The 123,822-nt window shown below is 48.5% G+C and overlaps 3 protein-coding genes across 5 annotated transcripts; all 3 read right to left on the reverse strand.

The window, feature by feature from the left end:
* Positions 1 to 45,447: 45,447 nt before the first annotated feature.
* Positions 45,448 to 48,835, reverse strand: RPS21 (ribosomal protein S21). The gene is made up of 6 exons (XM_068700563.1): positions 48,750 to 48,835; positions 48,479 to 48,543; positions 47,565 to 47,628; positions 46,376 to 46,447; positions 45,681 to 45,736; positions 45,448 to 45,508 (listed from the first exon to the last, which is right to left on the reverse strand). Exons 2-6 carry the CDS (start codon positions 48,526 to 48,528, stop codon positions 45,499 to 45,501), a joined length of 252 nt encoding a protein of 83 aa, XP_068556664.1. The 5' UTR covers positions 48,529 to 48,543; positions 48,750 to 48,835; the 3' UTR covers positions 45,448 to 45,498.
* Positions 48,836 to 49,032: 197 nt separating this feature from the next.
* On the reverse strand, positions 49,033 to 72,784 carry CABLES2 (Cdk5 and Abl enzyme substrate 2). 2 transcript variants are annotated; one of them, XM_068700434.1, is made up of 10 exons: positions 72,227 to 72,784; positions 58,669 to 58,740; positions 58,398 to 58,490; positions 57,600 to 57,677; positions 56,054 to 56,162; positions 55,244 to 55,409; positions 54,386 to 54,489; positions 53,878 to 53,984; positions 52,464 to 52,668; positions 49,033 to 52,013 (listed from the first exon to the last, which is right to left on the reverse strand). In XM_068700434.1, the coding sequence occupies exons 1-10, from the start codon at positions 72,754 to 72,756 to the stop codon at positions 51,873 to 51,875; spliced, it is 1,605 nt and encodes a 534-aa protein (XP_068556535.1). In that variant the 5' UTR covers positions 72,757 to 72,784; the 3' UTR covers positions 49,033 to 51,872. The 2 variants fall into 2 exon arrangements, with proteins under 2 accessions (XP_068556535.1, XP_068556536.1); XM_068700435.1 differs by lacking the exon at positions 58,669 to 58,740 and having other exon boundaries at positions 72,227 to 72,783.
* Positions 72,785 to 79,608: 6,824 nt separating this feature from the next.
* On the reverse strand, positions 79,609 to 98,216 carry RBBP8NL (RBBP8 N-terminal like). 2 transcript variants are annotated; one of them, XM_068700819.1, is made up of 14 exons: positions 97,998 to 98,216; positions 90,917 to 91,075; positions 89,856 to 89,898; positions 89,207 to 89,302; positions 88,777 to 88,889; positions 88,390 to 88,462; positions 86,996 to 87,162; positions 86,751 to 86,833; positions 85,327 to 85,490; positions 83,977 to 84,799; positions 83,531 to 83,639; positions 82,011 to 82,072; positions 81,553 to 81,679; positions 79,609 to 80,623 (listed from the first exon to the last, which is right to left on the reverse strand). In XM_068700819.1, the coding sequence occupies exons 2-14, from the start codon at positions 90,981 to 90,983 to the stop codon at positions 80,505 to 80,507; spliced, it is 2,046 nt and encodes a 681-aa protein (XP_068556920.1). In that variant the 5' UTR covers positions 90,984 to 91,075; positions 97,998 to 98,216; the 3' UTR covers positions 79,609 to 80,504. The 2 variants fall into 2 exon arrangements, with proteins under 2 accessions (XP_068556920.1, XP_068556919.1); XM_068700818.1 differs by having other exon boundaries at positions 79,609 to 80,626.
* Positions 98,217 to 123,822: the final 25,606 nt, after the last annotated feature.

The raw sequence follows: 123,822 nt of genomic DNA on the forward strand, positions 1-123,822 counted from the left end.
CACCCCCTTACGAGGAAGTTGTAGACTGCGATGAGGTCTCCCCTCAGCCTCCTCTTCTCCAGACTGAACAGGCCCAGTGCCCTCAGCCATTCCTCGTACGTCTTCCCCTCCAGGCCTTTCACCATCTTCGTAGCCCTCCTCTGGACACTCTCCAACAGTTTCATGTCCTTTTTATACTGTGGTGCCCAGAACTGCACACAGTACTCGAGGTGAGGCCGCACCAGCGCAGAGTAGAGCGGGACAATCACCTCCCTCGACCTACTAGCGATGCCGTGCTTGATGCACCCCAGGACACGGTTGGCCCTCCTGGCTGCCAGGGCACACTGCCGGCTCATATTCAACTTGCTGTCTACCACGACCCCCAGATCCCTCTCTTCTAGGCTGCTCTCCAGCGTCTCATCGCCCAGTCTGTACGTGCAGCCAGGGTTTCCCCGTCCCAGGTGCAGGACCCGGCACTTGCTCTTATTGAACTTCATGCGGTTGGTGATCGCCCAGCTCTCCAACCTATCCAGATCCCTCTGCAAAGCCTTTCCACCCTCAACAGAGTCCACAACTCCTCCAAGTTTGGTGTCATCAGCAAACTTGCTCAAAATGCCTTCTATTCCTACATCCAGATCGTTTATAAAAATATTGAAAAGTACCGGCCCTAAAATGGAGCCTTGAGGGACCCCACTAGTGACCGCCCGCCAGCCTGACGCAGCCCCATTTACCATAACCCTTTGGGCCCTGCCCGTTAGCCGATTGCTCACCCATCGTATGATGTTTTTATTTAGCTGTATGGTGGACATTTTGTCCAGTAGGATCCTATGGGAAACTGTGTCAAAAGCCTTGCTGAAGTCCAAAAAAATCACATCAGCTGGTTTCCCTTGGTCCACCATACGGGAGATCTTATCATAAAAGGAAATCAGGTGAGTTAGGCAGGACCTACCCTTCACAAACCCATGCTGGCTGGGACCAATGATTGCTTTGTCCCCCAGGTGCGCCTCAATAGTTTGGGGTTGTTTATTCATATAATAACGTGTTCTGCTCCTTCTCCCTAGGGCCACACAGACACTCAAAACGAGCACCCCCCCAAACATTTTCCAGGAAACAGTGTTTCCTGCATGTTCCAATGCATGTTCCGTTGCTTCATTTGGTGTCCCAGCCCTCTGAGTATAGATGACAAATGTGGATCCCTCGGGAGCATTTGTTAAGACCAAAGCTTTGGGATACCTGGAAGCAGGCTCTGACCTTTTGAAATGCAGGTCTCCAGCCTGGGTTGAAGTCATGACGGCACCTGATCTTTAGAATGGGGGTCCCCATGATGGTGACCACCTCTGAAGTGATGTAAAAAGCAGGGAAGCTTTCTCCGACTTGTGCATCGTGGGCGTGCTTAGTGAAGCTGGCTCTCACTCAGCAGCGTTTTCTTATGTGTGGGAATGAGGACGAGAGATGGAAAGTGGGATGGAATGGTTGGGAGTTCCTCAATGAAGGCGCTTTAATGAAAGAAAAGATGACATTTAAATACGGGGCTTGTTTCATTGCAGATTTTTGGCAGTAGACGGGGCCCTTACTGGAATGAAATTCTGTGGAGTTGGGAAGCCTCTGGGAGATGGTGCCCAGATGCAGTATATTGGTGCTGCCTCTTGAAGATCAGCTCTGATTTGACTCAGGCACTGAGCCCCGAGCTGCTTTATGAAGTCCAGCTATGGCATTGCAACTACAGACTTCTGAGTTCACTTGCTGATTCTCTCCCTCTCTAGGTCCAAAAATGTCCACGTTGCATTTCTCTCTTAATTCCCCATTCCGAAAGAATGGCTTGGCCTAGGAGAGAGTCATTCAATAGTTTTGTTGGCCAAAGAGCTGTAGCCTGAAAGTCAGAAGTCTCTGTCATCCTACAGGCAGAGAGAACATGTCAGGGGCAAATGACCTGACGTTTGGATATTTCTGTTCATTATCAAAACCAACCAACCACTCACAAAACCGCCAACATGCATAAATGAAAGAAAGGCAAACACGGCGTGCCAGAGCTGGTCCAACAGTTCTGGTTAGCTCTAAGAGAGAATTTGAAGTTAGCTAAGTAGTGGAGAATAAGAATGACAAAGTGATGCTCTCTCTGAGGGCTCTTAGTATCTACGGCCATGGTCCGCCCAAGAACTTGTCTCTAAGGACACCAAGTTCTTTCTGGACGTGGTTCTGCAGCAGCAAGAGGTTCTGCCCCGGGGGTCTCTGGCTGGTCTTTTGGGGTAAGGAAAGCCGGGGTGCCAGCTTGGCTGTCTCGGTTTCCGTATGCCCATAGATGGAGACAGTAACCTGGCAACTGTGGGCTGATTGTGTGCTCATAATGCAGCCAGGCAGGATAAAAGGCAGCGCCTCCTCCTGCGGTCATCACTTCTTGGAAGTGCAGCTGTGACGAACGAGGTAGGATAAGGCTCGTCTCCAATGTTTCCACCAGCTTGTCTCCAACAGTTCCATCCTGTGGACTGGTGATCAAGCTTCACGTTCGTTAGTCAGATGAGACCAGTGAATACGAGAAGGTTTAAATTTGCCTTCCTTTTAACAGGCACGAGATGAGTGCAGCGATGTCACAGGGTGAACGGTCCACTGAGAAGACCCTAGCGGTAAGATTAGCTCCTTCAAACTGCACCGGTTCATGCACTTTTTTGGACATAGGTGGTCTAGTGCAAAGCTTGATACTGTTCATATGATAAAAGGGTGAAAAAAGGGGTCAAAAGAAACAAAAAGTGAAATGCTGCGGATACTTGAGTCTCTGCTCATGTGCAGCAGAAACTGCAAGCTCTTCATGTGTTGGTGTCCGAAGCGTGCAGCTAGCTCTCACGCGCGCTTTCAGGGAGTCTGAAACAAGATCTTATTCCCCCAATTTTCTCCCTGCATTTTCATAAAGGCTAAGAAGGCTCTACAAAGCCCAGGAAGCAATACAATCTACTGACAGTTTCAGATGCGCAGTTGCCACCAAGTATTTGACTTAAGAATGAATTCCCTTCAGCATTTTGTAGGGATTTCAGTGCCTGTGAGCAGGTGGAGAAAGTGGCTTAAAGTCAGGTCGAGGCCTCAATTCAAATTCATTCCTGAGAAGCGCAGATGGCACAGTGCAATTTCTTCCATGAGTAGCCTTGGACTGCAGAACCCTAGCGCTTCTCCTGTGCCTCTTCCTCCCCTGTGAAATACTGCAGACCACTCAACCCCTTAGGTATTTGTCTCAAAACAAAGTCAGCAAACAAACAAAAGTCCAGTCAGTCCAACACTGCAGGCTGAAGCTCAGTCTGAAATACAAGCTGTGTCACGATGTACCTGTTTCATTGGCAGGGCACGATGGAGTCACCTGCCGTGACCCCGCAGAAGGGCTCTCTCCAGCTCCTTGTGAAAGAACGGGAGTCTGCCAGCGCCACAAGACCCACCTTGGTGCGCCAGCGCCCACCAGCGCCACGGTCGCGGGCACGGAAGAGACGCATCCGTGTCAGATCTGTGGAAATACTGCGGGCACAGGGTCGGCTCATGGAAACCATCGAGGAGGAGCCCCTGGGCAGCGCTGAAGAGACTGAAACCTTCCCCGTTTCTGACAAGGAGCTTCAGAGCCACGTCGAGAGCCTGGGTGGCAGGAAGGTGAGTGCAAGAAGGTTCTGCACTTGAGAACGATTCCCCCACCATCACTGTGGCCTCGTGATTCTAGCACTTCTGTCAACATGAGGAAAGCATGTGCAAGTGTGCCAAATCTCCTTGTTTTGCAAGGAGACCACGGCAAATAGAAAGTGCGAGATACTGCTAAGCACCATGGTGCGATGAGCTATCAGCTAAGCAGCACATGAATGCACCATTCACAACCTGCAGTGCCACAGAAATTGACCATAGAGCATCCTGGAGAACACTGCTGCCAGAACAGCACCCCCTTCCAACGTGCTGCTGCTTCCTGTCATTTCTGCCCCCGAGAACCCTATCAGTCTCCTACCAGGAGCTTCTAACTCCCATCCCCTTGACGTCTTCTAACAGGGAGCAGAAAGTGCAACGACCTCACTGTCACCAGCTCGGACCAGCGAGCCTGAGAGCAATCCAGGCATAGCGGAGTCCGATATTCAAAGGAGGAGGGCAGTCTCTGAGACGCTCTCAGAAAATGACCAAAACAGCAATGCCAAAGGTGAGTCTGACCACTTGGATCTGCTTTCTTGGTTTAGTTGAGTGCACTGGATCTCTATTGTGACGAGGGGCAACCGCATTCGTGTCATCAGGGCAGCCCCCAGGCTGCCCAGGAAAAGAACGTGGTGTTCTTATCCATGCCAAACAAGCTTTTCGGCTTTCTCCATTTTATCTTTGTGTTATGGAGGAGTGCCTGAAGCCCGTTAAACACTTTTGGAGCAAAACACAACAGAACGGTCTCCTATGTTTAGAGAAGATAGCTTATGATGCAGACAACCCAAATCTAAAACTAGAATATCAAAAATATGGGCAGCATTCATCCATGATGAAAAAGCAGGAACTTCCTATTCTCCATTGGTGAAGATAGTTAGGATTTGGGGACGTAACAACACCTTAGCTTTTAAGCGTGGCTTTCAGGTTTCCACAAGTCAAATGCTTTGTGCTTGATGTGTTCTAAAGTAAAAGTTGCTAAATGGTTGCTAAAAAGTTGGCGTTCCTGTTCGTTTTGCCTACTGCTTTTCTTTCAAGATTTGAAACACGTGCACCCATCTCCCTCTCCCCAACTATGATGTCTGTTTGTAGTTTCAGGGGGTGGTCGAAAACTTCTCAGAGGACTTCGAGAAGCGCGCCCTCTGAAGACTGGCAGCACGCTGCAGCTCTTTGAGGAGAATGTCTCCTTAAAGGATGAAGAGGCTCTTCATCAAGCTGCAGCGGCCAAAGCAGAGCAGAGGAACTGCTTTGCTAATCATGTAAGATCCCAATGTCTCATTCTCTTCTTAATTCTACGTTTGCTTTGCACAGGGTCAGACCCTAACTGTCTTTATTTCTACAAGCCAGCTATCAGATGGCTCATGGGCTGGATCAAAATTTAAATCTGAAATTAGGAAACTTAGACAGCAAACATAGTCATCCTTCAGTCTGTCTCTACCAAACAAGATTTTTCATGCTACATACCTCTGGTCTTTTGGACAATCCCTTCTCCTTCATGGAATTGCTCTTCTTTGTAGTCCACCTTTGCCTGAACTTCATTGATGAGGGCCCTAGGCGTGAGAGAGAGCAGCAATGCGGTTATCCTATTGCCTCATGTTAACAAAACACGGCAGTTTCTTTCCCACAACAACTATTCTTTATCGCCAAATAATAAAATCCTATTCAGATGCACAGTGAGCTTAGAGCTCTTGCTGCTCAAACGGAAGGATTTGAAATCGCTGCTTATAAAACAGCGGCTGGTTAAGATAAGGTACGGGAAGAGTCCAGGTGTTTTCAAACCACACAGTTCCTGCCCGCTGGCTTCTTGATTTCCTCATTGCTTTGGCGTATTCGGAGCAGATTCCTGCGGTTCCTTGGGCAGAGCAGGTTCAAATTCCCTCCTCCTGACACTGCAAAGAATGCTGCAGTTAGCTCTCTCTCCCCCAAAGGAAGACCTGTAGGAAGCCTGGCCCAGCTGAACTGTGTGGAGAACACAGGAACTGCTTCATTTACACTCGAGAACCCCTTGCCCTTTCTTGTTGAAATGGACAGTACGTTCTTGCTACCAATGGAAACCACCTGGCCTTATTTAATCCCTCTAGATTTCCGAGGAGATCAAGGCCTGCACTGCGCCTGGTGGCCTGGCCGCAGGCAGGAGGCACTTTGAGAACAGGCAGACTGCCTCCTCAGGGATCACCATTGCTCGTTCCCAGCACGAGTAGAAAACTGCACAGGTTTTTTACAATGCCATTTGTAATACTAAGCAATGAGGTCTTCCATGCTAAAGAGCTTGAGGGCAAAATCCCATGATTTGCGTGATTCCTGAACTAGTACACCCAGTTTTAGAATGGTGTCCTAGGCAGCGTTGTTTGAATGTGGTAATGAATGGGATTTCCCATTCTTGCTGCTCTGCAATGGTCCAAAGACGGTGGCAGAAATATGGAAAATGCTTAGGTGTTGCACTAAATCCCCCAGTAAAGCGAAGGTTTTGTGCACAGGTTTCTCAGGAGGAAAAAGGCACTGCACAGACAAACGAAGAGAAGGCTTCCACCATGGTGCAGCATGCTGCTGAAAAAGGTAAGCAGTGGCTCGAGAGTAAAGGCTCCCAGAGGAGCACAATGGACCAACTTCTTGGCAACTGTCTTCACTCCCACAAATGTGGGGCTGCTCTTAGGATGCAGATGGGGGACGTTGCTCCAAGTTATTCAATGGGACTTAAGAAACAGGTTTATATGTTGCTACACAGAGAGGAGTTTGGGATGAGAAGGTAGCTTCAAATATGTGTGGAGCTGCTGGAAAGAACTGGGCATTTTAAGAGCTGCCTGGAAACACACGCAAACGCTTGCCCCTGTATAGACAAAATTGTGGATGATAAAGGCTCAATTGATAGACAAGCAGAGTAGGCCTGGAGACCATAAGCACGATGTGGAGGCGCTGCTTCTGCAGTTTAGTCCTGGTATTAGAATTCGCGTGGTAGGTTACTTAGGTGAAGACCTAGGCCAGCTCTGAGCCTGGGTAATGCAGGTATGGCAAAGCAGCAGGCAATGCCATGTCCCATGTCCCTCAACAACTGATTTCTCTTCACTTTCTTCATTCTGTTCTTTTTTTTAATTATTTTTATTTTTTCGTATTCTTCTGCATTTTTTCCTTTACAGCTGTCAATGTCGGGGCACAGAAGATGGAAGCACTGTGCCAACGAAAATCTACTACACCTTCAGTGGCTTCCAGAATCAAAGAACTTAACGCAATCATCAAGAATCAGCAGCATGCTGTGAGATGTCCACATCACCTCAGAGCTGGTGCACCAAATCAGACGTGTGACAGAAGGGAATTCACAGCGATCCAGGTGTTCCCTACTCTTCAGGAGCCACAGATGAGGGAACCTCTGCGCCAGCCAAAAAAGAAAATCAACTTTGCAGCTTACAGACTTAAGCTCATCAACGAAATCCATAAGAACCAAACAAATATTCAAAGATGTCCAGGCGAGCACGAAGCTGCTTTACTGGTTTCTAACACACAGTGGTCTAAAATCCCAAAAGGTGATGGAAAGGACAAAGATGAAGCCCTCACAGGCCGCGTGTTGTGCAGCAATGCACGACACATTTCCAATAAAAACCTGTAATAAGTTAAAACTAACAGACTTGTCTGAATGTTTGCTGCCTGTCTCTCCTCCTAGGAGTCTCAGCAGTCTTCTACCATCTTCGCATGTAGCGAAAGTGTTCCTAACAGATACTGATGTGGAGGTTTAAAGCCTCTTGAAATCCTGATTGAAGCACTGGCCAGCCCCTGAGATGCCAGTTTCTGCTGGTGGTTCGTGAATGCAGGGAGACTAAGAAGTTTGTTTCTGTGTTTCAAAACCTAATTGTACAGTTTCAAAACCTAATCGTCAACTGTACAGGAAGCAGTGCACATTGCTGCACGGTCTCTTTCATACTACGTGAGGCTGCACTGGGATGGTATGAAAGCAAGATCAGAGGTTTGGCACTTATGCAGGCAGCTCATTTCAGGACAGTTAGAAGAGCTCGCTGCCTGCCCTGCCTTCACCTTTCACTACAGAGCAGAACACGGCCATCTGCTCCTTTCTTTCAGTGACGTTTTACAATAGTAAAAACATGATCATGCCCTAAAAAGGACGGGCTGACCACAACACAGATCATTATTATTTAAAAAAAACAACATCAAACTATTATTTTATCATGCAGCAGGAAGCACGTGCTGCAAAATTACTCAAAGCATGAGAGTCAGCCTAACACCGTAGCTAGGACCAACCACCGGCCAGAGACAGCCAACTTCTCACATCTAGATCTTTAACAGCAGATCTATAGTTTTCAAAAGCAAAGTTTTTTTGTTTTGTTTTGTTTTGTTTTTGTCATTTTTGTTTGTTTGTTTTTTTCCCCAGCAGAAGACCTCATTTTTCTCCCAAAGTTCTACCTCATTTTTATTCAGCCACTGTAACCAAAAGCAAATGCTTGAGGCACAGCCGGAGTTAAGATGCACAGACTGCCATGGTGTGGCCTCCTGTCCTTCTCAAATTACCTTCGTCTGCAAAGGAGAGTAATTCTGGAAGTGCAGTGATGACACCAAAAGGGTGACGGTGATGGTATTGGTGTGTTGCTGCTTCAAGGACCATGGATCTATGAAGTGTCTAATTACAAGTCCCAGGAGAGATGATGGCACTGTTTCTTAATGTGTCTTTTTAGATTCCAACAAACACTTTGCATTAGAAAATCAGATCCCAAAGCCAACATTTAAACAACCTCCATAAGTCTGGCAAGTTGTTTTTGCCAATATATGTTGCTTTACTCATTAGTGAGTTTCCCAGCCACCGAGTGACAGCGAAACAGTAGTTTGGGGTTGTTTATTCATATAATAACGTGTTCTGCTCCTTCTCCCTACGGCCACACAGACACTCAAAACGAGCACCCCCCCAAACATTTTCCAGGAAACAGTGTTTCCTGCATGTTCCAATGCATGTTCCATTGCTTCATTTGGTGTCCCAGCCCTAAGAGTATAGGTGACAAATGTGGATCCCTCGGGAGCATTTGTTAAGACCAAAGCTTTGGGATACCTGGAAGCAGGCTCTGACCTTTTGAAATGCAGGTCTCCAGCCTGGGTTGAAGTCATGACGGCACCTGATCTTTAGAATGGGGGTCACCATGATGGTGACCACCTCTGAAGTGATGTAAAAAGCAGGGAAGCTTTCTCCATCTTGTGCATCGTGGGCGTGCTTAGTGAAGCTGGCTCTCACTCAGCAGCGTTTTCTTATGTGTGGGAATGAGGCCGAGAGATGGAAAGTGGGATGGAATGGTTGGGAGTTCCTCAATGAAGGCGCTTTAATGAAAGAAAAGATGACATTTAAATACGGGGCTTGTTTCATTGCAGATTTTTGGCAGTAGACGGGGCCCTTACTGGAATGAAATTCTGTGGAGTTGGGAAGCCTCTGGGAGATGGTGCCCAGATGCCATATATTGGTGCTGCCTCTTGAAGATCAGCTCTGATTTGACTCAGGCACTGAGCACCGAGCTGCTTTATGAAGTCCAGCTATGGCATTGCAACTACAGACTTCTGAGTTCACTTGCTGATTCTCTCCCTCTCTAGGTCCAAAAATGTCCACGTTAAATTTCTCTCTTAATTCCCCATTCCATAAGAATGGCTTGGCCTAGGAGAGAGTCATTCAATAGTTTTGTTGGCCAAAGAGCTGTAGCCTGAAAGTCAGAAGTCTCTGTCATCCTACAGGAAGAGAGAACACGTCAGGGGCAAATGACCTGACGTTTGGATATTTCTGTTCATTATCAAAACCAACCAACCACGCACAAAACCGCCAACATGCATAAATGAAAGAAAGGCAAACACGGCGTGCCAGAGCTGGTCCAACAGTTGTTCTGGGAAGCTCTAAGAGAAAATTTGAAGTTAGCTAAGTAGTGGAGAATAAGAATGACAAAGTGATGCTCTCTCTGAGGGCTCTTAGCATCTACGGCCATGGTCCGCCCAAGAACTTGTCTCTACGGACACCAAGTTCTTTCTGGACGTGGTTCTGCAGCAGCAAGAGGTTCTGCCCCGGGGGTCTCTGGCCGGTCTTTTGGGGTAAGGAAAGCCGGGGTGCCAGCTTGGCTGTCTCGGTTTCCGTATGCCCATAGATGGAGACAGTAACCTGGCAACTGTGGGCTGATTGTGTGCTCATAATGCAGCCAGGCAGGATAAAAGGCAGCGCCTCCTCCTGCGGTCATCACTTCTTGGAAGTGCAGCTGTGACGAACGAGGTAGGATAAGGCTTGTCTCCAATGTTTCCACCAGCTTGTCTCCAACAGTTCCATCCTGTGGACTGGTGATCAAGCTTCACGTTCGTTAGTCAGATGAGACGAGTGAATACGAGAAGGTTTAAATTTGCCTTCCTTTTAACAGGCACGAGATGAGTGCAGCGATGTCACAGGGTGAACGGTCCACTGAGAAGACCCTAGCGGTAAGATTAGCTCCTTCAAACTGCACCGGTTCATGCACTTTTTTGGACATAGGTGGTCTAGTGCAAAGCTTGATACTGTTCATATGATGAAAGGGTGAAAAAAGGGGTCAAAAGAAACAAAAAGTGAAATGCTGCGGATACTTGAGTCTCTGCTCACGTGCAGCAGAAACTGCCAGCTCTTCATGTGTTGGTGTCCGAAGCGTGCAGCTAGCTCTCACGCGCGCTTTCAGGGAGTCTGAAACAAGATCTTATTCCCCCAATTTTCTCCCTGCATTTTCATAAAGGCTAAGAAGGCTCTACAAAGCCCAGGAAGCAATACAATCTACTGACAGTTTCAGATGCGCAGTCGCCACCAAGAATTTGACTTAAGAATGAATTCCCTTCAGCATTTTGTAGGGATTTCAGTGCCTGTGAGCAGGTGGAGAAAGTGGCTTAAAGTCAGGTCGAGGCCTCAATTCAAATTCATTCCTGAGAAGCGCAGATGGCACAGTGCAATTTCTTCCATGAGTAGCCTTGGACTGCAGAACCCTAGCGCTTCTCCTGTGCCTCTTCCTCCCCTGTGAAATACTGCAGACCACTCAACCCCTTAGGTATTTGTCTCAAAACAAAGTCAGCAAACAAACAAAAGTCCAGTCAGTCCAACACTGCAGGCTGAAGCTCAGTCTGAAATACAAGCTGTGTCACGATGTACCTGTTTCATTGGCAGGGCACGATGGAGTCACCTGCCGTGACCCCGCAGAAGGGCTCTCTCCAGCTCCTTGTGAAAGAACGGGAGTCTGCCAGCGCCACAAGACCCACCTTGGTGCGCCAGCGCCCACCAGCGCCACGGTCGCGGGCACGGAAGAGACGCATCCGTGTCAGATCTGTGGAAATACTGCGGGCACAGGGTCGGCTCATGGAAACCATCGAGGAGGAGCCCCTGGGCAGCGCTGAAGAGACTGAAACCTTCCCCGTTTCTGACAAGGAGCTTCAGAGCCACGTCGAGAGCCTGGGTGGCAGGAAGGTGAGTGCAAGAAGGTTCTGCACTTGAGAATGATTCCCCCACCATCACTGTGGCCTCGTGATTCTAGCACTTCTGTCAACATGAGGAAAGCATGTGCAAGTGTGCCAAATCTCCTTGTTTTGCAAGGAGACCACGGCAAATGGAAAGTGCGAGATACTGCTAAGCACCATGGTGCGATGAGCTATCAGCTAAGCAGCACATGAATGCACCATTCACAACCTGCAGTGCCACAGAAATTGACCATAGAGCATCCTGGAGAACACTGCTGCCAGAACAGCACCCCCTTCCAATCTGCTGCTGCTTCCTGTCATTTCTGCCCCCGAGAACCCTATCAGTCTCCTACCAGGAGCTTCTAACTCCCATCCCCTTGACGTCTTCTAACAGGGAGCAGAAAGTGCAACGACCTCACTGTCACCAGCTCGGACTACTCTGTCTGACAGCAACACAGATGTAGCGGAGTCCGCTGTTAGGAGGAGGGCAGTCTCTGAGACGCTCTCAGAAAATGGAGAAAACAGCAATGCCAAAGGTGAGTCTGACCACTTGGATCTGCTTTCTTGGTTTAGTTGAGTGCACTGGATCTCTATTGTGACGAGGGGCAACCACATTCGTGTCATCAGGGCAGCCCTGATGCTGCCCAGGAAAAGAACGTGGTGTTCTTATCCATGCCAAACAAGCTTTTCGGCTTTCTCCGTTTTATCTTTGTGTTATGGAGGAGTGCCCGAAGCCCATTAAACACTTTTGGAGCAAAACACAACAGAACGGTCTCCTATGTTTAGAGAAGATAGCTTATGATGCAGACAACCCAAATCTAAAACTAGGATATCAAAAATATGGGCAGCATTCATCCATGATGAAAAAGCAGGAACTTCCTATTCTCCATTGGTGAAGATAGTTTGGATTTGGGGACGTAACAACACCTTAGCTTTTAAGCGTGGCTTTCAGGTTTCAGAAGTTGAATGCTCTGTGCTTGATGTGTTCTAACGTAAAAGTTGCTAAACGGCTGCTAAAAAGTTGGCGTTCCTGTTCGTTTTGCCTACTGCTTTTCTTTCAAGATTTGAAACACGTGCACCCATCTCCCTCTCCCCAACTATGATGTCTGTTTGTAGTTTCAGGGGGTGGTCGAAAACTTCTCAGAGGACTTCGAGAAGCGCGCCCTCTGAAGACTGGCAGCACGCTGCAGCTCTTTGAGGAGAATGTCTCCTTAAAGGATGAAGAGGCTCTTCATCAAGCTGCAGCGGCCAAAGCAGAGCAGAGGAACTGCTTTGCTAATCATGTAAGATCCCAATGTCTCATTCTCTTCTTAATTCTACGTTTGCTTTGCACAGGGTCAGACCCTAACTGTCTTTATTTCTACAAGCAAGCTATCAGATGGCTCATGGGGTGGATCAAAATTTAAATCCGAAATTAGGAAACTTAGACAGCAAACATAGTCATCCTTCAGTCTGTCTCTACCAAACAAGATTTTTCATGCTACATACCTCTGGTCTTTTGGACAATCCCTTCTCATTCATGGAATTGCTCTTCTTTGTAGTCCACCTTTGCCTGAACTTCATTGATGAGGGCCCTAGTCGTGAGAGAGAGCAGCAATGCGGTTATCCTATTGCCTCATGTTAACAAAACACGGCAGTTTCTTTCCCACAACAACTATTCTTTATCGCCAAATAATAAAATCCTATTCAGATGCACAGTGAGCTTAGAGCTCTTGCTGCTCAAACGGAAGGATTTGAAATCGCTGCTTATAAAACAGCAGCTGGTTAAGGTAAGGTACGGGAAGAGTCCAGATGTTTTCAAACCACACAGTTCCTGCCCGGTGGCTATTGATTTCCTCATCACTTTGGCGTATTCGGAGCAGATTCCTGCGGTTCCTTGGGCAGAGCAGGTTCAAATTCCCTCCTCCTGACACTGCAAAGAATGCTGCAGTTAGCTCTCTCTCCCCCAAAGGAAGACCTGTAGGAAGCCTGGCCCGACTGAACTGTGTGGAGAACACAGGAACTGCTTCATTTACACTCGAGAACCCCTTGCCCTTTCTTGTTGAAATGGACAGTACGTTCTTGCTACCAATGGAAACCACCTGGCCTTATTTAATCCTGCTAGATTTCCGAGGAGATCAAGGCCTGCACTTGATCTTAAAATTCTTAGGTGTTTCACTAAATGCCCCAGTAAACCGAAGGTTTTGTGCACAGGTTTCTCAGGAGGAAAAAGGCACTCCTCAAACAAATGGAGAGAAGGATTCTACCATGGTGCAGCATGCTGCTGAAAAAGGTAAGAAGTGGCTCGAGAGTAAAGGCTCCCAGAGGAGCACAATGGACCAAGTTCTTAGCAACTGTCTTCACTCCACCAAACGTGGGGCTGCTCTTAGGATGCAGATGGGGGACGTTGCTCCAAGTTATTCAATGGGACTTAAGAAACAGGTTTATATGTTGCTACACAGAGAGGAGTTTGGGATGAGACGGTAGCTTCAAATATGTGTGGAGCTGCTGGAAAGAACTGGGCATTTTAAGAGCTGCCTGGAAACACACGCAAACGCTTGCCCCTGTATAGACAAAATTGTGGATGATAAAGGCTCAATTGATAGCCAAGCAGAATAGGCCTGGAGACCATAAGCATGATGTGGAGGCGCTGCTTCTGCAGTTTAGTCCTGGTATTAGAATTCGCGTGGTAGGTTACTTAGGTGAAGACCTAGGCCAGCTCTGAGCCTGGGTAATGCAGGTATGGCAAAGCAGCAGGCAATGCCATGTCCCATGTCCCTCAACAACTGATTTCTCTTCACTTTCTTCATTCTGTACTTTTTTTTTCTTATTATTATTGTTTTTTTAATATTCTTCTGCATTTTTTCCTTTACAGCTGTCAGTGTGGGGGCACAGAAAATGGAAGCGCTGCGCCAACCAAAATCTACTACACCTTCAGTGGCTTCCAGAATCAAAGAACTTAACGCAGTCATCAAGAATCAGCAGCATGCTGTGAGATGTCCACATCACCTCAGAGCTGGTGCACCAAATCAGACGTGTGACAGAAGGGAATTCACAGCGATCCAGGTGTTCCCTACTCTTCAGGAGCCACAGATGAGGGAACCTCTGCGCCAGCCAAAAAAGAAAATCAACTTTGCAGCTTCCAGACTTAAGCTCATCAACGAAATCCATAAGAAACAAACAAATGCTCAAAGATGTCCAGGCAAGCACGAAGCTGCTTTACTGGTTTCTGACACACAGTGGTCTAAAACGCCAGGAGGTGATGGAAAGGACAAAGATGAAGCCCTCACAGGCCGCGTGTTGTGCAGCAATGCACGACACATTTCCAATAAAAACCTGTAATAAGTTAAAACTAACAGACTTGTCTGAATGTTTGCTGCCTGTCTCTCCTCCTAGGAGTCTCAGCAGTCTTCTACCATCTTCGCATGTAGCGAAAGTGTTCCTAACAGATACTGATGTGGAGGTTTAAAGCCTCTTGAAATCCTGATTGAAGCACTGGCCAGCCCCTGAGATGCCAGTTTCTGCTGGTGGTTCGTGAATGCAGGGAGACTAAGAAGTTTGTTTCTGTGTTTCAAAACCTAATTGTACAGTTTCAAAACCTAATCGTCAACTGTACAGGAAGCAGTGCACATTGCTGCACGGTCTCTTTCATACTACGTGAGGCTGCACTGGGATGGTATGAAAGCAAGATCAGAGGTTTGGCACTTATGCAGGCGGCTCATTTCAGGACAGTTAGAAGAGCTCGCTGCCTGCCCTGCCTTCACCTTTCACTACAGAGCAGAACACGGCCATCTGCTCCTTTCTTTCAGGGACGTTTTACAACAGTAAAAACATGATCATGCCCTAAAAAGGACGGGCTGACCACAACACAGATCATTATTATTTAAAAAAAACAACATCAAACTATTATTTTATCATGCAGCAGGAAGCACGTGCTGCAAAATTACTCAAAGCATGAGAGTCAGCCTAACACCGTAGCTAGGACCAACCACTGGCCAGAGACAGCCAACTTCTCACATCTAGATCTTTAACAGCAGATCTATAGTTTTCCAAAGCAAAGTTGTTGTGTTTTTTTTGTTTGTTTGTTTGTTTGTTTTTTTCCCCAGCAGAAGACCTCATTTTTCTCCCAAAGTTCTACCTCATTTTTATTCAGCCACAGTAACCAAAAGCAAATGCTTGAGGCCCAGACGGAGTTAAGATGCACAGACTGCCATGGTGTGGCCTCCTGTCCTTCTCAAGTTACCTTCGTCTGCAAAGGAGAGTAATTCTGGAACTGCAGTGATGACACCAAAAGGGTGACGGTGATGGTATTGGTGTGTTGCTGCTTCAAGGACCATGGATCTATGAAGTGTCTAATTACAAGTCCCAGGAGAGATGCTGGCACTGTTTCTTAATGTGTCTTTTTAGATTCCAACAAACACTTTGCATTAGAAAATCAGATCCCAAAGCCAACATTTAAACAACCTCCATAAGTCTGGCAAGTTGTTTTTGCCAATATATGTTGCTTTACTCATTAGTGAGTTTCCCAGCCACCGAGTGACAGCGAAACAGTAGTTTGGGGTTGTTTATTCATATAATAACGTGTTCTGCTCCTTCTCCCTACGGCCACACAGACACTCAAAACGAGCACCCCCCCAAACATTTTCCAGGAAACAGTGTTTCCTGCATGTTCCAATGCATGTTCCATTGCTTCATTTGGTGTCCCAGCCCTAAGAGTATAGGTGACAAATGTGAATCCCTCGGGAGCATTTGTTAAGACCAAAGCTTTGGGATACCTGGAAGCAGGCTCTGACCTTTTGAAATGCAGGTCTCCAGCCTGGGTTGAAGTCATGAAGGCACCTGATCTTTAGAATGGGGGTCACCATGATGGTGACCACCTCTGAAGTGATGTAAAAAGCAGGGAAGCTTGCTCCGACTTGTGCATCGTGGGCGTGCTTAGTGAAGCTGGCTCTCACTCAGCAGCGTTTTCTTATGTGTGGGAATGAGGACGAGAGATGGAAAGTGGGATGGAATGGTTGGGAGTTCCTCAATGAACGCGCTTTAATGAAAGAAAAGATGACATTTAAATACGGGGCTTGTTTCATTGCAGATTTTTGGCAGTAGATGGGGCCCTTACTGGAATGAAATTCTGTGGAGTTGGGAAGCCTCTGGGAGAAGGTGCCCAGATGCCATATATTGGTGCTGCCTCTTGAAGATCAGCTCTGATTTGACTCAGGCACTGAGCACCGAGCTGCTTTATGAAGTCCAGCTATGGCATTGCAACTACAGACTTCTGAGTTCACTTGCTGATTCTCTCCCTCTCTAGGTCCAAAAATGTCCACGTTGGATTTCTCTCTTAATTCCCCATCCCGAAAGAATGGCTTGGCCTAGGAGAGAGTCATTCAATAGTTTTGTTGGCCAAAGAGCTGTAGCCTGAAAGTCAGAAGTCTCTGTCATCCTACAGGAAGAGAGAACACGTCAGGGGCAAATGACCTGACGTTTGGATATTTCTGTTCATTATCAAAACCAACCAACCACTCACAAAACCGCCAACATGCATAAATGAAAGAAAGGCAAACACGGCGTGCCAGAGCTGGTCCAACAGTTGTTCTTGTTAGTTCTAAGAGAGAATTTGAAGTTAGCTAAGTAGTGGAGAATAAGAATGACAAAGTGATGCTCTCTCTGAGGGCTCTTAGTATCTACGGCCATGGTCCGCCCAAGAACTTGTCTCTAAGGACACCAAGTTCTTTCTGGACGTGGTTCTGCAGCAGCAAGAGGTTCTGCCCCGGGGGTCTCTGGCTGGTCTTTTGGGGTAAGGAAAGCCGGGGTGCCAGCTTGGCTGTCTCGGTTTCCGTATGCCCATAGATGGAGACAGTAACCTGGCAACTGTGGGCTGATTGTGTGCTCATAATGCAGCCAGGCAGGATAAAAGGCAGCGCCTCCTCCTGCGGTCATCACTTCTTGGAAGTGCAGCTGTGACGAACAAGGTAGGATAAGGCTCGTCTCCAATGTTTCCACCAGCTTGTCTCCAACAGTTCCATCCTGTGGACTGGTGATCAAGCTTCACGTTTGTTAGTCAGATGAGATCAGTGAATACGAGAATGTTTAAATTTGCCTTCCTTTTAACAGGCACGAGATGAGTGCAGCGATGTCACAGGGTGAACGGTCCACTGAGAAGACCCTAGCGGTAAGATTAGCTCCTTCAAACTGCACCGGTTCATGCACTTTTTTGGACATAGGTGGTCTAGTGCAAAGCTTGATACTGTTCATATGATAAAAGGGTGAAAAAAGGGGGCAAAAGAAACAAAAAGTGAAATGCTGCGGATACTTGAGTCTCTGCTCACGTGCAGCAGAAACTGCCAGCTCTTCATGTGTTGGTGTCCGAAGCGTGCAGCTAGCTCTCACGTGCGCTTTCAGGGAGTCTGAAACAAGATCTTATTCCCCCAATTTTCTCCCTGCATTTTCATAAAGGCTAAGAAGGCTCTACAAAGCCCAGGAAGCAATACAATCTACTGACAGTTTCAGATGCGCATTCGCCACCAAGTATTTGACTTAAGAATGAATTCCCTTCAGCATTTTGTAGTGGTTTCAGTGCCTGTGAGCAGGTGGAGAAAGTGGCTTAAAGTCAGGTCGAGGCCTCAATTCAAATTCATTCCTGAGAAGCGCAGATGGCACAGTGCAATTTCTTCCATGAGTAGCCTTGGACTGCAGAACCCTAGCGCTTCTCCTGTGCCTCTTCCTCCCCTGTGAAATACTGCAGACCACTCAACCCCTTAGGTATTTGTCTCAAAACAAAGTCAGCAAACAAACAAAAGTCCAGTCAGTCCAACACTGCAGGCTGAAGCTCAGTCTGAAATACAAGCTGTGTCACGATGTACCTGTTTCATTGGCAGGGCACGATGGAGTCACCTGCCGTGACCCCGCAGAAGGGCTCTCTCCAGCTCCTTGTGAAAGAACGGGAGTCTGCCAGCGCCACAAGACCCACCTTGGTGCGCCAGCGCCCACCAGCGCCACGGTCGCGGGCACGGAAGAGACGCATCCGTGTCAGATCTGTGGAGATACTGCGGGCACAGGGTCGGCTCATGGAAACCATCGAGGAGGAGCCCCTGGGCAGCGCTGAAGAGACTGAAACCTTCCCCGTTTCTGACAAGGAGCTTCAGAGCCACGTCGAGAGCCTGGGTGGCAGGAAGGTGAGTGCAAGAAGGTTCTGCACTTGAGAATGATTCCCCCACCATCACTGTGGCCTTGTGATTCTAGCACTTCTGTCAACATGAGGAAAGCATGTGCAAGTGTGCCAAAACTCCTTGTTTTGCAAGGAGACCACGGCAAATGGAAAGTGCGAGATACTGCTAAGCACCATGGTACGATGAGCTATCAGCTAAGCAGCACATGAATGCACCATTCACAACCTGCAGTGCCACAGAAATTGACCATAGAGCATCCTGGAGAACACTGCTGCCAGAACAGCACCCCCTTCCAATCTGCTGCTGCTTCCTGTCATTTCTGCCCCCGAGAACCCTATCAGTCTCCTACCAGGAGCTTCTAACTCCCATCCCCTTGACGTCTTCTAACAGGGAGCAGAAAGTGCAACGACCTCACTGTCACCAGCTCGGACTACTCTGTCTGACAGCAACACAGATGTAGCGGAGTCCGCTGTTAGGAGGAGGGCAGTCTCTGAGACGCTCTCAGAAAATGGAGAAAACAGCAATGCCAAAGGTGAGTCTGACCACTTGGATCTGCTTTCTTGGTTTAGTTGAGTGCACTGGATCTCTATTGTGACGAGGGGCAACCACATTCGTGTCATCAGGGCAGCCCTGATGCTGCCCAGGAAAAGAACGTGGTGTTCTTATCCATGCCAAACAAGCTTTTCGGCTTTCTCCGTTTTATCTTTGTGTTATGGAGGAGTGCCCGAAGCCCATTAAACACTTTTGGAGCAAAACACAACAGAACGGTCTCCTATGTTTAGAGAAGATAGCTTATGATGCAGACAACCCAAATCTAAAACTAGGATATCAAAAATATGGGCAGCATTCATCCATGATGAAAAAGCAGGAACTTCCTATTCTCCATTGGTGAAGATAGTTTGGATTTGGGGACGTAACAACACCTTAGCTTTTAAGCGTGGCTTTCAGGTTTCAGAAGTTGAATGCTCTGTGCTTGATGTGTTCTAACGTAAAAGTTGCTAAACGGCTGCTAAAAAGTTGGCGTTCCTGTTCGTTTTGCCTACTGCTTTTCTTTCAAGATTTGAAACACGTGCACCCATCTCCCTCTCCCCAACTATGATGTCTGTTTGTAGTTTCAGGGGGTGGTCGAAAACTTCTCAGAGGACTTCGAGAAGCGCGCCCTCTGAAGACTGGCAGCACGCTGCAGCTCTTTGAGGAGAATGTCTCCTTAAAGGATGAAGAGGCTCTTCATCAAGCTGCAGCGGCCAAAGCAGAGCAGAGGAACTGCTTTGCTAATCATGTAAGATCCCAATGTCTCATTCTCTTCTTAATTCTACGTTTGCTTTGCACAGGGTCAGACCCTAACTGTCTTTATTTCTACAAGCAAGCTATCAGATGGCTCATGGGGTGGATCAAAATTTAAATCCGAAATTAGGAAACTTAGACAGCAAACATAGTCATCCTTCAGTCTGTCTCTACCAAACAAGATTTTTCATGCTACATACCTCTGGTCTTTTGGACAATCCCTTCTCATTCATGGAATTGCTCTTCTTTGTAGTCCACCTTTGCCTGAACTTCATTGATGAGGGCCCTAGTCGTGAGAGAGAGCAGCAATGCGGTTATCCTATTGCCTCATGTTAACAAAACACGGCAGTTTCTTTCCCACAACAACTATTCTTTATCGCCAAATAATAAAATCCTATTCAGATGCACAGTGAGCTTAGAGCTCTTGCTGCTCAAACGGAAGGATTTGAAATCGCTGCTTATAAAACAGCAGCTGGTTAAGGTAAGGTACGGGAAGAGTCCAGATGTTTTCAAACCACACAGTTCCTGCCCGGTGGCTATTGATTTCCTCATCACTTTGGCGTATTCGGAGCAGATTCCTGCGGTTCCTTGGGCAGAGCAGGTTCAAATTCCCTCCTCCTGACACTGCAAAGAATGCTGCAGTTAGCTCTCTCTCCCCCAAAGGAAGACCTGTAGGAAGCCTGGCCCGACTGAACTGTGTGGAGAACACAGGAACTGCTTCATTTACACTCGAGAACCCCTTGCCCTTTCTTGTTGAAATGGACAGTACGTTCTTGCTACCAATGGAAACCACCTGGCCTTATTTAATCCCGCTAGATTTCCGAGGAGATCAAGGCCTGCACTTCATCTTAAAATTCTTAGGTGTTTCACTAAATGCCCCAGTAAAGCGAAGGTTTTGTGCACAGGTTTCTCAGGAGGAAAAAGGCACTCCTCAAACAAATGGAGAGAAGGATTCTACCATGGTGCAGCATGCTGCTGAAAAAGGTAAGAAGTGGCTCGAGAGTAAAGGCTCCCAGAGGAGCACAATGGACCAAGTTCTTAGCAACTGTCTTCACTCCACCAAACGTGGGGCTGCTCTTAGGATGCAGATGGGGGACGTTGCTCCAAGTTATTCAATGGGACTTAAGAAACAGGTTTATATGTTGCTACACAGAGAGGAGTTTGGGATGAGACGGTAGCTTCAAATATGTGTGGAGCTGCTGGAAAGAACTGGGCATTTTAAGAGCTGCCTGGAAACACACGCAAACGCTTGCCCCTGTATAGACAAAATTGTGGATGATAAAGGCTCAATTGATAGCCAAGCAGAATAGGCCTGGAGACCATAAGCATGATGTGGAGGCGCTGCTTCTGCAGTTTAGTCCTGGTATTAGAATTCGCGTGGTAGGTTACTTAGGTGAAGACCTAGGCCAGCTCTGAGCCTGGGTAATGCAGGTATGGCAAAGCAGCAGGCAATGCCATGTCCCATGTCCCTCAACAACTGATTTCTCTTCACTTTCTTCATTCTGTACTTTTTTTTTCTTATTATTATTGTTTTTTTAATATTCTTCTGCATTTTTTCCTTTACAGCTGTCAGTGTGGGGGCACAGAAAATGGAAGCGCTGCGCCAACCAAAATCTACTACACCTTCAGTGGCTTCCAGAATCAAAGAACTTAACGCAGTCATCAAGAATCAGCAGCATGCTGTGAGATGTCCACATCACCTCAGAGCTGGTGCACCAAATCAGACGTGTGACAGAAGGGAATTCACAGCGATCCAGGTGTTCCCTACTCTTCAGGAGCCACAGATGAGGGAACCTCTGCGCCAGCCAAAAAAGAAAATCAACTTTGCAGCTTCCAGACTTAAGCTCATCAACGAAATCCATAAGAAACAAACAAATGCTCAAAGATGTCCAGGCGAGCACGAAGCTGCTTTACTGGTTTCTGACACACAGTGGTCTAAAACGCCAGGAGGTGATGGAAAGGACAAAGATGAAGCCCTCACAGGCCGCGTGTTGTGCAGCAATGCACGACACATTTCCAATAAAAACCTGTAATAAGTTAAAACTAACAGACTTGTCTGAATGTTTGCTGCCTGTCTCTCCTCCTAGGAGTCTCAGCAGTCTTCTACCATCTTCGCATGTAGCGAAAGTGTTCCTAACAGATACTGATGTGGAGGTTTAAAGCCTCTTGAAATCCTGATTGAAGCACTGGCCAGCCCCTGAGATGCCAGTTTCTGCTGGTGGTTCGTGAATGCAGGGAGACTAAGAAGTTTGTTTCTGTGTTTCAAAACCTAATTGTACAGTTTCAAAACCTAATCGTCAACTGTACAGGAAGCAGTGCACATTGCTGCACGGTCTCTTTCATACTACGTGAGGCTGCACTGGGATGGTATGAAAGCAAGATCAGAGGTTTGGCACTTATGCAGGCAGCTCATTTCAGGACAGTTAGAAGAGCTCGCTGCCTGCCCTGCCTTCACCTTTCACTACAGAGCAGAACACGGCCATCTGCTCCTTTCTTTCAGTGACGTTTTACAATAGTAAAAACATGATCATGCCCTAAAAAGGACGGGCTGACCACAACACAGATCATTATTATTTAAAAAAAACAACATCAAACTATTATTTTATCATGCAGCAGGAAGCACGTGCTGCAAAATTACTCAAAGCATGAGAGTCAGCCTAACACCGTAGCTAGGACCAACCACTGGCCAGAGACAGCCAACTTCTCACATCTAGATCTTTAACAGCAGATCTATAGTTTTCCAAAGCAAAGTTGTTGTGTTTTTTTTGTTTGTTTGTTTGTTTGTTTTTTTCCCCAGCAGAAGACCTCATTTTTCTCCCAAAGTTCTACCTCATTTTTATTCAGCCACAGTAACCAAAAGCAAATGCTTGAGGCCCAGACGGAGTTAAGATGCACAGACTGCCATGGTGTGGCCTCCTGTCCTTCTCAAGTTACCTTCGTCTGCAAAGGAGAGTAATTCTGGAACTGCAGTGATGACACCAAAAGGGTGACGGTGATGGTATTGGTGTGTTGCTGCTTCAAGGACCATGGATCTATGAAGTGTCTAATTACAAGTCCCAGGAGAGATGCTGGCACTGTTTCTTAATGTGTCTTTTTAGATTCCAACAAACACTTTGCATTAGAAAATCAGATCCCAAAGCCAACATTTAAACATCCTCCATAAGTCTGGCAAGTTGTTTTTGCCAATATATGTTGCTTTACTCATTAGTGAGTTTCCCAGCCACCGAGTGACAGCGAAACAGTAGTTTGGGGTTGTTTATTCATATAATAACGTGTTCTGCTCCTTCTCCCTACGGCCACACAGACACTCAAAACGAGCACCCCCCCAAACATTTTCCAGGAAACAGTGTTTCCTGCATGTTCCAATGCATGTTCCATTGCTTCATTTGGTGTCCCAGCCCTAAGAGTATAGGTGACAAATGTGAATCCCTCGGGAGCATTTGTTAAGACCAAAGCTTTGGGATACCTGGAAGCAGGCTCTGACCTTTTGAAATGCAGGTCTCCAGCCTGGGTTGAAGTCATGAAGGCACCTGATCTTTAGAATGGGGGTCACCATGATGGTGACCACCTCTGAAGTGATGTAAAAAGCAGGGAAGCTTGCTCCGACTTGTGCATCGTGGGCGTGCTTAGTGAAGCTGGCTCTCACTCAGCAGCGTTTTCTTATGTGTGGGAATGAGGCCGAGAGATGGAAAGTGGGATGGAATGGTTGGGAGTTCCTCAATGAACGCGCTTTAATGAAAGAAAAGATGACATTTAAATACGGGGCTTGTTTCATTGCAGATTTTTGGCAGTAGATGGGGCCCTTACTGGAATGAAATTCTGTGGAGTTGGGAAGCCTCTGGGAGAAGGTGCCCAGATGCCATATATTGGTGCTGCCTCTTGAAGATCAGCTCTGATTTGACTCAGGCACTGAGCACCGAGCTGCTTTATGAAGTCCAGCTATGGCATTGCAACTACAGACTTCTGAGTTCACTTGCTGATTCTCTCCCTCTCTAGGTCCAAAAATGTCCACGTTGGATTTCTCTCTTAATTCCCCATCCCGAAAGAATGGCTTGGCCTAGGAGAGAGTCATTCAATAGTTTTGTTGGCCAAAGAGCTGTAGCCTGAAAGTCAGAAGTCTCTGTCATCCTACAGGAAGAGAGAACACGTCAGGGGCAAATGACCTGACGTTTGGATATTTCTGTTCATTATCAAAACCAACCAACCACTCACAAAACCGCCAACATGCATAAATGAAAGAAAGGCAAACACGGCGTGCCAGAGCTGGTCCAACAGTTGTTCTTGTTAGTTCTAAGAGAGAATTTGAAGTTAGCTAAGTAGTGGAGAATAAGAATGACAAAGTGATGCTCTCTCTGAGGGCTCTTAGTATCTACGGCCATGGTCCGCCCAAGAACTTGTCTCTAAGGACACCAAGTTCTTTCTGGACGTGGTTCTGCAGCAGCAAGAGGTTCTGCCCCGGGGGTCTCTGGCTGGTCTTTTGGGGTAAGGAAAGCCGGGGTGCCAGCTTGGCTGTCTCGGTTTCCGTATGCCCATAGATGGAGACAGTAACCTGGCAACTGTGGGCTGATTGTGTGCTCATAATGCAGCCAGGCAGGATAAAAGGCAGCGCCTCCTCCTGCGGTCATCACTTCTTAGAAGTGCAGCTGTGACGAACAAGGTAGGATAAGGCTCGTCTCCAATGTTTCCACCAGCTTGTCTCCAACAGTTCCATCCTGTGGACTGGTGATCAAGCTTCACGTTCGTTAGTCAGATGAGATCAGTGAATACGAGAATGTTTAAATTTGCCTTCCTTTTAACAGGCACGAGATGAGTGCAGCGATGTCACAGGGTGAACGGTCCACTGAGAAGACCCTAGCGGTAAGATTAGCTCCTTCAAACTGCACCGGTTCATGCACTTTTTTGGACATAGGTGGTCTAGTGCAAAGCTTGATACTGTTCATATGATAAAAGGGTGAAAAAAGGGGGCAAAAGAAACAAAAAGTGAAATGCTGCGGATACTTGAGTCTCTGCTCACGTGCAGCAGAAACTGCCAGCTCTTCATGTGTTGGTGTCCGAAGCGTGCAGCTAGCTCTCACGTGCGCTTTCAGGGAGTCTGAAACAAGATCTTATTCCCCCAATTTTCTCCCTGCATTTTCATAAAGGCTAAGAAGGCTCTACAAAGCCCAGGAAGCAATACAATCTACTGACAGTTTCAGATGCGCATTCGCCACCAAGTATTTGACTTAAGAATGAATTCCCTTCAGCATTTTGTAGTGGTTTCAGTGCCTGTGAGCAGGTGGAGAAAGTGGCTTAAAGTCAGGTCGAGGCCTCAATTCAAATTCATTCCTGAGAAGCGCAGATGGCACAGTGCAATTTCTTCCATGAGTAGCCTTGGACTGCAGAACCCTAGCGCTTCTCCTGTGCCTCTTCCTCCCCTGTGAAATACTGCAGACCACTCAACCCCTTAGGTATTTGTCTCAAAACAAAGTCAGCAAACAAACAAAAGTCCAGTCAGTCCAACACTGCAGGCTGAAGCTCAGTCTGAAATACAAGCTGTGTCACGATGTACCTGTTTCATTGGCAGGGCACGATGGAGTCACCTGCCGTGACCCCGCAGAAGGGCTCTCTCCAGCTCCTTGTGAAAGAACGGGAGTCTGCCAGCGCCACAAGACCCACCTTGGTGCGCCAGCGCCCACCAGCGCCACGGTCGCGGGCACGGAAGAGACGCATCCGTGTCAGATCTGTGGAGATACTGCGGGCACAGGGTCGGCTCATGGAAACCATCGAGGAGGAGCCCCTGGGCAGCGCTGAAGAGACTGAAACCTTCCCCGTTTCTGACAAGGAGCTTCAGAGCCACGTCGAGAGCCTGGGTGGCAGGAAGGTGAGTGCAAGAAGGTTCTGCACTTGAGAATGATTCCCCCACCATCACTGTGGCCTTGTGATTCTAGCACTTCTGTCAACATGAGGAAAGCATGTGCAAGTGTGCCAAAACTCCTTGTTTTGCAAGGAGACCACGGCAAATGGAAAGTGCGAGATACTGCTAAGCACCATGGTACGATGAGCTATCAGCTAAGCAGCACATGAATGCACCATTCACAACCTGCAGTGCCACAGAAATTGACCATAGAGCATCCTGGAGAACACTGCTGCCAGAACAGCACCCCCTTCCAATCTGCTGCTGCTTCCTGTCATTTCTGCCCCCGAGAACCCTATCAGTCTCCTACCAGGAGCTTCTAACTCCCATCCCCTTGACGTCTTCTAACAGGGAGCAGAAAGTGCAACGACCTCACTGTCACCAGCTCGGACTACTCTGTCTGACAGCAACACAGATGTAGCGGAGTCCGCTGTTAGGAGGAGGGCAGTCTCTGAGACGCTCTCAGAAAATGGAGAAAACAGCAATGCCAAAGGTGAGTCTGACCACTTGGATCTGCTTTCTTGGTTTAGTTGAGTGCACTGGATCTCTATTGTGACGAGGGGCAACCACATTCGTGTCATCAGGGCAGCCCTGATGCTGCCCAGGAAAAGAACGTGGTGTTCTTATCCATGCCAAACAAGCTTTTCGGCTTTCTCCGTTTTATCTTTGTGTTATGGAGGAGTGCCCGAAGCCCATTAAACACTTTTGGAGCAAAACACAACAGAACGGTCTCCTATGTTTAGAGAAGATAGCTTATGATGCAGACAACCCAAATCTAAAACTAGGATATCAAAAATATGGGCAGCATTCATCCATGATGAAAAAGCAGGAACTTCCTATTCTCCATTGGTGAAGATAGTTTGGATTTGGGGACGTAACAACACCTTAGCTTTTAAGCGTGGCTTTCAGGTTTCCACAAGTCAAATGCTTTGTGATTGATGTGTTCTAACGTAAAAGTTGCTAAACGGCTGCTAAGAAGTTGGCGTTCCTGTTCATTTTGCCTACTGCTTTTCTTTCAAGATTTGAAACACGTGCACCCATCTCCCTCTCCCCAACTATGATGTCTGTTTGTAGTTTCAGGGGGTGGTCGAAAACTTCTCAGAGGACTTCGAGAAGCGCGCCCTCTGAAGACTGGCAGCACGCTGCAGCTCTTTGAGGAGAATGTCTCCTTAAAGGATGAAGAGGCTCTTCATCAAGCTGCAGCGGCCAAAGCAGAGCAGAGGAACTGCTTTGCTAATCATGTAAGATCCCAATGTCTCATTCTCTTCTTAATTCTACGTTTGCTTTGCACAGGGTCAGACCCTAACTGTCTTTATTTCTACAAGCAAGCTATCAGATGGCTCATGGGGTGGATCAAAATTTAAATCCGAAATTAGGAAACTTAGATAGCAAACATAGTCATCCTTCAGTCTGTCTCTACCAAACAAGATTTTTCATGCTACATACCTCTGGTCTTTTGGACAATCCCTTCTCATTCATGGAATTGCTCTTCTTTGTAGTCCACCTTTGCCTGAACTTCATTGATGAGGGCCCTAGTCGTGAGAGAGAGCAGCAATGCGGTTCTCCTATTGCCTCATGTTAACAAAACACAGCAGTTTCTTTCCCACAACAACTATTCTTTATCGCCAAATAATAAAATCCTATTCAGATGCACAGTGAGCTTAGAGCTCTTGCTGCTCAAACGGAAGGATTTGAAATCGCTGCATTATAAAACAGCGGCTGGTTAAGATAAGGTACGGGAAGAGTCCAGGTGTTTTCAAACCACACAGTTCCTGCCCGGTGGCTATTGATTTCCTCATCGCTTTGGCGTATTCGGAGCAGATTCCTGCGGTTCCTTGGGCAGAGCAGGTTCAAATTCCCTCCTCCTGACACTGCAAAGAATGCTGCAGTTAGCTCTCTCTCCCCCAAAGGAAGACCTGTAGGAAGCCTGGCCCAGCTGAACTGTTTGGAGAACACAGGAACTGCTTCATTTACACTCGAGAACCCCTTGCCCTTTCTTGTTGAAATGGACAGTACGTTCTTGCTACCAATGGAAACCACCTGGCCTTATTTAATCCCGCTAGATTTCCGAGGAGATCAAGGCCTGCACTTCATCTTAAAATTCTTAGGTGTTTCACTAAATGCCCCAGTAAACCGAAGGTTTTGTGCACAGGTTTCTCAGGAGGAAAAACGCACTCCTCAAACAAATGGAGAGAAGTCTTCCACCATGGTGCAGCATGCTGCTGAAAAAGGTAAGAAGTGGCTCGAGAGTAAAGGCTCCCAGAGGAGCACAATGGACCAAGTTCTTGGCAACTGTCTTCACTCCACCAAACGTGGGGCTGCTCTTAGGATGGAGATGGGGGACATTGCTCCAAGTTATTCAATGGGACTTAAGAAACAGGTTTATATGTTGCTACACAGAGAGGAGTTTGGGATGAGACGGTAGCTTCAAATATGTGTGGAGCTGCTGGAAAGAACTGGGCATTTTAAGAGTTGCCTGGAAACACACGCAAACGCTTGCCCCTGTATAGACAAAACTGTGGACGATAAAGGCTCAATTGATAGCCAAGCAGAATAGGCCTGGAGACCATAAGCACGATGTGGAGGCGCTGCTTCTGCAGTTTAGTCCTGGTATTAGAATTCACGTGTTAGGTTACTTAGGTGAAGACCTAGGCCAGCTCTGAGCCTGGGTAATGCAGGTATGGCAAAGCAGCAGGCAATGCCATGTCCCATGTCCCTCAACAACTGATTTCTCTTCACTTTCTTCATTCTGTTCTTTTTTTTAATTATTTTTATTTTTTCGTATTCTTCTGCATTTTTTCCTTTACAGCTGTCAATGTCGGGGCACAGAAGATGGAAGCACTGTGCCAACCAAAATCTACTACACCTTCAGTGGCTTCCAGAATCAAAGAACTTAACGCAGTCATCAAGAATCAGCAGCATGCTGTGAGATGTCCACATCACCTCAGAGCTGGTGCACCAAATCAGAACTGCGACAGAAGTGAATTGACAGCGATCCAGGTGTTCCCTACTCTTCAGGAGCCACAGATGAGGGAACCTCTGCGCCAGCCAAAAAAGAAAATCAACTTTGCAGCTTCCAGACTTAAGCTCATCAACGAAATCCATAAGAAACAAACAAATGCTCAAAGATGTCCAGGCGAGCACGAAGCTGCTTTACTGGTTTCTAACACACAGTGGTCTAAAACCCCAGGAGGTGATGGGAAGGACAAAGATGAAGCCCTCACAGGCCGCGTGTTGTGCAGCAATGCACGACACATTTCAATAAAAACCTGTAATAACTTAAAACTAACAGACTTGTCTGAATGTTTGCTGCCTGTCTCTCCTCCTAGGAGTCTCAGCAGTCTTCTACCATCTTCGCATGTAGTGAAAGTGTTCCTAACAGATACTGATGTGGAGGTTTAAAGCCTCCTGAAATCCTGATTGAAGCTCTGGCCAGCCCCTGAGATGCCAATTTCTGCTGGTGGTTCGTGAATGCAGGGAGACTAAGAAGTTTGTTTCTGTGTTTCAAAACCTAATTGTACAGTTTCAAAACCTAATCGTCAACTGTACAGGAAGCAGTGCACATTGCTGCACGGTCTCTTTCATACTACGTGAGGCTGCACTGGGATGGTATGAAAGCAAGATCAGAGGTTTGGCACTTATGCAGGCAGCTCATTTCAGGACAGTTAGAAGAGCTCGCTGCCTGCCCTGCCTTCACCTTTCACTACAGAGCAGAACACGGCCATCTGCTCCTTTCTTTCAGTGACGTTTTACAATAGTAAAAACATGATCATGCCCTAAAAAGGACGGGCTGACCACAACACAGATCATTATTATTTAAAAAAAACAACATCAAACTATTATTTTATCATGCAGCAGGAAGCACGTGCTGCAAAATTACTCAAAGCATGAGAGTCAGCCTAACACCGTAGCTAGGACCAACCACTGGCCAGAGACAGCCAACTTCTCACATCTAGATCTTTAACAGCAGATCTATAGTTTTCCAAAGCAAAGTTGTTGTGTTTTTTTTGTTTGTTTGTTTGTTTGTTTTTTTCCCCAGCAGAAGACCTCATTTTTCTCCCAAAGTTCTACCTCATTTTTATTCAGCCACAGTAACCAAAAGCAAATGCTTGAGGCCCAGACGGAGTTAAGATGCACAGACTGCCATGGTGTGGCCTCCTGTCCTTCTCAAGTTACCTTCGTCTGCAAAGGAGAGTAATTCTGGAACTGCAGTGATGACACCAAAAGGGTGACGGTGATGGTATTGGTGTGTTGCTGCTTCAAGGACCATGGATCTATGAAGTGTCTAATTACAAGTCCCAGGAGAGATGCTGGCACTGTTTCTTAATGTGTCTTTTTAGATTCCAACAAACACTTTGCATTAGAAAATCAGATCCCAAAGCCAACATTTAAACAACCTCCATAAGTCTGGCAAGTTGTTTTTGCCAATATATGTTGCTTTACTCATTAGTGAGTTTCCCAGCCACTGAGTGACAGCGAAACAGTAGTTTGGGGTTGTTTATTCATATAATAACGTGTTCTGCTCCTTCTCCCTACGGCCACACAGACACTCAAAACGAGCACCCCCCCAGACATTTTCCAGGAAACAGTGTTTCCTGCATGTTCCAATGCATGTTCCGTTGCTTCATTTGGTGTCCCAGCCCTAAGAGTATAGGTGACAAATGTGGATCCCTCGGGAGCATTTGTTAAGACCAAAGCTTTGGGATACCTGGAAGCAGGCTCTGACCTTTTGAAATGCAGGTCTCCAGCCTGGGTTGAAGTCATGAAGGCACCTGATCTTTAGAATGGGGGTCACCATGATGGTGACCACCTCTGAAGTGATGTAAAAAGCAGGGAAGCTTGCTCCGACTTGTGCATCGTGGGCGTGCTTAGTGAAGCTGGCTCTCACTCAGCAGCGTTTTCTTATGTGTGGGAATGAGGACGAGAGATGGAAAGTGGGATGGAATGGTTGGGAGTTCCTCAATGAACGCGCTTTAATGAAAGAAAAGATGACATTTAAATACGGGGCTTGTTTCATTGCAGATTTTTGGCAGTAGACGGGGCCCTTACTGGAATGAAATTCTGTGGAGTTGGGAAGCCTCTGGGAGAAGGTGCCCAGATGCCATATATTGGTGCTGCCTCTTGAAGATCAGCTCTGATTTGACTCAGGCACTGAGCACCGAGCTGCTTTATGAAGTCCAGCTATGGCATTGCAACTACAGACTTCTGAGTTCACTTGCTGATTCTCTCCCTCTCGAGGTCCAAAAATGTCCACGTTGGATTTCTCTCTTAATTCCCCATCCCGAAAGAATGGCTTGGCCTAGGAGAGAGTCATTCAATAGTTTTGTTGGCCAAAGAGCTGTAGCCTGAAAGTCAGAAGTCTCTGTCATCCTACAGGAAGAGAGAACACGTCAGGGGCAAATGACCTGACGTTTGGATATTTCTGTTCATTATCAAAACCAACCAACCACTCACAAAACCGCCAACATGCATAAATGAAAGAAAGGCAAACACGGCGTGCCAGAGCTGGTCCAACAGTTGTTCTTGTTAGTTCTAAGAGAGAATTTGAAGTTAGCTAAGTAGTGGAGAATAAGAATGACAAAGTGATGCTCTCTCTGAGGGCTCTTAGCATCTACGGCCATGGTCCGCCTAAGAACTTGTCTCTAAGGACACCAAGTTCTTTCTGGACGTGGTTCTGCAGCAGCAAGAGGTTCTGCCCCGGGGGTCTCTGGCCGGTCTTTTGGGGTAAGGAAAGCCGGGGTGCCAGCTTGGCTGTCTCGGTTTCCGTATGCCCATAGATGGAGACAGTAACCTGGCAACTGTGGGCTGATTGTGTGCTCATAATGCAGCCAGGCAGGATAAAAGGCAGCGCCTCCTCCTGCGGTCATCACTTCTTAGAAGTGCAGCTGTGACGAACGAGGTAGGATAAGGCTCGTCTCCAATGTTTCCACCAGCTTGTCTCCAACAGTTCCATCCTGTGGACTGGTGATCAAGCTTCACGTTCGTTAGTCAGATGAGACCAGTGAATACGAGAAGGTTTAAATTTGCCTTCCTTTTAACAGGCACGAGATGAGTGCAGCGATGTCACAGGGTGAACGGTCCACTGAGAAGACCCTAGCGGTAAGATTAGCTCCTTCAAACTGCACCAGTTCATGCACTTTTTTGGACATAGGTGGTCTAGTGCAAAGCTTGATACTGTTCATACGATAACTGGGCGAAAAAAGGGGTCAAAAGAAACAAAAAGTGAAATGCTGCGGATACTTGAGGCTCTGCTTACCTGCAGCAGAAACTGCCAGCTCTTCATGTGATGGTGTCCGAAGCGTGCAGCTAGCTCTCACGCGCGCTTTCAGGGAGTCTGAAACAAGATCCTCTGGTACCATGGGCAGTGAATATTCGTCCCCAGATAGAGGGAGAAGCAGCTTGTGTTCCTCTCTCTCGCATCCCCCTGCCTCTCTTCCCAGCACGCTCATAAACTAAGGGCTCGGCTGCTCTTTGTTCTGTCCTTTCCTCTGGGTCCTGGGGGCTGGACTGCAGTGCTTGGGAAAAGACATCGGCTTGAATGAGTTACGGCCCCATGGGCAACGTGTTGGTCCTTCTCCCATAGTGGACGTACTTCATTGAAACACAATAACTTCACGAGTGGCCAGCCAAAGTTAGGAATCACAGTCAGCAAAGATGGTATGAAAGGCTAAAGGCCACTGAAGCCCAACTCCAAATCTCTCTGGTTGTTCTTATTCCCCCAATTTTCTCCCTGCATTTTCATAAAGGCTAAGGAGGCTCTACGAAGCCCAGGAAGCAATGCAATCTATTGACAGTTTCAGATGCGCATTCGCCACCAAGTATTTGACTTAAGAATGAATTCCCATCAGCATTTTGTAGGGATTTCAGTGCCTGTGAGCAGGTGGAGAAAGTGGCTTAAAGTCAGGTCGAGGCCTCAATTCAAATTCATTCCTGAGAAGCGCAGATGGCACAGTGCAATTTCTTCCATGAGTAGCCTTGGACTGCAGAACCCTAGCGCTTCTCCTGTGCCTCTTCCTCCCCTGTGAAATACTGCAGACCACTCAACCCCTTAGGTATTTGTCTCAAAACAAAGTCAGCAAACAAACAAAAGTCCAGCCAGTCCAACACTGCAGGCTGAAGCTCAGTCTGAAATACAAGCTGTGTCACAATGTACCTGTTTCATTGGCAGGGCACGATGGAGTCACCTGCCGTGACCCCGCAGAAGGGCTCTTTAAAGCTCCTTGTGAAAGAACAGGAGTCTGCCAGCGCCACAAGACCCACCTTGGTGCACCAGCGCCCACCAGCGCCACGGTCGCGGGCACGGAAGAGACGCATCCGTGTCAGATCTGTGGAAATACTGCGGGCACAGGGTCGGCTCATGGAAACCATCGAGGAGGAGCCCCTGGGCAGCGCTGAAGAGACTGAAACCTTCCCCGTTTCTGACAAGGAGCTTCAGAGCCACGTCGAGAGCCTGGGTGGCAGGAAGGTGAGTGCAAGAAGGTTCTGCACTTGAGAACGATTCCCCCACCATCACTGTGGCCTTGTGATTCTAGCACTTCTGTCAACATGAGGAAAGCATGTGCAAGTGTGCCAAATCTCCTTGTTTTGCAAGGAGACCACGGCAAATAGAAAGTGCGAGATACTGCTAAGCACCATGGTGCGATGAGCTATCAGCTAAGCAGCACATGAATGCACCATTCACAACCTGCAGTGCCACAGAAATTGACCATAGAGCATCCTGGAGAACACTGCTGCCAGAACAGCACCCCCTTCCAATCTGCTGCTGCTTCCTGTCATTTCTGCCCCTGAGAACCCTATCAGTCTCCTACCAGGAGCTTCTAACTCCCATCCCCTTGACGTCTTCTAACAGGGAGCAGAAAGTGCGACAACCTCACTGTCACCAGCTCGGACTAGCGAGCCTGAGAGCAATCCAGGCATAGCAGAGTCCGATATTGAAAGGAGGAGGGCAGTCTCTGAGACGCTCTCAGAAAACGACCAAAACAGCAATGCCAAAGGTGAGTCTGACCACTTGGATCTGCTTTCTTGCTTTAGTTGAGTGCACTCGATCTCTGTTGTGACGAGGGGCAACCACATTCATGTCATCAGGGCAGCCCCCAGGCTGCCCAGGAAAAGAACGTGGTGTTCTTATCGATGCCAAACAAACTTTTTGGCTTTCTCTGTTTTATCTTTGTGTTATGGAGGAGTGCCCGAAGCCCGTTAAACACTTTTGGAGCAAAACACAACAGAACGGTCTCCTATGTTTAGAGAAGATAGCTTATGATGCAGACAACCCAAATCTAAAACTAGAATATCAAAAATATGGGCAGCATTCATCCATGATGAAAAAGCAGGAACTTCCTATTCTCCATTGGTGAAGATAGTTTGGATTTGGGGACGTAACAACACCTTAGCTTTTAAGCGTGGCTTTCAGGTTTCCACAAGTCAAATGCTTTGTGCTTGATGTGTTCTAACGTAAAAGTTGCTAAACGGCTGCTAAAAAGTTGGCGTTCCTGTTCGTTTTGCCTACTGCTTTTCTTTCAAGATTTGAAACACGTGCACCCATCTCCCTCTCCCCAGCTATGATGTCTGTTTGTAGTTTCAGGGGGTGGTCGAAAACTTCTCAGAGGACTTCGAGAAGCACGCCCTCTGAAGACTGGCAGCACGCTGCAGCTCTTTGAGGAGAATGTCTCCTTAAAGGATGAAGAGGCTCTTCATCAAGCTGCAGCGGCCAAAGCAGAGCAGAGGAACTGCTTTGCTAATCATGTAAGACCCCAATGTCTCATTCTCTTCTTAATTCTACGTTTGCTTTGCACAGGGTCAGACCCTAACTGTCTTTATTTCTACAAGCCAGCTATCAGATGGCTCATGGGGTGGATCAAAATTTAAATCCGAAATTAGGAAACTTAGACAGCAAACATAGTCATCCTTCAGTCTGTCTCTACCAAACAAGATTTTTCATGCTACATACCTCTGGTCTTTTGGACAATCCCTTCTCATTCATGGAATTGCTCTTCTTTGTAGTCCACCTTTGCCTGAACTTCATTGATGAGGGCCCTAGGCGTGAGAGAGAGCAGCAATGCGGTTATCCTATTGCCTCATGTTAACAAAACACAGCAGTTTCTTTCCCACAACAACTATTCTTTATCGCCAAATAATAAAATCCTATTCAGATGCACAGTGAGCTTAGAGCTCTTGCTGCTCAAATGGAAGGATTTGAAATCGCTGCGTTATAAAACAGCGGCTGGTTAAGATAAGGTACGGGAAGAGTCCAGGTGTTTTCAAACCACACAGTTCCTGCCCGCTGGCTTCTTGATTTCCTCATCGCTTTGGCGTATTCGGAGCAGATTCCTGCGGTTCCTTGGGCAGAGCAGGTTCAAATTCCCTCCTCCTGACACTGCAAAGAATGCTGCAGTTAGCTCTCTCTCCCCCAAAGGAAGACCTGTAGGAAGCCTGGCCCAGCTGAACTGTGTGGAGAACACAGGAACTGCTTCATTTACACTCGAGAACCCCTTGCCCTTTCTTGTTGAAATGGACAGTACGTTCTTGCTACCAATGGAAACCACCTGGCCTTATTTAATCCCGCTAGATTTCCGAGGAGATCAAGGCCTGCACTTGATCTTAAAATTCTTAGGTGTTTCACTAAATGCCCCAGTAAACCGAAGGTTTTGTGCACAGGTTTCTCAGGAGGAAAAAGGCACTCCTCAGACAAACGAAGAGAAGGCTTCCACCATGGTGCAGCATGCTGCTGAAAAAGGTAAGAAGTGGCTCGAGAGTAAAGGCTCCCAGAGGAGCACAATGGACCAAGTTCTTGGCAACTGTCTTCACTCCCACAAACGTGGGGCTGCTCTTAGGATGCAGATGGGGGACGTTGCTCCAAGTTATTCAATGGGACTTAAGAAACAGGTTTATATGTTGCTACACAGAGAGGAGTTTGGGATGAGACGGTAGCTTCAAACGTGATGTGGAGGCGCTGCTTCTGCAGTTTAGTCCTGGTATTAGAATTCGCGTGGTAGGTTACTTAGGTGAAGACCTAGGCCAGCTCTGAGTCTGGGTAATGCAGGTATGGCAAAGCAGCAGGCAATGCCATGTCCCATGTCCCTCAACAACTGATTTCTCTTCACTTTCTTCATTCTGTACTTTTTTTTTCTTATTATTATTGTTTTTTTAATATTCTTCTGCATTTTTTCCTTTACAGCTGTCAATGTCGGGGCACAGAAGATGGAAGCGCTGCGCCAACCAAAATCTACTACACCTTCAGTGGCTTCCAGAATCAAAGAACTTAACGCAATCATCAAGAATCAGCAGCATGCTGTGAGATGTCCACATCACCTCAGAGATGGTGCACCAAACCAGACGTGTGACAGAAGGGAATTGACAGCGATCCAGGTGTTCCCTACTCTTCGGGAGCCACAGACGAGGGAACCTCTGCGCCAGCCAAAAAAGAAAATCAACTTTGCAGCTTCCAGACTTAAGCTCATCAATGAAATCCATAAGAAACAAACAAATGCTCAAAGATGTCCAGGCGAGCACGAAGCTGCTTTACTGGTTTCTGACACACAGTGGTCTAAAACCCCAGGAGGTGATGGAAAGGACAAAGATGAAGCCCTCACAGGCCGCGTGTTGTGCAGCAATGCACGACACATTTCCAATAAAAACCTGTAATAACTTAAAACTAACAGACTTGTCTGAATGTTTGCTGCCTGTCTCTCCTCCTAGGAGTCTCAGCAGTCTTCTACCATTTTCGCATGTAGTGAAAGTGTTCCTAACAGATACTGATGTGGAGGTTTAAAGCCTCCTGAAATCCTGATTGAAGCACTGGCCAGCCCCTGAGATGCCAGTTTCTGCTGGCGGTTCGTGAATGCAGGGAGACTAAGAAGTTTGTTTCTGTGTTTCAAAACCTAATTGTACAGTTTCAAAACCTAATCGTCAACTGTACAGGAAGCAGTGCACATTGCTGCACGGTCTCTTTCATACTACGTGAGGCTGCACTGGGATGGTATGAAAGCAAGATCAGAGGTTTGGCACTTATGCAGGCAGCTCATTTCAGGACAGTTAGAAGAGCTCGCTGCCTGCCCTGCCTTCACCTTTCACTACAGAGCAGAACACGGCCATCTGCTCCTTTCTTTCAGGGACGTTTTACAACAGTAAAAACATGATCATGCCCTAAAAAGGATGGGCTGACCACAACACAGATCATTATTATTTAAAAAAAAACAACATCAAACTATTATTTTATCATGCAGCAGGAAGCACGTGCTGCAAAATTACTCAAAGCATGAGAGTCAGCCTAACACCGTAGCTAGGACCAACCACTGGCCAGAGACAGCCAACTTCTCACATCTAGATCTTTAACAGCACATCTATAGTTTTCCAAAGCAAAGTTGTTGTGTTTTCTTTGTTTCTTTGTTTGTTTGTTTTTTTCCCCAGCAGAAGACCTCATTTTTCTCCCAAAGTTCTACCTCATTTTTATTCAGCCACTGTAACCAAAAGCAAATGCTTGAGGCCCAGCCGGAGTTAAGATGCACAGACTGCCATGGTGTGGCCTCCTGTCCTTCTCAAGTTACCTTCGTCTGCAAAGGAGAGTAATTCTGGAACTGCAGTGATGACACCAAAAGGGTGACGGTGATGGTATTGGTGTGTTGCTGCTTCAAGGACCATGGATCTATGAAGTGTCTAATTACAAGTCCCAGGAGAGATGCTGGCACTGTTTCTTAATGTGTCTTTTTAGATTCCAACAAACACTTTGCATTAGAAAATCAGATCCCAAAGCCAACATTTAAACAACCTCCATAAGTCTGGCAAGTTGTTTTTGCCAATATATGTTGCTTTACTCATTAGTGAGTTTCCCAGCCACCGAGTGACAGCGAAACAGTAGTTTGGGGTTGTTTATTCATATAATAACGTGTTCTGCTCCTTCTCCCTAAGGCCACACAGGCACTAAAAACGAGCACCCCCACAAACATTTTCCAGGAAACAGTGTCTTTTGGGAATCTGAAAGATAGAATGGAAATTGTTGATCAGAACAAGCAGCTGTACATCCCTTGAGGGGACATTCAATGCAGAACGGGATGCTGCCTGACACTCTGTTTAAATTGGGTGGATTTATGAGCTTCTCTGATAACAACTGCTATCTGGAGCAGAATCAGTTACCGCCTCCTTTGCTGGAATTTCTCTTGGTTTGTTCCCAGCTCCGAGCACCTCTGGAGAGTTTCTGGTGTAGCTTTGTCATTGTGAAAATTCATGAAGAAGGGAATTTAAGTCTAATGGTATCCTGTGAATTTATATTAAAGGCTCCATTTACTTCAGAGGTCCAAGAAATCTTCAGACTGGGCCAGAGAAGTAGTAGCAAAGAGATTGTGCACCTTCAAGTAGCAATGGATTGTACAACGATCAGCCCTTTGTGCTAGTCATGACTCCTAGGTTCCAGCTACTGATAGGAGAAATGGGTGACTGAGAACAGGCTCCCCATGAGTGTTATTTTTGCATTTTAGAATCCCAAATCACCAAAGGTATTATCTCAAGAGCATTGTAAATCATAGTCACCCTTTCCAGAAGTCAACTGATATGACTCTCCCTCTCCTTACCCATGCCCTAAAGGAAGAATACAACTCAAATTGTCCCACCCTCATAAATGATTTGGGATTCAAGAGGAGAAAAAAAAAAAAAAAGGATTTAATTTGCATGTCCAGAAAATTCACAGGTGGTGTTACATTTCCCTGCTGCATAGAGGATAAAATCAGCAAGTGTTTAAAATAGTAAATTAGGACACCTGACTGGTTCAACTCTACTGAGTTTACTGCAGATCCTCCCTGAAGTATATATGCCTTGTGTAACAGTTTATTTAAATAATGCTGCCACTTCACCTTGCATTTTCTGATCACCCCTCAAATCAATTTGAAGTTTTCTACTTTTTTCACCACATTCATTTTAGAGATGATTAAACTCTAGTATAGGATGTAGTAGCTGAGAGGTCTTGCTCAAAACAAATGTCACTGTCAGATTTAGAAGTCAGGTCTCCTGAGCCTTGCTGTCAGTGTGCTGGTTTTTTTGAATGCCTGAGATGCACACTTCAAGGGAAGGGCATCAGGAACAGCTCTCTGCTCAGCAGAAAACAGCTGCATATTATTATTGTTTTTTTTTTTTGTTTGTTTTGTTTTGTTTTTTTAAGGCAATGAAACCAACAAGGTTTGAATAACAGAATAGGCTATACCCACATTACCAGCCAAGATGAGAAGTGAATACTGACCACAGTGTTGCCTGTCCCACACCTGCAAAGACTCCTCTTCCCTAGACATGTGCAGCATTTGGGAAAAGGTAAGGAAAATCTTAACAATTGACCTCTTTTTACCCTGAAGGGATTTGTGCCTAATGTGGTCACACGTGTTTCACTAGGCAAGAAGGCAACTTGTGAGACATCAATGCCGTATCTGATTAAAAGACCCAGTTGGCACCATTACCTTCTGTAGCAGGATGCAGGCTCTCCAAAGGCAGTGCTATGTCAAGATGTGCTGGGTTTCCAGAAATATGAGCTCTGTGCTACAATGATCAAGCTTCCTCTCAGGTAATATACTTTGCAGCTTGAAAGCTGCTTCCTTAATGTTTTTTTCCTCTTTTTTTTTTTTTTTTGTAGTTCACATTTTAATCAGCACCATCTGGGATTAGCTTCCTTTTATTTACTTATTTTTGGGTACAGGCAGTCTTAGATCTTCAGATTTTGGTCAGCCTGCCTGGAAACTTTTCCAAGTTTGAGATTACCAGCAACTGTACTGAATGCAGGGATGATGATTTCAAGAGCTTGAAAGCAGACACAAGACAGGAGCAAAAGTGACCTATCAGCAGACACTGAACTTAACTGCAGTGTCAACTTTTTAAGGTCATTATTTCCTCAGCAGAGCCAGCCAGTGGGCTGTACAGTCACAGATTTGGCTCCTGTGCTTGGCTGAGTGACCCAGCACAAATGACCCAATTTTCCTAGGAATGCAGAGGGAGTTTGCTGCAAGCATGTCTCCATTGTCCAGAACAGAACTCAGGCACAGAAATCACCTTCTTTTAGCCAACCTAATCAGAGGGAGATTCAAATCCCCAGCCTTTCTAGCCCTCATAGGGGAAAGAACTGAGTGAAACAGGGACAACGTGCAAGAAATGATCTCTTGTCACCCTCCCAGTGCACTACCCAATTTATTTTTAAATGCTATTTTCATTCAGCCTCAGACATTTGAAATACTTTGCCTAGGGCATGAACTATCACATTTCTCAGCTCAAAGAATATCCAACTATCAACCATATAGAGTTTCACTAATGACTTTATGAAAAATCTGTTTTGTGAAATAAAAAGCATTTTTCTCAACCTTTCTTACCTGATAGACGTTGCAGTTTACAAGAGTGGTCCCAGTAATTTCAGTCTGCATTGGGATGTCAGTGTGTGGCATTCTGGTATGCAGTGATAGATGGAGCAAGATCAAGGCACTTTTCTTAGAGGTCCATTACCCTAGGAAATCAATAAAAAATTATTTAATGTAGAACCAGTTGAGAGACCTGAGTACACAACATCTACATTTTGACAAGCATGGCGTGTCCTAGCACACAGTATGTCTGCAAAGTATGACTTTTATTTCCATCCCTAGCAAGTCTGGTCTCCCAGCACAAGGATATCCTCCATTTTCTTAGCAAAACATAGAATCAGCTTGGCTGGGAAAGGCCTCCCAAATCTAGTCCAACCATCAACCCAAGCTACTGAGTCCCATCACTAAACCATGCACCTTATCACCACATCTTACCGTCCTGATTTTGTGCCTGTGATGGCCTTTACAGAACTCAAAATCAAAACCATGGCTGCAGCTTTATTCATTACATACAAATGAAGCAGGTGGCCCACATTGATGCTAAGTCAGTTCTAATTTGTAAAAAAAATTTGTCAGTCTGTTAAGCCTAATATTGTCCACATTGCACAACAGTTCAGAAAGGACAGGAGAAGATCTGGTGTAGGTTAACAGAAAATGCACTTACAGCTCTGGGACTCTGAAGATCCACATTTTAATCATGACGATATCAAACACCCGATGGATGGCCAAAACACATTTTCAATGTCATCCATCGCTTTCTCAGGCACAAACCAGGGATAAATGCACACGCGTCTCTGTGAAGACCACAGAAGCCTGCTGAGGGAAAAGTGCCCCACACAAACTGAAGCATTGCTGAAGTTTATCACAATTGTAGCACCAAACATTTTTTATTTTAACCACCCTAACCGTTTGTGCCTCAGTCAGGGCGAGAGTTGTGCTGGGTGCATCCCCTCACAGGCGTCTCTGTGAGGAGAGGCCGCGGCTGCCCTGGGCCTGCTCCAGGCGGCCTCACCACAGGGCCCCCGGGCCTGTCCGCAGCCCTGGGGGTGCCTGTAAGGACAGCAAAATGGCATTTAGCAGCAAGATGTGAGGGAAGAAGTGTGAGAAACGGCCCTGTGAGCACCAAGGATGAGAAGGAGAGGGGAGGAAATGCTCTGGAGAGGGCATTTCCTATGGCACCAGGGAACGTAGTGTTGCTGAGCCTGGAAAATGGGGGAGTCAAGAGAGAGGCATTTTAATCTTTGTTTCTTGACATCCAGCTCCGTTTTAGTGGGCAATACGTTACTTTTCCCCCATGACGAGGCTGTTTTGCCCGTGATGGTAATTGGCAACGCTCTGCTCCTGCTGCCCGAGGGCGATGCGCAGCAAGGCTCCGCCGTCAGCGGCACAAGCGGGGGCTCGCCCCCACAAACAGCGCCCGTTCTGTTCCCTTCTCTCATTACCACCAGCTTACAGATCTCATGATCGCTGCTGGCAGTCCCAGACTGAAGCGTTCCCAAATCTTCAGCAGAAGCAGCATGTTCTCAGTTTTTTTCTTCATAATCCTAGTCCAGTAGAAGAAAACTAGAGAACAGAATTTCCCGACAGAGTAAAACACAGGCATGTGCACTGCAGAATAATTCACTTGGTTCCATCTGGCCGTGTTCACTTTGCTTGTTATCAGCTCTCTGAGAATAGATGTTAAATAAAGTGCCCTTTTCCTCATAAAACATTTAAAAAAAAAATCCCACTTTGACCTTATTAATAGTTCTCAATTCTTAGTACCTAAGGCTCCAATTGAGGATTTAGCCAAGGGAAACTCCTGCCTGATATTAAACAATAGTGTATTTCCCAGCAGGAAAAAAATCCTAATTAGTTTTCTATATTTTTTTCATGGCTGATTACTCCAGCATACATGGAGGGAAGCTGTTCCCCCTGGGATGCCTAAACACAAACCGTCATCAGTGCATTAACCAAAAACAAAAGCATCCTTAACCTATTCAGTACTCGCATCAGAGAGGTGTCTTTATTTCTGCGTATCACCAAGAGTGACAGCAACTGAACAAAACACGGGATGGGAATAGACAGCCCTCCCTAACATTCGACCGAAAAACAAAAATGCTGCCAAATCCACTGCAACAGCTTAGCTCGGTCCTGCTTCTATCTATGCTTTCAGCAGCCTCCAGTATCACAGCAGCTTTGTGCCTTTGCTTGCTTTAGGAAAATAAACTGTAACCCTTTCAAGCTGTTCCAGCTTCCTTTCTGTAGGGAGCAATAGTGAGGCAGCCTCAGCTCCACACTGCCTGAGAGTTTGAGCCTGCAAGAACAGAGCAGCAGTAATGGATATACACGAAGGCAAAAGACACCCTTGGCCTTTTGTATCCTTCTTCTGAGTCACAGTGCTCCTTTTATGAGTAAAGCACAAAGGATGCCAGGAAAGCATTTTGCCTGTTGTGTTCTCCCAGCCTTGGCAGAGCTTTGCCTGTTTGGCACCTTGCAAGCAAAACTGATACGATCGAAGCTGCTAATTCTGTGCTCCCAGCAACAGAAGATGCCGTGGCCTCCTAACCCCAGACCTCCGATCAGAACACGCAGAGATTGTCCAAAACAGCTTTTCAGCACCACGTAGTTCACGAAAACCCTTAAAAGAAACCAAATCAGCATTGTGAGACATCTACAAGCTCCGATCAAAAAGCAAGGTGTTTTAAGGAGTAGACAGGCTCTGCCTGTGCAACAAAATTTTGGCCAAAGACACTGAAATAGCCCCAGCTAAATCAGCTGTCTTTAGGATGCCACTGCCAAGTCCTTGTAAGTAACAGAAAAGAATTTCATGACTTGGTGCAATGTAACCATGTAAGGGCAACTCTGTCCATCTTGTACAGTACAAGTACAGTTCATTCCCTTTCATGGCTCTAGAAGATCGGAACTATTCCTGTCACAGGAACAAAGAACATTTTACATCACAATACCAGAAAATGCAACTCAGAATTGATTTTTAGAAGGACATCCTCGTTAAGATTCTGCACAAAGTTTTGTAAAACCTCACGCTGTGTGTAGTTCTGCTGGTGCAGGTGGTGTGAATTTCGGGAAACCATTAGAACAGCGCTAATCCACTTCCAATCTAAGTTTAGGATATAGCATCATAATATTTCATAGGCTTATTTTGACAAGAAAATAAAGTGATTTTTTCTTAAATTCTGAAATACAAACAGCAACAATCAGTATTAACAGCAGAGGTTTTGAATTACAACATAATTCTTAAATAATTAACACTGCGGTGTAAATTTAATTTGGTAGTTATAGTTTAATGGACATTTATTGCTTAAAAAGACATCTGAGAGGCCTCAAGTTCATCCTGAGCTTTTAAGCTGTCAGTTCACTTTGCCTTAATGGGGGAATTCCACTGAAATCCACATGGATGAACAGAGTCCCAGGGGATCAGAAGCAAGTCAACAATATTTAGACTCTTTGGTAAACTTGGCATTTATCAGCAGTAAACAGTTACTGATTTATTTAAAGTCCTACCCTAATACCAAGGCAGAAACAGCTAATTTAAGATACGTCAGAAAGAAACATCAAGTCCAATTAAAACTTATCTCCCTTTACTGTGTATGAAACAAAGTAATGAGGATTGGATGTAAGCCAAGCCAAGATTTCCCTGGATTGGAGACTGTATTTGTCTTTCCAGAAAGTGTTTTCAGAGATTTATCTGCTGGAAAAATGAATTATTTCCAGGAGAATCACAACAGATTTTTTTTTTTTTTTTGAGACATCCTTCTTGGTTGACTCTGATGTCAGAAAAAAACTCCAAAACAAATTTTGTTGTTGTTGTTGTTGTTGTTTTTTTGGGGGGGGCTTTTATTTAAAAGGCATCTGTCTCATGTGCTTTCTGTATTAGTGAATTCAACGTGAAACTTTTTTTGGTCTTTTTAACTGAAACACAGGAAAGTTCTGTCACCTTGGAGGAGGACTAGTAAATTCAAGCATTAACAGTGGAAAGACAGAATGTGTGACCAAAGATGTTTTAGTTCACAGCCATGTTAGCAAAGGCTAAGAGCTACTTTTCAGCCTTCTCTGCTCGGAAACAAATGTTTGCATTACACTGCAACTACACATTAACATGGCCTGATTTACAGTGCCTAGGCTCAGTAGATACCATAATCTTCCAAAGAAATATGTTGCAGCTTGAAGTGTCTAAGAAGCAGGCAGAATACAGATAAGGAGAAAGATACCAAACTCGGGATAGTTGATCCTCCTCCTTAGTTCAGAGGCAACAGTACCCCTACTCCTGACTCTCAAGAGAAGCCTGAGGCTGAAGTTTCCCACACCCATATGGATACACAGCAACTTGCAAACAAGTCAGAAATAAGCCACATGGTAACCAGCTCTGCATGGAGACAACTTACAGCATAAACAGGAAAGTGTCACAAAAAAACATTCCTATCATTTGAGAAAATTTCCAGAGGGCCTATACAGTGCTTAATATGCTGTTAAAACATAATGAAATTATGTGAGATTCCAAAGGTTCCTTAGTAAAGGTACAGCACCTTGAGCACAGCACTTTACAAATGCAATACAAAACCTTGCTGGAAGGCCTGATCAAACAGAAGACTGGACAGGCCATGAAGCAAGGTACTTCTGGCCTATCTTGGCACACAAATTGGGAGCAAGTTCAGAGGCACCAGGAAACTTTACTGCAAGATCATGCTGATTCTAAGTGTTTTAAACACCTCAGTTTTATAGTATTCCTATGATTTCAGCACAGCAGAAAAAACAACTTTATGTCTAATCCAGTATCTAAAGCGAATGCCTGAAACTAACTCAGCAAGCTTAAGCATCTGTGTAGTCTGGGGTAAACAATTTTTCTTTCACAATGACTACTTCATAAGCTTTACAAGCAATCCATCAGTTTAAATTAAAACTAAGTATCTGAAGTGCAAGTAAAACCTTGACTGAACTTTTTCAAACTAAATTATAAAAAATTCTTTCCATGTTATGTCAAAACTGTGAAGTGATGGAAGTTAAACAGACGGGGAATGGATAGATAAGAGAGGCAAAGTCAGCAAATGTGGTATTATTTTAGACTGTTTGCATCCTCCCTGGGTTCTGCTAGTAAGATAACAAAAAAAAAATACATCAGCAGGTGGAAAGTTTATCTATCCATTGAAGAGCTTTTAAGTCAGTTATCAAAATACTACCAATTATTAAGAGTTATTTCTCCTTAAATCATTTCTCTGCTTCTGAGCACCAAAGTCACACTTGAGAGTAAAAAGGTAAAGCCTCAAGTCTTTCTCATGTTGAAACGAACTTGCTGTCATGCAAAAGTATTTCTGTAAGTTTTCCATGAAGTCCAGTATTAGTCATTTGCTTACAGAATATGTACATGGCAAAAGAAATATTGTGAGCCTTTTATCAGCAGAAAAAAGCTAAACTTGGATATCATAACCAAAACAAACTCTTCGTTTTTCCTGTGAAACGGCAGCAAGCTGAATTAAGATTGGTACGTTGCAACAGTTCCATCACAGATTAAAAGAGGAGAGGAGCTACAATTGCAAAACCTATTATAGCTACAAATACAGATTATAGAGGACAGAGGAACAAACTGGAAATTCTTGATTTTAAACTCTGGCACTGCTCTACAAGGCGATGTGCTGCATGAATTCACAGAATCTGTATAAAACACATCCTTCTTAGGCCTGCATTTCTACGTTCCTTTAAGACAAATTGTAACAACTCCACTGCTGTTTATGACTTGAACAAAAGACACAACACAATATACATTTGAACTGTTTATTTTATATCAAATGTTCCATACCAGTTTCTTCTGTTAGAAGTTCCTAGAAGAAAATGAAACAAACATTGTTAGAAACTATTTAACAGCTCAAGTAATTATTTGGCCAACTGTGTAAACACCCTGTAAATATAGTGTATAGATTTTAACCTAGAAGTTGAATTTAGGTACTGAATTACTTCTACAAAAGTTATTGAGGATAAGGTAAAAATACTTACTTGGAAACAATTCCATCATTTTTTGCCAGACGCAGAATGGAGTCGTCTGATTCTCCCTTTAATAAAAAAGCGAGCACACAATTGCTATCACACATTAAAAGAGAAGCAGCAGCAGCAGCATTTCATGCTGGCAGTGAAATGCAAACTTTTTTTTTTTGACAGATCACTGCATTACACAGACTACACATTACACATACACAGACTAGCATTTTTAAAACAAGCTGTTAAATCCTTTGCCATTCTTCAAAATATTAAATAGAATTTGACAAAACAGAGACTTGCGTTAAAAAGATGTACTTCTGAGTAAATGAGCTCTAGGAAGCTTCACATCATGCTTACAAATTTAAGTTATGATAGTAAATCTCTAATAATTATAAACAAAGTCAGATATCAGTTGCTTAGTGCATTCTTAGAGGAAAAAAATCCACTTGCATCTTCTAGTGATTTTTAAAAATAACAACAGTAACAAACATAAATGGTTCTCCAAACCAATGAACTGAGGAAAAAACAGAAGAAACTCATTCTTGCAAGTGAATTAGTTCACATCTTCACACTGCTGTCATTATCCCAACAAAAGCTCTCCTCTAGAATGTGCAGAAGGCACACTGCATTTCCAGGGCCAGACATAAACCTAAAATATTACTAATCAATATAAAGGGAATCATGATCATTTTTGAGCTCAGGAAAACACTTACCATCCTACGGATTGCTCCACAAATGGCGTATGTCTTGAACTGGCCATTGACTCTCCCTGTTACCTTGTCAACCTGTAATTACAAGCAAATTACTCCATACAGATTCTTACAGAGTTCTTGCAAAATTTTAAGCTCCTACATTATGCTTGCCAAAACCTTGGAAATAAATATTACTTGTTCAACTTTGTAAATATTTTTTACTGCAGACTTCAAAAACTCAAGGCAAATAGTTCAGCTAGTATACAGAGGACCTTTTAATTTTATTTAAAATAAATTAAAAAAATATTTTTTGCTATATAATGCAGGTATAACATCTAATGGATCGGACAGCATTAAAAAAATGCAATAGAAAATGGTAGCTCAAAAAAGAGAACACTGGAATTTTACAGAAATGAAACAGTTCAATGTAAACCTGATCAGTGTACTTTACTGTCTTTATTATTTTTTTTTTTTCATGTTTAAGTCAGTATAATTGAAAATAGAGGTCAGGGATGGAAGGTGACAGTGTTGTTGAGGGACACAAATCGTTCTAAGCATTTAAGAACCTGAGAACCAAGTTAAAGAAACGGTAATGAAGCATACAAAACACATAAGCAATCTAATTTCAGTTAACAGAGAACTCATTTCAGCGTTAACAGAAATGCTTCACGCAAAACATAGAAAATGGTGCTTTAATTACGCAAAGCAGAACAGAAAAAGAGTTCTACCTGGGAAACTGCACCTTTCTGAAACTTGGTACGAACTGTAGAGAGCACAGATCAAAAAGAATAAAAAATTGAGACTGGGTGTACGTGGACAGGCTGAAGAACTGTGCTGTCTTACAGACAGGTGAAGGTAGAAGGGCTACTGATCTTCCAGAATTGAGCACTCTGTTTTCCGTTTCCTTCAGGAAAAGGAATCCCCTCATTTTTAACTCTAAATGTATATCCTTGGGAAGTTTTATTTACTCGGTTAAGCACTGGAACAGACTGTTTTCAGAGCTTTATATAATTGTACAGAATTACTTTCCAATAGGTTGAAAAATAACTATGGGTGACATGCCAATATTCTTGCATATACGAAATCTTTCTAGTTCTACACTTGTATGACTCCTAGTGAAGTATTTGGAGATTCATCACAAGCTTTTACATTTCCTAAGTTCTATGAAATGTGTTGCTCTTTTATTTGTCGCTTCTATTGAAAAACTTACCTCAGAAATGTTTATCTGAATAGAAGCATGATCCTTGGCACCGATAATTCGGTTGCTAGCAGAGCTAAGGAGAAAATAACAAGATATGTTTCAATAAAAGGAAATGGACAGCAGCAGCAAAGACTATTAAAATCAAACCTACAGGAAAATTAAAACTGTGCAAGTTCAGATGCTAAGAGATTAAGGTTCATTGCTCAGAAAGCCAAAAACAAGTTTTAAGAACATTTAACGGAAAATTTCACTGGGTAGAGTCATGCTAAATTGCCAGCTATGCATTTAGTTTAATCTATACGAACCCAGTTCATTACTGTTCAGCGCACAGATAAGCACTGACCACCAGAATATCACGTTGTCCTTTTTTATGTGCAAAACCCTCAGCGATTGATGGAAATCATGATGTATTTTCTGTGTCTCTTTTCACTGGGAGCCAGTAGAGCTCTCAGAAGACATTCAGATCACTAACTTTAGTCCTTTTAGAAGTCGTAGACTTTAGCAATGCTTTCTCCATGTCTTTTATTAGATTTAACAAAACCCAATTTTCTCTAATCTCAAAAGAGCATCAAAGATGCAGTATCAAGACAATGAATAACCCCTGAACAAGTTCACTACAGGACCGTGTAGCTCAGAAATGCTCGCACAGCACCAATACACCCATCTTCTCCTGAAAGCAGCTGCCACATCCTGAGACTGACAGGCTGCACCTCGAGATGCTGAGAGCTCTCTCCAAACGGAGTTTTCCTTACCTATCCGCACAAGGCGAGCATTCTCTCCAAATCCACCTTCCCCTGTACATACTTACGCAAGATTCTTATACAGAAATGCGAACAGAAATTTATATTTTTCCACCGAACGCAGCAAGCTAATGGTTTACGGATCCAAGCCGCTGGCTGGTCGGAGCTGTGGGTGCCACTCACCACTTGCGAGGCACGTAGAGATCCACGAACTCCCCGGCGTCGTTCTGCATCTCGCCCGCTGGTCCCTGTGGGAAGCGAGGCGCGGCTCAGGCCCGGCCCCACGAGGCCTTGGGGGGTGCCCCACGCAGCGCTCCCGGCCCTCCCGGAGCCCTCCCTTGGTGCTCCTCCACCCCTCCCGGTCCTCCAGGATCCGGTTCCCAACCCCGGGCCGCCCCCCCCGGGACCCCCGAGCCCCCCGGGTGCCGCCCGCGCCCCGCCGCCGCCGCCATACCTCGCGCGCGGTGCTGCGGAAAGGAAGGGGCGGCCCCGCGGAAGCGGAAAGGCGTCAGAGGGAAGGGGGGGGGCTTCCGGGGGGTGCTGTGACGTCAGTGGTGCTTTGGGAGTGACGTCACTGCTCATAGGGGTGGCGTGACGTCATCAGGGCACTTTACCTGTTGTCCCCCCCCCCAAGTCGTGAGGGGCTCGGGAAGGGCCCTCAGCCCCCGTTGTCCCCACCTCCCCCCCCTCCCCCCCCCCCCCCCAAGCACAAGCCCCAGCAGCACAGCACGCAGGCGTTTGGTTACAAAACACGTAGAAAAGGGGTTTATTTCACAGCATTTCACAGAAAAGGGCACGGACAGGGAGCGGGCAGCAACCGAGGACCTTAAATAACGCGCTAGGACAGGAACCGTGACAGAGCCGGGCGCAGACAGGAACATCTCGCTCCTGTCACCTCCACTGGGCGCTGGCTGCTGCCCTCTGAGGTGACCGGAGCTCCTCGGGGAGAAGCAACATCCAAACACGCTTCGTGAGGGTCCCCTCTCAATTTATCGACTGGTAATGCAGGAAGAGTCCTTTGCCACACGGTGGCAGCTTTTAGGTGAGAAGAGAAGTATCAACACACAGGCAGAACCCAACAGGATGGCGAACTAGCTCAAAATTCAACTCTAGCTACAGAGAAATAACAGACACGCACAGCTCGGGTGCCCTGCAGAAGTGGCAGCTCCTGCAGAGGCACCACACCAGAGGTACCCATGTGCAAGGCGCAGGCCCAGCAGCTGGATGCTGTCATGGTGTCCTGAGCTTCCCTGCTCAGAAACGCTGAGCCAACCTTTAGAGTTCCCTTTAACCAGCATTCTGGCATTTAGTATTCCTTACCCTAAGCTGTTCTTCTGAAGAAAATGCAAACTAAATAACCAAAGGCCAAAGCTTTCCCATTTATATCACGTGAAACCCGACCTTCCATTCTGGGAGGGGAGCTCTAGCCCAAATGCCCACTGCAACTAGATAAACTTCCACTGAATAGAGACTGGACTGCTCCAAAAATAAATACATTTTTCTCTAGATGGCTGAGAACGTTACATTACAGAGAACTTTATACACGAAATAAAAGGAAATCCCCAGAGAAGGTAATTTTGTGGCTTCCTTTACAATAAATGAAGCGTTTTACTATTTCTGGAGATACCTTGTGAGGAGTTTCTTTGCTCAGTTCTAGCTCTTCCCCCTCACACAATGAGTATAGGAAGTGGTGGACCACTTTAGTTGTGTTTACCACATTTTTCTAATTTCAAGGCTCTCTATACTCTAGATGTTCAGTACATTGCTATTTCTTGCATGCAATGACAGTTATATTCAGTAGAAAGCTGAACTAGTAGACATTTTTCTAAACTTTTGGAAGATAACTGGCAAGGTTATTGTCTAACTTACCGCCTACCATCTCACTTACAGAGACTGGAAAGTCCTTCTGTGTTAAAGAGAAGTCAGTATCATTAAGTTTACACAAATAACTTGAAGCTACATACAGTTGAACACACAAAAGATTTGATAGTCACTGTAGTTATTATATGAGAATATACATTTTGAGCCCTACTTAAATAAGAAAGGGCTCCAGTATAGTTCTGGTGCAACTCTAATGACGACAAATTAGCTTCAGGCAAAACACAGCTGAAGAACAAAGATTCAGCTTTGTTTTTGCCTAAAACCAACATTTAATACAAGGAACAGCAATTTACATTACTTTACATATTAGATAGCAGGTAACCTTATGAGGTCTAGTATTTCATTTAGGAGTCAAACAAATTACAAATTTCTCAGTCATAACAGCCAAGCATCAGTTTTGTTTCTTGCAAATAGACAGTTACTTGTATCATAATATTGCTTCGGAAAATAAAACCAAGAGCCAGTATCACAGAAGGTTCCACATATAATCAGAGTTCATTCCCAACCTGGATATTTTAAAAATAAATGAAGGAATAGCCAATGGTCAAAGAAGTTATTTAACCTCTGGCATAACCATAAGAATGCTGCCTGGCACCAGCCGTTAAGTGGCTGTTCCGATGTGCAACAAATGCTAGTTTTGAGGACCATCACAGTGACGCAATTCTTGGAAGAACAGAATTAAAAAAGTAGCATTTTAAATATTGAGCATGCTTTGTTTCACTGGCTTAGTTTGGCAGGAATAGCTCCACTGACTCATGTACTTGCTCAGAGCACTAAGACCATATATAATACAGTCATACTAAAAAGGTGCTTATTTCAGACTACAAAACACAAATGAAACCCAGAAATTATACATTTTACAGCAAGTAGTTCTTAGTTAAAAGCACTCATCTTCCATTTAAGAGCGAATTAGGATGGCAATCACTCTGCAGCTACCTTGTTCAACAGGTGGTATTTCGTGACATTTTGAACCAATCTTTACTTTTTAAATAAAGTGTATAATCTTAAAATACTATAGTTAACTAAATTGAAACAGTAATTTCAATCTAGCTATAGATAGTATAGATGCCCCGTGTATCATTAGTGCAGATATACTGGAACTGTTTTCCTATATGCAAGGCCAATGCAGGTAAAGAATAAATGGCTATATAAATTCAGGATTTCCCACTAAATAACACAACTAACTTAAAAAATACTGGTACCAGACCAGCCGGTTTTAGGCACATCTTCAAAAAAAAAAAAAGTATGTGTTTCATTAATATAAAAAACGCAAAAAGATTCTTAGAAACATATGAACCTTATGGTGCACTGGAATGGAAGTGATGCTTCCTTTAGTTTCAAGGACTACAATAAAGGCTTAAAAAAAAAAACAAAACAATACCATAGGATTCTTCATAGGGAAGAACAGTTTTAGTCAAACTGAAAAGATAAATAAGGAATAATCAGCAGCCATAACAGCTAACTGGTGAATATTTGTGCTTCAAATGTCCAAAAGAAAATACAGTTCAACGACTCTTCTCGTACCATCTCCCAGTCTTGGCATACGTGTCCATAATGCACACCTTGACAGTTCACACCCACGTCGCAGACTTCAAAGCTAGCTGTAGCCACAGCAGGATGCACAGTGGCACAGAACGGCCAGTGGCAGCTTCAGCAACTGTGTTCAGTGACGCTATCAGCTGGAAAGTAGCTTTGGTTAAGACTGTTGTGTGAGCCGTCTGTAATGAGGTAAAACTTGGTTTTCAGGAAGATAGAGAGCCAGTTCCAAAGCTACAAGGACGGTGAATTCAAAAGCAATGAGATCTCTTCTGTTGAATCTGAATCTCTCTTCTAATTTCTATGATGGCAATGAAAAAGAGAGGGGGGGGAAAAAACAGAATCAGTTATCCACAAGATACCAACGTACTATCAGATTAAGTCTGCATCACATATTCCAGCTTTATGCTAAGTCAGAGAATCAAAAGCATTGCCACAGATCAAAAACGTAAACGGCCTTATTAGCTCAGCTGTGACACCCACACAACAGTTACTGTTTCTCAGGCAAACATTAAATGAGAAAATAACCTCACTGTAGGATCCATAGGACATTAGACTGCCATCAGTCAGGTACTTATAATGAATTAAAAATAAGCATCCAGAAGGAAAAGCCGTGATGAGAACAAAAACCTACTGAAGGAGCTGGTCTTGAATGCAAACGTGCTGCTAAAAATCTTGCTTTTCATCTTTACCTTGTTCCGTGAAACAGAAAGGTTTTGACCAAACCTGAAACAAGTTGTGTAGTACTTACATCTATAAGGTGTTTGACTTCGTGTTTCCTGAGGTCACTGCTGATCTTGGCTGCAAGCAGAACGCAAGCACCAGCACACAGTTTGCGGTTCTGTTTGTTAAGTTTGCCTTGAAGAACAAGCTTCTCAAAGTAAACGTAAGCCATGGACACAGTAACTGGCTCCAGATTGCATTCTTCACTCAGATTCCGCATTTCTCTCTTTAAACTGAGAATAGAGGGGAAAAAAAATTAAAAAAGATCCACCCTCTCAAACATGAGAGCTTTTATAAAACACTCTAGGAACACCTCAGCATGGGAACTCAGAAGAGCATACAGGCAAGGCTCCTAACTTAGAAAACCATGACTGGTATTACCTTCAGCTGGAGAAGCCAGCTGGCTGCAAGCTGGAGCTGATAACAAACTGATTTAACCTGGCTGACATCATCTACTGTGAAAGAAAATGCAGGCTGCTGCTGTATGGCTCCTTCTGAGATCCCGAACTTGTTCATGATTCATATCATAAGACTGAACCACGCTGGCCTACACAATGCCACATCAAAGCTGTGCAGATGGAGACCTGTCTACCACACACCTCCAAGGAAAATTAGGTCTGAGGGGGAAGGCAAATTAGTTTACACTCTTCTCACAAAAGCTACCCTTTCACTTCAGCAAAAAGGCAAACTTTATGCTGGATGCTCTTTCACTGCTATCATCCATGCTACTCCTACAGAAGATCTCTCTGCGAGCACACAATTGAAACAGCTACAAAAAGGAGCATGCAGGACACTGACTCTGAAAGAGCAAACCTTCCCCTCGCAGCTGGGAGCTGCACACAGCCCCAGTGATTCAGCAGTATTGTGTTTTAAGCTGGCTGTTTCAGAAGGCCCTGACTGCTCTCTGAAGGCGCAACAGTGCATCTCACTGGTGAATACTCAGATGTGTTTACTGGAAGGTGAGGAATTCTGTGTGCGTAGTCCTGCCTTCATGAGATGCTTTTCTTTACCATGACTCCACAGACCTAACCTTCTTCTTTATCCTAGAGTCATGTTAGAGTCTACAGTGATCAGCTAGTCTTGTAATCAAAAGGTGAAAATAGGCAGAGGGTCCAAACTGGTTAAGAGCGGGACTGCACAATAGCAAAACAATCAGGTTACCAGTATTTGTTTCAATGCTAATGCTGCTTCACTGTTAATTGGCTATTAATGTTGATGAAACAAAACCCATCTAAGCTGAACTATGAAAACCAACTGTTACTCTTTTCCAGCATCCTAAACATCCCTGTACAAGGCTGTCATCCTACAGTCAGCTCAACTGGCAACAAGAGATTAGTATTTAATCATATATACTATTAATAGATCTAGTATTTGCTCCATACAAGTGGAAGATAAGTCTGCAACAGCGTAGAAGTTCTTACTATTCACTGCATGTTTCTTACCTCCTAATTTTGCTCAGCGTCAACTTGATGTGAGGAAACTTCTCCCTAAAGGTTTCGTTCATATCCTTCTTCAGGTCTGAGGGCTTCACGTATTCTATGACCGTTGTCTGAAACACAGGATGCAAAGTGTATTATTTCTCTTGTGAACAGTACTGACAGCAAAACAAGGTTTCCAAGGACACTTTAGTGCAAGGGCAGAACATCTTCTTTAACTCTTAAATTTCCGTAAAGACTTATGTAATACCTCAGGTTGAATTTCAGCCACATAAAATCTTAATTTGTAATGAACCAGTAAGAAAATGGTTACAATAAATAAGCGACAACACAGAGATATGTCAAGTTGGTCCTTGACAAACACAGCGTACAAAATGATTTGTAGTTTTCTTGATCTGTTCTCAAAAAAACACAACTACTACTTCCTAGAGGATTTTTTTTCCTGTGGAAGTTCTTTACAGGAGGATCTTCAAGGTGCTCACTCACTCCTCTGTTCAGCTAGGCAGCTACTCACCATGTAAGAAGCAAAGATGAGAACACGTTTGTGTTTTCCACAGGGCCACTGAGGGTCGTCCAGAAGATTTGGATCGTACTCTGCTGCTTCCCCAGCTTCACTTCCTGAAGGAACGAGGAAAGCACAACAATGAGCTGTAAGAGATATAGCTTTAAGTTCTGTTTTCTTTATAATAAAGAGTTCAAACAGCAAACATTAGAAGTGTTGGCAGACCCCATTAGGCAGATAAACTGCAGCCAGTCACCTGTTTTCATTCAACGAATGAACAAATCAGTATTAGATTTATTTAAAAACAAACCAGCTCCATCTCTAACATACGCCCAATGCACCATTTTAGACAGTGCACGTTAACAGTTTGTCTTCCAGAAACATGCACAGAGAACAACTGCAGACAACTGGATTTTTGCTTATACTCAAATCTAGCACACAACAGTGTCATCAAGTTTGCTCTTTTACACCAGAGAATGTATTCTTGTCAAAACCCTTGGTTTATGCATTGTTACAGTGCTAAAAGGCAAGGAGGACCATCTGTACCCACACACACCAGGTGTTTCTTGTTGAGTAACATACAACTCCACATTTCCAAGGAAATGCTTTGCAGTCCTTGAATTTCAAAAACTAGGCCAAATATACAGAGGATGTAAGGAATGCAAGCAAGTTTCAGTCCTAAGACTCAGCCTCTGTATTTCATTAACAAGCCTTCTTTGCTAGGCCATGCTAAAACCAGTCTCCTTCCAAACCCAGTACATTTGTCCCAATAATACACTTTACCACTTGCAATTGTTTCAGAAAAATAAAATCTTTTCATGCTTTTCTGCTGCATGCACAAGTGGTGACAGTGCGAGAAGCCGTCCTTACCAAGCTCCGTTCCTGCTGGAATTGTTTTTGCTGTCACAGGTTTGTATCTCGATCCAGGAAGGCTCCTTGAAGCACTAGCTCGACATGAAGGAACAGCGCTGTGGCTGTCAGCTTTGCGCACAACTAGGGCGTTGGTTGGATACAGGAATTTTGCATAGGACACAACCTTCAAAAAAAAAAGTTGTAGTTATAGGGGAAAAAGTATCGAAAGCTTATTTCCAGACACCAAGGATTTTATAACTCAGATCTGCAGAGTTTCTATTTGGGAGTAAAGGCCTTAGAACTGGGGGGACAGAAGGAAGGGAAAGTTGAGCACAGGAATACTGTACTTTTGTGACTTCAGGATAGATGCACTGTAGAGGATTTGGGGGGATAACAAAAAAAAAGGGAGAATCACATCAACAAAACTCTGTCAGTAAACAGATTTAACTGAATAGGTATAAGTTTCACCCATATTTTGTTTTGACAAAAAGAAAATGTTTTGATTAGAATATCATTTACATGTTGCCTAAGATACCAGAGTCAAAACAATTCTCCAGAAATGGAAGCAGAAGTCACCAGGGACTTTCACGTCCTCCTCAGAAGCAGCATCATGACAAGTCAAACATTTCAGATTTTAAGAATCTAAATTTCCACTGCTTTCTAACATTACAGTTCTCACTTTATGCAATGCTGTGCCATACAAAAATTCAGTAATTTTCCTGGTATCAAATGGTCACAACAGTGAAAGGAGACAGCTGACCCACCATCATCCCCATGCCGGTCACTGTTTCAGTGATGGAAATCAAGAAATAAGAATTATTTCCTTACCTTGCCGTCAGCGCCTAGCTCTACTCCTTCCATTCCAAGGACCATCTCAGTGGAGACTGAAACTCCCCCAGAAGGATGTCGCTGCTTCTGTCCTTCCATTTTTAGATCACTAAATGAAGACAACAAAATGCACAGTTGGAAAACGTACCACAAGCTCAGCTTCTTTTATGGTAAACACCAGGCTGATCCTCTACCTGCAGCCAACACCACATGGTCAGAGTTCCATTACGCAGAAACAGTGCAATCCCTCAGCCCCATCTCCAAGCAAGTATTAAATTTTAAATACTCAAAAATGTGAAGATATTCACTAACTCAAAAATCATATTTCATCTCATTTTAAAAATCAGATTTGTACCAATGTACCTAGAAAAGGTACTTCTCTCTTTTTTTTTTTTAAGTATGATCTTCCTGCATAAGGCTATACCATTTGTAATACACTAATGCTCAAATACTTAACAGCAAATGTGATTTACATTACTAGTTTTCCTAGATTAGAAACTTGCCTTTCAATTGCAATTTTTCCAACCACCGTGCACACAAACTCACACTAAGAATTAGGGCTACAAGCAGAACTGTTTCAGCGATGGCAGCGTGCAGCTTTGTCACCTATATTCCGATGCAAAAAAAAAAGCAGCTTTCAGTTGAAGCACTGCATCGCCAGCTTACACACAAGCAGAACGACACCGTGCTCAGAAATGCTCTAAAATAACTCCAGTGACCTTGCTGCTCTTCAATTAAATGAAAAAACATTTTCCCATCAACTATTTTTATAGCAAGTGTATTTGAATACAATACAATTCCCACCACTAAACATCCGTTTCCTTCTTCCATAAGTTACATACAGGACAGAAGTGGCAACACAATTGTTTTGGCAGAAGTGGATTAAAATAAAATGAGTATTTTCTGTGGTATACTCGTAGATCAGGCCTTCACAGAATCAACTTAGAGCTCATACAAGACTGAGTAAAGCTGCAGGCAAGTCCACTTGGCAGGTTTTGGTTCTCATATTTGATCATATTTGTAGTTCTATATAAAAATGGAGTGCAAACATTTAAAGCAGAATCAATCGGTATCGATTGGGTTAAACTGCTTCTGTTTTTCTTACACTACAGTGACATTCATGGCTTAGGATAGGTGAAAAATGGAAGAGTTTCTTAAACTTAGTTATAGATTAACGTCTAAACTTTGAAGACTTTCTAGTAAAGAACGTAGCATCCTTGTCTGATGTACATGGCAACAAGCCACGTTGTACTCAAAGTTGATTTCAAGGATTTCACAGGACTGCAGTGCTTGAAACACGAACAAAGACCTTAAGAGAGGTTTGCAATATTTTCCAATATTTCTCTAGAAGTTTCAATGAACACCAACGCTGCAGCAACATCTGATTTTACAGTGCTGATAGCAAGTTCTTGTCCTTACATGTAAGCAGCAAGTCAAGTACATTCACCGGCTTCAAACAGAAGACCTATACCATCTACACTCATTTAAAAAGATATTTTGCAAACAATAGACCAGAGATTTCACAAAGTGGTTAATGATGACTCACCTGATTCGTAAACTCTCCCCGTAAGGTAGGATCGAAAAAGCCACGCACAGTGTTCGTTTAGCACAGATTAATACTATCCTGTAAGCAGAGGGGAAAAGATCAGGATAAGAACTGAGATTCAGAAGGTACAAAACAGTTTTTTATAGACTGTGAACACTGGATTCCTCTTCAATTGCTCTTTAAGTTACACAGATACTGATACAGATTGTATGTTTCCAGAAGGCAGCACAGAAGCAGAGGTTTCCTTCTGACCCTGCAGGGCCTCAGAGCCAAGCTCTGTCTCACACTCCAGCTCTGGCATCACCCTCAGAGCTCCTCAGATATCTGTCATAATTATATATATATATTATTTAAAATCAATATATTTTAACAAATATTGTATATTTAGCTGGATGATGGTACTACTCCTAGGTCTCATGCATCTAACTATAATAAATACAAATGCAACCCATTCTTTCTTTTCTGCTCAGCAGCTAAGAGCCAAGAACTTAGATAAACCAAACCATTCTCCTTACATCCTCCTCAGCTCTGACCTGTCTTTGTGCTAGAGATAAAGACAGTGTTAGGAGAGAATGAATTAACTTCCTCCCTTTCTCCTCAAAGCAGAACAGCAGAACCATCAGAAGACTGCTGCAAATGTAGCACCTACCAGCACCTACTGCCCTCAATATAAGTATGTTTAAAATTAGCAAGACCACAAGGACATTGCATTATTCCACTGATATTAAAAATCTAATCACACTGAACTGGAGTTTACTTATGAGCACACACGAGTACAAGGGGCACAGCTGAAGTTACCTGCTGTTTTTTGTGTCATACTGCCTCATGTTCTTGATGAAGTGCATCTTCTTCAAACTTTTGTGCCTCGGAGACCCAGATATATTCTTGGTTCTGCAATTGTAAAAAAGAAAAAAATATCTTAAGTGCTCTGACAAAAAGCCATGCCAGTTTTATGATCAGATGGCAGCACTAGCATGCAGGACCTCAGATATTGGCGTGGAAGAGGGTGGAGGGAGGAGAGGACTGCATGCAACGAGTTAAGATTAATGCTGCTTTTGAAAAAAAGTACCTTTGTACACTGGCATATTCCACTATGTCTTCTAAAAAGTCTAGAGAGCAGCGCTGGGAGATAAAACGCCTTCTGTAAAATGTACAACACCATGAAGAGTGAACAATATTAGTTCATGGCCTCGGAGTTTATGAACTGCAACAGATCTATGAGCTCTTAGGACAAATGGCAGCTTTTTTGGGGGGATTTGTTTTGTTGTTAGAAGAGTGCTTACCAAGGTGTTTCACGTTCCCAAAAAGGCCAAGAACTTGTTACCCCTTCTAGGAACTGTGAAATCTTTCACTTTGAGTACACATTTATACTGACTTCAGTAGCAAGAGCACTCACTACCTTCAACACAAAAGAACACCTATCCATAAGTTAAACACCTAAAAAGCTTCCCAATATTTTTTTACAGGATTTTAAATAAGTATCACAAAAAGCTCCCCGTGTGCATCAAGGCAAGGAAGCGAGTAATTTTATATTGATCTACCAACACGTATATATATGGATATATCTGTATGATGATGGAACATCTGTATTTGTATTCCTGATTCTGAACACTGTGCTCCTCCAGCAGTAGGCTTCAGCAGACCAAGAGTCCATGACACTAGCCCAATAAAATTGACAGATCTCTCCGGAAAACAATAGAGAGGACTATTAGAGGAAGCTAAGCATATTCAGGGCCCATCTGAAATCCCAGAATTGAAGACACAAGGAGAATAATAAGAATCATGTGAGTTACTTTAGCAAAAATAAGATATTACACTTAAGCAAAAAAAACAAACAAACAAAAAAAAAAACAAAAAACCAAAAACAAACCACTGCCAAGTAAGATGCATTATGATTGTCAAAGTCAAATTACTCTTTGTGGGTAGAGATTTACAAATAAATTTGGAAACTGGCTGCAATTTCCGTAGGAACAAGGCATTCAGATTCAGCTAAAACACTGAATCACCAAATCACTGACACTACAACTATCAAATTCTACTTTTTTTTTCTGCTTTTGTTTAAGCATACGTCACACTGTGCTTTTAGTACAAGCCACATGCATTCAAGTCCCAGGTTTTCTTCCAAAGTATCATCATAACCCAACTGATGGTCGGTATTGCCATGGATGCCAATTGAGAAGAAGCTAACTAGATATAACCTGTGGGATGCTGCTTTGACAAGATCAACTTTTGGAAAAACCTCAGACTTAAAACTCCACATATTTTTACCTCTGGAAAAACAATAAATACATTGAGAAAGAAATTATTGCTGTTTACTAGAATTTGCAGATCTGTAATGCAGAAGATAGCAGTCCTGCTGCTGTGGAGAATGTGTGCTCAAGGCTACGCAGGTGTAGACCATGGGAAAGCTCCAAAGCCTGCAAGAACAGTTTCCAGAGCTCTTGTGTACATGAGCAGCCAAACCACTCAAAGAGACCACGGCCAAGCTCTTGTGCTTGGAAGTTAATGTGCAACACTAAAACAAAACCACGGCACCTTGGGTGGTGGCGAATGGAGAGGGCAAGGAGGTCAGGCAAAATGGGATTTATTAATTGCTAAGAACAATGGATGAGCTTTTACAGCAAAGATTTATAGCTTCAGTTGATTCAAGTTAAAGATCAAAAAAAGCTGCTCAGGATTTAGTCTGGTCCTGAAGCACAGCACTTAAGGATTTGGAAGTAACTTGACAATCTGCTAATCCTGGTGACTTTGCCTTCTATCCTTCAGCTGAGCTGAAGGATAGGCAAAGGATAGGCAAAGTATTTGTTGCTACATAAGAGATACACCAGAGCTGTCCAGCCTATTTTGGCTTCTAACATGCAATAAGAAAACACCTTTGTGAAACGTGGAGGCCAGTCTCAAAGGTCCTGGCATGAACTGCAGTTCTCCATGTCCCCAGGCTTCCTCCCCTCTAGTTCAAGGAGACCAGACTGGATGCAGACAGAAAGCAGCCTTGTATGGTGAGCAAAGGAAAAGCAAAGCTAAAACCAAGAACAGACGTTGGTATAAAAAAAAAAATACGTAAAAGGTTCTTCAAAAGGATGCCAGCATAAGGTGTCAGTAAGGGTGCCAGATTGACCACCAAAGTGCTGGGCCACTACAGTAGAGACCCATCAGAAGCCCTAAATCTTCCAAACACTGCTGCATTTCCCCAGCAATGGGGACAAGAGCACAAAGCACCTGAACCCACTGCTCTGTGAGAGCCTCTCAGTAAAATGCTGCTGCAGTGAAAGGAAGATCCTGCCCCTTCGCTCAAAACCACAATGACTCATCCCCACTGTGCCAACAGGAAACTTGATTTTTAGCTACACTTCAGCTTCACTTGAGGACAGAAAATATCTGTCACCTTGGAGAAATTCAACACACTAGGCAAGATACTCTCCTCAAATCTCAAAACGGGGAATACGCAAAGAGGTCTCACTAATCCCAGCCACGCTAAACAGGTCGCGTGCCCAAACATTTCACAAAGAGAGACTTGCTGGATTCCTCAGCAGCACTAATCAGCAAAGTGTCTTTATTAGAGCATCCTTGGAGCATGCTGGAAGCTATCAAGACTTCCTGAGTTGTACACACCCAGCCTGCAGACTGTTTGGGTTAGTTTTGGTGCTCTTCTCATGCAGTAATTCACACCTCAAGACCAGGCAGCACAGGATCACTTCAGGAGCTGCTGGATCTTGCCTGATGAAAAAGAGTTGTCATGTCCCCTGGGCTAAGCAGATTCATCTAGGATAACACCTCTTGTTGTGCTCTGATCCACAGGAGTTCAAAGGATTTTAAGTCATTTACACAGCGCATCTGTTGCCAAACGCGACCTAAATACTAAAGCAGCACACCAAAATCCATACCCGTGCTGTCAGTTATCTTACACACACTCCTACTGACATGCTACTTGATAATTAGAAATCGAATCATCCAATGTTAAAATTTTAATGAGTTCTATGAAGCAGGCTGTAATTTCAATAGGATTCTAAAAGAAAGCCTAGGCCTGTCAGCTAATACCAGCTATTTCCTTGACAAGCTAGGGAGGGTTTGTGTGCTTGGAAGTCAAGTCTTGGTCAAGAATTCACTTTTTGGGTGCTTCCCCCACTATTTTAAAAGCCAATAAAAACAGGATCCACCCAGGGCTTCAACACACACGCAGCGTGTGCCCAGAGATAAGGGACTATCAAGCAGAGGGATTCTGGATTGGGGCTGGGTTTGTTATCTCCACGCACACACACGGCCACGCACAGTCCAACAGCGCTGCTCAATCTGTGGTGAGCTGAACGTGGACGTGGAAAACACCTCATGATCAGATAAAAGCCAACAACTCCACCAGCAGCCAGCCCACAATTTATCCTTTCTGGTGGACTTCCCACTAAACAAACCCCACTTCTGAGGGCTTCAGACATCTGTCCTCCTCGGGCCTTGCCAGTGTCCTAGAGAGTGCCAGAGAAACTCTCCCAGAGGGAGACGACAATGGATAGGCAGCACACGGGACTCCTGGCCAGGGGTTTACTCAGCTCTCAAGTGTTCCCAGCAGGACAGGACACGGCTGAGAGCAGTCTATGTATAGCACCGGTAATCCCTCAGTGTCCTGTCTTGCAAATTGAAAGGAAAAATCTGTCTAAGTCACAGCTTCAGATTAAAGACCAGTGACCTTTCAGATGGCCTGCCAGAGTATTTCCCCTTGCCTACCCACAGGCTAGGCCGCACAGGCATCCCAAAGAACAAGAGGAAAGTGTGAGGACGTTGCTGTAGTTGGAGATTCCTAAAACAGCCACTCTCAAACAGATACCCTGTAAAATGCAAGAAGTGCAGCTGTCATTTGGCCCTTTTGAAGTGTCCCTGTTGAGCCCTGCTGGTCCCTGTATTTCTGCCACAGCATAGGGACTGACTGACAGCTCTCCTTCCTTCCTAAGGGAGAAGTCAGAAATTTCTAAAATCTGACTGGGATTCTCTTGTCCTAATTAACCTCCCCTCTCACAGGGACAGGTCTGTGCCCTGTGCCAACCCTACAGCCAGAGGGGCCGTTCGATCAGCATTCATCTGCTTTCTCCCATAACTTTATCTCTGAGCCACGCAGCATCTGGAGTCTGTCTTCTGCCTGACCTCTTACCACGATCGCTCCTAGGGCAGGGTCAAGCAGGAGGGGAGAAAGCTTGCACTGCTGTCTGACACCACTATTTCAGCCTCTGCACATTTTTCCACTTTAAAAGTAGTACCTTCCTGTAAACATTTGCAGAAGGCTATTAAAGTAATTAATGTATTGCTGGTGATGCTTGCTGGGGTGCAGAAGAGTGGAAGTGAACTGCCTCCAAGCTAGAGTGCCTCACTGCCCTGCAGGCTGTCCTTTAAGATGCTCAAGTGATCACAGAGAAAGGAGAACAATACCTAAGCTGAGTGTTAAGTTGTTCATATTATCCTTCCTCAATATATCGGCAGCATTTCCAGGAGCTTCTTCTCTTGTCACACTTTTACAGGTGAGTTTAATGATCTCAACACTGCTCTCACTGAACGAGACAACAAGATCACATGCTGCTCATTTTTGCTGAGTTAGAACAAATTTCTATTTGACCACTAAACCAGCCATTCTCTCTCTACTGTAGGAAAAAGTAGGAAGCAAGCCAGATGATCTGAAGAAAAGGAAGGCAAAAGTAGAGGTTGCACTCAACCTAAATTTTTGCTCCAAAATATCTGAGCTCCTTCCATCCTCTAACACCATGAGAGCAATGGTGTTGAATTAACCAAGACCACGTTAGTTTCCTAGTTCTGTAAAAAATGCTTTGTGTATGTGGCTTGGGCATGGCAAGTTTGCTGTGGGATGGCTGTCCTCACATCTGATTTTCTCTTCGCCTATGCAGCAACGAAAATCAAAAAGCAGAAGAGAGCAGGAGGCTAAGCCCTGGGACACGAGTGCTCAAAGACACTGCAAAAGGCAAGCAGCAAGACGACTGAGGCCTCCTCTAGCAAAATGGACAGGCACCGCAGGCTTGATTCAGCTGGAGTCACATCCCTCTGCCGGAGGGAAGGATGCCACGATGCATGCACACATGTATGCACACGCATCCACAGGCACTCTGCTAAAATTAGCAGCTAGGCTTGTATCCTCTGCTGCTCTTTAGCAATACACACTGCTAATAGACAAATTGAATGGACCAGGTCAAGGATTTTTAATTACAGTGTAAAATTAGGGGCTAATAGAATTTGGTTTCTTATTTCTCACTTGAAAGCGATTTTAATATTGATGGCTCTTTGTAAGGTCTTCTACATGCCTCCGTATAATCACAGCTGTCAAGAGACTGAGTTTAATATAGCAAAGATGAAAATCATTTATTGGTTTGTGAAGGCACTGGCTTAGTAACAACTGTCAAAGGTAATTTGCTCAAGAAATCCAGATCCCAAATCTTGTTTATAATAGGAAGACACACCTGTCAGATTTGTTTTGTCAAGACATACTTTAAAGAATTAAACTGTGTAGTTTTCCCTTCCTTACGGGCGAGCCAACAACCTGGTATGAACCACATTTCAGTTTGACTAGGTAAAAATACTGTCACCAAGGGATTAGGGAAACCAGTTCCAGTTTTTTTAGCTTAATTTTTGTCAACTGCTGTTACCTATGCCCGGACAACATTTACTGTTTCCAAGCTTGCATTACAGAGTGTACGAATGTGAGACTCCCTGTTCTCACAGCCCGTGCCTTACTGCCATCAGTGCTCATATTAATCACTTTCCTGATTGAAGTAGGAAAGCAGGTTGAGTACAGCTCACCGGGAGCAACAAGTTTTTAGTAATTAAAGTCAAGAGAAGTCAGACACCACATTTATATTAAAGCATAGACAAACCACCATCACTATCACCACGTATCTAGGAAAATATAAGATTTTAATGAAGAAAATATGCCATGAATGCCCAGTACTGAGCCATTTTTGCAGGTAGATGGTTTCAGATCTCACATGCAATGAAGCATGCAGCAGAGGAGAGGACACCCTGCGTAAATGACAGCAAGTGTACAGCTAATCACTCCTTTACAAGGTCAGCTACCCACTGTTTTATGGCAACGCTACTGGAAGCGCAGACGTGCAGTGTAGATTGCAAGCCACGGTCCCAGGAGTTCATTCCGACATTTATTTAAAGCGTCACTCTGCCAGAGAATAAATTCAAGTCTCACAGGGGGGTCTAGTCTAAGACATTTCTCCAATAATCTTCCTTTTAAGGAATAAATCCAAACTGATTAGCCACATGAGCACAGCAGTACTTTCATGCTTCAGAGCAGGTCTCTGCCAGACCTCAGGGTTAAAGAGGAGGCCCAGCTCCTTCACCCTTGTGTTCATATTCAGGTTTGTTCGCAAAACTGAAGTGGCACCAGGGCCTTCCTGCTGGTCTGAAACAGCCAAGAGAAAACGCCGCACTGCTCAAAGAACAGTAACAGCACACGCAAGAAAAAGTAAACGCCATGCAGTGCACAGGACAAATGAGAGGGGACAGAAATAAACTGTAGGTTGAATGAAGGTGGAGGCAGAGTAAATGGAAAGTTTACTAAGCCTGGATTGTATTAAATACTAACAAGGAAAGAAATTACTGTAGATACTTGTCACAGTGTCTGCTACTTCATTGCTGATTCACAACCACGTATGATTAAGACCTAATGCTACCAGGAAACGAGCTTTGTATTCATTGCATTTCATACATCACATTGTGCTGGTGCTAAGAGTGTTTAGACAACCCAAGGAGAAAATAATGCCTTCCAGTAAGTGTTATGAAAGCCATCTGTTGCAATAGAGCCACCAAGCCAGATGCACGGTCTGCTGTGCCTAGAGCCCGCTTCTTGTAAAGTAATTCTAAAGCCTGCTCCTAAAATCCCAGCTGCTTCTCACAACGCAAACTGGATGTGCTGCCAGGACGCAACCAGTGACTGTTCCTCAAGTCTGTACCAGTTTCTGTAGGTGTTCCTACCGGGGAATGCTCACCAACCTGGTTTCCTCAGTGCTTTGCTCACTAAACACAAATGCTGATCAACAGGCAAGTGAAACGCAACGCGTGTCTTTTGCAACACTGAGGACGTTATGCTAGAAACACTCCTGCACTTCCCTGAGAGATGATGATATCATTTCTTGTGCCTCATTAAAACAAAAGCCTTCAGCACAATAAAACTCCCAAGTTACCAAAAACAAAAAAAAAAAGAGAGAGCTTTTACTGCGAAGAAGAAAATTCAAAACAAGTGACAGGAAGAAACCAAGTGAAAGAAAGTTTAGAGCTCTCCCAGAGCTTTCATGGGAGTTTGGTTCTTCCCACCACATCTGTCATCCCCACTAACCTCCAATCCAGAGGTTGCAGCCTCACCGAGGCCATTTTTTATGCTAACATTGCACCAACCACAACAGAGCAAATGCAAATCTGTGCTGTATTTCAAGATAATAGAGGCAGGTCTGCGGGGCACGCTGAGCTCCTTAGTGCTGTGCCAGTGAACACTGACCAAGAGGAGCACTCCCCAGAGAAGGTCACTGCATGCATCAGGGCTGTTCAGAGCTCCTGCAGGAAGGGCTGCCCAGCTCACAGCACGAGGAGACAGCGAGATTTTAGTTTTAAAAAGACTCCGTACTTCTCATCAGTCAGAGCACTGTCTTGTGAAACTTCTGCTTCACTCACCCTTATAAGACTCTAAAGGCCCTTTATTTAACACCATCTTCAGAGGTTAGAATATAATAATTTACAGTAAATTATACACACGATAGCTATAAACCAAAGGTTACAAGTGTTAGAGCTCTTCATCTGAAGAGCTAGCGAGACTGTCTGTAGCTGAGCACCACCCACCTGCAGTCAGCTGCTTTATCAACAATACCTCATTCTCATTACAGAACCCAAATTTCATTATACTTGCCTGCACGTCAGATTATGCATTTTTAGATGTAAACTGCAGAGCATGAAGAATTCAGAACAATCTCCAAAAGGAGGCTCAAAAACATCTTGGTGGAAAAAGTGACAGATAGAAAAAGGAGGAACACGAGACACCTGAAGCTAAGTCTCCAAGACTTCATATAACTAAACCACCACGTACCACAAAAAATTAAAAAAATATATATTTTTTGTGAGAGTGCTTTCACTCCATGTTTTTGTTTCTCTTCCGAAACAAAAAGCCCAGTTTATGGCAGCCTGCAAACAGCAAGCACCACAGCTTGTAACTTCTGCACTGGCTCAGTCTCGGAGCCCTGACAAAGAAGCTTCATCATCTACAGATAAGGTGAGATTGCTGTCCACTCTACTGGCAGCTCTGATGGGAGTTTGAGCAGCCGCTTATCTCAGTTCTCAAGAAGGACTCCTGTGCTAAGCCAAGTTCCAGTGAAGAGCACCAGCAACCCAAGCATTTGCTCCAGACATGCACCCACAGTGCCCAGCACACGGCTGTTGCTCAAGGGGAGCATTGCAAAATGTGAGTGCTGTGGCTCAAAAGGAGGCACTAACAGAGATCTGTGAGTAGGAAGAGGAGGAGGAGAGAGGAGAGAAGCATGTCAGACCGTGAACTACAGAATCTGTGTTTTAAGCCAGTACAGCGAGATCCTGCAGACTTCAGAGCTGAGCTACATTTGAAAATGCTGGTCTAATAAAACTTATTTTTTTCATGACTTGGGGAAAGCCTTGTAAAGTAAATAACCTTGTAAATAAGATGTTAGGAAAGAGCCATGACTACTGTGACACCATGTAAGTCCTCAGCAAGGCACTGAAGCCCACGGCAGAGCAGCCCCAGGACGAGGAGGCTCTGGTCACCACGCGCCTGCAGGACTTGCTGGAGGCCCGGAGCAGCACCCCACCACCTCCTCCTCGTCCCACCACCTCCTCGTCAGTTAAGCCATTCAGGTTCATCGGGCAGCCTTTTCTGATGTTAGCTTGAAGAAGCAAGGCCACATATGTGGAACTGCAGCTGTCAGGACACTCGCACACTGGCCTTGCAACGCTACACAGCCCGCCCACAGGCCTCATCAGCTGCGAGTACAGTTAATTCCCTACACAAACTCCTCTGACTACAGAGCAAAGTCACTTTGAAAGCCCTCGGACCCCTCTAAATGAAGGGGTTAAATAACCTTAGCGCTGAGAGCCTCTCTTTTGACCTAGAAACCTTCCCAGAGGCATGAAGGATCAGATCTCCAAGCTTCCTGCTGGGCATACAACGTGCTTCTTCTGACCTGGATGAATACACCTGGCTGGGAACGCCAGATAACGCAGGTAGCTATAAATTGTAAACCATTTAATACTTGCAATTCACCTGCAGGTGCATGTATGTGAGAAGGTCGCTGAAGCAAACCGTTTACCAAGCAGCAGACTGCTGCCTTCACATTTCGGCTGAGTTTTAAATAAAGTTCAGATGTCGGATACGTTCATTTTCAGCCCTGAGCAGCACACACCAGCCTACTGTTCATGTCTCAAAGGTCAAAGCCTGCAGCCTCTGACAGATATCGGTGCTTCCTGAAAAGCACCGTGCACGCTGAGGTTATTCCTAATAAGGCTTAGAAATCAAAACTTGGACCTTTAAGCATTATTTCATCCATCTCCACCAAACGTATGTTAGCAGAGGGTTTCTTTTTAAATAAATGCTTCTCAAAGTGAAAACAGCTGCTGGACTGACAATAGTATAAGACAATACATTAGCCATCATACGCATGAAGGCCTGACCAAGCATTTTTGCCATTCCACGCAAGGAACGGATTTGATCACACCTACGTTAGAGATACAGCCCCCAATTAACCCTTAAATGCAGAGCTGGTCTAAAGCACTGCTCTTACCAAATACTTTAGACTCCCACCCTAAAAGAAATCTAAATCAGCCCAATGATTTCTGATTTATCAGCACCCACCAGCATTCAGTTCAGCTGCCTTACCACTGGTCATCAAGGGCATTAGAGCACTGGTCGCAAATAATTTAAGTCCCTGAATTTATTCATAGGCCTAGCAAAATGCAGCAAATACATGGCAAAAGCAGCTGTTCTACATCACACTGCACTGAAAGTACACAGCAAGCATTGACAGTCAGGGCTGTTGTTCCCACTCCTCATTTCATGCTTTCATAACCTGGCTATTTTCAGGGCTCTTTGCTGTCTGTGTTTCCCCAGAAAGCTCTGCCAGTTTCAGACCCAGCTGCAGAAATTCATTAAAAAACTGTGAATGCCAATTTGTTCACTATCTGCTGTCTCCATCCGCTGCTTTCTGTTAAGCTTGTTCTCTGAACGACCGGGGTAAGATGGAAAGAGAGGGAGGATAACAAGTGGAGTAAGAAAGCCGGCACAACACAGATTTGTAATTTAAGATCCTATTAACAGGAGATACCTTAGGAAAACAAAAGTAGAAGGTTAAAGTCATTAAGTTCATCGAGCTCAGCCAGCAGCACAATGAAACAAAGCATACAGATTAAACTGTGCCTCCAAGGGAGGGCTGTTGGCACACACCCTGCTCACCACTGGAAGTTTCCATCCCAAAGAACCTGACAGCTACTGAGCAGCTCTGAGAACCTCCACGTTGTGTCAACTAAGCAGGTTTCTTGTTCCTTGGACTGTACCAAAGATCCTGCTTGCTGCTAGCAAACAGCGCCGGCTGTAGCAGAGGTGTGGTGGCAGCCTGCTCTGAGCTGCCCGGCCACACCAGCTGCTTGCAGCTTCACAACCACAGCAAACAACACCGAGTTTTGCAATAACACTCTGCAAAAAGAAGGTAACCTCTCAGATCTGGGCAAGCCCCTGTGCTATGAAATCATAGATGATGGCACAGGACTCACAGCATTGGCCACCTCAAAGAGATGATCGAATCTGGGGTACCCCCCTGCCCTGCTCTTGGTGTATTTGTGGGATGCTCCACTCATGGCAAATCAAGGCAGCCTTTTGTGGTGACCAAAAAAGGATGCTGAGGAGAGCAGCTGCTTCCCGTGGGCACCAGAGATGAGATGTCCCAAGCAGCAATGCAGATTCCACCTCCCCTTTTCCCCTGGTGGCTTCATGCCTCTGTATGTTTGTGTGATGCAAACAGTTCGCCTACCTAAGAAGCAGCAACACTGCCGGATGGCAAAACACTACCCAGATCTGAGTCCCAGTAAGAGGAATGACGTATTTGCTTGTTGATTTCTGAACTTTCATTTGTAGTATGCCAAACACAGAAGGGGAAGCAGCACAACCTCCACAAGGAAGAAACTCCCTGAATCACTCATTGTGTATTTGCTTTTCCACAGGGAACAGGGCTGCTCTGTCTCAACACAAGTCAAGGAACCACCCAGAAAAAAAAAAAAAAAAATGTTCCATGTCCCTCACCCTGAAAGCCTTGGCATTGCAGGTAAAGACGTAATTCCAAGGGAATGGTTCAGCTCTGCCACTCCTGTGCCCTACGCAACTGGAAATTTATATGTTGGGTTTAATGCACCCCCAGAGGCAGTGCAAAACTTTTGTCAGAATATACATACATATATATATACATATATATATATATACACACACATAAGTTGTGGATTTTTTGCACATTAGTTTGTGACATTCACTATCCACTCTTCTTTCTTTAAGGACAGAGAAATACATGTAGATGAACTCTCACTCCACGTCACCCTCATAAGAAGTAGATAAAATGATTAATGCGATGCCATCTACCCTTTCAAACATCTCTTTTCCCAGCTGAAGAATCAGGTTGTTTTGTCATTACTCATACAAAAGCCCTTTTATTCTCCCCATTACCCTCCTTGCACTTCCCTCAACCTCTTATTTCTGATTTAATCTTTTCAGTTAGATTGATTAGAATGCTATAGTGGGAGATAACATCTCAAAATTAGATGCTAAGGAAAGAGGAGGAAGGACATAAAACAAGAAAAGATCCAAGGAACACATATTTAAGAGTATTTTCTTAGTATCTTATTGAATTAGCATTGAAAAGAAAAAGGGAAGGAAGGAATAATTTACACAAACTCCAGCGGTCCTAAACTCAGTGAGCCCATGCGCAGGCACGCCAGATGTCTCACAGAGACATCACTGTACTTGCAAAGCTCCTGATACTGAACTCTCCCTCAAAGGCCTTATCTACAACATTAAAACAGCAAAACGAGCAGCAGCACAGCTCCAAGTGCTAGGAAGGAGCTGTGTCACAGTGACACCACGACTTCAGGCTTCACTGCTCAACAAGCAGGACACAACAGCATCACCTGTGCTCAGAGGACATTGAAGCAGCAGGCCCAGCTGCAGTTTTTTCAAGATCTAAGGAAAGAAAGGTCCCATCTTTCATAGGAAGAAAAGCAGCAAGTGCTACAAATAGTTCAAGAAAATAAAACTCAGAGGGAACGCATGCAGGAGGACCCCCACACCGTTACTCACTGGGCTACATTTCTTTGAATTCACTCATCCTCCATCCTGAGGACCAGCAGGACCCCTTCGTTAGCAGACGTGCACAGAAAGGCAGCACCGATCACTTGCTTTAGCAAAGCTCCCTGGCTTTAAAGCACAGACAACATCTCTACTTCAACCTGCTAACAAAGCTCTGGAAGCCACTATAAAGACCACTGAGACTTAGATGTCTTTGATATTGTTTTGCTTATCTGCAGCCTCGGAGGGCCAGCTCACTTTACAAGGCTGTTTATGCAAGAAGTGGCCTGGAAAAAAAAAAGAATTCTTTTGGAGCTCAAATCCCCAAGACCGGAGCAGAAGCCTACCTTTCAGAAGATTAGAAAACTAATACTTCCAGGCTGATAGATGTCCCCTGCAAATACAATGGGCATTCTGCACGGAGGGGCAGAATATCCTCCTCTGAAGTTGGCTTCAAAAGTTCCCAGAGTACAAGCAAACGATGAGCACTGCTTGTAGAGTCACTGCACAATCAGGCAGCGGGGATTCAAAGAAGGCCCAGCAGGAAGGGTCACATTGCCCGGAGTAAGAGTCCTACCTAGCAATGCCTCGGCCAGCTTCATCTGGAGACTGCAAAATTCAAAAGCCAGGCCCGGGAAAAGCAAGAGGGAGGGTTTCTGCTGCAGCAGACCTCCAGCCAGACCTCGCTGGGGAAATATTCTCCAAATCCCCCCCACCCACCAGACACAAGCACCAGTCTGGCCACCCACCACACACGCAAGCAGACCCCTAGAGGGCTGGGTGACCCCCCCCAGCAGGACCACCACGACACCCTGGGTGCTCAGGGGCAGCAGAGGCGCAGCCCCCGCTCCCAAAAAATGGGGGCACCCTGGCACAGGGATGCAGGGATGCTCCAGCCACCTCGCCCCCGGGGGGGGGGCAGCAGGGCTGGACGATGCTTCCAAAGGCTGTGAGCTGGGTTCCAGCGGTGGGGGGGCTCCATGCTGCCACCCCCCAAGGGGGGGGGCAGGTGCTGGGAGGGGTGGGGGGGCGGAGGGGAGGCTGCAGCCCCGTTTCACACGCCCGGCTCCCCCCGGGGGCGCCGCTTTCCCACGCTCGCTCCTCACCCCCCCGGGGGCTGCGGGCCCTGGGAAAGTGCGGCTCTTCCCAGGGCTTCCCACGCCCCGCGGGACCGGGCGGCTGTGAGAAGCTTTAGGGGAGGGGGGTGGGGGGAGAAGGTTTATAGGGCCGGGAATAAGGACTGGGGGGGGGGTTGGGGAAAGGAGCCCAGCTCCGGCCCCTCACTCACCTCTGCCGCTGCACCTCCAGCGCCAAGCCGCCTCCCGCAGCTCCCGGCGCGGGGCTCAGCATCCCCGGCCCCCCCGCTTTAGCGGAGCCCGGCAGCCCCGGGGGGGCGGGCGGCAGCGGGCAGAGCGGGGCTCCCTGCGGCAGCGGCGAGAAGCCGCCCCCCCGGGGCTGCTCCGCTTCCCCTTTCCCCGCAGCAACGGGGGAAGAACCGGGCGGCAGCGAAGCACCGGGAAAGCCGGGGGGAGCCCTCTGCGGGGCCAGCGAGCGCGGCGGGGCTCCGACCACCTCCTCCTCATCCTCCTCCTCTTCCTCTTCTTCCTCCCCTTCCCCGGAGGGCAGAGGAGGAGGAGGAAGAGGAGGAGGAGGAGGAAGGAGAGGAGGAAGGGGAGGCTGCTTCTCGGCGGCCGGGCAGGGCGGGCGGCCGTCCAGGGAGATGTTGGTGAGGAAGAAGAGGGCGGCCTGCCTCCGCCGCGAGTCGCCCCGTCTGCGCGGCCGGGGCGCCGGGGAGCCGCACGCCGTGGCCGCGGCCATTCTCCGAATGAGCCGGGGCGGCTCCGAGCGCGCCGCCGCCGCCGCCAGCCCGCCCGCTCATTGGCTGCGACGCGCCGAGATGCAAATGAGGAGGAGCGGGGCGCCGCGGTCATTGGTTGAGAGGGGGCGGGAGGGGGTTCGCGCGGAGCCCCGCCCTTCCCCGCCGGGAGGCCGGCAAGGAGGGGACGCGCGGTCCTAGCGCCGCCGCTCAGAGCCTCCAAGCGGCCCCCGGGCAGCTCCGGGGTGCCCCCGGCTCCCGGCCTCCTTTGGGCCTCCTTTTTGCACGTCCCCACATCACCCCCGCCATCCCCTATTCCCCCTCAGCATGTCCTTTTTTTTTTTTTTTTAATGACATTTTAAAACTCCCCCATCTCCCCTCTCAGCCCCCCCAGGGCCCCCCAGTAGTGTCGCGGTGCCACAGCCGTCGTGCAAGCTCGGGGACATCTCAAACGGGGAGCACTCGTGTGCGTGGGCTGCCCGCTGCTCTAACAGCGGATTAAGGCCGTTATTGCATGCCCCAAGGACAGGGGTACCCGAGTCCCAACTCACCGGCAGCACCCGAAACCTGCACCCAGCGGTCAACGTCCACGCTCCCAGGCTGCCAAAGCAAAGCTGGGGCAGTGCAGCACTGAGCGGGGCCGTATATGGGAAAGGCAGACCTGGAGAAGCCTTGGTAGGGATCTGGAGGAACATAAACTTGGTATTATCTCCGCAAAGTGACTCAAGACATGTCTGCGCGGCACGCTGCTTCCCAGGCTCGTGTTTATACTGCACAGCATAAACACACCCCTTAGGCACTTGAGCTGATGTCTGCCACGTCCCGGGATGATGCTCGGGGCGCTTGGCAAGCCGGGGAGCTGTGCCCTTTCTGCCGCCCTCCCAGGACGTTGCTGGGCCCTGCAGATGTGACCCAAGAGTTTTGCAAGAGCGATGAGGCTGCTGGTGCTGAGCACAGCGGGATGGGCGCTGGTGGCCCCATAGATTGCCTGGCCCCACAGCCACGCTGTGCTTCCCCTCGTGCATGCTCCAAGCCGTGGGTGCTCCCAATGCTATAGCCAGGAGCACGTCAGCCCCGATGTGCCATGAGCAGGGGACTGCTGAGACATTTAAGATTAGGCAGGAGTTCGTGTATTTGCAATGCTGGACCCATAGAACAGTAATTGCTTTTGCCAGCCAGGGTCCTGGTTTTAAAAAAGCTAGGTGACATCTCTAAAAATTGTTCACATTCTCCTCCAGCAACCAAACTGATGTCTAAGGAGATGGCCCGAAATGTGGGCATGGAATAAAGAACAGATTTTGAAACTGATAAAATGCATGCAGGTGCTCAGTCTTTTCATATGACTGTTTTATAAGATTCTTTTATTTTTGTTGTTGCATACAGTTGCAAGTAGGACATCAATGTTTGTCTTATAGTATTAATAGTACTTAATAATAATAGTAATGAGATTGGAAACATATGCTGTTTTCTTCCAGGCTTTCATTAAAAGCTATTAAAATAATATGGTGCAGTACAAAGTCTCCCCTTAAAATCCTAAGAACATCCTTAGCATCTTACAACATTCAATATAGGTCAAATTTTGAGCCTAAATTATTGGGCGGAATCATCTCATGTCACAGCCGTGAAAAAATAATTTGGGATAAAATGGAATTAAAATCTTTCCTGCTGGCGAGCTTATCAAGTAAGACAAGGGATGAATGGGCATGGAAACTTAGCCAGGCTTTCTGCAAACAGTTCTTGAGAACCCAAGAATCCAGTAAAAAAAAAAAAAAAAGATGTTTTTTTCATTCTTTCCTTGTAAAAACAGCTGTAGGATGTAACTTGTCCCACTGAGTCAGCACAGGATGAAGCAGCAAGGAGCCAGCCTCCGTAGCTTTGTGGGCTGCTATCTTCAAAGCTGAATTTGGAGGTCTGAGTGTTGCTGCTGTTAGTGTTGGGGAGCTTTCATCTCCCTCTGACAAGCGTACGAGCTCACGGTGTGAGACTGTAGTGGGCACGGTGCTGTGTTTCAAGGAATCCGCTGCCGAAACGGATGGGTGGCACGTCAGCAGCACAGCCACCAAGGGCAGGGGCTGGGTGCAACCCAGAGCAACCTTTCCTCCTGCACTGCTTCCTGCAGCGAGGGAAGCACCGTGGCAGGGGGACAGAGGAAGCCAGAGCTGTGCCATGACCAAACTTGCTGGTGATGCAAACCCCATGATGCTATTTTGGAAGTTCTCAGCTGGAGCATGCTTCAATCTTAACCTCTGCAGAGCCCCAGGACAAACGTGAAGGCAGGCGGTTTTGGATTTACAGCAGGATTACTGCAGGGATGTAAAGCACTGCTTTGAATCTCCAGGACGTAACTCACCTCATTCTGCTGCTGGACTAACAGCTGGACTGTGTGGGTACATGGCTGGGAAGGCAGGAGCTGGTCTGGAGTGGGCCAAGCCTACCAGCCCTTATTGCAATATTATATGGGGAATAGGGTCACCAAAGTCACTGGGAGATTTCTTCCTACGTGCAAGAATTGCAGGATTTGGTCTAAGCATCTGATATGAGACAGCATTTCGAGTACATATGTGGGCTGGGTGTTAGATTTTTGCAAAAATCATGGCCCAAACTCAAGCAAAGATAAGCAGGTCATGAATATATTTAGTCTGGGAACCAGTTGGAGGAAGTGCTGGTATGGAGACAAAGCCCGAGGACTTTCTGTACAAATTCTCCAGCCTGGGTGCCGTGCTCTCCTCCTGCCATCCCGTGCTGCTCCATGCCCTGTGCTCAGGTGTCTCCTGCCAGCTCCTCCCTGCTTTGCCATCTGTCCCAGGAAAAGGGAAATGGAGTGAAAAATGTGGCTTTTGTCTGAAAGCCCGAGCACATGGGAGCATGGTTCAAAACCACAAATAATTCTCCCAGCAGTCATTGAAATGCTTTCTGATTTCTTGTGGTTAGAGCAGCACTCCCTGCGCCCCTAAATCTCAGCCTTCCAGCAGCCCCGGTGAGGCCGTCAGCTCAGGACTTTCCTTATGCTGAACCCAAGCCCAGAGGGACAATGGGCAGGAGAAATGTGGCCTCTGGGAGCTCCCCGTGCTTCTTGGCACAGAAGCTGGGCGGTGATGGCTGCACGGTGACACAGAGTGCCCACCCAACGCCTCCGCCTGCTGCTGTACAGAGCAAAACACACAAAAAATGGGCAGGTTCCCCCAGTGAATTTTACCTGCAGTCTTCCTGGCAGGGTGACACGTAAGAGCTCTGTGCTCAAGAATTTACCATCCCCTCCATGTCCCAAGAACCCCATCGCAGTTCATCCTTACCAAATCCTCTCCTTAAATCATCAGGCCCAGGATGCCCAGTGCTCTTTGGGGTGAACCGTGACACCCACCACATCCATCCCAAAGCCAGGCACCACATTGGGGACTGTGCATTCCCCTGAGCTTATCTAGCCCCTCCTATTTATTACATCTCAGAAATTTGCAGGGGGCACATTTCCCTACATGTTACATATGTGAGAAATTAGGAAAGCCTTTCCCAACCCCACTCAGGTGTGTTTCAGACCACTCCTCACTGGCTCATCCATCTCCCTCGACTCCCCTCCTGCACCCCACACCTGCCAGCCACATCTGACCCGAGCTGTTGGCCCCACCAGTACATCAGCCCTGTGACCTGCAGAGGTTTTATTCTGGCTACAGCCAGCTCCAGCTGGGAGCCCTGGTTTCTCCTGGCATCATCTGCAGCAGTGTGGCCGTGTCCCCCCGATTCCCAGTGCCCGTGGCGAGTGATGCAATCCTCTTCTGTCGCTGCAGATTTCCAGTTGCAGCCTACCAACATACTGAGCCCCGGGAGGGAAACATTACCAACAGACCTCTGCTGATAACAGCATGCCTTGGGCAATGACTCAGGCTTTCCTGCGTGACACGAAGTATTTAAAAAATATGGAGCTGATTGATTTAATCGCGTGGCTCTGCACCAGGGAGGGCTGGGCGCTCGCTGCGTGACAAATGTGTGTGGTGCTTACTTGAGGGCTGGTGGATGAATGAATCAAACCCTCTCCCAAACCACGTGGCACGAGAGCTGCACTTCAAGGCGATATTAATAGATCAATAACCTTCACGGGAGGATCTTGTGAGGTGTTTTCTGGAGAGGCCCTGCTGCCGGTCAGCACACACAGCAGTGGTTTGGAGGGAGCAGGGGGTGCAGCACAGCCCTGCCAGCGCTGCGGGTCTCCCAAAGGCTTGATGACAATTCTCAAAGGAGAGTGGGAGGCCATGATGCCTGAGGGATGCAGGGGGATCGTGCACTTATTTTGGCTCAAAAAGCCCTGCAAGAAACCTCTGCTCCAGATAAAGGCCAGCAGCAAAGCAATTCCCCAAATCTCTCCCTTCCAAGAACCACCACTGCGTGCTGCACTTGCAAAACCTTCCCATTGCTTCACAGCCTCCTACAATTCATCTGCAATCATCCCAAAAACTTAAAGTCTTGCTCTCCAGTTGCCCATATCCCTGCACACGAGGGCTGCCTGCGTTGCAGCTGCCTCTTCCCCACACGCAGGGTGCAGCCGACCTTGGGAAGGACCGACACAAAATGCCCATCCCACTCAAATCCCCGAAACAGGACTTAAGCAAGACTTCAGTAATGCCTGGAATGAGTTTTCCTGCAGTGAAGTGTTGAGTGAAGCTGTGTTTCCAAAGCCAGCACTATACATGGGCATTATGCACTGACCAGCTCTCATTTAAGAGGATTTTGGTACAGAGAAGGTGGCTCGGGAAGAGGGCATGGCATAAGGCACCTTCAAAACACCTACTGTAAAAATACCACTGAATAAGAACGTAAGGGAAAGGGGAGGATCTAAGCATGCATTTCTCTATTTTTGGTGCTTTTAGTTCCTGCATTTCAGCAGCCACGTCCCCTCTCGCTTGCAGCTCGTTTGACTTCCTGCTTCCCTGCACAGCAGCATCTCAGTTACAAGTGCAACAGAGGAACCTTTGTGTGGCGGCAATTTTTTTTATTTTTATTTTTTTATTTTTTCCAAGGTGGAGATTTATATTCACATCTAGGCTTGCACAAACTTATTTCTTACTCCGTCTTACAAACCAGTGGCTGAAAATGTCGCTTCACTGCTGGGGTAGGGGGAGGCTGATGTGCCGAGGATGAGGGGCTCGGTGTGCAGTCCCTGGGGCTGCAAGCTGGGAGCAGCCATCGCTGCCGTAGGAATGATTCAGCATATACAAATGCTCAAGAACAGCAAGCAGAAGACTTGTGATGGTCTGTAATTGGAACTGTTTTGCATGACAGGCAGTAAGGCAGCCAGTCATGCTATTTTTGATGGGCTAAGAGTGAACAGCGCTACTTACGTGGCCGCTCTTTCAGATTCCAGCCCCTGAGCAGAGAGAAACCCAGCTGTGCTCCGAACCCGGTACTGTGGGAAGCCAGCTCATGGGCCCAGCACCCTGCCTACACTTTTGCATGGATGAGATCAGAGCTACAACCTGCCTAAACAAAACACACGTGAGCTGCCAGCCTTCTGGAAGGACCGATCTGTTCCTGGGACAGCTTCTCTGCTGCTTTATGCACTATGGGCCGTACTACCAAGGGTAATTTCAGTGGCTTTTTGGAGACCCCTGCACAAGGCTGCCCTGCGCTAAATGTAAGTGTGGGAACAAAACATTTAAACTCTGAAAAGCACAGATCACTTTGTCTTGGGCACAGATGTCCCTCGGAGTCCTTAACACAACTCCGGAGAGCCACAAAGGAGCGCTGTGCTCTGGGGGAGGCAGGATCTGCCCCCAGGCTGAGCGCTGCCCACTTGCTCCTGCAATGCACTGCCCGGAGCAGAGCTGCACCCGCAGCTGGAAGCCCTGTGAGGCTCAGAGGAGCCGTGGAGAGCTCGGGTTCCTTCCTTATGGCAGAACAGTTCAAGCCTCAGACTGTCTGTAGCTCACTAAATCAATATATGCATTTATCTAGCGGGAATTATACGAACGAGAGACTGGCAGGCGTAAGTACAAGAATTAATGGACTTCAGCAGTTATCCACGTGTCTGCAGCATGCTGGTGGTGGGTACCAGCATGCCAGGGGCTGGATAAGAGTAGTGCACAAAGCTTTATTTCCCTTCAACAACTTGCTTGGATGCTGCTTGGTTCAGAAAAAAAAAAAATCATCCTCACTGCTCCATCCCTGGTGCCTGAGCTGCTGGGCACCCCCAGCACCCCAAAACCACAGCCACCAGCAGCACCCCTGGGCAAACGCTGCCCGGCACGGAGCTCTGCAAGCCCTAAACCCTACAAAACTCCTCGGCTTTGGGGAGGCAGTTACAGGTTGGTTGGGCCAGCAGTGGGATGGGGTCTCACACCCGCATCCCTGCTGCCCTGGTCCCCTCATCCCCTGCTCTGGGGACCCCAGGCAGGCAAGTGGCACTCAAAGGGACAGATGAACCCAGAAAACCCCTGCTTCGGGCTGGGCAGACCCAGGGGACAACCCCTGGCAGCCAGGGGCAAGTTTGGGGATCGCTGGGAGCAGCACGGCCCGGCTGTGCCCAGCAGGCGGCGCTGCCCGACCGCGGCCCTGCTCCCCTCCTTTATTATTATTTTTTTTTCCTTTTTCTTTTTCTTTTTTTTTCTTTTTTTTTTTCTTTTTTCTTTTTTTTCTTTTTTTTTTTTTAATTTTATTTATTTTTCCTTCCCCCCACTTTTTTTTTCTTCCTTTTTTTTTTTTTTTTTTTTTTAAATATTTATTTATTTATTTATTTATCAACGTTATTGTACTCTGCTAAAAACAAACCCACGTTTAATCAGGAGCGATGGCTGCTAAAGGAAACGGCTGTGGAAAAACACCGGGCAGGGCAGATGCTGTCTCCGGCACCTCCACCTCCATTTCGGCTCTGCTCTCTGCACGTGAGCTGTGAGCAGCCCTGGCCCCTGGTGTGATGCTGTGGCTGCAGCAATGCTCACCGCTGCTCTTCTTGTCCCATCCTGGGCCACAGAGCACGAGCAGCCCCACTCATTGATGCTGAAGGACAATTTGCCCATGCTTAACGCATCAGAAAAATTGCTTAAGAACGAGTGATCCACGTGAAAACAAGCTCCTGGCAGCACTGCCAAGGTCAGGGCGAGCTGCTGAGCCAGGGCTCTGCTGAGCCGCAGCTGGGACTCAACCACCCGGCTCTTGCAGGGACACAGGTTGCCCTTTTCCTGCTCTTCTCCCTTCCCTCTCTGGGGACGTGTCCCTCCTGCCCAGCCCTTGTGCCTGCTCCCCACAAACTAGAAAGGAAAGCCGTCGGCGTTCTGCTGTTCAGAAAGGATGCAGACTTGTACGAAACCTGGGTAGGGATTTAATCGATGTGGGTTCATGCATTGGGACAGCAGGACCCTGTGGTGCTCAGGCTCTGGGCAGCCACCAGGGAGCTATCCTTCAGGGTTTGGGGTCTGGAAGCTCTGTTCTCCTGGCACAAAATCCCAAGGAGGATTTGGCCCTGGCCCAGGGCTCCAGCAGCATCTCCCCCTCCTGGCACCAGCAGTGGGGCACAGGGCTGGGGGGCACGGGGCGTGCTGCCCCACCACAGCCACCTGGCTGCTCCCAATCTCACCCGCACCCCTCTTCCTCGTCGAGCCTCTCCTGGGGCGCTGAGTGAAGGCTTTTGGGGTGCTCTGCTCGTTCCAGAGCCCCGCTGAGTTCCCTCATTCCTGGCACATCAGGCAGGAGCGCGGGAGGGATGCCGAGGTCTCTGAGCCTTCTCCTTCGGCCTGCAGCTCCTGTGCTGCTCCTTGTCCTACTCTTAGCTCTCCTCGGAGGCGTCGTGGCGGGCAGCCGAGCAGTTCTCCGGCTCCTCGGTGATCCCCGCTGAGCCCTGTTCAGCTTTGACTTTCTTTCTCCCTCTCATTGACTTCTTAGATCCTGCTAATAGCAAGATAATGATAGGAGTTAACCGCAGAGGTCACTGCGGCCTAGTCCCAAAACAGGGACTGCACAGGAGGAAGCAAAACTCAGCAAAAAAGTAGATGAAGAGAAAACCCTGAACGTCCCCATTCAGTCCTGGAGGGCTCACAGGAGCCGGTGCCTGCCTGCCCTGGGGGCACAGGCCCATTTTCCTCCCCATTGCTCCAATCCTCTCAGATTGCCAAGTAAATCCTCTCCCCCAGCTGCCGTGGGGCTCACAGAGCTGGCAGCCACCCCCCGAGGGCTGGGCACGGAGCGAGGGGCAGTGATGGCCCATCAGACAAGGCCCTTTTATGCCTCAACATATCTTTAATTTGCTCAACACTGCCCTTTCTTTACTGAGGGTGCAAAGAGGGCTAGGAGCAGGATATTTCTGACAGGGCAATATTTAAGGCTTTGACAGCCACGCTGGCTTATCCTTGCCCTTATCAGGAGCCGTTTTCTGCTTATTCACCTGTAGGAAGCGTGGGCAAGACACATTCCTTTGTCAGCCAGGGAAAGCCTCCATGGCCGCACTGGAAAATCAACAGGGCTGGCAGAAACCTTTCTCCGAGTGTCAACAACTCGTTGCTGGGAATTTGGCCTTCTCCGATCGGCTCCTCCCTGAGCAGCTAAGCAAACACGGGGGACTTAGACCTGTTAGCTTAGGTGCTCCGGGGCGCTCTCCTGCCCACCCTGCCCCTGGCTAACCATTAGCAGGGGCTCCTCTGGCTGCAGAGCCGACCTGTGTGGTTTATTTCAGGGAACCGAACGACTGCTGTGTCATCTTGGTCAAAATCTGTGTGCAGCGTGGCATTTTTTCATCATGGTGCCCTTGGGTTTGCCCCTCAGGAAGCGGTTGAGGTTGTAGCCCTGAGCTGATGGCAAGAGGAATGCCTTCTCCCTACCTTTTGTCCAGGGATCCTGTCCTCTTTTTCTCTTCTTCTGTAGCGCGTGAGCTCTGTCTTTGGTGCAAAAGTATTTCCCTTCAGCCTGGGCTTCTTGCAGGACATCGTGCTCACAGGGGGCAGCCACCTGCACCGAGCAGACGAGCAGTCAGCCTACAAACTGCCCCGATTTCCAGGGCGCTAACAGCCAAGGACCTTTGTGACCACAGCCACAGAGTTGTGACAAGTGCTGAAACCTATCTGGAAAGAGTGACATCGCCACCCCTCAGCAACCAGCTGGGTGACTGTGGAAATGGGGCTTGGCATGGGGTGGAGGAAGAGCCACCACCTCCCGCAGGGAGCCGGGCAGGGACAACCTGTCCTGCACCTCCTGGTGCCTCTCAGAACAGGAATCCCTGGTCTGAAGGCACTGCCAGGCCCAGGCAGCCGAAGCCAAGGGGCTGGGAGAGCAAACCAACCTCGCTGTCCGTCGTGTCTGCCTCATCGGATTCCTGCTGCCCGGACTCAGCATCGTCGTCATCTGTGGAGACATGAAAGGAAGGGTTTTGGCTGGCCTGGGGCTGGCAAGCTGACGGGCATGATACAGAGCCACTGGCTTGTTGTTACTGGGTGTTTCCATTCAGGACACCTCAAAACATGAAGACGTGTGGCATTTAAAATCCCAGACTTCTCCTTCCCACTTGAGACACGGGCGGTGAGATGTGTTTGGGTATGAAAGAGCCAGAAAAGACCACATGGAAGATGCCAAAGCTGGCTGGTGGCTCCTGCTGGGGAACATGCGCCAAGGAGCACTGGGAGGAGAGGTGGTGGAGTCACTTCCCTGCCCAGCAAAAGAGTTTTTTTTTTTTGCTGCACAGGTTCCCTGAGGCCACACAGCCCCAGCACATCCCTGCACACACTGGGCACACATCCAGCCTCTGCACGGGACCAGCCAGGGACCTGGCAGCACCCCGTCTGCACACCCCACATGCCAGCCAGCCCCACAGCATGCCGGCAGGGCTGGGGATGGAGCTGTGTCCTGTCCCCTGCCCGATACCCCGAGCACCCCATCACTTCTTGCCCTAAGCCTGCTCCTGGCAGGGGGGCTGCAGGCTGGGCAGCCTCCCTCCTGCCCCTGCCCAGGGGGACATCGGTGCCCCCTCTCAGGCACCCCAAGAGCCCCGGTAGCCTGACCCCATCCTCACACCATCCTTCCGGGGGCTAAGGTTCACTGAAAAGTGCAGAAGTATCAGAGCATTGTTTCCTGGGCTTTGTGTCAACCTTCAGGTGCGGGCTGAAGAAAGTCCTGCATTTTCCCACACCCAGAATGTAATCAGCTGAAATTCTTCTGCCATGATGATATCTCCCTAACATGTAAATCACCAAGGACTCCCCCCCCTCCTTTTTTTTTTTTTTTTTTTTTTCCACCGTGCAAAATCCCGCTCTGGAGAGTGTTCCCAAACCACTCCGACACGCCCAGACCAACTAATCCAGGCGAGCTCAACTTTCTGGCCGAGCCTGTAGGGCCGGTAGGGCGCAGGTCCCAGCCGACGTGCCTCCTGCTGCGCTCCGCATGGCTGCTGCCTCCCACCAAGGGGGTAAAACTGCCCCCCTGCCCCACCGTGGTCAGCAAGGAGGAAACAGCTCGGGCTGGGGTCACTGCTCAGTTTGGGGATGGAAAGGGTTTTTATTGGGGATGGAGAATGGAAAAGGGGAGAGTGCTCCCTGTCCTGCCTGCTGTGGGTTGCAGCATCCCTCCCTCCGTGCTCAGGGTGAAACCCCAAGTTCCCTGAGGGTCAAAAAGAGTTGGGAACCAGGAGCACCCGGTCCCCTGGGAGGGTCTCCCATGCTGGTTAACACCCGCTGTGGGCTGCAGGGACTGCAGGTGGTTGCAACAACCAGCACAGGCTGTTCCCTGCTGTAGGATGCCTCCACGCGGTGCAGAATGTGCCTTTGGCTCTCGCCTTCTCAGATGTCACGCTTGCCTGGGGCTCCTTACCTGGTTCTCCCATGTGTGCACTGGCAGCCAGTCTCACCCTGGGCTCTGCGAGGGCCTCTGGGTCGCTCGGTGTTGGCTTGCTTGTAGGATGCGTCCGGGAGAGAGCGAGCTGTAAAGGGCAGAAATCCCATAAATGCCTGCAGGTGCCCTAGCTATAGAAATGCTGCCTCCACAGGCGGGAGAAAAGGGCTGTCCCTGGCCCCTCTGTGATGATGGTAACAAATGCAGGGATGAGAACCAGCTGGTGTGGAGGGAGAAAGGCTGCTGTGTGCCTTTCTGCTGAGCCAGGTGGAAAACCCCATCGGCAAACGCGTGCCAGAGCCACCTATTCCCAGGCCATTTCAGAATGGGACATTACCGGTGGGTGTAATGATGCTGACACCGAGCACTGGGCTCCCAACAGCAGGGAAGGAGCCACGGGAGTTGCCAACCCGCCTGGTACTCACCATAGCTTCTTCCTCCTGCTCCTCCTCCTCCTCCTCCTTGGCAGCACCGTGCTGCTCTGCCAGCGGTGCCCGGGCAGTGCTGGGCCAGCTGCTGGGGGGACGTGAACCATCTCGTTCTGCCCCATGCCGTCCACAGGGGATGTGCATGGGGCTGCCCCTGGGGCTCGGCCGTGGGCTGCCAGCCTCCCGTGGCTCCCTACAGTCCCTCCAGCCCGTTTCCCTGCCACGACCAGCATCCGACAGGTCCAGAGGTACGTCCACACCATAGTCCCTTCCCGCCTCTGCCTTTTCTCGCTGCTCAGAGCCATCCCGGCTCAGCCAGAGCTCCTTCTCCTCCTTCCCATCCACAGCATCCTCCAGAAAGGACCTCTCCTCCTTGCACCCCCCCATGATGCTCGGCCACGGGGACAGGGGCCGCTCCTCGGGCGCGGATTTCGGGTCGCTCTCCGCCCTGGCCCGTTGGCTTTGCTGCCGCTGATGCAGGAGGAGATGCTGCAGCCGCTCCCGGTGCTTGAGGAGGTGCAGCTTCCCCTCCAGGTGCTGGTCCCTCATGTACACCACGGCGGCGGGGAGTTTGAGCAGGGCAGCACGGTCATCCCAGTCGTCGGGGGGCCTCATCCTGCCCTCGCTGTCTTTGGCCCTGAGCAGGTGGCCGGGGAAGCTGCCGTCCCTGTCGGCCGGGGCGCAGTTGCCCGGCAGCCCCAGCTGGTGCAGGGAGAAGTGCCTGTTGAGGAGGCAGAGCTGCTCTTTCCGGGCGGTCAGTTTTAGGGTTTCATAAGACGAGGCAAGCTTGGGTGAGTCTGGCTTGGCTGCAGTTAAATAGCTAAAAGAAACGGGGATAAAGGAAATCACTCCAGGACAGAGGAACAATCCCCTAATCACCGCTGGGAGACTCTCAGAGTGTGGTGCATGAGCCTGCCCATGCAAGCCAAGTCCTGGCTATCACTTATTTTTTGGCAAGGGCCCCACCACAGGTACCCCCCAACGGGCTGCTTGGTCCATGCTGGCTTTGCTTAGCCCTCTACACCCTACAATCCTGGGGAGGAGAAGCCCTGGGAGGTGCTGAGCCCTGCAGAAGAGCCCATTAGAATAGATAAGGAGCAGCAGGGAGGGCAGGCGGGACCGGCACCCGCTGGGGCTGTCTGAAGATGAAGGAGCCCGGGCTGGTCGGGCTGGATTCCGGTCATTGTTGCTGGTGTAAACTGGGAGACCCCCCCCCAACCCCTCTTCCCTGGGGCTGTGGGCATTGCAGGATGTCTGCAGAAGAAGGTGGGTGAATACCAGCCCCCCAAAAGGGACAGGGGCAAGGATCTGTGCCTGCCCACCACCAGCCCTGAGTGGGGGACTCACGGCTCCAGGCTGGGGCTGCGCTCCCTCTCCGGTGGCAGAGGGGTTTTTCTTGCCGGGGGGGACACTGCTGCCCCCGAAGGACTTTTCTCCAGGAGGCACGGTCTGGAGCCGGGTCTCACCAAGGCGATGGTCCCGTGCAGCTGGTTGGAGATCCTCTGGGATGCCTGCGGAGGGAGCTGAGGGTGAGCTGTTCAGCAGCACACAGCAGGGCTCCGGGTGCTACCCAGATCTGTGCCAGCGTGAGCACAAACTACTCCTGGGTGCTCCGTAGAAATAACATCTTGCCATCAGCTTTTACACGTCTCCACCCCAGAGGTGCTAAGAAATGATCTGGTACAATTCCAGCCACCAGCTGACCTGTAACGTTGCTGGGTTTCCCCTTTGTGCTCCCTAGCAGGACCCAAGCTTTGTTCCTTATTTGCTGGGTGCATTTCCAGCAGAGCCCCAGCTGTTACGCCAGGACATCGTGATCTGCATCTCCTGCCGTGGAGGGCTCACCACATGTTCTGACTTGATTTCTCCCTGCCTACCCAGAGATGTCACCGAGCCTTCCTGCGATCCCCATTAATTATCCTCGCAGCCTGCCCGCGGCCTTACCAAAACCCCACTTCACCTGCTCTCTCAGTTTTATTGTGGCATTCGGGTAAGCAAAGCCCTTGCCAAAACAAAAGCATCCGTGTGGGTGTGGATGTGGGCTCGGGTTCCCATGGCGAGGAGCAGGGCTCCAGGTCCTGCAGCCTCATCCCCCGGTGCCCAACATCTTCCTATCGCTCGGCACCCCTCGGCTGACACACGCTGTGCTTCAAAGGCACGGCAGGCTGACATCAATGCATGCCAGCCCCTCCGAAAATACCCATATTCATGATGCTGCAGATGGAGAGACATCTGTGATGCTCTCGGGCAGGGCTGCTGTGGTGTGTTTGTACTCCATACCCAAACCCTCCACGTTTCACATGCTCTCCAGGCTTTTCCATCATTCACAGAGCTCCAGCCTCTCGTTCCTGACTACAGCTGAGGATAAGCTGCCCTGAAAGGTGGGTCAGCGTGATCTCCTTGTGACCAGAGGTTTCCCTAGCAAGAGAGGAACCAGCGTGATGGGCAGAGGACTCGGGGATGCTGAGTGCATTGTCTTGGAGGGTAAATATGGGAGCAAACCAAAGAGGTGTGCTCTCACCATGGGAAACAGGAGCCTACGCCAAACCCTAAATGCTTTGCTTGTAGGTAGTGGCGATTTCTGCACCTGGCATTGGGTAGGTTCCCTACTTGGCCATGGCAAGAGTGTGCTGCCCAATTCTGGCTATTTGTTTTACCCCCTAAATGCCTCCTACTCCTTCTCTATCACCTTATACCCCTCTTGATCCTGTACAGATGACCACCGTAGTGGAGGGAAGACCTGAGGACGTCAGGCTCCCTCCGTCACTCACCATTTCTGCAAGGCTGGCCTCCTGGAGGACAGTGCTTGGGGAAATCCTACTGCTTGGAGAGCTTCTCTGTCCTGCAGGCTTTTCTGCAAAAAAAAAGACACAGCCACCCACTGTGATGGTCCCACAGAGCCACAATTTCCTTCTGCCTCAAGCCAGCATGTGAATGCAGGGACCCTCTGCTGCATGTGTGCTTGGCACCAAGGCTGCAAACACCTCGAGAGGCAATGGGAGACAGCAGCACCCACCTTCACCCAGCTCGAGCCCTGGCACATCGTGGTGGGTGTCCTCTGCTGCCCTGTGAGCCCCTCTCTCGCTGCTGGTGTTCCTGCTCGCTGGGGACAGTAAGGCCAAGGGAGAGCTGGGCGCGGAGCTGCTCTCTCTGGGGACGGCTCCTGGGCATTTGGTCCTGTCCCTGCGGAGAGGGGACACAAAGGAATGAGAAGGGACAGAAGAAGGAAATCTCCAGGTTGAGAGCCACTGTGCTGGCAGCTCTGAGCTACAGAACCTGATGTATAAATATACATATCTATACACAATGTGGTTATACCGGCTCCTCAGCCTCCTTCCCTTTCAGCTTATCACTGGCTCGGCTGCAGTCTGCAGCATGGGACGGAGCCAGCGCGACAGCTCAAGGTCTGATTTCCCCACCTGGCCGTGGGTAACGTCGCGGGAAGCCGCAGCGTTGGGTAAGCCAAAAGCCAGCCGTGGCTGTTGCAAGAGCTGTGTGAGAACCCGTACGTCCCCGCCTGGGCTTTCAGCCTGGCGTAGGGGTGGATTCGGGGTTTGGGGCTGTCAGCATTTGGAGCTGGTGGAGCTGATGCTCTCGGTCCCCAGGAGGGAGCCGCTGTGAGTCTGAGTCCTACACCCATGGCATGGATCAAGTCCTGGTTGGACTTTGTGCCAAGACATGGGTGTTTGGGTGAAAACCTTCCTGTGCAAAGGAAGGCAGAAGCTGGCAGGAAAAGCAGAGCTGGCACGCTTGGCTCTCAGCAAACCCAACCGGATCGGCAGCTCCGAAACTCCCCAGGCCTTGAAAAGCATCAGGGTGTAGAAGTGAGAGCTTCTCTTTGAGCAGGTCATGCTTCTGAGCTCCAAAGACAACACATTTCTAAACTAATCCCTCCGTGCTAATTCCCCCGGACTTTAAACCTAGAGGAACGAGCAGGTTTGTATTTATTGGCCTGCCCGACGGGTTGCACAGGGCTATGCTGGGACACCAGCCTGCTGGAGCAGCTCCTCTCTCCTGCAGCCCCTTGTGGTCCCATACATGCAGCTCTGCCTCCTGCATGAAACTCATCTTGCTGCCCGTGGATGCTTTTCTGGGAGCTCTGAAATCCCAGGGTGAGGTCTGTGGCCAAGGCGAGCAGCCCAGGGCTTTACTTCCCATCCCCAGTTCCCCCTGGGGGTACCTGAGTTCCCCAAAGGCTCAGTCCTTGGATCCATGTGAAGAAGGGAATGAGCAAAGTTCAGTGAGGACTTGCAGCATGACAGGTATTTTGCTGTCTTGGCTTCTATGGGAATCCATGGGAATTAGGTGCTAAAGACCTGGGCTCACCCAGACACAGCCCTGCTCAGTGGCAGGAAAGCCTCTGCAATACCAGCGCTGCACATCACGAATGACACCCAGAAGAGCACTTACTCCAGGCTCTGGAGCCTCTTCAGTTCTTCCTTGAGAGTTTTATTCTCCTCCTTCAGGCGGCTCATTTCATTAGCTGCAAAGAGACAAGAGGAGAACTGCTATTTTGGGTGCTGCACGGAGCAGGGCTGCAGCCCCCATTCCTTATCTCTCATTTTATTGCAGATACAGAGGGCTGCCACCCCCAGCTCCGCTGCTTCTTGTGTGGTTTCCAGATCTGATTTCTCAATACCTCCACTCTTCCATCACTCCCTCCCTCCTCCCCATCACCAAACACCTCCTGAGTGCGCAGGTATTGGAGTGGCTCCCATGCAAATATCCAAGAGAGGCACTACCTGAGCAAAGACCCAGCCAGCCACAGCCAAGCTTACAGCAGATCTTGGTACCTACTGAGGATGAAGATGTGCTGGAGGCTCTGGAAGTGGGAGGTCTCGTACTCGTTCTGCTTCTTTTTCGCCAGCTCCTGGGTGACCATGCATCTGTCGCAGAGACCTGCTCGCAGCCTGGATGAAAAGCCATGGCCGGGAGCGTGTTACCACACATCCCCGTGGGAAACGAGCACCACACACGTGCAGAAGGGTGCACACCCAACCCGTCACGAGACATGTGAGCAAAATTGTCAGCACTCACGCAGCCCCGTGCTTCCACCTCCCCACCACCCCTCGGTTTGGGGAAGCTCCCCTGTGCCAGCCCGCCAAGTGGCAGAGAAGCTGCTCAAGTGCTACAGCCCGCTTTTGGGAGGCACCAAAACCCAGGCTGTGCCTCTAGGAGAGCGCACTCACTGCCACCGAGCAGTGCTTAGCTGAAAGTTAAGGCTTACCTGTTTTCTAGCACTTTGACATTTTCTTTGAGGACCTTCTGTTGTTCCCTCAATTGGTGGTTTTTAGCAAATAGCTCTTCGATTCTCTGGGCATCACTAATGTGAGAGAAGACCCAAGAAAAGGGGGTTACCAGGCTTCTCCCCAGACCTGGGGATTTATCGTCACCCAGTCAATGGGACAGGTTTCTGCTCTGAGTGCACTGCTCACGCTGCTGTAGCTCAAAGTGCTTTTACATGGGCAGAAAACAAATATGTTGGAGCCGGAGCCCAGGGAACAGCCCAGGTGCTGCCCTTGGGAGTCAGCAGCTTGCTTTGTCCCATTTTGTTGCTTCCCAGGAAACACTGTAATTAATGAATGAATTCCCAGGAATTAATATAACTTCTCATGGTGCCCATGGGCAGGCAGGTGGGAGCCCCAGCTGCCCCTGCTGGGGACCTGCATGGCGAAAGGCACCAAAATGCCTAAATCTGGTGGAGCCCAAAAACCAAACGGTGCTCTCTAAAATAAAGAACCTCTTCCCTGGGGCTTGTGGCCTTGGCGGGCACCTCAACAAGACACAGAAGTGCCTGGGAGGTGTTTAACCGAGCAGCGTGACCTGGCCCTGCACCACGCCGGGACGTGGGCACTGTGGGGTTGGGCACTGCTCACCGGCACTTCTCCGTCGTCAGCTCCGTTAGCTTGGTCTGCAGCCCTGCAAGAATTAACAGAGACAGAGAAGGGTGATTAGTGCAGATTCCTTGGCAGCTCGGACACAAAAGGCAACGACCTAGGTTCAGGAGGGTGTCTCATCTGGTAGGAACCTCACTGCTTCCAAACCTTATTCCTGAGAAAGGCTGACGCCTGTGCTACAGGGCAGCACGGTTTGATGTAACTGGAAAAGCTGTGCAGAATGGGAGCACATTTTGGATTTCCACTGTTTAATGAGTTTGTGTTTCCCCTCCACCCCTGAGAAGTCTGCTTCAGTTTTGTTTCCAGTTATTTCAGCCACGCCAGGCATCTCCCAGGTGGGCAGTGTTTTATGGCTGTCAGGGCTGCAAAGCAACTTGGAGAATATTTACAGCTCAACAAGAATGGCTTTTGGTGATGGATCAGCAGACGGTACATTCTGTCAGATCCATTTTATGCAAAATAGATGTAAACATGTGGTTTGGATTGCTCAATGGTTTCCTCTAACTCTCACATGGCCTGAGATTACACAAGACAAGAATGAATTCGTAAGCCAGAATTGTTCAAAAATGCTGTTGTTTTGTTCATAACGCTGATAGTGGGAATTATTTTAATAGGAAAACAATTGGATTTGGCATTTGTTTGCTTAACCCAGTGGTTCTTATTTCAGTGATGTATGACCGGGAAACTCCCTAGAGGAATAAACTATCCAGCCTTACTCCAAGGTTTTCTGTAACAGAGCTTCCAACCCTGGCTACTTCTGCCTCACGGATTATTGCATCTTTCCCCTTTCCCTCTGATCCCTTAGTATCCAAGCCATACCCCAGCCCTGTGGCCTCGGAGAAGACACCCAGCACATGTATTCCTCACTGCTTGCACCCTTCTTCAACCTTCTCTGAAGTCTGCTTTCGTCCAGGTGTTTTCCCAGCACTTTTGGAGAACGTGGGTGGGAACAGCATCACCACCATCACACCGGCAAGTCACCTTTGTCACAGACCATGGACCTTGGCCAGTTTATAAAAAGACTTCTCACGTTGCCCTACCTTGAACTTCTTTCTCATGAATTTCCTTGAGCTTGTTCAGGAACTCTGCAAAAGTGTCCGTGGTCATGTTCAGGGCGGTGCCGTGCTCCCAGGCTGTCTTGGAATTGCTTCCTTCCAGTATAAGGATGCCCTTCTCTTTTAAATTATTCAGATTTTAGCCTAGAACAGAAAAAGTGTCCATTAAAAAAAATAATATATATTTATATGTATATATAGTGTATATGGTGTTTTGCAAAGCCTTAGAAACAGGACAAAGAAATACCTGCCCAACTGCAGAAAGCAAAATAATTTGCTAACCCCTACATGCAACAAAAGTAGCATGCTCGCCAGGAGGAGGACTCTCAGAGCTGCCCACCCTGCACCAGCCCAGGGCTGGGAGCACAGACAAAGCAGAAGGGCGATGGCTTGGAAAGTGGCATCGCTGCAGGGCATCGCGGAGGGCTCTCACCCTGCATTTGGGCAGGAGGGGTGTGCAACCTGGGCACCCAGGGAGCACCCTCGGGGTGTGCCAGCAAAGCCTTGCACGCCTGGTGACCACATGAGCTGCACCACAAGAAGAGGGACATCCCCGTGGGAGCCTTCAGCATCGCCACGTGGGAGCTGTGCAAACCCATGAAACATCGCGCCGGGCAGCTGAATCATGGCCATTAATCCCCTTCCCGACAAAGCCACTTAAGCCACGTGGATATTAATGGGGAGAAATCTGCCCCTCTGCATCTCAGAGGTGATGGGCTGGAGTGGAGCTGTCAGGACTGGAGTTTTGTAGCCCCACAGTGGCACGGGGAGAGCCTCGCAGCCGCCGCACGCTCCCCTTCCCTGCCGGCACCCGCACGCCTTTATCTGCATGCAGAGCAGAGGTGTGCCTGATCGCCTGCATATGCAAGATGTGGGCATGCAGAGCTGGAAGAAGAAACTTTCCCCTAAAGGGTCTGATTTTAAAAAGAAATGAGGCACGCGCCGGCGAGAACAAGCAGCAAGCTCGGCTTGCGTGCTCTCCCCACGCTCGGCTCGGTGAGACGGTGACCCAAAAAGAGCCGGGGCGCATCAGGGCTCCGCTGCAAACCCGGCTCCTTGAACACTGACCTGAGCAACTTGCCTTGGCTTTTAAGCAAATCTTGTACAAATAGACCAGAGATTTTGCTGTTTTGGGGAAGAAAGAAACCCCAAACAGCTTTGCTCCCCCTTCCCTGGGCACAAAGCTGCCTTTCCCAGGGCTGGGTGCTCCCTCCCAGCCCGCAGCGCGCTCCGGAGCGCAGCGTGGCTTGTTGCGGCTCGCACAGCTAACAGGCTGGCTCGGGATCAGCCGCCGTGAAATGGGATTGGGAAGCGATCTCTCCTGCTCAACCTCAAGAACCATAGCTTAATAACGAGCCAGGTGAAATTACAGCCGGCTCATCTCCCCAAAAAAACCCCGACAAAAAGATGTTAAAGAGAGTTCCCTCGGTGTGGCTGGCAGCTTCTGGGGATTGCTGAGTCCTGAATTGGGTGCTGCCTGGGGCGAGGGGCAGGTGCTGAGATTTTCCACTGCCTCTTAGGGCTGCAACCCTGCGTGCTGGCTGGGCAGGCTTTGAAGTGCTCAGGCACTCGTTACCAGCACTGCAAGTGGGAAGGTTTTGCACCTGGAAGCAAAGCCACCAAGGGAGTGTGGGCTCCCGTAGGCTCTCCCTGGTGCTGGATCAGCCCCTGCCCACGCTGCCGTCCCTAGCACTGCCCTGTCCCGGTGTCACCTTCCCCATCCTGCTGGCATCTCGAGCAGCACACGGGGACATTTTGGGATGCAGCTGGGATGTCCCAGGAGGGCCATGTCCCATTTTGCCTCGTTCCAGCCTGCAGCCTGGCAGACAGAGCTGGGCTTGGTGGTGGTGGGAGCTGGGGACAGGCAGGATATGGGGCCAGGTCCCCATGGGCCATGGGGCAGAGCCCTCCCAGCAGTGCCGCGAGCAGCTGCAGTGACTCAGCGCCGTGGGCAGAGCCTGGCAGGTCAGGATCCGGGGCTGTAATTTTGGCTGGGGTGTGGGCAGCAGCTCTGCTCCCCGCGCACAGCTGCAGCTGTGGCTGGAGAGAGGCTGGGACTCCTTGTCCTGATCTTCTCAGCACCCCTGAGTCAGCAGGGGATGCACGACCTGCCTGGGGGTTTGGTCCTGGGCCTTTGCATGGGAAAGCTCTTGCAAATTTTGGTGCTTTTTGAGCTGCCAGCATCTGTCCCTGTCTGCACAGGGGACATGAACGTGGGACTGGGGAGGACCTGGAGAGGGCTTTGGGTGTCTGGTCTGTGCACACCCACAGTTACAAGGAGATGTTGGGGAGCATCAGCCCCCACATCTCTGTGCCCAGGATCCATCCTTTTGCCCTGGCAGAGCAGCCCTGCAGACAGCCCGGGCTCTCAGCAGTTTTGATGTGCTCCCTTCTTGCCCTGTGTGCACCAGCCAAGGCGCGAAGCCGCAACCCCCTGCTCCTCCTCCCTGCTAGGGAGGATTTATTGAGGCAGATTTATTGATGAAGACCAGAGCACAGAGACCCCGAGACAGGGGTTTCATTTACAGCCCCGAGCCCTTTCCCGAGCTGTCACTGTTAATATATACCCGGCGGCGCTGGATGCAGCCCTGTCATGGGGCTGGGCATATTTCATGGTGACGGGTGCCCTCTGCACACACAGCCCCAGTGTTGGGGAGCTCCCCCACCAGCCCCTAAATCTGGCCACTTTGGAAAAAGCCCCAGGGCCAGCGATAGCTTCACTCCCTTGTTCTCCTCATGCCTTCTTTCCTCTTGCTTGGGGAGGGAGAGCCACGGGGAGGGTGTTTCCTATCCCCTGCCATGGGGTTTGGGAAGGGACGGGCTTGGGAAGTGCTGCCTGATGTTCCCAGGTCCCCGTCCTCCCCTTCGCATCCCTGGCACAGCCGGCGGTGCTCGCATCCCTACCCTCAGCACCATGTCCTTCCCATTAGCAGCTCATTAGCTAAATGAGCTTAAGTCATTATAAAAAAATAAATTCGGGACTCTGAAGTTCTGACACTGTCGGATCAGCTGAGCTTAATGGCTTTACAATCAGATATTTCCCCATCAGCAGTGGTTCAGCTTCACGTTGGGTTTATGCACTGTGCCTTTCGCCGTGCGTCTGCAGGGCAGCCCCGCTCTCGCTACCCAAACTTTCTTCTGTTGGCTACCCCGCTATGATCCTGGTCTAATTTTAGAAGCATAAATTGAATTTATACTCCGAAAAGCTGCCTGATCACTCATGGAAAATCTGCAGTGCCAGGAGTATTTTGCAGGCCGGCGTGAAGCCGATCTGCTTTGCTGATGAATTGTGTGCTTGGCAGGTTTGGGGGGGGGGTTATTTCTGCTGGCATCGATTTCTTTGTACAGCCGATGAGCGTGGCACGGGCTGTCCCACCGAGCACTTGCTCTCTGCATACCGGCTGTGTGTGTGGCTGCAGGGTGGGGGCTGGCATATTGCAACCCCCCCGACAGGAGGGACAGGAGGAACAACTTCAGCTCTCACCTCCGCCTCGCACAACCCGAAAATCCTCGGTGAAGCTGGGCAGGCCACCTGCACCAGTTTTTAGCTTGGGGTGCTGGCTGGGGATGCTGGCTCCCAGGCCATCCTGAGCCCCAGCTGGGCCACGAGGCTGCAGCCTCCCCTCCAGCCCCCAGTACGTGAACATACCCAGGAACTGGACTTAGGATTTAATATAGGGGGTGAGCATTTATGGGATTGAGGCAGGCATTTATAGGATCTATCCTTGCACCTTCCCCAGCTGGGAAGGGGGCTTTGCCCTCCTGCTCCCCTGTCCCTGCCATCAGCAGCTCCTTCAATGAGGCTTAGCAGCAAATTTCCGTCCTGTTCCCCAAATTGGGGGGGGCACATTTGGACCCTCTGGCCATGCTGTGATGCTGCCCGGGGCACGGTGGGCTTTGGGTGGATGCACGGGGAGTGAGGGCAGGGCTGTGTGCCTGCACGAGGGCTGAGAGTATGAATGAAAATAGTCACTTATCTGCCTGTGCATCTCGGGATAACCACAGCTTCTATAAACATTGCTTAATTAACACCTCAAAATGCTCTGGGAAGTGGGTAATGAAGCATTATCGCGTTTTTCAGGTGTTTTAATTGAGAAGCGGTGAGGCTCAGGGAATAGCTCAAGGCTCTGTCGGGAGCAGAGGCGCAGCTGCCTCCTCCCAGCCCAAAGCACCCAGAGCACCCAGCGCTCCCTTGGCCTCCCCCTTCCCCAAAAAAAGCTAGTGGGAACAGGCAGGAGCTGCCCTGGGGAGCTGAGGAGCGATGGAGTCAGCCCACGGCCCCATTACGCTGCATGCATCGTAGCACTTTGGTCCTGCTCTCCCCTCCTTGATGGAAGAAAACCTCGAGAGCAACATGCCCTGGAGCCCATGCTGCTCCTGGTGGACGGGGAGCCTGTTTCTGCCCTGGGTTTTATCCCGCAAAGCTCCTGGATTTTATCTCTCAAAGCTCCTGGGTTGCTCTCGCCCTCCTGGGGGCTGAGCAGGGCTGCAGCAGCACCGGGACACCTCAGGGGCTCTCCTCTGCTGGGCCAGCTGCTGGAAACCAGCTGCTGTGGGCATCTGCGGTCCTGCACGAGCAAGCAGGTCTCGTATGGGGCGAGGGGTGTGAAAATCCATCATAACCATGCTCACATAAACTGGCACCTCTGTCCCTGCTGTGGCACAGTGTGCACGGCCATCCTCAGCCAATCTAAAGCAAATGAAAAGAATAAATCTCTCTCCCCTGGATACGACGCAGATAATGAAGTCCTTAATTGAATCAGCTTTTCTCTTTGGTGCTATTTATAATAAACCTTCAGTCCCGCAGGACCATACTGGGTGCTGGTTGCACTTGGCTGGGGGCGAGAGAGCTGCGGTGCTTCTCCTCCCCAGGAGCTATATTAAACCCCTGTATTAAACCCAGGTCCCCTGCTGATGGGGATGCTCAGATGGGGGATTTGGTGTCTGATTTGGGGTGAGGGGCAGCCAGGGGGCTGCAAAGGACCCTTTTGTTTGCAGGGATCTGCTCCAGGTGAGCTGCGCTCAATGCTCTGGTGTTGGGTAAGAGCTCACGCCTTGGGTTTCCCTGCACATTCCTCACGGCTCTCCCAAAGCAACAATGAAGAAATCTCAGGATTTTGTTTCTCTGCTTTAAAGGCTCCTTTTGGGCAATTTCAGCAACAAGAGGATTTCAGCTGTCATGCAGACGGGGTCTCCTCAGGCCGAGCAGAAGCAGAGCAGGAAGGGTGGATGCTTTCTGCTCCTGGCCAGGTGTGGGAGCCAGGTTCCCATCACTGAGAGTGGTACAGGAGCACGCTCGTGGGGATGGGTGGCAGAAATAAAGGACCTGCCTCCAGAAGTCCTGGAGAAGCTTTGATGAGAGATGCCAAGGACTAATTCCCCTAAACCTCCATCCTGCAGGAATTCCTGCAGCTCACGGCAAAACAGGTGGGAGGTCTAAGGGAGGTCAAGAGCCCAACACCTCAGATTTGGAGGAAAAAACCCACCTGGCTGTGCCTTCCTTGCCCCGTACCGCAGCCCCCAGCTGCAGGCAGCTTTGCAGCAGAGCCGGGCAGCTCCTGCCCCAGCCCCCGCCGCGGCGCAGTGTGCAGGCTAGCTGGGACTTGTGCTCCCTCGCCGCTGCTGAGCGCATCGGGGGCAAAGTGCAGGGGAAGATGCCGTCTTTGGGAAATATTTTGCATGCCCAGATATTCTCTTTTGCTGTTCTTAGGCTTGCTCAAAGCCACGCTTTCTCCCCTGGCTGCTGCATCTGAAGATAAAGGGGTGCTTGATCCTCTCCAGGGCTCTGCAAGGAGCTCTGCTCTGTCTGGGCTTAGCCCTGTTGTGGCACCACGGCTCTGCCCCGCACGGTGCCATCCCAGCAGGACAGCCTCAGCCAGGCATTTTTATGGGCTGAGGCATCTGTTTGTCCCAAATGCTTGGTGACACATTGCTGATGGGGACACTTTGCTGCCCAGGCTTTTGAAACAGCACCACGTGCTAGTGTCCTGTGCCCTCCACCAGAGCACACGCGAGGATGTGTGCTTGGCTCCCCTGAGAGCATTTTCAGGGCTTTCTGCATCGTTGGACAATCCCAGCAGCAAAATCAGCAGCAAAAGCAATGTGTGCAGACACAGTCCCCCCCTCGTCCCCCCATCACATCCTTCAGCCTGGATTTAAGGGAGGGGAGAGCAGTCTGTGGGCTGCTCCGTAGCCCTGGCTATAGAGATGTGGTCAATTTGGGGTGGGAAAACAGGGATGGGAAGGGAGCCTGACAACCCCACTGGGAGCTATCTGCTGCTGAGTGCACGTGGTTAGGTGCAGCCCAGCGTGAGATGCTGCTTGGAAGGGGTGAAACAGGGCGATGCCCCAGGAGCTGGGTGCTGACACCCAGGGCAGCGGTGCCACCTGCCCAGGACAGGCACTGCCACCACCCCCTGTGCTCCTGCGGCTTGTCCCGGTGTGACCGAGGACGTGGCTTTGTCACAGCCCCGGATATTTGCTCAGAGAAAGCCTCCAGTCCCTGCTCTTTAAATCCAAACGTGACTGGACTCCCGACTGCAGGCACACACCCCGACACCGTAACCTGCCCTGACGCTCGTGCAGATATTGCACTCATCCCGAGCACGAGCTGGATACCATTAGTTCTTTGCATTTCAAATCCCAGCGACTTCCCACCGCCCTTCCTGCCCAGATGGAGAGGCCAGAGGAGAAGGTTTTGCTGGCGAGGTGAGCCCAGTGGTGCTGGGCAGGGTCAGCCCTGCTCCCCACCGACCCATCCGCCTGCTCCCTGCAGCTCCAGAGCCGCCGCTCTGCTGCACGCCTGCAGCTCCCCGCCTGTGAGGAAAACCCAAATCACTTCCACGAGCCCAAAGAGGGGACAGAAAAGAAGCAAAAAGCCATGCCACTGCCCCTCGGATGGCAGCAGGACCAGGCTCTGCTGCCGGCACCAAGTGACAGCGCTGCCCCAACCAACGCTCTGCGGTTTTAGGGCATTTCTCCAAGCACAGCCCCCCCGGCTCCCTCCCCAGCTCCGTGCGTCGGGTGCCAAGGGACAGATAAAAATCGGTGCGGGCACCGTACTCACAGCGGGGGGACTGCCTCTGGGGTGTCTCTCCCTCGACTCCTGTGGCTCAGCTAAGCCGGGATCGGGACGGTCACCTGGGACCCGGGCGGCAGAAGTGAGCAGTGTGGGTGAACTCGCACAGACAATAAGCCATAATTTTTTCTTTGCAGTCCGACTGGCTCTGCTGGTTTGCGATTCTTTGCCCCGGCAGCAGAAAGGAGGCAGAGCGCGGCCGGAGCTGCTCAGCAGGTTCTGCTGTAGCGCAAAAAAAAAAAAAAAAGCGGCAGGACCAGTAGGGTTTGAAGCCAAGATAGAGATTTGATTGTTTTCCCATAATTACAGCCCAACCTGCGCTGTTGGTTGGAGTCAATCACATTAGCAAACAGACCCATTTAAATCACTCAGCCACCATTAAGGTGGGAATTTCTGCTCTTTTACGTAACGTGGCCCTTTCAGAGAGGAAGAGCAAAGTGACAGTGGCATCTTGTTCTACTAAACCCTCGATGTCGCCTCCCTGCAGGGCCATTTCTTGGGGGGGCAGCGTGCACCAGGGGCTGCCTTTGGCCTCATCTCCCTGCTGTGGCAGGGCACAGCACAGGGCACACAACACGGCCATGCAGCAAACAGCCTGGGACAGGAGAAGTGACGTGCCCAAATCAACCCCTCTGGCTGCTTGCTAGCACAGGGTGAGAGAAAACCTGTGGTCCCAGAGCACCTCTTGGGGCACCCAGGGGTGGGGGAGCAGCAGGGGAGGGCTGGGTGATGTGGGTGCTGATCCTGGCCGGCAGCCCCAGCCTGGGTTGTCTCCCTGCTCTGGCTGCTGACACAAGCAGCTTCCAGCCCAGCCGTGGGCTGGCAGAGCCGAAGGCGACGTGGACACCTCCTGAGCCTTTGAAGTGCAGCTATTTCAGCATCCCCCAGAAAAATGCTGGCATCAACCCTGCCCGGCCCAGTCCCACCAGGCTGGGCAGGTCCAGCTTCCCCCGTGCTGCCCCGCGTCCCCGCGGCTGCTGCAAGCCCAGGAGGTGCACTCGCAGAGTGCCTGTGCTCGCCATCAGCATGGCACAAAGAAAAAGCAGCAGAAAGATGTCACCAATGTGTTCAAGAAGCAGAGGGCACGTCCTGCTTGGCTGAGAGCTGCCTGGTGAGCGCAGGGCCCCGCTGGTGGAGCTGCCTCCAAGCATGGCTCTGCAGGAGGGATGCATCCACCTTGGTTAGCAGGGCGTGAAAGCTGGGGAAGGTTGTTCCCCTGGGATATTTCCAGGGCTGTTGGGTAGGGAAAAGGGTTGGGAACATTCAACTGAGCCCCTTCTCCGCGTAACCCACTGGGGCAGCCCCGCAGTGCCGCACATCCCCAGGTCTCAGCCCCCATCTACCAGTCAGACCCCACCGCGGCGTAAATCCCCCTCCATCCCCCAGCAGCAACATCCCCACGCCGATTGACACCCCAGCTGCTGAGCTGGCTGGTTAAGTAAGCCCAGCGCGGCGCTGAGCATCCTTGGCAGCGTTTCCTGCAGCAATCGCGCCGGCGATCTGCAGCTCTGCTGCCAAACGTCGGCTTCGGGCTCCACCGGTGGCACGCGGACGGGTCGGGCAGGCGGGGACCAGCCGGGGCTGCCAGGAATGCGGCTGCACGCCCACGCCATGGAAATGGGCGGCAGGTAAACAAGCAGCCGCTCGGCGAGCTGTGGTCCCCGGCGGACCTGTAGGGACTGTTTGGTGGTTGCTCATCCTGCATGAAATTCCCGGCTCATTCCTCCACGGGAGGGACGGAGCAAGGGGCTACACGGGGTTGTTTTCACCCAATATTTCTCACAAGCCAGCTGCGGTGGGGTAAAGGAAACTCTTGTTCCCTTTTTTCCCTTCTCTTTCCTTTTGGGCTGTTCGCTCTACAAAGGGATGTGGCAATTAGAGATTGATTGCTTGGGCCAGCCCAGTACCTCAGGCTGATGTCTGCGGTGGTGGAGTTAATGGCAGCCCCACAGAAGAGGCGTCCAACTGTGCTTGGACCAGCCCAGGGCAGCAGGGAGGTGCAAAGCCCTAAAAGATAATCAGCAGCAGCTAGACCTCCGAGTGGGACACGTGGCACCGGCAGTGGGGGCACCGCCACCGCCAACGGTTCAGCTGCTGTGCTATCTGCAGCATCTCCCACCGAGGTTTTGGGAAGGGAAAGGGTAAAAGGAGGGCTCGGTGGCACGGGCTGCTTGTGGGCGGATGGGCTGTGCCACCCACCCAGCCTGCAGCAGCGAGGAAACTCGAGGCAGGTGCCTGGACGGGTTGTGGTGCTGGGCGAGAAGGCAGAATCGGCACTTCTGGGAAGAAGAAAGTGATGCATTTTGTAATGATCTCCACCTTGTCTTACAGATGTCTATTGGAGATCACGCAGGCTGCTTGGAGAAACTGTGATTGCATCAAAGATTGTCCTGCTCCCAGGCTGGAAAGCAAAAAGATCTGGACAGGAACTCTCTTTCTTTCCAACCGAGAATTAAAAAATATATATAAATAAATAAAAGAAAAGGGGAAAAAATAATTCAAGCACTTTTTCTAGGAAAAAAAAAAAAAGTCTTCTAAGGAAAGAAACATGAAACCACTAATGCAACCTGGAGATATCTGATCAAGACTGAGATAGACGGCTGGGACTGGGAACCAGTGAGGCGAGAGCATTGCACGGGCAGCGAGGAGGATTGGCAGCAATGGGGCTGCCATAGGCAGTGTGGGAGAAGGTACAGCAGACAGTGGTATCTAGGAAAAAGCAATCTGGTTTGGGACTCCTCTGAATTGAAGCTTTTTGTACAGTTAGGCCTGTTTTTCCCCTTGCTGGCACACTGCTCACCCTGCCAAATTCCAGCTCTCACCGTTACTGGACGAGACGAGAAGGCTGCTTCAACCTATTTGCTGGATGGAAAGGATGTGACCAAAATCACAGGGGGAGATCAGAGAAGAGCAGAGCAGAGAGGAAAATAGCAGTGAAGGACAGAGAGGAGAAGGTCAGAGATGAGAAGAAGAAATTAGAAAAAACAAGCCCAGGAAGACGAAAGAAGGGAAGGTCCAGGAGTGTCAGAGAGGACCGGAGTGCCAAAGAATGTCAAATAAGGTCAAAGAAAATTAAGAGAAAGTTCAGTGATGTTGGAGAAGCTTGGAGAAGGCAGAAATAAGGAAAAAAAGAAGGTCAGGGAAGGGAAGATCAGGTTGGGAAGATCAGGGGTGAAGAGATTTAAAAAAGAATATGTGAGCAGAGAGGAGACGAGGAGGCCAGAGGAAAGATGGACATAGAAGATCAAAGAATATTTTTGAAGAGGTCAGCAAAGAGAGAAGATGACAGAAAGCAATAGGGGAGTAGGTGAGAGATTAGGGAAAAAAAAAAAAAAAAAAAAAAAAGACCAGGGAAGACAAAAGAAGAGGTCAGGGAAGAAAAGATCCAAGTAAATCTAGGGATGCTAGAGCCAACTTCACCTGCACCAGCCCCACAGTGTGCACCTCCCCGCTTGCTAACCTAACTCTGGGGGACCCCAGTGCCATTCTGATCAGTATTTTGGGACCAAAAGACATCAAACAGAACCCCAGGCTGCCATGAAGAGCCAGAAGTGTCTTCCCACCCCTGGGCAGGGTGAGCAGCAGGAGCACCCCCTGCAGTTCTTGGTGGCCTTGCCAAAGTTCTCCTGCCCATCCTTACTCCATTTAGATGTAAGGCCTCTGTCTTCTACTTGTCTTGCACCTGCCTTGCCTAAGGGCTGCCTTTTTGCAAGAAGCACTGTCCTTATCCCTGTTACAGTGCAAACAGAAAATAAATCAGGGTTAGGCAGAAATCAGGACCTACCAGCGCAGTGTCATGCAGGGCAATTAAGGACCAGAGCTCCAGATGTCGATGGTGATCTCAGGTTGGAAATCCAGCATGAAAACATCTTTTTCTCTTGTTAACAGTCATCTGTCTCAGTGAAGATTAAAGAAACGTTTTCTTCCAGGCTTGCAATCATCATTGCCTTGTCAGCGGGGGCTCTGGCATTTTTGCAGCCATGCTGAACGCGGTTTCTCTGAAGGAATCGTTAGCATGTGTCAAGTCAGTGGGAATTTGGGCAATACATCCTCTCCCTCCTTTGGAAGTGATGTGGTCTCTGCACACAGAAACCTTGCTGGATGTGACGGCTCCACCTGCACAGCTTTCCTGGGAAGCCAAGTGAGGTGAATGTCATCGTCCATGCCTACAGGAATCCGTGATAAATGTGATAAATGCAGGATATATTTGCCTGCACCAAAAAGTCTTCCTAAGGACTGTGCAGGACTTTTCCTTTTGGTCCATCCGTGGCCAAAATACAAATGTCCCCTTGCTCAGGGCCTCAGCGGGGTTTGCATTGATGAGGATGAGCATTGATGAGGTGCTGCAGCCCCATTTGTGGCCCTGTGTCAACAGCAGCCGTCAGGAACAAGCCTGAGGGCCCTTCAGAGCCTGATTGTCCTGGGATTTTTCCAGAGCCCTATAGGATTGAACACACCCAGAGCTCTCCCCAGCAGGACAGATGGGGGCAACACTGCTGGGCTCACCGCAAGCTGCAGGAACGAAAGCCAACAAAAAAAAAAAAAAAAATTAAAATTAAAAACCAAAAGCAATATAGAGCAAAGCAGGCACATTTCGCAGCGGGGCAGCCTGGGGTAGTGCAGAGCAGCACAAGTAGCAGGCAGCATCCACCAGGGGCTGCTGCCGGCTTTGGGAAGCGGCCGGCGGAGCCCGGAGCTGCCCGGCGGAGGCTGAGCGGGAGCCCCGCGGGGAAGGCTCGGGGGGAGGCTGCAGAGGCCGGGGCGCCCCTAGCCCCTCGGCCCTGCTCCCCACTTTGTCCCCCTCCTATATATCCGCAGCAGGAAGGAAATGGGCTCCCCGGGTCAGGGGCTGGCACTGGGCACACAGGGCTTTGGGTTTGCAGGGAGTTCCTGCCACCCCTGCTTGGAAAAGCTGATTTTAAGGCTTTACCTGCCTCAGATTTCCATTATGAAAAGATATAAAACCAGGCTGGCTGGGAGAAGGGCCACTCCAAGTGTACCTGTGGCACAGATAGAGTAAATTCTATTTTTATACATTTTTTTTCCTCTCGCCATCTGCTCCTGGAGGGCGTAGCTCAGCTTCTCTGAGCTGTCCCACTGGTTTCAAAGCCAGGAGCTGCTGCTTGCAAGCCTTCAGTCATGATTAGTGAAGAAGAGCAAAAGGCATGTCAAGGAAGAGGATGAACTCTGGGAACTCCTGGAACATTTAGACTCGCAGCAAAGGGTAGCTTTTCCTGGACCCAGCAGCTTCATGCCGACACGGCAGTGCTGCAGGGAGCGTGCATGGGCTAGGAAAGGCTATTCCTGCAAAGATGTTCAGCGTGAGGATATTTGTGCTGTTTGAGCAGCTCTTTCCTGGTGAGCACGGAATCTCACAACCCAGCCTGCATGAGATGTGGCGTGAGATCCAGCATGAGATGCAGCACGTGGCCAGCATCACTCCAGCAATGCCAGTGCTGGCAGACACGCTGTGTAAAGCCAGCAGAAAAAACTCTGAGTCTTGTAGAAATGGTGGAACCAATCAATTTTTATCCTTTGCCTCTCAAAATGGAAATACATTGTCCAGACCGAAGCAGAAGGTGGGGAAATCTCCTGCAATAAAATCCTCCTTTCCTTCTTGGGGCTGAAGCTGCTAGCTCTGGGCCTGGATGCGCCCCGATGAGCTGCACCCACACCTTCATCCTGCTCACACCGGTGCTACTTTGCCCTTTAGCTGTAACTTTTCCCTCGGTTGGAAGGAGAAGCAGATGAGTCCTTTCCACGTTGGCTCAGTTTTCTTTCACCTTCTTGAACCTGCAACATCTGGGTTGCAAACACTTGGGGCGAGCGGCGCTTGCCTTCCAAGGTGCTGCAAACGTGCAGGAGAGTACAAAGGCCTCAGAAAACTGGGTGGCAGCTGTTCTCAATGAAGCACAAAACGATGATGGAAACGTATCTGTCCATGTCCGGCTTTGGCACAACTTGTCTAGTCAGGAAACACGTTGTAAGTTTTCACGATCCCACCTAAATTCACCTGCTCCTATCCCTGTTCCTCAGATTTTCCCAATAGCCCAACACGTGAATATCAGATACCCTTAGAAATAACCTGAGCCACCCCCAAAATAATGGGGTGGTTTGCAGGGCACACTTGCATCCCAGACCCCGTGCCCAGCTCTTACCAACGCAGAGGAGACTGGTGAAATTTGGGGTTTTAAGCTTTCCCTCCCCAATTATGTGGGGCAGCTGGGCAGCCCCTCATTCAGCTCCCATCCCAGCTGGACCACGGTGCTGGTCCCACCCCAAATCCATTTTTTTTCCCCCTGGGGAGAGGCAAGATTCATCTGTTTTTAGCTGGCTCCCTCTTGGCTGAACCGGGGAGGACCCCGCTGTCCTCTGACACGTCTTGGCTCTCCTTTAGGCGGTCATGACTCACGGCTTGAGAAACCCTGCATGAAAGAGTCCTTCCTATCTCTTACTCCTCTGTCTCTGCTCTGTCTCCTACAATATCCATTTTCCCTTGCTCCTCCCTCCTCCTCTGGCCAAAACAAAATAAAAAATTAAGTGTGAATTTCAGAGCCAAAGATGCTTTTTTTTTTTTTTTTCTTTTTTTTAGGCGGACACCAAGAAGTGAAGAAAAAACCCTTCCTGTTGATTACAGTCCATGAAAATGGCTCCAGTTACACGGCAAGTTTGGCAAATTGCAGAAGATGCAAATGTCAATTGAAGAAACTCTGGCAGTAAATATTTTTCACAACTGCTTTGTTAGCAAAGGTTTTCATTGGAATGGCTCCGGCTCTCAAGAGCTGGGGAGGGATGACAGGTCTTTATTTTTTGGTAGGCTTCAAATGTTTTGCCTGTAAAACACAACTATGTCATTTATCCCTCTGTAATTAATTCATCATTAATATCTCGGTCTTCAAGACAAAAAAAAACTTATTTTGAAGTTGATTTCTGGAACAAGCCCTTGGAACAAAAGATGTTTTACTGTTCTCATCTCCCAGGCTCTCCTCAACACGTTATCTCCACCTGAACAACCACTGTATGAAGCCTGAAAGCTCCAAGTCACATTCTTTTTTCTCACTGTTTCCATCTTCTTCCCCGTGATGGGAAACCAGGAGCACCACCTTGTGCCCACCTCATGCCCGTCACTCTCGGCTGATGTCACAGGAGATGACGGAGAGGTCTCACCACAGTGAAAGGCAGGAACATGTCTCATGCCACTAATTCACCACTGGTTTCTCATCACTCTCCCGGCATCTAATAGCCTCCTTTAACGCCCAGTTTGCTGTGGTCTCTGACCAGCAATTAGGGAATATAAAGTAGCTCTCCACCAAGGGAACTGCGAAGAAAAACTGGGTTTTCTGTAGCCTCCAAACCCAGAAGGTGAATAAAAGGACTCGGCTAAACGAGCGCCGTGCTTACACATACAAATTGCTAAGCTGGTGCTAGCAACATTATGTTTTCCTTCTAGGGCCAAAATCGCTGGAAATGTAAGATTTGCCCTAGGGCCTCATCGCTAATCTGCCGGGCTGTGTGATGTAACCCTTGAAAAGTTGTGTGTGCGGTTGTGCAATGGCTGGGGCTGCACAAAGCGGTGATTTACGTCCCTTCCTCACACGCACCTCGTGTGGTTGCAGGGACCTCCGTGAATTTTTGCTCTCTAAGTGTAAAAGCTCCTTTTGGGAATGCGCTGTACTTGGGCCAATGTCTCTGCTGACCTGCGCCAAGGGTTGGGCCAAACCCCTGACTTTGCAGGCTCCATCTCTAGCTCTGTGAGCCTCCTTCACAAGCGTGTGCCCCTGTTGCTGTCAGAAGATGCCAAACACGTGTCCTTGTCCCATGTTCAGCCCAGGGATGGCTCCCATCTCCTCCACCTCCCCCAGATCTCCCTCCCCTGCCCCAATAAGCTGCAGAACCACTGCATGCCCACACTCCTGCATCCTGGCTCCCGTGCAGGGGGATCCTTTCTCCTCCCACTCATTTTGGGGAGTCCTTTAGCAATTCCCCAATGTGGCCTGATGGAAGACGTGTCCACTCCGTGATCCCTGCAGGAATGAGCATGCAAATAAAGCCCGAAGGTGCAGGGCTTCACCGCCCGCCTCCCTGCCTGGCCCTGCTGCTCGCAGGGCTGTGATTTATGCTTTGATTTGCGAATGTCTCTTCCTGCCAGGTGATCGCATGGGCCCTCGCCTGCACATTATTTTCGCATTTGCTTTTCCTTCCCTTCCCACCCCCATCCCCATCCCTCACAAAATGGTTTTCATTTTTATTAAAGCAATTTATTCTTGAGGCTGCCAAAGGCTTATCAGGTTCGGCATACGTTCAGACAAGTTGTGCCTGGTGATTCGGGGGGAAGAAAATGAATGAAAGCAACAACACAGGGGCGGCCGAGCGGGGCTGGGGCGAGTGTGGCCAGGCTCCAGCGCGGAGATTTTGGCTCCAGGCGAGGGTGGAGGTCAGGAGCAGACAGCCTGAGCCGAGTGAGGGAGGGACAGAAAAGGGGCAAAGGGGATGGGGGGAGACATTTAGACTCCCTCCAGCTATGTGCAATAGCATCGCTGCCAATCCAGAGCTGCTGGTATTCCAAATGGCACTCGGAGAGGCACCTCTCCCCGCATGGAGGCATGTTCCTCAACGCTCCTTTAAGAAACTCCTTGGAAACATCAAGAGAAGACGAAATCTTCCTGACGAATTAATTTTCTCCCTCGGCCTGACCCGTCAGCCTACGCTGCCAGCAAAGCTCCCATTAGCTTCGGTGGAGTTTGCCAACATTTGCTCAGCTCCAAGACCCGTAGAAATCCACTGGAGCCTTTCCATTGATTTCGAGGAGCTCCGGGTCAGCTCTTCTGACTGCGGGATGAGGCGCGGGGTCTGGGCGCTGGCGCGCGGCTCGGAGCCTGCTGCTGAGTGATGAGCTGTTGGACGACGTCTTCATCTCTGGGCAGGGCCGGGAGGAGGGACGGCGATGCTAAGTGGAACCATCCTGGAGTGAAGTCATTTGTTTCACCGCGCTCTTTCCCTTCTCCCGAAGGTTCCCGGGGAGGGGGATTGCAGCTTGAACGCGGCGAAATATGCCGAGACCAAGGCTTTGTTCCCTTGTGTTCACGTTCCCATCCATCCTCAGCCCTGGAAAAGCTGCTCTGTCCCTGAGGTTGTCACCCGTGGTGCTGCCACCGCCACAGCCCTCCTGCCGCTGCCATCCGCAGCCCCGTGGCCCTGCCCGAAGGGAGCAAAGCCCCTCTGCACCGGCAGTCTTCAAGCGCTCCTCAAGAGGCAGCTAAACACGGCTTTTATCAGCGTATGAGAGCTTGCAAAGATAACGCTTCAAAGAAAACACGTTCTAAATACACCTTTAAAAGCCTTAAAATGTAATTCCATAAATGTTTGTGTTACTTGGGCGAGAGATAAAGCTGAGTGGTATTGCCGAATTGCAGCGGGGCCGAATACCTGCAAACTTCCCCCGTGTCGCTATCAGATGAATGGCTCACTTATTAACCCCGATCTGCGTGCGGCGGGGCCCTTCCCTTTCACACTGATCCTTTCCCCCTCTGCTCCGTGCTGCTGGCTCTGTTCGCTCCTGGCATTGCTGCTCCGCTAGGACACGGGCGCTGGTGCAAATCAGAGCAAGATCCCGAATTTAAATCCTTGGACCAATGTGGAACATCATAACAAAGCGTGGCACATCCTAACAAAGCATCACGCTGACACCTTCAGGAATATTAAAACTCAGGAGCATCAACCCCAAAAAGCTATTTCAGGAGGTGAGGCTGCCCGTCCTGGCACACGTGCGACCCTCCAGCCACAGGGGCCGGACTTGGCCATTAGTGCAGGATTTTGGGATTTCGTGCTTCTCCACTAAACCCTCCCTCGACCCCAGCAGCCAGGCAGGGAAAGGTTTGTCTCTGAGGGACTGCGAGCTGTGGGGTTTTGGCCTGGATGATGTGTGTAGGAGTTTCCAGCAGAACCCACAGCCCCAACCCTGTGGCAGGTCTCATTGGCAGGACTAATGGACGGGGACTGGGAATCGATGGCGGTGCAGAGGCAGCACAAATCAATCTGAGCTTGTCTGATGCACAAAAACTCCTGGTGTATCCTTCAGTGCTCTTAGTCTTAAATAATTAACATTATTCTTAAGGCGCTCTTTCCTTTAAGACCCCGAATGCACCTTTCTCTGTATTTAACCTCTGCAGATCACTTTTCAGCACTTACTTCCTTGCAAAACAAACCCCCTGGATTCCTTTGGATGCCAGAAAGCGAGAGTTTGAATATTTGGGTTAGATCCAGAAACATTTCCCTCTCCCTCTAAGCCAGAGAAAAAAGCATTTGCAACCTCTTTGTACCGTGCAGCACAAAAAGCTGCTTGGAGAAAGAGGCAAAGGGTGTGCTGGGCTTACCTTGTTTGCTGCCACCAGCACCCAACAACGCCAGCAAGGAAACAGATTTTCTTCCCCAAACCCACATCATCCACAGGGAACCTTGATAACCAGACACTATGCGGGGAAGGGGCTCAGCATCCCCAAGGCAGCGGGGAGGCAGCTGTGAGCATCCTGCCCAGGGGGCTGGGAGACCGAAATACGGAGTCAACAGAGATGAAGCATCACAGAGGGGGAAATCCTGTGTTTTCTCTCAAGGAGACGTTTTCTCTCCTTTATCTAGCAGGCAAGCTATCTAGGCTGTGTATATGTTAGCTGTCAGTGCCCGGGACGATTAACATATTCCTTTCTGCTCAGCATCTGAGCACAGGCTCAGCCAAAGCAGTGCAATGGATGCGGCGGCTCCATGAGCAGCCCCAGTGGTGGAGGAGCCCTCGTGCTTCTCCAAAAGTCCTCTTTGAAGCCCAATTCTACACTTGCCCAAGGGTCCTGGTGCTCAGCAGGAGCCCCTGGTGTGCAGGGCTGATGGATCAGTGCTCCAGCATGGCAAACTGGTAAATACACAGCTTAATTATTTCTGTAATCTCTCCTAATGACCAAGGGGAAACAACCACTCTGAGCCCACACAGAGGCTCCGGTGTCGAGCACTTCTCCCTGTGCTGATGGATAGCAGGTGCCCAAAATTCAAGCTGATAGGAGGGTGTCGAATGGTGATGGGCAGGAGGAGGTGCCTGGAGGGGCAGATGTCAGCCCAGGGCTTCGCTGACCGGAGCTCCTCAGCCCATGGCTGTGTGTGTCCTGCTCTGGTCTCTACCAAAGCAGCCAGCTCTGCTTGCTGGGACTGCCAGCTCGTGAGAAGAAAACATGCCAAAATACCACCCCTGACATTTCTGTACGCAAAGCAGGGCTCTGGGTGATGGGGCTCTGTGCACCCCTAGGGCCGTTTCCCTGGGGATGCTCTGCCCTGATGGAGATGTCCACTGAGGAGTTACAGTGGGTACTCAGGGGCTGCCATGGGTTATATGGCCGTGTCAGAGGCTGCTCTTACAACACAACATCAAGAATGCTGAGAACCACAGAGGTTAAATAATTAGGAATTAATGACCCCTTTTGGCTGAATTACGGAGCAGGAAGATGCCTTCAAGGTGGGGTGGGCAGGAGTGGTTGAGAATAAGCATCATGAGGAGAGAGAAGCAGGTGAAGGCACTGAAAGCATCTCCCCCTCCTGCCTGGGAAGGCTGGATACAGCTCCACAGGTGGAAACTGCTCTGAATGCCCCACAGCCGGGCACCAAAATGCTGGGGCTGGGATCTGCTGTGCTGCGGGGGGCAGGATCCCTGCAGGCAGACAGATTGCAGCATCCTTGCTGCCCTCCTGACAAAGAAATGCTCTGGTTTGCTCCAAGCTACCAAGCAAAGGTAGCTGGTAGGATGCCTCATTTAACGACAAAGAAATTGTTTTTTCTTCCATTTTACCTGGCTCTTACGCTTTTACTTCTCCAGGAGCCGAGTGGTGCTGAGGCTCCCAGGTCACCACGTCCATTCAGTCCTCGGTGGAAACGAGGGAGATATTTCTTTCGCCGTGTGACATCTTTGTGGCATCAATTGCCTCATGTTTTACAACGCTCACTTGCAGTGTGCTCTGTGTGCATGCAAGCACCGATAATTTTTTTGGCTAGCAGTGGCATTAAATCTTCAGATAAAAACTAATGAAGGAGAGAGCCAGAAGATGTGATGATGATGAGGGGGAGGAATCCAGAGCAGCACGGGGGGGGGGGGGGGGGGAGCCATCACCCAGGCAGGGCTGCTGAATTTATGTGTGTGTTAATTAACATTTGGACTCATTAAGCATGGCTCATTGTACGGCTTCATTGATGGGAAGGCAATTTCGGAGCTGGTGCTGAGCAAAAGGAAGTTTCCCCAGGTCTCATCCTGCCCTCATTTAGCTGGTGTAAGACAGCAGCGGCACTTAACGTTAAATGCAAAGGAAAAGGGAGCTTTTCTGTCTGAGGGGGCAAGCAAGAGAATTTGCTTGAGCAAATGCATGAACACAGCTCCCCCAAAACCCCACACACTGGCAGAGAAACCACGAGGTCCCCAGAAATACCAGGGGATGCTGCCCTGTCCGGAGGAGCCAAACAAGCCAGTGCTCAAACATTTCCCCAGTTCCCAGTATTTACTCAGCAGCCCCCCTGTACCCAGTAACAGCCCAGTAATTGGGCAATAATTTTTGGGGCTCCCATGTTGCTCAGAACCCCCAGCTGCAGTCTCTCCTACCCAGATTTTCTGGGGCATGGCAATGGTTAACACGGCTGGCTGAAATCCGGCACCCGGCTCCTCCAGCCTTCATTTTTGCTCGCAGAAAGCGCTGCACAGCTCCTGGATGGCATTACCTGGAGTAAAGAGGTTACTGCTGGAGAGCTGGGGATGGCCACATCACTCATATGCAGCCAAGTGCTGAATCATCTGGGTCACCTTATGAGATGTCATCTATACCTGTCACAGAGATTTTACGGAAGGAATATTTCCAGGGTGTTTTAGAGAGCATTAATATCATTTATATGTATTGCTTCTTTTATCCCCTTGCATAAAAAGCCAGGTGGATTTTCTTGCTGTGAATCTGACCACCCAGGGCTTGTAAGGAGAGAAGAGTTATAGCTCAGACATTTTGGAAATCTCTAAAATGCACCTGCAGTGGTCTCCTCATCCATCACCGTGTTGTTATTTTAAGATTCAGCATCCTGGGACTTCCCAACCCTGCAGGCGAGCATCTCACACCAGCAGAAGACCTGGCCCTGTGCAGCCCTGGACTAGAAATGCTGCTCCAAGAACCAAAGGCACGCAATTTGTTCTTCCTGAGACACCTCAATTTCTTTTCCTCTGTACCTTTGAGCAAGTTACAGGAACATATAAACACATCAAAAAAAAACAGATTAATTCTAGCCGAACATCAAGAAAAGAGGTGGTCAAGATCAGAGTTTGGTAGTTATTATGTTCAGCCTGTTTTGCCTGGTTTTCCTGATAGTACTTTTTTTCTTCAGGAAAAAATTAAAAAAGCAGCCAAGTTGCTCTGCTGGCTGTACTGTACTTTTAAGAAGTGCATTTGGTCTCATGAGAATGCATCAAATTTTTGATGCTTAGCAGAAAATAAAAATATTTGCACTCAGTTCATTTCTAGAGCTGCACATAAAATGCTCCCCCTCAGGGCATATCCAGGGAAAGACTAGAAATAAAATATAAATTCTAAATAGCAGTAAAATGTTTATCGCTTTGGGTGTTATGAGTGTTCAGCTTTTATTACTACAAAAATCAATTTACTGAACTTAGGTTTACTGCAAAATCAAAAAAGTTAAAACCTGAATTCATTCTGCTTCCACAGCTTTGCTGCTTGTGCCTTTTGGCAGGGGACGGGGCAGGGATGGGGACAGGGATGGAGGTGGTCACTTTCTCCCAGGGGTGTCAAGAGTCACATCTTCACCTGAATTCCATGCCTTGCAAAATTCACTGCAGTGAAGCCTCGTTATTTGCTGGAAAGTGTCAATCGGTATGCTCAAAACACTGTTGGATGTCATAGTAATGATTCAAACGGTCAAAATAATAAAACAAGGAAAAGGAGGTGCAGATGTCACTTCGGTGTGGCTGAGCATCGTTCAGCACAACCCAGCCCACCAACAGATCCCAATATCCTCTCTTCTGTTCTCATTCCTGAAGTTTTTAAGGTTAAAGCCGATGACAGTTTTGGCAGAGCCAGGGGAATGTGGCACAGTTTGGCTAAAGCGTAGCGGGGAAAAAAAAAAAAAGAAAAAAAAAAAAAAAGGAAGAATATATTGAAAGAAGGCTTGGTCAGCTCTACAAATAGCCAAAGCAAATGTTTTGGGAGTGACAGGAGGATGAAAGCCACCGAGCTGAGCGAGTCAGCAAATAGCTGGGGATAACAGCAAATTCCAGGAAGGCGAGGCGCAGCTCGGGAGAGCTCACTTGGTGCAGGAGGGTGAAACTCCCACCCGCTATCAACAGGTTTGGCACTCTCATGGTGCTGAAACACGTGAAACCCATGAGAACAAGGTGTGTAGGCATGGGTCCGGCACCACCCTGGGGTTTGCACAGAGGAGTTTCTCCTTGGACACTCCTGGGATCCTCCTGTCCCCCTCCCCAGAACAGCGAGGTGCCCAGATTTTGGGGAACGCCCATCCGATGGCGTCCCTGGCTCCGCATCCAGGAGGGCTCCAGACGAATGAGGTGCTTCTGGAGTGATGCTCGACATCTCCCTGCGGAGAGCCAGCAGCTCTTGCCAGCCCTACATATTTATAGGGGAGCAGCCACAAATATGATGCAAATAGCGGGGTCTTGGTGCGGGGCCCCCAGCCCAGCCGCCAGGCTGCCCACATAGCGCGCCCCCGCTGCCTTCTCCAGCTGGTGCACCAGAGCAGCCCCTCAAGCTTTAGCTGTCCACCTCGCCAAGGATGGAAAGTGCTTTGCAATTTTTCAGAAGGTCATCTGATAACCCTGTCAGCCTTAATTGTGCCGTGATCAAATCTCTCTCCCCGCCCCGCCGGGGTGGGATGCATCAGTCACGAGCAAACACCAGCGGCAGACCGTGCCGACATGAAAGGTGCGAGCTCGCGAATAATTTATTAAAAATGTGCACAACAGAGAGGATTCCTCTAAATTTCCTACCAAAAATAATAGGTTTTCTTGGCTTGCAAGTGAGAAAACAAGCGTGAGGCCCGATGAATCACAGTGGGAGTGTGGGCAGGGATGCAGCATGAGAAGCGGTGCCGTCTCCGCTGCCCCGGGCACCAGGGTGGGATTGGGACACGGAGGGGCCTTCACTCCTGCAGAGCTGCTGGGGGAAACCCCCTGGTGTGGGCTCTGGGTCAGAGCATCCTCACCGAGGTATGATTATGGGGGAAAATGTTTTTTTTTTTAGCTGCCCCCAGGTAATGGTTACTGATCTGGGGCCTGCTCTGCCCATATGTCCAAGGATGTCGTTGTCTGTCCCTGGTACACGGAGCAGTTGCTCCACTGCAGGGAGCTCTGAGCACCACCAGGTCCCTTGCCAGGGGCTGCATCCTGCTCATTTGCTCCAAAAGCTTTGCTGTGATGCCGTTTGCATGAGCAAGATCAAAAAACTAACATTCAAAGTTACTTGTTAGAGCATTATTGTTCCTTCTTGCCAGTAAAACAGACTCCTCACCCTCAAAATCCTGGTGAAAAGACACGAGTGAGCAAGTTTTAAGTCACAAACTTTTTGAGTTTTACATCCATTGAAGAACATTTGGTCAGCATCATGGGATAGAGAAAGAGCACATGTGCAAAATACCCTGACTTTTCCCCCAAACTCAGGCTGTTTTTCTGGAGAGGCTCAGCATCCCAGCTGGTGAGCATTTCCCTTGCTGTGAACCTGAACTGTGGCTCTCCGGTGTGAGAAGTCCCCACCTGTCTGCAAACAGCCTGCACAGGCGATGCTGACCCCGCTGCAGCACCATGGGGCTGCTTCTCCCACCATGCGGCCTCTCTTGGGATGAGCTGCAAGCAGCCATGCCCCTGCTGGCTCTGCCGGGCTCGCAGCAGGCATCTCCCAGGCCCTACAAAAATCACCCCTGTCATGGGCTTGGGGAAAAAGAGGACCAGCTTTCCTTGCTGCTACCAACATGTCAATCACCCACAGTGTGAGCATTGTCCCAAATTCCTTCTGCCATTAAGCCGGGTGGTTATTTATCAGCAAAGATTTCACAGTGAATAACCCTATTAGCCAAGCTTTCTAAGCCAAGGAGGATTTCACAGTAAATATCCCTATTAATCAAGCTTTCAAGCTACCAACTCCAAGCCCTGAAACTACAGATTAATACAGGTGCTTTAAGAGACCGATGCAACCCTTTGCAGCAGGAACCAAAGCCACCTTAAGCTGTTATGATGGCACCAATGACACCAAGCTGCCCAATTTTTCCCCGTGCAACCCATGCAGGAGGGCGGCCGGATTGAGCCCTGGAGGAGCCCTGCAGAAGCAGCGAGCATCAACTATAGGAAATGACTGCCACCTCCAGCCCTCCGCCTGCTATTGGAGCCGGCAGCTCCTTGGGTGACTCTGGGGAACGTGGAAACTTGTTTCACCGCTCGCTTGTCCCGCAGATATAAACAGTCGGGCCCGGAGTGCAGGAACACGAGATGGCAATTATCCCAGAGCTATTAGCTGCGTCTGAATATCATAGACTCGAAGCTCCCTTGATCCACTGGAATTTATATGACCGTTAATGGGGACTGTAAATTGCTGTCAGTGGGGATAACTCGCTCCATGGGGTTTTGGAGAGGCGGAGGGAGGGGGGAAGTGGGGAGGAAGAGGGGAAGGTGCCCTGAGATGGACACGAGGAGCTGTACAACAGCTTTAAGGCGCTGCTGTCTGCTGGCATATAACAGATAATAAAAATATGTTTTAATTTAACATATAAGGATATGGTGTCAAAATAAAATGTCTCAAGGACAAGTAGGGAACATAAAAAAGTCATAGCCCATGCTGTGAGCATCAGCTGCACATCATAAAGATACATTAATGGTGTATTTCTTTAAAAGAAATTTTCATACTTGGGGGTTTTATGAGAAATAAGTTTAAAATATTAAAAGTGGAAATTTTATGATTGGAGGGGAAAAAGCGTTCAGCTGAAGGTGATGGGAACAGAAGGAGTGCAGAAGTGCAGCTCTCGGTGCTTTGTGGTGCCTGCCCTGTGGAGCTGGGGCCCCAAGCCCTCCGTGTGCCAACCCAGTGCGCACCCACGGACACCAGTGGGAAATTGTTTGTTAAATAGGAACAGAATCATCAAATGAGAACAGAATCATCAAATGGGAACACAGTCAGGCCCCAGAGGTCAGAGCTCCAGGCACACAACGATGTCTTCTTGTAGAAGAACAGGAAAACAAAGCTGCTTAAAACAGATCCTCTTGTGTGCCAGCAGACAAAAATAAAATCAATGGCAGAAGCAATGCTTTGCTCTCAGACGAGGGTTAGGGACAAAAGCAATTAATCTGGGGGCCGAGCCGGGGTGTGGATTGGTCTTCTCTCACCCTGGGCGAGGAGCGAGGGTGCTTTGCAGATGACTGCCGTAACGCCCAACCTGGGAAGCTGCCTCCAGAAATACCACTCCGGGCTGCTGGTGGGATCCTTACGAGGAGAGGGCTTGCTGTAGCTTTGCTTTTGTAAGCTGTGTCGTGTTACCTCTGTGGTGAAGTCTGCAGGAGTTGGTTCATGTCTGGAAGGAAGATGCTGGTCGTACAAGAGTTGTCCTGGAAGGGTTTGCAGTTATCAGTGCATCTTCGCAGAGCTTGTGGCCGTAAGGCACAGAATAAAGATCTCAAAACCTGGTGTTGGTCTTGCTGGGTGCATCCGGGCACAGACTTAAAAACGAGACCCATGAGGTCATTTTTTATCAGTGAGGGGAAAAAAACATTTTAACCCAATGACTAAAATATCCTTTCCTATTGTTCCACTTCTCTGTCACTTGCTGGGAAGAATAACCTGATATTTCCTTCCCCTGTCCTGCCGCTAAAGCTGCGGGTTTCAAGGGAAAGCTCCCCCAAATGGGGGCTGTTGATGCTGAATTTCCAAAATCTGATTTTCCCTGTGCAACCATAGATGGCAAGCAGCTGTTGGTGGAGCCCACTCATAGGGACTGTTTTACCATAGATTTCACTGGCATTAACATCCAAGGGTCCTGAATGGAGACAAGGTGCTGTGATGCTCCTGAGCCAGCTTCTCCTGCTTGCAGTAATTTGATGATTTAATACTTCTAGATATTTACCTGCACCTCTTCTGGTTCTTACAGGTGAATAGACTTTGCTGCAGAACAGTGTGATCCTAAAATGATAGGAACCGCTTGCTCAGATTGTATTTTGCATCTCATATTTGCAGGCAGGAGTGAAAAGGGTTTATCCAAATAATCAGTTCCCAGCGTGCCCCTGGGTTGGAAATTACAGCTCTGGAGAAAGAAGAGCTAAAACTTCATCCAAACCTGTTGCCATCACAAAAACATCTTTTTTTTTTTTTTTTTCTTTTTACCTTTTTTTTTCTTTTTCTTTCCCCAAGTAATAAAGACAAACTTGCAGTGTCTCGGACACCATAAATATTAATGCAGAGTACATTATGTCTGTGTAGTGTAACTATTCATGATGCATGAATATTAATGCCCTACATCTGAAACCTGTCTCAGGGTGCTCACAGTGCACATCAGCCAAGCTTTTGTGGCTCAAAGGAAGCGAACTTTCCCTCCTTCCCTTAAAAACCTGTGCTCAAGCCACTCATGCAGAAGCAGCAATTGCAAGCATTGCTCTAGTAAACTTTTTGGAAGGAATGTCCTTAAGACAAAACTAAATAAACCCAAATCCTGGTCCCTTGGTCTCATGAGCCTGTAACTCTCTACCTGGGGAACATTTTAGGCTGCCAGACCCTGCCTGAGGCTGAAGGTGGCATTGCTCTTCCCCGTGGCCCATGAAGTGAGCCTACCATCCTGAGGCTGCTCAGAGCCTTGTGTGGTCCATTATATTTTATGCCGGTTTCCTAAACATTCACAGTTAAATAAACTATGATAACACTTCATAAACATTTTTCTAACATGCGGAATGTTTGACATGAATTTCAGCTATTTTAAAACTAATAAACAATTGTCAATCGGATGTCGGAGACTAAGCAGAAGCCACAACTGTTCTTATGGAACATCAAAGGCATAATAAATATCTTATTTTTTTTTAAGCGAGGCTTTGGTACTTTTGCATATGAGCCTCTGTTTGAGAGCAGAGGAACGGGCGCTGGGGCTGTGTGTTATTGTCTGCCATGCTCAGGGTTGCGACTGAGAAATACGAGGCATCACGCTTTATGTGATCAGACTGCAACTAAGAAATCTTGTGGTATTTGGAAAAATAAAAAAAAAAAGAAAAAAAAGAAAAAAGATGAGTGGACATCAGGTTCTCTCTCTGCTAGCTGCAAAAGCACTTTCCCCTCCCAGGTGCATGGCACCTCGTGAAACTGTTTTCTGTTTGCTCCACCATCCCTCCAGCACCATCCAGCATTGCTCCTGGGGAGTGCAGAGGGAGGAGGAGGATTTTACACCACCGCAGGGCCCTGCTGCAATAGCTGAGCAGACGTGGGGTCCCTCAGCTCAGGACCAGCCCTTTGATCGTGTCCCGCTGGGCGGGGAGAGGAGCCAGCACGCAGCCGCAGCTGTCAGCAGAAATACAATGTCAGGGGAATATATATTTTTTTTTCTGGGGAGTGCCCCCACTTGGAAAAAAAAAAAAAAAAAGGAGCTAATTTAGAATAACAGTTCATTTAGCAAGAGATAGTCCGTCTCCTTTAATCTACTGCTCGTGACGTCCCGGCTGGTTAAAGGTTTCCCGTCCCGATAGCAAGAGCTGCTGAGCTTCGGGGAGGAAACTGTGGCTGCTCGATACGTATCTGTGTGTGGGTCAGGAGGGAGCCCCCACGGGAGCAGAGCTCTCAGGCTCTGGCTCGTCTCTGCCATGCCATGGAGGACGTGTGCTCTGTGATGAGATGAAAGCAGCCCCTGTGGTCGGGAAGGCGAGGGGTGGCCGGGATCACCGCGCAGCTTCGTGGAACAGGGAAATTTTGGGACTGAGGCTAAGGGGGAGTCTTGGAGCCAGATGCTCTGAAAGCTCCGCAAGATGTCGTGGCACAAGACAGAAGTGCTGGAGGAGCACTTTAAAGCCACCCATGAGGCTCTGGCCAGCTCTGCTTACCTGGGTCCTGTGCCCAAGCAAACTCCACCAAGAAAACCCCAAACATCCATTGTGTGAGAAACCAGGAGGGCAAGGATCTGCCCAGCAGATTTCCCACCCTTTCTTAATGCTCCCGGCTGCAATGCCCAGGGAAAACCAAGCTGGCCAGAAGCTGCTCTGCTCCACTCCACAAAACCCTCTGTAAACCCACACCCTTCCCAGTGCCACCTATGCAGATGCCATTTGCTCTTGGGGTTTGCTTGGGGTCCTGGTGCTGCGGGATGCCAGCTCTGCCCCTGGTGTTAGCGCCGTGCTCCTTCCCTCTGTGCCAGAGCTGCAGGAGCGTTTTCATCTGCTGCACTCGCCAGGTTTTTCCCAGCAGCAGGAAAAGGCTGGTGAGCCCCCTCGGAGCCAGTCTGGCTGCTGCGGGCCCAGGCGGGCGCTCGGGCAGATAAGTAAACACTCGCGGCTCTGACATAAATTACTTCAGTCCTTGACAGCAGGACACTGACCAGGGTCGCCTGATAAGGGAGGGAAAGCCTTGCATGTCTCTCAGTCCCACTCAGATATTTCACAATAAATGTCACTGGGAAAGAATAGACACTTCTGTACCCATTAGGCAGCTGCATGTTCCTGTCACCTTGAGAAGGAGGGACGCATTGTCAGAGCTGTCGGAGCAGGCAGGAACCAGCTGTTAATCTGCTCCGACATCCTTTTTCACAGAGCAAGTGTGAACGGGGCGTTGCAAAAAAGCCGGTGGGAAGGTGATTAAAAATAGTCCCTCCATGAACACCTATGGGGGTGTCACCAGGCCACTGGTGGGGAGCACCGGCCGGGGGACGAGGCTGAGAGCTGGATGGAGGCACAGCCTCCTGGTGGTTTTGTGTCTGCCACTCTCTGTGGTCACCTTCTGCCTGTGCCGTGGTTTTCTCTCAGCAGGGATCACAGAACATCTCCCCTTGCTTTTCCTGGTGGTGCCTTGCTTTGGAAAGACAAGAGGTGACCCAGAGCCTCCCTCAGGTCTGCTTGCTCGAGCCCAGGTGGCACAGCCATGGAGCTGGGCTTCAAACCTGTAAGGGGATGGGATGGACTCGCTCCTTCCTGGCTCCTTCCACACCCCTGGCCAGGTGCTGCTGCTCCTTAGGGACCATCTTCCTCTTAGCAACATTACCAATCAATGTGCCAATTTCTGTAGTGGAAAGTGGTCAGATTTTTGTCCCAGTGGGTACGATCACTGCAGACCCACTCCTGTTTTTGTAGCTTTATTTACAGTGAGCTGCTGCTGCTCCCACTTTTCCCCCATGTAAATCACCTGCACATCCTCTCTGCCAGATCTTTTGGCTATTCTTGGATTCCCCTGACCTGCAGATCTCTAGGGCTTTAGTGTTCGAGCTACAGCTCCCTTTTATTACTTCAGAAATTAGGAAGACGCCTTCTTTGGTGGAAGGCATCTGCTTAGTGTCTGATGCGTTTAGGATCCTCATTAAAGGGATATTTCCCTGGCGTTATCTCATGCCCGATCTCTGGAGGAGGACGCTGGTTGCTGAGGCTTCATGCTGCTGCTCCTTTTTGGTGTCCCGTGGTGGTGTGGGCAGTGTCCCCATGTCCCCGGGCACCCCTCGGGGCCAGCCTTCGCTCCTGGCGGGCTGGAACAGAGCCGGCTAACGCTGCAGCTGAAAGCTGCCTCACAACTTGATGTTCAATATTTGATTTCGCTTCACTGTTTAGCCTTTTAATGTGGTTCTGCTTATTTTTACAGGTTTCCCAATCTGCCCCCTCCCCAGATTGTTTATATTTTTGGAAAGCCTTCTGTTTAGTGCCTGTAATACCCCTGACGTCCTCTCACTGCAGTGGTCTTCCGCTACCCGCTGCGCCGCCGGGACTTAACTGGGATTTGTTTCAATACTAATCTCTCAAACTGTTTATTAAACCCCCTCCTGATTTATCTGCAAAAGATTTTCCTTAAGTTATAAAATCTCAATCAAAATTCCTTTGGGCATTTCGCATTCCCCTCTTACGACCACTAAATCCTGGTTGTTCTCGCCGTGACCCCCTTGGCTCGTGGTCGGAGGCAGCGGAGGGTGGGGATGTGCACAGGGGCAGCTTTGCAGCCTTCCTGCAATGGGGGCTGATTCATCACAAGCCTTTTCCTAGACTCACTCCTCTGAAACCATTTCTTTGCTGTTGAGCTTCAGACCTAGCTGCCAGCAAGGCTTCTCCCTTAGCAAGGGTGAGTTTTCCTTGTTGATTCATCCCCTCGCACCTAGTGCCAAGCCCGTAACTTGTTAAATAATTCCTCTTCCACCTTGGTGTTTACATTCTTCAGATATTTTCGCTGCTTTTCATGTCCCGACTCATTTGTCCCTCCGCTGGGTTACACCCGGACCCTTTCATCTTTGCCCATCGGAGCAGCTCCCTCCAGCTTGGCGGCAGCAGCACCAGGCAGGCTGCTTTCTCCAAAACCAGATTTGTCCGTCTGTCCATCCATCCATCCATCCATCCATCCATCCATCCATCCATCCATCCATCCATCCATCCGTCCATCCGTCCATCCATCCGTCCATCCCAGTCCTTCTGGGACAATCATGGCCCCAAGCAGGGGCTCATTCCCTGGGCCTGGATCCTCCTCAGCCAGCAGCTTTCCCACCCAACTTGTGGTGTCCATCAGACCAGGCAGTGTTTTATGCCTGGTCCTTACTCAGCAGAGCTCAGGGGACACTCAGCCCTCTGAAATCTGTATTTGAGATGTAGTTCACGAGCACATGCAGCAAAGCTCCATTCTCCCACCCCAAAATACCTTGCCTGTTTCCCAGCACAGCTCTTACCTAGTGCCCAGGGCAGTTTTTTGCTGGAAAAATTTATTTGTTGGGGTTCAGCCCAATGAACAGCTTTTGGGATCTATTTAAAGGAGATGAAAACTCTTTTCTGGCCTCCTGCATATGCAATAATGTCACACCAGGGGTTCAAATCCTTCCCTTGGTGTCATTTGATTATATATTTACTATAGCAAAGGCATGGCACTGGAATAACACAGCTATGCAGAAAAAAAACCCTTATGAGCTTAGTACACACTATTTCCCCCCAAACACAGCTCCTGACTAAAGTTGTCCAAAGAAAACAATCCACCTAATATAAGCAGAACACTTCAAAGAGAAAATTACAAGGGACAAAACCGATGTGAGAGGATGAAGAATCCCAGAGGGGCTTTATCAGGATCCCTTTCAGTGGACGTTCCCATGTTTTAGTGGAAAAAAAAGAAAAACAACAACAGAAAAGACCCGGGAGTGTGAGCCTCTGCGACTGATAGAGGATTTTCCCCTGGCTAGACACAGAGCCTCTAAAAAAGCTGCGGCAGAGTGTGGGATCATTAAACACCTTCAGATTCCTTCCTCGCTGCCAATCACGGCATCAGCAACCGCCCTCTCCGTGGCGTCTGCTGATTCCACTTTGAAAACCTCCCCATTTATCACCGCCGCGAGAGATCCTGCTGAGACCGCTGGAGCCTGCTGCTTGTCAACAGGGCACCTTATCTTCTCCAAACATTTACTTAACCCTTTGTCTCACAGCCAGGGAACAATGGGAGCCCGGCCGCGGCCCCGCCAGCCTCCTGCACGGGGCTCCTGCTGCCACCCTGGTCCCGCGTGGCCGTGGGTGTCCGAGAGGTGCTGCAGGCTGCGGTGGTGCCAGCCAGGGAAAAGGTCACTGGGAACAAGGCAGGGGGGAGAAATTATTGCTAAGTGTTTTCTAGCAGGCACAGAAGGCATGAGGAGCTTCTCTAGCTCTAGACAGGCAATAAAATGCACCACTGGTAACCCAAATCAGGCCAGGATTGGTGCAGCTCCACTTTAGGGCACGTCACCACCTTCAGAGGGGTAGTTCAAGCTGCATACAGCCATTGTTTTGTATTGTCCTACACTCACTGCCTTGGTAAGTGGAAGACTGGATGTGTCTTCACTGAACAACTTATGTCAGAACAATTTTTATTTTTTAATAAAAACAGGGCGCTTTTTTTTTTTTTTTGGTGAATCTTGTTTTGATGAAGCAAGTGAACCAGTGTTACAGGTTTTTTTTTCTGGTGAGAGATGGATCAAACGTCTATGACAAGAAAATGAGGTCTCAACTCTTGACCTTTGGTGCAGCAGGGGAGAAACCTACGGGCTGGTTTCTGGACCTGCAGCTCAGCACCAACGCCGTGCATCAATTCCGCTGTGCCGGCGCTGACAGTCACACACCGCCGTGAGGTCATGGCAGAGACCCACACAGCCCGGCTGAGAGCCAGGTGCTCTTGGCATTTATGAAACACACAAAGAACCTCCAGGCTCACCTCATACCAAAAACCTGAACCAAAAAGCCCTGTGACCTTTCCACCACTTCCAATGGGCTTTGGAGCAGGATATTCCTCCACCGAGCCGACAACAACCCTCTAGCAGCCCTGCAGTGGGTGATGGCTGGCAGAGGCACTTGTCCAGCAATGAAGAGGGACACAAATCCACAAAAAAAAAACAAAAAAAAAACCAACAGGGAACACAGAAATGGGCCTTTGCAGCTCCGCTTCCCCGGTTATGAACAAGCACAGCAACCCAGTGATTGCACTGAGGACAGTAACAAACGGCCGCACATCTGAAGCTGAGCTCCAAGCCTTCACATTGTCATTGCGAGCTTTGTGCTGTTATCTATGACAAGAGCTGGGAGTTCACATCTTTATCTACGAACAAAGACTCGCAGATCCCGGCAGCGTTTGGCGGTATGACAGCCTCAGGAAACGTGGAATACAGCTAGCAACAAACAGCTCCTCTGTCACAGCTCTGGTGGCAGACTGAGGCTCCTTTCTTGGTCCCAGCCCGGACTGGTGGATTCTCCAAAGTGTTTTAATTAACTGCCCTTCACGGGCTTACTCAGCAGAGCTGGGAATGAGCTTGATGCATGCTTGTGTGCTTCCAAGTACTCCTGCAAGTTGTGCTACCCAGGTGGTCTCCCTGAGCCATTTGGAGGGAATATAGGAAGGGATAAGAATGAACTTTGTGCTTTCTAGCCATATACACATTACATCCTGACTGTCACTTTGTTACGTACTTAATTAAGCACATATTCACAGCCTTGGGGTCAGATCCTTCTGTTCTTAACTCTTGTACCATCTAACAGAGCTTAGGACCCTTTCTAATGAGAGAGGTTTTTCATTCTCCAGCAGTGAGTGTTGCACAACACAAGTGTGACTGCTAGCAAGTGACTCATGCCAAATTTGTGCAATGTTCGGCAGGCCAGCGTGGCCCTGTGGACACCACACTGTGGTTACTGAGACGCAGGTAAAGGAAAGGACTCCCTCGAATACAGCTTAGGATGCGTACTTGGAAGCTGTGCTCTCCCTGCCCATGGGAACACAAGAGGAACAAGAATGATGTTGCCAGCCACTCCAGAGCAGAGTTGAGGCCATCCCTGTGGGACAGGGGACCACAAGGCAGCAAGAAACCCGTAGCACATGCACAGCATGGGGAGACCTTCAGGACTTGAGAGGGCAGAAGCAGAGAGCCCTGGTGACCTTCTCAAGGGCACCATTGTTTACTCTTCAAACATTGATTAAAGCATAACAGAGCCCTGGATGGAGCTGGTCTGTGTCCTGAATTTGAGTAAGTGCTCAAATAGTGCTTTGACCACTCTGATTTTCACTGTACTCAAAGAAATGCCTGTGGCAGGAGTCAGACTGGGCATCATTCCCTGAACTTTTTCTAGTGACATCCATGT

Source organism: Anas acuta, chromosome 16, assembly GCF_963932015.1.
Source record: "Anas acuta chromosome 16, bAnaAcu1.1, whole genome shotgun sequence".
NCBI lineage: Eukaryota > Metazoa > Chordata > Aves > Anseriformes > Anatidae > Anas > Anas acuta.

Coding starts and splice junctions, on each gene's coding strand:
- RPS21 (XM_068700563.1), bottom strand. CDS start 48,528: ATGCAGAACGACGCCGGGGAGTTCGTGGATCTCTACGTGCCTCGCAAG. Junction 47,629..48,478: donor CTCTACGTGCCTCGCAAGTG/GTGAGTGGCACC, acceptor TTTTCTCCTTAG/CTCTGCTAGCAACCGAATTA. Junction 46,448..47,564: donor TTCAGATAAACATTTCTGAG/GTAAGTTTTTCA, acceptor TTGTAATTACAG/GTTGACAAGGTAACAGGGAG.
- CABLES2 (XM_068700434.1), bottom strand. CDS start 72,756: ATGGCCGCGGCCACGGCGTGCGGCTCCCCGGCGCCCCGGCCGCGCAGA. Junction 58,741..72,226: donor CTGGAGGTGCAGCGGCAGAG/GTGAGTGAGGGG, acceptor TACATTTTACAG/AAGGCGTTTTATCTCCCAGC. Junction 54,490..55,243: donor TCCAGCAGGAACGGAGCTTG/GTAAGGACGGCT, acceptor TCGTTCCTTCAG/GAAGTGAAGCTGGGGAAGCA.
- RBBP8NL (XM_068700818.1), bottom strand. CDS start 90,983: ATGACCACGGACACTTTTGCAGAGTTCCTGAACAAGCTCAAGGAAATT. Junction 89,303..89,855: donor CTGACGACGGAGAAGTGCCG/GTGAGCAGTGCC, acceptor CTCTCACATTAG/TGATGCCCAGAGAATCGAAG. Junction 86,834..86,995: donor AGGGCTCGAGCTGGGTGAAG/GTGGGTGCTGCT, acceptor TTTTTTTTGCAG/AAAAGCCTGCAGGACAGAGA.